Source organism: Malania oleifera, chromosome 5 (assembly GCF_029873635.1).
Source record: "Malania oleifera isolate guangnan ecotype guangnan chromosome 5, ASM2987363v1, whole genome shotgun sequence".
Taxonomy (NCBI): Eukaryota; Viridiplantae; Streptophyta; class Magnoliopsida; order Santalales; family Ximeniaceae; genus Malania; species Malania oleifera.
Window position 1 is genome coordinate 22,510,259 of NC_080421.1, and position 144,179 is coordinate 22,654,437.

General features: G+C 36.6%; 3 protein-coding genes across 4 annotated transcripts in view; all 3 read right to left on the reverse strand.

Annotated features, from left to right (window-relative positions):
- Positions 1-8,923, reverse strand: part of LOC131155138 (thioredoxin domain-containing protein 9 homolog) — an 11,044-nt gene extending 2,121 nt beyond the window's left edge. Inside the window, exons 1-2 of the mRNA XM_058108068.1 lie at positions 8,705-8,923; positions 8,327-8,602 (exon numbers count right to left, since the gene is read on the reverse strand). Coding sequence (XP_057964051.1) covers positions 8,327-8,602; positions 8,705-8,728 — 300 coding nt within the window. The 5' untranslated portion in view covers positions 8,729-8,923. The remainder of the gene's footprint in view (positions 1-8,326; positions 8,603-8,704) is intronic.
- A 23,257-nt stretch (positions 8,924-32,180) lies between these two features.
- Positions 32,181-33,126, reverse strand: LOC131155140 (peamaclein-like). Its single transcript, XM_058108072.1, has 2 exons — positions 32,780-33,126; positions 32,181-32,640 (listed from the first exon to the last, which is right to left on the reverse strand). The coding sequence occupies exons 1-2, from the start codon at positions 32,877-32,879 to the stop codon at positions 32,456-32,458; spliced, it is 285 nt and encodes a 94-aa protein (XP_057964055.1). The 5' UTR covers positions 32,880-33,126; the 3' UTR covers positions 32,181-32,455.
- A 3,493-nt stretch (positions 33,127-36,619) lies between these two features.
- Positions 36,620-112,617, reverse strand: LOC131155139 (protein DWD HYPERSENSITIVE TO UV-B 1). 2 transcript variants are annotated; one of them, XM_058108069.1, is made up of 10 exons: positions 112,334-112,617; positions 89,508-89,574; positions 76,809-77,062; positions 61,409-62,015; positions 60,555-61,226; positions 55,624-56,064; positions 54,866-55,060; positions 39,446-39,502; positions 37,177-37,233; positions 36,620-37,097 (listed from the first exon to the last, which is right to left on the reverse strand). In XM_058108069.1, exons 1-10 carry the CDS (start codon positions 112,363-112,365, stop codon positions 37,014-37,016), a joined length of 2,466 nt encoding a protein of 821 aa, XP_057964052.1. In that variant the 5' UTR covers positions 112,366-112,617; the 3' UTR covers positions 36,620-37,013. The 2 variants fall into 2 exon arrangements, with proteins under 2 accessions (XP_057964052.1, XP_057964053.1); XM_058108070.1 differs by lacking the exons at positions 89,508-89,574; positions 112,334-112,617 and having other exon boundaries at positions 76,973-77,020.
- Between the last annotated feature and the right edge of the window lie 31,562 nt (positions 112,618-144,179).

The window sequence follows — 144,179 nt, forward strand, 5'->3', positions numbered from 1 at the left end:
CAAAAAGTGTTTTACACAAAATGAGTCTTAAAGGTGTATCCTGCCAAAGAAGACTACCCCAAGCCTTGTGAAAAAATCAGAAAATTAAGCGCTAGAAGGAAAAAAATGAAGAGGCCAAAATAACAATGCATATCCTGAAATTTTATCAAAGCTCATGATTCATCAAGTATCTCTATCAGTTCCTATCTTTCTATCACACTTATGAGATACCAGAAAAAGGAACATTCTATAAATTAATAGCTCTACCTAACCATAAACCAAAGTGGACATAATCCGAAATTTGAAAACTTGGCCTGAATGAGGAGGTTTTAAACATCTTCTGGACAAATTCTCAAAGAAAGCACTAGTAAAGAAAGCTTATTCTAGAAGATAAGAAATATGATATATTGAAAACAGCTATTAAGAACATAGATTTTACTCAAATACCTCTCAAAGAAGATGGACAAAAAAAAAAAAAAACCAAATGATTCACGCCAGCAAAGAACCATCAGCAACCTTCAACGAGAGAGAGAGAGAGAGAGAGAGGAGAGAGAGAGAGGAGAGAGAGATACCAAGTCTCAAGAACTAAATGCTAACCACTTGAAAATCCCAAATTTAGCAAGAACTTGGCCCCAGACGGCTTAAATAACAAACCCTAAACATGGAGAGCCAATTCTTCAAAGAGATTAGGCAATCCAATGCCAATGTCATTAAGTGCCGTCAACATATGATGTTCAACTTGGGGAGAATGCTAAAGACAATTCCAGGAACCCCAGCAATCTAAATCAATGATATGTGGAAATAGGCACTAAGCTCTTTGAAAATTAAGTACCACTGTCTTCACCAACATGCAGTAAAACAATGCCATCTGAAGTACTAAACCTCTAATGGAATAACCTACCATTCCAGGAGATTCCTATGAGATGACTATTCCTATGAGATGACAGTGTAACAGCCCACCTATAAGATAATTACCCATAGAAGAATTTAACTGACAGGCATGTGCTATTGCTTCTACTTCTTTTTGCTAAAATTTTGATATAAATTTTTACATCCTAAAAACTTCTACAAAATTAGATGAAGTTCAAAGTCAAACATAGAAAAGCACAAAATGGGAAAAAAAACCAAACATACATAGTGGGCCAGCATCTTAAAAGGAAACAGATACAATGAAATGAACCTGGCCATACTTCCGGAAAGTTACGAAAAAGGACAACCCTCCAATCTTGCTTTAAGAAATAATACCAAAAATAATGGAAGAAAAAGGCCAAAGAGAAGCTAAAATAACAATTTTATTCCAAAGCAAAAATACAGAGCGAGTAAATCAATCCTGAAAAATCATGCTGTTCATTTCAGCCCACAACACCAGAATTGTAAACCGTGCATATTGTCCCAAAGCCTTTTCCTTCATAACTTCTACCAAAACCTTATCATCATAAATTCTCCTCGATCTAGGCAGCAGAAAGATGGAGCATCGCATATGAATAATCTCTAAATCTTTTGAATAGATATAATCCCCTAGAATTATCCATACTTACTTATTGTAGGTTGAACTCCATCAAATAAGAGAGAAGCAAGAGAAAGGGATGAAGAGAGAGGGGAGAAAGACTAGAGGAAAATATGATAGAATTCAGAATGCCAACTACTTTCACAACATACAACCACGCAATATTTAACTAAAAAACCAATGCTTACAAATCAACCCCAAAATGACAAAAAAATAAGAAACAAACAAGCAAAGTTTAGAATTAACACATCTCCTAGTTTCCTAAGCCTACACCTAAAATCTGTGCGCTGAATAGGTGGCCTAAGTGATGGAGGGAGTCCTACACTCCTACATCATACTAACCTGCATCCTGACTCGAAGGAACTTGACTCTGGAGAGTTTGATTTCATACACCACTCAAAAAACTTTGATGAACTCTCATGAAGATCAATAAGCCACATAGCATTTGAAATAAGTCAGCCTCTCCATAGAACCAAATATCTTTGAAAAACACCCTACAGATAACCAACATACTCATCGTCCAGAATAGTCTCAGGCGTATCCTGAAAATTGGTAGCGCCCTACTGGACTACAGAAAGAAAATATGGTAAAAGGCTCAAAAGCTTCACAATGAAGTGTCAAGTCTCCAACATAAAGGCAGTCTGCGCAATGGTAGAGCTGTTGTGTCACGAGTTCACGGCCATTTCATATAAGGAAAATCAAGAAAATATGTATTAGGTTCAAGTTTCCTAAAGATGGAGAATGGGGCAGTGGCACATGCATGGAGTTTCTTGAAGGAATTTCTGCATCTAGTGCGAACCATGACACTATCACCCACATACGAAATTTTTTAGCCCTACAATGCACATCAGCAACACCTTTACAATTACTCACGGCAAGTTTACGCCTAATTGCAGCATGCAAGATGAACAAACAATTCTAAAAGCCTACAAATACATGCAATGGTAGAGGAAGAAGGTCAATGGGTACACAGGTTTGCATATACAATCAAAATAACTCTTATCTGTTAACCCATCCATAGAGATGTTATAAACGAGAAAATGGGGCTCTCCCACTATTGTTGCTGGTGAGTGAGGATATTGTGCCTCGTGCAGCTTATGATAGGTTTAGGGTGGAGGTAACATCGTCGTCTTGATACAATGAGAAAAAAGATTCTTTTTATCAGTTTAAAATGCATACTTCCCAAGCTCACTTTTACAAAATTTGTGTTTCTCTGATAGGCATTTGTCTATTTTGATAATTATGCCAAAAAAACGCGACAAAACAATAATGCGGGTTAAATAATCGTTGGCTGGCATCATATCAAGGCCTGATCTAAAATCGGCGACCTTAATTCCAATACCACTATCTAGTTCCTTAATACTAACAAACTTATTAACTGAACTCACACCCCCAAATTCTACCAAATTGAAACAAATTGAAATTAACTACTCCGCAAGAAGAAAATTCAGCACAGAACAGAGAGAGATGAAGATGGGAAAGAAGAATTTTGTCTTCCTTACTTTTTCACATTTAGAACTGTACACTCGGGGGAAGATAAATAGGGAGAAGGAAAAGATAACAGAAAAAGGGAATCTCGAGCAGGGCAGGGAAAATAACTGCCCAAAACAGAAATAAAAAAAAAGAAACAACTATCTGTTGGAGCCATTCACGTGGGTGCTCTTTCTTCAGATTTCTGGTGGGAGCGAGGGAGCTGAGCTGGAGTTGCATATCTGGCATCTTTAATTTGTAATAGCCCCCCGCAAGATGGAGAGTAGATGTTTTCTACTCCCATCTTGTACAAGTGAGAATAAAAGAGAGAGAGGCTGTAGGTTTGGTGAACAAATCTGCCATTTGCGAGTGGCTATTGACATGGTGAGTAATGAGACTACCATCTTGAATTTTTTCACAAATGAGATGACAATCTAGTTCAATGTGCTTTGTGCGTTCATGGAAAACTGGGTTTGCAGCAATGTGTAAGGCAGCTTGGTTGTCACAGAAGAGTGTGGCAGGTAGGGGATGAGTCACTTGGAGATCATTCAAGAGGTAACAGATCCAAGTCAATTCGTAGCAAACCATTGCCATGGCTCTGTACTCTGCCTCTGCAGAAGACCTGGAGACGGTGTTTTGTTTTTTGGATCGCCAAGAGATCAGAGAGGAACCAAGGAAAACATAGTAGCCGGTTATGGATTTTCGGCTATCAGGACATGAATCCCAATCATTGTCACTATATGCCTTTAACTGTAAACTGGAATCTGAAGGATAAAAAAGTCCTTGACCTGGTGCCATCTTGATATATCTAAGAACCTTGTGTGCTGCATTTAAATGAGGGACTCGTGGAGTTCCCATGAACTGGCTGAGGAGTTGAACAGAATAAGAGAGGTCTGATCGAGTGATGGTCAGATACATCAAGCGGCCAATGAGTCTTATGTAAATGGTGGGATCTCCAATAGGTTCTCCTTCATCTCTCGACAACTTGAGATTTTGATCCAAAGGAATTTTAGCAGGTGTAGACCCAATGGTTCCCGTATCTGATAGAATGTCCAATGCATACTTTCGTTGACAAAGATGGATTCCCTTTGCTGATCGTGCAACTTCAATGCCAAGAAAGTATTTGAGTTGCCCAAGATCTTTGATTTTAAACTTTTCATCCAAAGCTCCCTTAAGTTTTTCAATAGATCTCATGTCATTGCTGGCCATAATTATGTCATCAACAAAAACTAGGATGGCTGTGAAGGAACCATTATGCATGCGGGTAAACAAGTTGTAATCTCCTTTAGATTGGGTTTAGCCATGCTGGATGATGAAGGAGGAAAGTTTAGCATACCATTGCCTCGAGGCTTGCTTAAGGCCACAAACTTTTACGCAGCCTGCAGACCTTTGTTTCATCTGCTATGCGATAGCCAGGTGGCAGCTTCATGTACACTTCTTCATCAAGATCCCCATGAAGGAAGGCATTGTTGACATTGAATTGATGAAGATGCAGGCCTTTGACTGCTGCCAATGCTAGTAAAGCTCTGACAGATACCATCTTAGCTACAGGGGAGAAAGTTTCATGATAGTCTATGCCCTCTTCCTGTGTGTATCCTTTGCAGACCAATCTGGCCTTGTATCGTTCAATGGTCCCATTGGCATTGTATTTTATCTTGTAAACCCATTTGCATCCGATGGCTTTCTTACCAGGAGTAAGCTCTGTGATAGTCCAAGTTTTATTTTGTTCAAGAGCTGCAATTTCAGTCACCATAGCTTTCTCCCAATTAGGATCCATAACAGCATCATGATATAAATAGGGTTCAGTGTTTTAGTGATTGTGGTGACAAAGGCCTTGTGTTTAGGTGTAATGTTATGATAGGATAAAGAGGCACAAAGTGGAAAAGGACTACCTGGAGCTGTAGGACCTCGTTTCTTGTTGGACTCCTGTGAATGGGTGAGAAAGCCAGCAGAGCTAGCTTGCTGACAGATGAAGTGTTCAAGGTGAGGTGGTGGCTTCTTGGTTCTAGTAGATCTCCTTGGGAGATGAGGACTGTTTATAGTGTGGTCTAAGGTTTCACCAGGAGGTTGAGGTGATGTTGAAGGCTGACTTGGTGTGTTTTGTGGGCTGTCATGTTCAGTGGCATTAGCTGGTGTATGAGAGTCTTCATAGGAAAAATCCATGATGGTAGGCTGAGGAAAAGGAATCTGAGTAGTTGGGACAGCGGTGGCTTATTCAGATTGCAAGGGGAAAATGTCTTCATGAAAAACGACATTCCTTGAGATGAATATTTTTTTAGTTTGCAAGTCCATTAGTTTGTATCCTTTCACCCCAAAGGGGTATCCCAAGAAAATACACTTTCTTGCTCTTGCATCAAATTTGTGCCTGTTATTTGAGAGAGTTGAGGCAAAAGCTAAGCAACCGAAGACTCTGATGTGGGCATATGCAGGCTTGGCTTTAAAAAGGAGTTCAAAAGGACTTTTGGATTTTAAGATGGCAAATGGAGTTCAGTTAATGAGGTAGACTGCTGTCAGCACACAATCACTCCAATATCTAACAGCGAGCCCACTTTGGAATCTCAAGGCTCTTGCAACATTTAAGATGTGCTGGTGTTTTCTTTCAACTCTAACGTTTTGTTCAGGGGTCTCCACACAAGTTCTTTGGTGAATGATGCCCTTCTCATGATAAAATTGTTTCAAATCAAATTCCCCTTCATTGTCACTCCGAATGGTTTTGATTTTGGTTGCAAATTGAGTTTCTATCAGGGCACAAAATCCTTTTAAGGTAGAACTTGCATCAGATTTAAATTTCAAAAGATACACCCAAGTGCACCTGCTGAAGTCATCGACAATGGTAAGAAAATATCGGAAACCATCATAAGAGGCTTCATTACATGGCCCCCAGAGATCACAATGAATGAGTTCAAAACAATGTTCAGATTTGTGTTGACTACAAGGAAAAGGAAGGTTGTGAAGCTTGGCTAAGGGACAAACAAAACAAGGCTTAGTAGTTAGTGAAGTTTTGCATACAAGTTCAAGATTGAGAAAATCTAATTTTACTGATGAAGGGTGTCCTAGGCGGTAGTGCCAAAGGTCCATGTTCTGGCTGTTGGTAATTGCAGCTATTTGTGGTGATATGTTGGTGGCTTTGGACAGGGCTTGAGTCAAAGATGCTGGAGGAACTTCATTCTGCAGCAAATGGTATAACCCATTCTTCACCTCACCCATTCCAGTCGTGCGCCAAGTCAAAAGGTCCTGAATAAAACAATTTTTAGATAAGAAAATAAGACAACACTTCAAGGTGTGAGCCAATTTTCTGGCAGAGATGAGATTGAAAGAAAAGGATGGAACACACAGGACATTGTGAAGAATAAGGTCTTTTGTTGGTCTCACTGTGCCAATGTGGGTCACAGCGACAGCTTCTCCATTAGGCAAGGTTACAGAGTAGGAGACTTCAGCTGTTATGGAAGTGAAGAAATAGGTCGCACAAACCATATGATCTGTTGCACCCGTGTCAATTATCCAGGAAACAACTGAAATGTCTTTGGGTTTGCTTGTGTAAGCTGAGAGACAGAGAGGTACACCAGAGAACTGAGGAATGTGTGCATCAGGAGGAGAAGCTATGGCAATTTGAACAGAATACACCGAGGCTTGACTGGTCTGCCTGAGCATGGCCATTAGTTCCTGGTATTGCTCTTGAGTTATAGTGCTTTGACCTCCATGAGTTCCTTGTTCTGGAACAGGTAGGGGAGATGCTGAAACCTGATGAGCATACGAGCCAATAGGTGGAGTTCTACCATGAAGTCTGTGCCCTGGAGGATAGCCATGAAGTTTGTAACATTTTCCTGTAGTATGTCCAGGAATATGGCAGTGATTGCACACTGGTTTGCTAGGATTGGCCTTGAAACACCTCTCCAGAGAGTGACCATGAATTTTGCAATGAGAACAATAGTATTTGTCACGTCTCCGAGAGCTGTTTTGAGGTGTGAGCTATCTGGTGTTATCCTTGACCAGGAGAGCAAGAGGTTCTGTGGGAGAAGGGTCAAAAGATATCTCTCTACGCTTCTCTTCCTGTTGGATGATTGAATAAACCTCATTCAAATTGGGGAAAGGTTTAATGAGCAATATCTGTGCCTTCAAACCTTTGTAGGAGTCATTGAGTCCCATTAGGAATTTCATTACCCAGTCCCTTTGTTGATTTTCGATCAAGCCACCACAACTACAGCTAGGGATGGATTCATAGTTCATCAGTTCATCGAGAAGTGTTTTCAGCTTGGAGAAGTAACAACTCACCGAATCTTGTTGCTGCATCAGGGCAGCAATTCCTTGTTTGATTTCATAAATCCTTGGGGCATTTTGCTGTGCAAGACGATGCTCGAGCTCAACCCACAGCTGGTGTGCCATTTCTACATACAGGGTGCTGCATTTGATGTCAACCGACATGGAGTTTTGCAGCCAAGTAATAACAATGTCATTGCAACAAAGCCAATGATCCATCAAGGGACTGTCAGGATCAATTGGCTCACAAATGCTGCCATCGATGAAACCCAGCTTGTTCTTAATACGCAAGGCACGCTTCATTGATCTTGCCCAGGGATGATAATTGCTGGAATCCAATACTTGCGTGACGAGTAAAGCTCCGGAGTGGTCGTTGGTGCTAATGAAGTATGGGCTGCTGGGCTGTGATGGATCAAGATGGATTGAGTGATGGTTTGAGGCTGTTGAATTGGTGTTTTGGTTTTGGTTTTGATTGGTGTCTTGATCGGAATTGGTAGAGTCAGTTCAAGCCATTGAGACTATCCTGGCTCTGATACCATGAAACAAATTGAAATGAACTACTCTGCAAGAAGAAAATTCAGCACAGAACAGAGAGAGATGAAGATGGGAAAGAAGAATTTTGTCTTCCTTACCTTTTCACATTTAGAACTGTACACTCGGGGGAAGATAAATAGGGAGAAGGAAAAGATAACAGAAAAAAGGGAATCTCGAGCAGAGCAGGGAAAATAACTGCCCAAAACAGAAATAAAAAAAAAGAAACAACTATCTGTTGGAGCCATTCACGTGGGTGCTCTTTCTTCAGATTTCTGGTGGGAGCGAGGGAGCTGAGCTGGAGTTGCATATCTGGCATCTTTAAATTGTAATACAAATTCTGGGAAAACAATTCCACGGCGAAGCAAGATTTATGAATTCCATACAAAACAAAAGTTGCAAATATGATAGCACTGAACTCGGCCCAAAACACTCTCATTTTCGAAAAGTTGTCACTTTTTATGCTTCTCTCTTAAATTCTAATAGCAGAACGTCGCTCAATGTGACATCCGACTCAGTATTTTTCTCAGAGGTCTAGCAAAGAGAAATGAAAAACCCTAGCTATAACAGGAAGCATTTTACCTTGCAGGGCCAATTTTCACGGTAGAAATGGCAGACAACGCGATCGCTGGCCTTGACCGCCGCGAAGAAGTCCTTCTCAGAGGGGATTTCGGAGTACTCGCCGTGACCGAGTGAGATCCAGCGGCTGCGCTTCTCCGCCATCTTCTTCATTTGCTGGAGCCTGCGCTCTCTGAGAACCTCCAGATCGTCGAGATCGAGGCGGTCCAAGGCGGCTATCTCGTCGTCCAGCTTGTCCTCCACCGCCTTCACCACCGTCAGGACTTGCTTCTCCAGAATCTGCATCATTTAACACAGATAAAGAACCCAAGTGATGTAGAGATCTTCCACAATTGCAGGTATCGAGAGAGAGAGAGAGAGAGAGAGAGAGAGAGAGATCACCTCTTGAACTTTCGGATTCTCCATTGCTGATCGAAAATTACAGAAGATCTGCCTTCGGAGAGTTCAAAAATAATTGCGAGAAGATTTACCCCCAAAAAAATTTTAAAAAGAAAAAACAGAGAGAGAGAGAGAGAGAGAGAGAGAGATGGCCTGCGGCCCTGCGGTAGGCGGGAGGTACGTTTGTTGATAAGAGAGACGGGGACAGCGTTTCTTTACCAATCTTACTCGAGTTTTTTCCCCATATATCTTTTTTTTTTTTATTTAATATATTAAATAATAACTTTTTGAAAAAATAAAATTTCACCAAATCAAATAGCGAGATTCATTATACATAAATAGCATACTTTGGACATGCTTTGAAATGTGAAGGTTATAAATAATTAAATGAATTTGTATTACTTTTTTTAAAAAATAATTAGAAATCAAAAAATACATAGGGGTTTGCATAATTTAGGAATGTCATTTAATTTATTTTTTCAATTGGAGTTTACAAATATAAATGTAAAATATAGATTTTTTTTTCATTTTTTAATTTATCGAAATAAAAAATACAATCTTTTTTCCTTTTCCATTTTAAAGATGAAAATCTTATTTCACTTAAAATGTTAAAATTTTATTGTTCGAATACTAATACTAAATTAATAGAGTTGTAAATTTCTAAGTTTTATGAAGATTGTAAGAAAGATTATTTTGATTTTTTTTCTCATGGAGGCAAAGATAGTTTTTTCAATTATGTGTATATGAATATAAACTTCAAGTTTTAAATTTAAATTTCTGTTTTTATTTAAATTTACAAAAAATTTAAAATTCAAAGTCTAGGGCACTTTCAAATACTATCAAAAGATTTTTTATTTTTTGGCAACTATTTATATATATATATATATATATATATATTGCCCTTTTGAGATATTATTTCACTTTAAAAAATTTAGTCTAATTTTGTAAATTTTTTATCTAAATATATTTTTAAATTTAAGTCTAAAATTTAAACATTAGATACTCAAATATATATTAAATTTATTAATTGAGCAACTTTCATAATTCTTAGTTTCTTACTATGTTTAGGAGCTTGATAGATTGAGTTTATACATTTAAATATATACAAATTTAAGCTAAGTATAATAAAAATATATTAAATTTTATTTAATTTTTTACAAATTAAAACTCAAGACTTTCAAATCTATGCTTTCAAAAAAAAAATTGAGGATCTATTCTTTGTTTTTTGGGATTAAAAAAAAAAACAAAAAGTTCTTTCTACAATCCCAAGAAAAGAATTACAGAAAATTTTATGAAAATTTTCATAAAAACCGTCTGAGCAGATGTAAAAAATAGTTTTATTTTTAAAATTTTAATTACAAAATATAGAATGATATTTTTTAAAAAATTTATATCTGTATAAAATTAAAATAGGTTTGGTAATCTATGTCATTTGTAGATAATATTATTTTTTAATAAAATTCATAGCACCTTTTAAGTTTATTAAATATGACTCTACATATGTTAAACTTTTGAAAATTATCTAAAAAAATCATCCAAGATTTAATTTTATGGACAAAAAGAACTCTTCTGTTATTCCAAAATTATACTTAGTCAATAGTTAAATTTACGTCAAAAAATTAAAGAAATGCCCTTGATAAATGATAATTTTATCTTTTTTATTTACTTATAAAAATATTTGTATTTTTTATTTTTTTTATGTTTTAAAAAATTTATAAAAAATATCATTTTATTTTCAATTTCTAAATTTATATCATTTTATTATTTTTTAGATTTTAACTTTTAATTTTTATATGTGGGAATATGAAATTCAGATCTTACACTTTGATTCGTATGAATTATGTATTAAATTTTGTTGACTTTTTGAGTTGAACCCTATTTTGATACTAACAAAACACATGTTTCTTATGTGTGTTTTTAGAATGTGAACATGTTCATTAATTTAACACACACATAAGGAAACGAAGATGGAAACTTACAAGAATTAAAGTTTATACGATCAGGTGTATTCCATGAAATCAGAAAAGTAAAGGAGAAGATAAAGAAGACATTTGATTGTAATTGTAATTGCATTTAATTTTTATTATTATTTGGTATGTAATAATGCATGCATCTGCATGATATGGATTGAATGTTCAGATGGTCATAGATTAACCTTAGGGGACCTAACCTTTCACACAAAACTTTTTTCTTAAAATCCAAAACTTATACAAAGGTTTTCAAAATTATTTTAGGTCAAAAGTAAGTTTTAACTTGCCTCGATCGACCGACCAAATCGTAGGCCAGTAGTCAAATAGTTTACAAGCCTCGACCGACCAACCCTAATTTGAACATAGCATCCACGGACAACCGACCAAAGAACTTGGCCTTTCTACTTGCCCCGGCCGACCGACCTTTTAATTCACAAACGCTTCAGCCGACCGGTTCTCAAGAACCGGCAAACTAGCTTAATGCCTAGTCGACCGAACCTACGAAGGTTTAGGAAATCGCCTTACCCAGCCAACCAAACACCTCCCACGACAAACCGAACCTAAAACCAAATTCAAAATCTCTGTTTGTTCGATCGGCCGATGCTAAAGGTCAGCTGACCCAACCTCTCAAGTTGGGTTAATTTTTCAACGCTAATCACGTTTTAATTTTAATTAAAAATTTTTAAAAATGATGAGCGTGTCCCCAACGGTCATATTTTTTAGAAAAATTATAAATACCCCTTCCATTTGTTTAATTAGCAACTTTGATTTGCAAAATTTTTCTCTAAAATATTTTGGGCAAATCTCTAATCAAAGTTCCCCCATACATTTTATTTTGCAAAAATCCTTTTGTTGGGCCAAATTTCTTTTATTCTCTCTCACTCTCTCAATAATTCCTTGAAAATTTTCTTCAAGAGAGTATTTTTATTTGGGCATTTATGTCATCATCTTAGATCATTTACTCTAATTTATATATTGATCTTGGAAAATATTTTTGGAGAGTAAAGCTTAGGTTTCTTCATATAATCTCTTTTGATAAATATTTTTTGAAGGAACAATCAATTTTATTTGAATCTTTGAGTACTTATCATATATCTTTAACTCAAAGATTATCATTTGCAGAATGCCTTTGAAAGCAAAAACCCTAGGTTCTCCTACTTTGTGTTGAAAATATTTTTTTCTGGAGAAGTATTTTATTAGGATTCAAATCTTTGAGCATTTATCATATACATCTTTTGCAAAGATTAAAAATATTATTTTAAAAAACACCCTTACTCTAGTGAACACATATTTCATATCATTAGAGAGTACATTAGAGTTATAATGTTGTACATCTCTGCTTGTATTTAGAAGCAAGTAATTTGTACAAAAATATATTTTTTTATTGTAAAGGTTGGATTCATCCCATTAATTGAACTGGGGAATCCCTGCCCCATAAGGGAGACCGGTTAGGTTCAGCCCATAATTGAACTGGGGAGTCTCCGCCCAGTAAGGGAGACCATTTTGGCTCAGACTGGTAATTGAGTTGGGGTATTCCTCGCCCTATGATTTTTTGAACCTTTCGAATGATCTAGAAAAGCACAGAAGTCTGTCAATGGATTTCTGTCTCTAGGTATACAAAGTTGCACTTGCTAATCTTATTCACATCCTAAACTCTGGTATATTCTAAACTACACAACCTAGTAACCTAAACTCTGAGTATACCCCTAACCAGGCAGTATGAATCGCATCACACTTCCGATTGGTTAAGGCCTCTGATACCATGCTGTAATGCCCCGGTCCTTTATACGAACCCAGAGTGCTACTACACATACGGAATACCTGTATCTGATAAGCATATATAAACAACCCACCCTAAACAAGGACAAACAGGTGTAACTCAGACATATCTGAAATCATGCATAGCGGAAAACATAAACATTCCCATTCGAGGTTCTATTAGACATATACCAGAGTTCTATCTGTATTTTTCAGTACAAAATATTTATATTTAAAACATAAACATATTACATCCTCTTACATTCTACCAGGTTGACAACCCAGTAATAATACAAAAACTTACGTCTACTAACAAGATTATACGCGCCAAAGTCCCTCTAGAAGAACTAGGACTAACGTCCTCTAGGACCTGAAATAGAGGTTGTAAGATTGGGGTGAGACACTTTTCAGTAAGGTGGAAGATACTACAACAGCACGTGACCACATGAGAGTATTCCAGTTAAAAACAGTTGTACAATATTGCATGCTCAGTACAGTACTATCAGAGATATATAAACATAAGACAGTATCATTACAAGCGAGAGTCCCCAAGGTTAGGGTAGGGTACAGGCTCATACGCTATACGATTCCCTCCACAAGGTACTCAACCCTGTGACTTTGCCCATTTCAATTTTTAAATCATGTATATCAAAATTTAGGACAATGACCAGCTTTGGAACTTTCAGTAATGTGCCTAATTACCCCATGGCACGGGTTATGCACTGATAATTCTGATAGAGCCCTATTTGTGCAGACACTATCAAGTATCACATATATAGTCCGACTGCCCCACCTGGTCCATTATTTCACTAGTGGCCCTATTCACTCCTGCAAGCCGACTATCTCGATACCCACACTGATTCATATGTGTGGTTGCATTGTACCTTAACTAGCAATGGAACCGCGTCTCTAGCTATTTAAAGCCTCTGATAAATTAGAGTATCTTTCAACTCTTTCGAAGTATCTTTCAACTCCTTTGGAGTGTCTTTTTACTCTTTTAGTAATAAGTTGTGGTCTCAATCAATCATATATATAATTTAAGTAAAACATAACAACCTGTGCAGTTCCAGTATTTTCACAACTGTAATCATGCAATCTTTCATGCATTTTTCTTTTCTATCAGTCAGTGGTGTTAATCGGCACAAACGCTCTCGGTTCAACCCTTTTTACATTTTAAAGTTCGGTGATTAACTGGCACCTATTTTCCACATTTCCAGATTATAGAATGGAATTTTAGTTTTCACAATCCATTCACAAATATAATAGTTCAGTATGTTCCAGTTCATATCACATGTCACGTCCATTTCGTCAAAAACCGCTTTAATTAGTGTATAATTTGAAAAATACTATTTGGATCGCAAACGTGGGTATCAAGCAGTTCCTACCTTAGTTTAAAGCAGTTAAAGTAGTTTTAGAAAATTTGGAGTTCATATGCCAAAACCCCTATTTTTGCCAAAAATTGTAAAATTTTACAGATAAGTAGTCAAAATGTGCAGTAAGATATAAGCTATCTTTCTAGCGGTTCAGTTTTCTAAAAAATACTAATGTAAACAAATCCCCTTACCTTAATCCCGAAAATAGAAATATGAACGGATCAGTCCAAAACAACGACCCGGGATCCCCAAAACCTAAAACCCGAAGAACTAATCTTCACTATAATCTCCACTACTACATAACTACCAAATCAAAAACGAAATCAAATCCTTACCTCGATTTTAGGAAAAAACTCGAAAATCCTCAAAACGAAAATTTGATCCACTATAACTATAGAGATTTTCCTCCTAATCCACGTAGTGATGCCGAATTGTTGATTTCGACAACAGACGACACGAAATCATAGAGAGAGAGGGTTGGTTCGAGTTCTAGAGAGAGAATGGGATAACTTAACATGGAAGAAAAGGATATTCTATTTATAACTAGGTTGACCTGGCTAGCCTCATCAACGAGTTGGAGTTCTCATTGACGAGCCGAAGAAGGTCGCTCGTGGTCAAGTAAGTGACCTCGTCGACGAGCCTGAGATTTCAGAATCTCTGAAAATCCCTTGGTATCTCCTCGTCGATGAATCTTTGTGTCTCATTGCCAAGCAACAGAAAAGACTTCGTCAACGAGAAATGGAGCCTCGTCAACGAGTTCGGTTGTTTTATCCTTTTTAATTTCTCTTCTCTTTTTCTTTATTTATTTTCCAGATTCGGGTCCCTACAGTTTATGTGTTTTGATGACATTAACCTATATATGGTTTCTAGTGTTTTCCATCTTTGCAGATCATGTTTAGTACAGGTTCAGTGACAAATACATGAAGTACTAGATCAAAGGCAAAAATCAGACGAGTTGTCGTTCGAATAAGGAGAGATCAAATGGACACATACTCGGAAGGACCCAAGCACACCAAAAGAAGCTTAATGTTGTATTTTATGTAATGGGTGTGTGTTTGAGGTAGTCTATTTTGTAACTTTTGCTGGTTTTGTTTCTTGCATGATTTCTGAGCAAGAGTTGTGCAAAATTGCTTATGCATATTAGGACACATGAGTTTATAGGATTGCACTAAAGTTACAAACTCAACCTTCATGGTTTTCAAAGTTAAACTTAAGAGTTTGTCAAATGAATCCTAAAACTCAAATGTGTTTTCTAAAGGGACAAGTTTTCAAACATCTTGGTTTTATAAACATTTTCATACTTTGTCGCGGTTTTATCAAAACGAGTCTTATGTATTAATGGTTCAAAGAAAGTAAGGTATATTTTCAATAAAGGACATACAAGTATATAAGATATCAAAATAGTTTTTTAAATGTGTTTTTATTAACAAGATATCTTATATTCAAAGGGAAACTCTCTTGGACAAGCTTTAATATTCATTAGACTTAATATATTTCATAAATTTTTGTCCAAGAATGTTTTAAATCCATAAAAGACTTTTTGTCAAAGAAAAAACAGAGCAATCGTCGATTAACGTAGTGCAGCCTTGAGTCCTAGACACATTTCGGTATTTCAAGCATAACTTTGTTAAAAGAATCCAAAAAGGACGATGTTGGTGTCTATGGAAAGTTAAGAAAGAATCCCACAACTTTTATGTTGATGAATTTTTCTAATTCAAGGCTCTAATTGACCAGTACAGGGGAATGGTCGACTAGCTTTTCTAGTAGCTATTTTTTTCTCACAGACCAGGTGACTGGTCAACTGGTAAGGTTGTTTGGTCAATGATTGGCCTCGAGCCCAGCGCTCCATGTAACGACCTGCTATTTATATATCACATTTTTTTCCCATCTGTAAATTATAAATACTAACTATCTGAAGTACTACTAATAATCCCAGGCTCAAAGGAGCACCAAGGAAACTCTGTATGTCATACATACCTAGGCTATACAAAACTAGGAACTGCTATATACAATACCAGATAACTATAGCATTCTAAAATATTTTTACAATATAAAATACCCAGTGACATCACCAAAATCTGGAAACTACCCCAAAACACTGGTATCTCATGAACACCTACCCTTCCAGTGTGGCAGTGCAAAATAATCTCTACCTGTGAGCCTGGTCTGCTCGCCTAACTAGATCTCCTAAAAAACAGTAAGTCACTAGGATGAGACGACGTTAGTAAGAGGAAATATGCTATCACTAGTGTGTGGTGGCTGAGTTACACATTTAATATACTGAAATAATGCTGATATTGTAATGTGAGTAAGTTGATAAACTGTACAGAACATATATAATGTAGTTTAAAATATAACTTTATATCTGAGTTTGCTATCTGTACATACTGCTAATATGATAATGAAAATTGCTGCTGTGTGATATATTTGCACATAGGAACTTCTGCTGTAACTTGGGATTCTGTATATCATGATATAACCCCTCATGATAGGGTTATATGGTGGGCTAAATGATTATGCATCAAAACTGCGTAATTGGGCATCTTAACTCGGGCTTTACGGTTTATATTTTTAATTAAATGTCTAAAATTATCTAATATTTTAATAAAGTGCCAAAATCATCATTCTTGAACTTTATTGCACTATTTATGAAATTTTGGTAATTTTTTGTTGCAGGAAAAATCTCGAAAACCAAAACCAATATATGTTTGTATTTTGTACATAACTTTTCCGTCCAAGCTCCGATCAAGACAATTCAAATTTCTAAAGAAAGAGGAAAGGATTATCTACAACTTTTGTGTTTTGAGTTTTGTGAGAAACGGGTTCCAAAAGAGTCAGATTTGTGATGAACAGAGAATGAAAAAAATAAAAAATATATATATAACAATTTGGGTTGGGTCAAGTTGCCGGGTCAGCTCCAATTGGGTCAGGTTGAGCCATCCGGGTCGTGGGTTAGGGCAAACCTCCCCTCTCCTTTATTTAAATTTCCCATTCTCCTTCTCTTCCCCTGTTGGGCGCTGCCCCAGCCTTCTCTCCCTTTTCTTCATCTTCTTCTTCTTGTTATGCTCCCTTTCTTCTTTTCCTGCCTCTTCCTTGTCTCCTCTCTGTTTCTTCTCTCCCTCTCTTCTTCCCTCAATCTCTCTTTCTCTTCCCCTGTTTCTCTACCTATTTTTCTCTTTGTTTTTCCATCTTGCTCAACCCCTCTGCCTCTTAATCATTGCACCAACCCCAAACTCCACGCCGCAGCACTCCATCGCAGCCTCTAGCCTGCAGCAACATCCCACGGACCACTCAACCTGCAGCAAGCTCTGGCGAACCTCCTTGCAGTAGCTCTGCACATCCAGTGACTCCATAACACAACAGCAGCTGTGGCGTCCCTCTGCACCAGCCGAGCACAGCCCCTACCCAGCCCCTCTGCAACTCCGGCCATCTGTAGCAACTCTCCAGCCCAGCCTCTCCTCTTCTTCCCTGCTACACAGCAGTGCACCATCATCACCAGCAAGAGCTCCACGAGCAGAAGCAGCAGCAGCAGAGACTTGAAGACCCGAGAAGCAACTCCACAGCTGCTGGTTCTGCTGCTGCTATTCCAGCAGCTTTCATAGCTGCCTATCTCTCTTTCTCCCTCTATTTTATTTTAGTTTATTATTTGTTTTATTGTTCCTATTTCTTCCATTCTCCTTCAATGTTTAGTTGTTTTTTTTTTATTCCAAGTAAAGTTTAAGTCGAATTGTTATTGTTTAGGGAATTTAAATTCTTTGTTTTATTGAGTATTATGTTTCCATTAAAGTTATTTTTTTGTTGGTTTTGTTTTTTATGTTTGAGTATGGTAGGTTTGATTTCTTGAATAAAATACAAAAAGGAAAAAAAAATTGTCTTTATTTTAGAAAGTAATTTAGTTGCTTTTCTTTCATAAAATTTGATTTTTGATTGAAGTTCGGTTCAATTTAGGTTCGGTTTTTATTAGAGTTTATGTTTTTATTTATCGTATTATGTTATCGGTTAAATCATTAATAGTTTATTTTAGTTCGAGTTTTTAATTCGTGTTAAAGGTCCGGTTTTGATTGTGCGTGTGTGTGTTTGGTTTAGCTTCTATTGTGTGTTTTTAATTCCATGTTCTAGGTTACCATCCTTAATTAATGCGTGCTTTGATGTTTCTTTGAGTAGGTTAGGGTTTCCCGTTTTTATTCTTTAGTTCAATACATGTTAGTTTTAGGACTTTAATTTGCGTGCTATTTAATTTGTTAAAAGTAAAATCAAATAATTTTGAAAATCCTGAATCTGAACCTAGTTCAGTGCATTTTTAATTTCGATTTGAAGAACGTAAAATCTGAGATTAAACGCATTCCCTGAGGAGACGATCTAGCCCTTGGGCTTGATATTACACAACAGAACTCCTATACTTGGGATAGCTTCCGAGCTGCTCATTTTTTGAGTGAGTCACTAAATTTACTCTGGTTGGCCTACCAAGCAAGTCAATATGTATCTGTAACATCCACTAATCTATATCATTCTGGCCCACTACGATCTCTCCGGGCAATCTCCAAATCTATCTCGTCTAACTGGCCACCTTAACCCAGCATGCTGGGGAGATTACAATCTCTCCTAGCACGATTAGACGGAATCCACATACTATCTAAGTTATATGGTTGCACATATTTGTAATAGCGACGGTACCGTGCTCTGCTGTATATATATTTGTCTGTAATTTCCACAGGGATTTGATATCGTGTAATACTGTATACATATATAAATATAAATCTATCTTGCTGCTTTTAACATGATTTCAAAACAACCATAATACTATAAATCTAATCTGTAATATTTGGAATATTTGAATGAAATATCTATAATATCTTTCTGAAATATATGTAATATATGTCTGTAATATTTGTAATATCTGTTTGAGTGTTATGGTTTAGAAATCATGTTATTTTGAATAATGCTGTAAATCTTACTTTCTGCTAATAAACTTGCATAACTGGATATCTATAAAATTTCATAAACCAAATACTAGACTATAATAAACTCAGACCACACAACTACGTCGTTAAAATCTCATGCTTCATATCTGTAATCTTTTTGAAATAATAATACTCATGATATTCTGGAAAAATAAAATGATCAACATGCTTGTAAATATACATAAATAATCTTCTGTTATACATTCTGAAAACTTCCTAGCATAACATATTTTCCTTACCTAATTTCTGAGAAGCCCCTACTGTACTTTGGTCTGATGGCCGTAGGTTCCCCACTCAACACCCTGTAAATCACATTTTTTAGAACAAAATATTAGTATTTCTTCATACACTACATTTCTCATAACTACAAGAAAGACAAATACTGAATAAAATGTCTTACCCTGAAATTGGGATCGATTTCAAACCACTTCCACCAACGATCCACTTCGGCAGACTTACAGAGAACTTTCCCAAGAGCGTGGTGGCCTCAGATCGTTGATCCGGGGAGAAATGAAGTCTTGATCGAAGAGAGAAGGGGATAGGAGCGTTTTAGAGAGAGAAAGAAGGATTCCTGTGCAGGTTTCTCATGAAAATATGAGTTTTAGCTATTTATAGCCCTTAATTCGTCGACGAGACATGTCATCTCGTTGATGAGTCCCTGAAGAAGTTCATCGATGAAACTAAATCCTTCGTCGACAAATTTTAGATTGCCAAAAACCCGCTCTCGGTATCTTCTCGTCGACGAGACCCTCATGTATTCTCGTCGATGAATTCCCTGTGTTCGTCAACGAGGCTCTGTTTATTTTCTTAGGTTATTACATTCTCCCCTCCTTATAAAATTTCATCCTCGAAATTTCATATTTGTACTATACACTATTCTCTGAGGAAAACAGTCTACTTATTTTATTACTTACCCTCACTTATGGCGGAGGAATACCATGGTTACATTCTATCTTCTAGGAGATTACACACATAAACTAAAAGATTACCTACTAACTAAATTCATACATGTACCTGCAAAAGAAACTTTACCTAACTACTTATACATTACCTGATTACCACTAAACTTCTTGGAACAACTGCGGGTATTTCTATCTTATCTGCTCCTCGAGCTCCCAAGAAGCTTCCTCTGTAGCATGATTCCTCCACAAAACTTTTACTAGCTAAATTTCTTTGGCGCACAATTCTTGTGTCTTTTTGTCCAATATCTGAACTTGTACTTCTTCATAAGCTAATGAATCCTTAAGCTCTATTTTTGCATAACTAATTATGTGGGATGGATCTGAGACGACGTATTTCCTTAGCATAGCTACATGAAATACTTAGTGTATTCTAGATAAAACTGGCGGCAAAGTTAACCTATAGGCAACTGACCCTACTCTTTCTAGTATCTCAAAAGGACCAATATACCTAGGGCTCAACTTGCCTAAACCTCATAACCCCTCTCAGAGGAGCTACCTTAAGGAATACTCGATCCCCCACGTCAAACTCTAACTCCCAGTGGCAAGTGTCTACGTAGCTTTTCTGCCGACTCTACGCGGTACTGATTATTTATTTAATTAGTTAGACCTTATCATACACCTATTGTATTATCTCTGGACCCAAAACTCGCCTCTCACCTACTTCATCCGAGAAGAGAGGGGAACGACACCTCCTACCATACAATGCCTCGTAGGACGCCATGCCAATGCTAGCCTGATAACTGTTATTATAAGCAAATTCAACTTGCGGCAAAAATTGAGTCCAGCTACCCTCAAAATCTAGCACGCATGCCTGAAACATATCTTCTAATGTCTGGATCATCCTCTCAGTTTAACCATCTATCTAGGGATGGAAGCGGTGCTGAATGCTAACTACGTACCCATAGCCTCTTGAAAAATTTTCCAAAATCGTGAAGTAAACCGAGGATCCCGATTTGAGACTATAGATACTGGTACACCATGGATGTGAACTATCTCATGTACATATATTTCTGCCAGTCTGTCCATGGAATAGCCGACTTTAATCAGGATGAAATGGGCTGTCTTCATCAGATGATCAACAATCACCTAAATTGCATTCAATCCCTGTCGCACTGGTGGTAACCCAGTAACAAAATTCATAGAGACGTGATCCCATTTCCACTCTAGGATGAACAGTGGCTGCAACTGCCCTGCTGGTCTCTGGTGCTCAACCTTAACCTGATGGCACGTCAAACACTGTTGTACAAATTCGACTATTTCCCTTTTCATTCCACTCCACTATAAATACTCTCGCAGATCCATATACATTTTAGTACTACCAGGATGGACTGTGTATAGTGATATGTGAGCTTCTTTTAAGATCATTTTTCTAATATCTTCATCTACTGGCACACACAGTCTAGTGCGAAATCTCATAACTCCGTCCTTAGAGATGTTGAACTCCTCTCCTTGACCATCTCGTACTCTGGCAATTACCTCTGATAATTCTGCGCCATCATCCTGAGCGGCCTTAATCTTCTCATATAGTGTAGGTTGTACAACCAGGCTGGCAACAAATGCTTGTGGATCATCCTCTACCAACTCCACACCAAGTCTCTCCAGATCCATCAGGATCGGGTGCTGAATCTCTATAGCTGCCAGTATTGATCCCATTGATTTCCTACTCAGAGTGTTGGCTACCACATGTACTTTCTTGGGGTGGTAACTAATAGTGCAGTCATAGTCTTAAATAAGTTCTAGCCACCTTCTTTGCCTCATATTCAGTTCTTTCTAGGTAAAGAAATATTTCAAGCTCTTGTGATTCGTGACGATTTCGTACTTTCCACCATACAGATAATGCCTCCAGATCTTGAGAGCATACACCACTACAGCTAACTCCAAATCATGCACAGGATAATTCTTCTCATATTCTTTAAGCTGTCTAGAAGCGTACACAATAACCCTACCGTGCTGCATCAATACACACCCAAGACCCTCTAGGGACGCATCACTATATATCACAAATTTGTCCTCCCCTGATGGAATAGCCAACACTGGAGCGGTAACCAACCTTTATTTCAACTCCTGAAAGCTCTACTCACAGTCATCGGTCCATTCAAACTTTACATTTTTCCTTGTGGGTCGCGTCAACGGACCTGACAAACTAGAGAAACCATCCACAAAGCGCTAATAATAACCTGCTAAACCCAGAAAACTTCTAACTTCTTGAACATTTCCTGGCCTTACTAAATTCACTACGACCTTTATCTTACTTAGGTCAACCGATACACCCGCCTCAAAGATCACATGGCCAAGAAAAGAAACTTGCTACAACCAGAATTCACATTTCTTGAACTTTGCATACAACTTCTTTTCTCTCATTGTTTGCAATACCAGTCTCAAATTATGCTTGTAGTCCTCAAAACTCCTCGAGTATACCAGTATATCATCAATGAATATGACCACAAACTGGTCCAAATACTGATGGAACACCCAGTTCATTAAATCCATAAATACTGCTGGTGCGTTAGTCAATCCAAATGGCATCACCAAGAATTCATAATGCTCATATCTCATCCGAAATGCTGTTTTCGAAATGTCTTCCGCTTAAACTTTCACCTAATGATATCCCGACCACAGGTCAATTTTAGAATAAACCTGGGTCTCTTGGAGCTGATCAAACAAGTCATCGATTCTGGGAATAGGATATTTATTCTTAACTATTAGTTTATTTATCTCTCTGTAATCTATACACATCCTCATGGTCTCATCTTTTTTCTTCACAAATAAAACGGGTGCACCCCAGGGCGACACGCTAGGTCTGATGAAACCTTTATCCAGCAATTCCTGCAATTGATCTTTTAATTCTTTTAACTTAGCTGGAGACATATGATAAGGTGCTTTAGACACTGGCGCTGACCCCAGTAGAAGCTCCACAGTAAATTCAACTTTACGATCTAGTGGCAAACCATGTAATTCTTCTGTAAATACATCTGAGAATTCTCTAACCACAGGAATATCAGCTTGTCTCAATTTTTCTTTTGGTAACTCCTTTATGTAAGCAACAAATCCCTGGTAGCTTTATTGAATCAGTTTTATCACCTGAATACCTTACGTAAGTTGTGGTAAAGAACGGACACGTGAACCAAGAAATCTGTATTCTTGCTCACCTGGAGGTTTAAAAATAACTTCTTTCAAATGACAGTCAATACTAGCATGATTAACTGCCAACCAATCCATACCCAGAATTATGTCAAACCCCTGCATATCTAATATCACAAGATCGGCTAGCAATACCTTTCCTTGAATAATCACTAGAAAACTTCTAAGTACCCTCTTACATCTCACCACTAAACTAGTCGGTGTAGCTATAGCCAATCCATCATCCAGCAATTGGGCCTTATACCCCGTTAATTTAACATACACCAATGAAATGAAAGAGTGGATGGCACCTGTATCAAATAAAACAACAACTTTATATGAGAAAGCAGTACGAGTACCTGTAACTACATCTCTAGCTACATTGGCGTCACCCGGCGTCAATGCGTACACTCTCGCCAGTGCAGTATTTCTCTGCTGGCCTCCATGGGGCACCTGATAAGCACCCCAAAATGGTCTGAGAGCTGGTGCTTGAGTTGGCAATCCCTAACACGACCAAGATCTGTGCCCGGGTCTCCCACAATGGTAGCAGATGTTTTCTCCCATTCTACATTCTCCTAGGTGTCTTCGACCACATCTAGGATAGGTAAAAATGGCTCGACCACCCTGAGGACCACCACGACCCGTCATCTGTACCTGACCACCTCCATATCGCTCTTCTCTTCATGGCCCTTTGCTGAAACTTGCTTGATAATCCTGAGGCGTAGACCTCTTCCTCTGACTTTGCACCGCGGCACCTCTCTACATACAACTCTTAATAATAGCAGCTCTATCCACCACCTCCGCAAACGTCTGAGCCCAAATGTCGATAACTTGTTCGAATAAACTCTACTTTAAGCCTTCCTCAAACTTCCTTGCTTTCTTTTCTTCATCTGGTGCCAAGTGTGGAGCGAAACGGGATAACTCAATAAATCGTGTAGCATACTGAGACACTGTCATTAGCCCCTAAGCTAAATGCAGGAATTCTACTACCTTTGCGCTCCGAATGATAGAAGGGAAATATCACTCGAAGAACAGTTCCTTGAACCGACTCCACGATACTAGTACTGGATCAAGCCTCTGCTCCTTAATCAAACCCGCTGATCTCCACCAACACTTTGCCTCTCTTGTCAGTTTAAATGACACAAATGCTACTTTCTGCTCATTTGTACATTGCCAACACTGCCAAGATCTCCTCAATGTCCTGAACCCAGTTTTCAGCTATGATCATGTTAGGTCCTCCAGCAAAAGAGGGAGATTTCATCCGCATAAACTACTCAATCGTGCAGCCACGCTCGCCTCCACTCCTAGCCATCTCAGCCATCGCCTGCTGAGTGACGCTGCATAATACTACATTTGTATCTTCACCTCCCATACTGGAGGGTTCTAGTCTGTCTCCACCAGCATTCGTACCATTGCTCCCTGGATCCATCCTGAAAATACATGGAGCACCATTTCAGAATCCTATTTCCCATACAGATCTAATTTATTCCTTTCAATTAGGATTTTCAGATTCTCTATTAACAATTCCCTCTGTTCCTAACCCCAAATCCAATCCTGCAATCTAAACACATGACTTATTGATAGTTCACTATGGCTAAAATCTTCACCCTAGGAAAAATACAGAAACTACCACGAAAATCCTGTATTTAGACCACAGAACAAAACCTCAAGTTCTTTTCCCTATATTCTGATATTGTATTCGCTGCATTCTAGAGTCTACAGAACCTAGCAGCTTAGGCTCTGATACCAAAATGTAACGACCTGCTATTTATATAACACATTTTTTTTTCCATCTGTAAATTATAAATACTAACTGTCTGAAGTACTACTAATAATCCTAGGCTCAAAGGAGCACCAAGGAAACTTTGAATGTCATACATACCTAGGCAGCGATATACAAAATTGGGAACTACTATATACAATACCAGAGAACTATAACATTCTAAAATATTTTTTGTTGACCTTATAGGTCACGCCCGGTTTTGATTATGACAAATATTCATTATATCTAATGGGTATTTGAGATTATGTGTAGGAACCTCAATTGTCAAGATCATAATGCTCATGGAGCAAATGAAGCTTGAAGTCCAATTCATGTTTATAATTATAATATATATTCATTTGCGAAATTGGTCTGTAATAGTAAATTAGGGTCTTTGGTTTGTAATAAGCACACACATCACATGTATGGTCTAATACGTAAGCTCAAACCAAGAATAACTAAAAATAACCTTAGAAAGACCTTAGGGGTTACTCTTTGGTCGACCGACACTGAATTTTTTCGGTGTATTCAAAAGGACCCAGAAAAGACCTTAGGACACTCACCTTTGCACTCATAAATGTTAGGCACTTGATTAGGGTGTTTATGATTCAAAACAGGACCAAAATGCACACTTTGTGCACTTTCGGTCGATCGGCCCATGCAGTTCATTCTGCCTCTATCGACCGAATTCGACCTAGGTCAACAATTTGACCTCAACCCGGTCGACTGAACCATATAGTTCATTTGTACCTCGGTCAACTGAACCTAGGTTCAGGTCAACAATTGACCATGTCATGGTCGACCGAACTGAATAGTTCAAATAGCCCCCGATCGATCGAAACCTCCTGGGGTCAACATTTTTACCACCTAGTCGACCGAGCCCAAATTGCATTGCAACTGTCTGGTCGACTGAGGGTCTTCGAGAGAAATCCCAACTATCTGGTCGATCGAATCACCTAGTTCAAAATAGCCTGGTCGACCAAACCTCGGTAAAATGAAAAATTGCCCTTCGGACATACTCTTTCGGTAGACTGAGTCCCCAGTTCAAAAATGTCCCGATCGACCGAGGCATATAAACTTCGGTCGACCAAAAGTGTTCTAGTCGACCAGACCTCTAGGGTTGCCTTGATTTTTTACCGTGGTTAAAATATTTTAAACAGGGTTAAATTAATTAAAATGCCATTAAACTTTTCTAATAATACCAGCCTTGTCCCCAATGGTCGTAATTCATGGGGTGTCTATATATACCCCTTCATTTGGGAAAATTAGCAACTTGATTAAGCAAACAAATTCAAAAATTCTCTCTCAAGCAAAATACTCTCTACTACCCATCTTCTTTCTAAAAAGCACTCTAACTTACATTCTCAAGTTCCTAAATCCTCTGTAAGTGTTTTGAGTGTTTATACAAAAAGGTTTGCTCTCTCATTATTGTGAGATTGAATCAATTCTACGAAAGAAAAACCTAAGTTCTCTTAGGGGGCTTTGCTAATAAGCCTATCCTAAGAAGACTTAAATTGAACTTCTAAGTGTTACATTTTCGTTGTAATAACTTAGGAAGTTTTGTATTTGTTTTGACTTGCAAAATTATTTTCAAACTTACTCAAATATCTTGTGGAATCTATATTGATATATTTGTGAAATGATATTTGTGTTTGTGATATTAATCTTTGTGGCAGTATTTATTCAAGTATATATATCATTTGCTGAATACAAAGATTGCATAGCTTTTGCAAACCAAGCATATACACTATATTCGTGATTGAGACATCCTAATGATTGACATACTTGAAACTCACTTGATATTCTGTGTGAACATGTTTGATTGAATATTTTGAAATACACAGATTGTTGTTGACACTCTCACGCACTCATTACACTGATAGAAAATACATTTGAGAGTTGAAATATTAGACCACACTGAGCTTACATATTAAATCATTTGCGGTGTATGTGATTGAATGCATTTGGGAACAAATCTTCTTTACGTGAAATCACTTTTCTGTTGTACCATTTGATTGTAAAATCTGAGTGATTCCAGGCGTGGTCTGAGGGGGCGGTAATACAGCCTGGTAAGGATTGTTGTACAGGTTGAGGTCAGCCCTGTGCTAATTGACCTGGTTTGTATAGATGCCGCTCCACCCATTTAAGTGAGCAACTATAGTGGTAATCTTTGTGCTTGTTAACCAAGGCGGGGACGTAGGCAATTGGTCGAACCTCAATAACATTTCTGTGTGTCACTCTTACTTCATTGTTTCCTGGTGCATGTGTTGTTAATTAAATTGCTTCATTTTATTTCTGATATATTAAATTACTTGCACTAGATTGACCATAGGGTTGTGAACATACTACTATTAGAAGAAATACCTAGGGGTTAAATTTTAAAAATACCAATTCACCCCCCTCTTGGGATCACGGTAAAGTTAACATTTTTACAATACAAAATACCTAGTGACGCCACCAAAATCTGGAAACTACCTCAAAACATTGGTATCTTATAAACACCTACCCTTCCAATGTGGCAGTGCAAACTAATCTCTACCCGCGAGCTTAGTCTGCTCGCTTAACTGGATCTCTTGAAAAACAGTAAGTCACTGAGATGAGACGATGTTCAATAAGAGGAAATATGCTATTACTAGTGTGTGGCAGTTGAGTTACACATTTAATATACTAAAATAATGCTAATACTGTAATATGAGTAAGTTGGTAAACTGTAAAGAACATATATAATGTAGTTTAAAATATAACTATATATCTCAGTTTGCTATCTGTACATACTACTAATATGATAATATAAACTGTTGTTGTGTGATATATCTGCACATAGGAACTTCTTCTGTACCCTGGGATTCTGTATTCATGATATAACCCCTCATGATAGGGTTGTACGATCCGTAGGTTGGACTTACTCTGGTTGGCCTACCAGGCAAGTCAATCTGTATCTGTAACATCCGCCAATATGTATTATTCTGGCCTACTGTGATCTCTCTGGGCAATCTCCAAATTTATCTCATCTAACCGGCCACCTCAACCTAGCATGCTGGGAAGCCTACAATCTCTCTTAGCACGATTAGACAGAATCCACATACTATCTAAGTTATGTGGTTGCACAAGTCTGTAATAGCGACGATATCGTGCTCTGCTGTATATATACCTGTCTGTAATTTCCACAGGGATCTGATATCGTGTAATACTGTATACATATATAAATATATATTTATCTTGCTGCTTTTAACATGATTTCAAAACAACCATAATACTATAAATATGATCTGTAATATTTGGAATATCTGATTGAAATATCTATAATATCTGTCTGAAATATATGTAATATCTGTCTATAATATCTGTAATATCTGTCTGTAATATCTGCAATATCTATCTGTAATATCTATCTAAATATTATGGTTTAGAAATCATGTTATTCTGAATAATGCTGTAAATCTTACTTTCTGCTAATAAACTTGTATAACTGGATATTTGTAAAATTTCATAAACAACATACTAGACTATAATAAACTCAGGCCACACAACTACGTAGTTAAAATCTCATGCTTCATATTTGTAATATCTCTGAAATAATAATACTCATGATATTCTGGAAAAATAAACTGATCAACATGCTTGTAAATATACATAAATAATCTTCTGTTATACATTTTGAAAACTTCCTCGCATAGCATGTTTTCCTTACCTAATTTCTGAGAAGCCCCTACTATACTCTGGTCTGATACTTGCAAGTTCCCCACTTAACACCCTGTAAACCACATTTCCTAAAACAAAACATTAGTATTTCTTCGTACACTACGTTTCTTATAACTCCAGGAAAGACAAATACTAAATAAAATGCCTTACCCTGAAATTGGGATGAATTTTAAACCACTTCCACCAACGATCCACTTCGGTAAACTTGCAGAGAACTTTTCCAGGAGTGTCGTGGTGGCCTCAGATCGTCGATTCGGTGAGAAATGAAGCTGGGATCAAAGAGAGAAGGGGAAAGGAGCGTTTTAAAAAGAGAAAGAAGGATTTCTGCGTAGGTTTCTCATGAAAATCCAGGTTTTAGCTATTTATAGGTCTGGATTCGTCGATGAGACACATCATCTCGTCAACGAGTCCCTGAAGAAGTTCATCGACGAACCTGAATTCTTCGTCGACGAACCAAAAAATACTAATGTTGATTCTTCTCTCCCTTCACTCTTTAATTTACTTGTCTTGTGTTTGATTTAATTTTTTTTTTTGGTGATATAATCGCTTGCATTCTTGTCAAGAATTTTATTTTGTAGAGAAAATACGTATTCCGCAAAAGGAGTCCATTCACCCCCCCTCTGACTCTATATACTCCTGGGTGTGATGACTAATAAGGAGAATAGGGTTAAACCCTATCCTTTGCTACTGCAAAGTGTGGTAAACAATCAGAAAATAAGAAAGAAAAAAGAAGAGAGAGTCGTGGCCACCACACACACACACACACACACACACACATAGAGAGAGAGAGAGAGAGAGAGAGAGAGAGAGAGAGAGAGAGAGAGAGAGAGAGAGAGAAAGTTGTCCAATCTTGATCAATTGCTTTGATCAACGAACTCTCACCCTTCATCGACGAAATTCAGAATTGCCCAAAACCCCTCTCGGTATCTTCTCGTCGATGAAACGCTACCTCGTCGACAAGCATAAGAAGCCACTTTGTCGATGAATTCTTTGCGTTTGTCGACAAGGCTTGCCGTCACTCCTTTTTTATTTCCTTTCCCCCCCTTCTTTCATGATTTAAATACTATAATTTCTCTGGGTCACTACAAACGTAGTGCAGCCTTGAGTCCTGGATACATTTAAGTATTTCAGGAATAACTTTGTTAGAAGAGTCCAAAAAGGACGATCTTGGTGTCTATGGAAAGTTAAGAAAGAATCCCACAGCTTTTATGTTGATGAATTTTTCTAATTCAAGGCTCTAATTGACCGGAACAGGGGAATGATTGACTGGCTTTTCCAACAGCTATTTTTTTTCTCGTAGACTAGGTGACTAGTCGACTAGTAAGGGTGTTTGGTCGACAATTGGTCTTGAGCCCAGAGCTCCAATAGCTAGAACTCAAGCCAAACATTTGGGACTTGCTCCCAACGGCTAGTTAACGGTTCCTTTGGCTCTTGGGGCTATACATACAAGCTATTAGACTAGTATTAACATAGTTTTGATTATTATTACAAGCATTTTAGTGAAAAACATTTTTGAATCCAAAACCTAACACTTTGCATTTAGTTTATATTCATAAGTGCTCATTTCTCTTGTTCTTTAATTGTGTTTGATTCAATTCTAGAAAGAGAAGTGAGAGGTTTGATTTGTATTTGTTATCAGCTCAAATTAAAGGAGCATCTCTTTGTACTCAATCATCTTCTTCTTGTAAGGTTCTTTGTGAACCATTGTGAAGATTCTTGGTGAACTGCTTGGTGAAGAAGGCTCTTGGTGAGCACGGTAGGGATTTGTTCCCAAGTGTAGGGTTTGGTACCCGAGTTGTAAGGCTTATTCCGTTGGTGAAGAAATGTTATAGTGGATTGTGGAATCTTTGGCTTGGTGCTAAGGCGTTGACGTAGGCTTGGTGCCAAACTACGTAAAAATACCAATGTTGATTCTTCTCTCCCTTCACTCTTTAATTTACTTGTCTTGTGCTTGATTTAATTCTTTTTGTGATATAATCGCTTGCATTCTTGCCAAGTATTTTATTTTGTTGAGAAAATACGTATTCCACAAAAAGAGTCCATTCACCCCCCTTCTAACTCTATATGGTCCCGGGTGTGACGACTAATAAGGAGAATAGGGAAACCCTATCCTTTGCTGCTGCAAAGTGTGGTAAACAATCAGAAAATAAGAAAGAAAAAGAAGAGAGAGTTGCGGCCACCACACACACACACACACACACAGAGTTGTCTAGTGTTGATCAATTGCTCTGATCAACGAGCATTTGTGGTCCGATTGAGCTGAAAATTTACAGGAATGTTCATAGCGGGTGAAGCTTCATTGTGAACGGTGGAGATTAGATTGTGAGCATTTGATGTCAGTTTTCAGCCCATGAATAGTACCTTCAATTTTTCTGCTGCCACAATAGAAAGAAAGCTGTCTAGTCTTGATCAACCGCTATCAACGAGCATTTGTGGTCCAATTGAGCTGAAATTTTATGTGGATGGTCATGACATGTGAATCTTCATTGTGAACGGTGGAGATTGGATTCTGAGCATTCATTGTTATTTGTTCAGCCCTTGAATAGTAGCCTCTATTTGGTGAGATTTTTCTTTAATTCTTGTAGAAGTTAATTTTTGCCAAAGAATTCTATTTCTTGAAGATAGTTGCTGATTGTATATACCTCTAGTTGAGACTAGAGAAAACTCATGCATTCTTATAATTGTTGATAGTGAAATTGTTTGAGTGGACTACGGTTCTATAATTTTTCCTTCTCATATTGAGAATATTTGTCAAGCGTCGGCATCGATTCATTTCCCAACCAAAACTCGTTGAATGATCCAGCGAGTTTTAAGTGCCACACGTCAACCATCAAGATGTTTCCGTCGTTTAAAACTCGTTGGATGGTTCAACAATTTTTCTTTAAATCTCGTTGGATGTCAAATAAGTTTTCTTTAAATATTGTTGAATAATCTAACGAGATTTTAGATGCATCAAAATGAAAAAAAATTATCTCAATCAAACTGTTATTTAATATTTTATTAAAAAAAAAAAACACTCTAAAATGAGAAGGTAAATTAGATGTGGAGAAGAGGGTGCTGGTGTCTCTTTATGAAACATGAAATTGCATCTTCTCTCTTTTATTTCCTTCTTCACTACAATTTGTATGTTTGTTTGTTTATTTATTTATTGGGGAAAGGTGGGGTCCAGCGCACTGGTCCAATTAATTATTAGAGAGATGATATAATGCATGGAACCTCTTCAGTGCTTTAATATTACATCAGTACTGTCACCTGCCAGCAAAAAGTTAATGCCTACTGTCACATCCTCCATAGGAATTCAAAATCCGTACCAATAATTAATAATAATAATGCCAGCTTCACCTTTTAAAATTTTTTTTTATATATTCCTCTTGATATTTAATTTTTAAAATATTTAAATTTCATTTAATTTGCAGAATGCATATTCTGAAAAATAGATTAATTTTATTTAATTAATTATACAAAAATTTATATTATTATTATTATAAAATAACTAATAATTTAATACATTTTACGAGTTTATAAAAATAAGCATTATTGTCAATTTTTATAATATCCTCGTAAAATATAAGAAAACAATCCTTTCTTCATTGTCAATTTTTTTAAAAAAATAATAATATATTATTAATTTTAATTATTAAAAGAAATAGCTCCCACAAGTGTCTTTTAGACATTTTAAAAATAAGATTAAAAATTTAATCTTTCTACATATTCTTTCTACACAAAATAAAATAACAAATTTAATTCTCTTTTTATTTTTATTTTTATTGTTTAGCATTCAATACATTAAAACAAATACTTAATTATCATCTCCCATATTTTCTCATCCAAAAAAGCCAAATAAAAAATAACAAAGAAAAGAAATAAAATATTGAACATGAAAAAATATAAATAAACTTACATAATAAATTAAGACCACGAACAATGATCGATCGATCACTACCAGTCCTACTTCAAAATATTCAAACACACATATCTAATCAACACTACAACAAATCTAACCCCTTTATTCTGCAGATCCATCATCTACGTAAACATCTCCCTAGCCTGTTATTATATGCCCTCCCTCCAGCGCTCTCTCTCTCTCTCTCTCTCTCTCTCTCTCAGATAATACAATATTAATAATGAAATAGAGAACTAATACAACTAAGGGCATTTGGGGTTGCCCTTGGAGTTCTTGAGGTCTCTGTAACAAGGGCACTCGTGCTTATTCCCGTAGGTGCCGGAGGGAACGCACTTGCATTTCTCGCAGCATATCCCGCAGTACTTGAGGCATCGATCCTTGTACCCTGCGTTCACGCACCTGTCTCCGCACTTCTTCCCGCAAAATGCTTCATTCATACAGTACCCCAAACAAGTAAATTAACAACGAAAAAGAAATTAATTTCCAAAAACAAAATGCGATTAAGAGGATATCATCATCATCGGAAAGCTGGAAAGTAATTTAAAGCTAGCTGGGGCCTAGCTTACGGGAAACCACAGCTTCAGCTGCAGCGGCCATGGTGGGTTCCAAGAAAGAGGAGCTGAGCAGGATGGAGCAAAGCAACATAGTCGCAAGCAAGAGCTTCATTATTTCTGGCCGGCTCTGGTCTCGCCTTAGCTACCTTAATGCTTGCTAAAATGCTGAAGTGCTGATACCTCCTGCGCGCAGGTATATATATTCTGAGTGTGTGCAGATTATACAGCTGTATATCACTTCAAGGGGGGCTAGCTAGCTTGCTTTTGGGGCAGTGAAGAGGGGAGGGTGACCTAAACTGGGCATTTATAGAGAGAGAGAGAGAGAGAGAGAGAGAGAGAGAGGGTTTGTGATCCGAGGGAAGGCATACTTGGTGCTGTAGATATATATCTAATTAATTTAACAGCTAGCGAGCTGGGGGTGCCAGCTAGCTGCGTTGGTGTGCGATGGGGACGGGAGGCACGTGGGTTTGGGGCAGCATGCCCTACAGTGTCTCTGCAAGTGGGGAAGGTTGCTTTGAAGGTCCTGTGTAAGTTTGTACAAGTGACTGCTCGCACTTGCTGCATGCGTGCTGCTAGCCAGCTGCCGGTCATTGGATCTATATCATATGCATTATGTATATATGTGCCCATGGCCATGCATGCCCATCCATATCCATAAGCATCCAGTGATATAGAACCGATGGACGTGGGCAGGCAGCCCTACAGCCATGCCCATGCTTGCGTGTGGTACCATTACCATTACCATTACCAATTTACCATTGTTATACATATTCGTTTCGCTTACTCGCCAGGTGGATCTGCGTGTCACTTGTTTTTAAAACTTTTCTCGAAGGTCTTCATGGTTATCGGGTTGGAGAGAGGAAGCTCAGAAAGGAATCTTTATACAGCTAGCGATTTGGAGTTTTGAAGGGTTTTGTTTTTAAGCTAGCGATGAGTGTTTCATGTTTGTGAAATGACCATTTTCCGAGTGATTATAATTAATAAAAGAAGTTGGTAGTGAAATAAAAGAAAAAAAATTATATCTTATTATAAATTGCCAACCACTAACTTAAAACTATTGTACATAAAATTGTTTTAGATTATCTTATATTTGACCACTTTCAATAGTTAAGTTTTAGATCTAATTTTTTATGAATTTGGACTAAAATATAATGTAGACTGAAATTAAATGATCGCCCACATACACATACGTAAACACAAATGTAAGATGGAAACAAATTCATACTACTAAACACTAACTTAAAATTATTAATATAAAATATCTTGAGCCTATGCTTTTAATTAAATTTCAATATGATAAGATATGTTATTTTTTGGGTTACTTAGCCGGCATCTACCAGATTACCCTGGGATGCATCGCAGCAAAGACTAATCCCATGCCCCACAGTTCCCACCCTAAAGCCCTGCAGATGACAAGGCATGTTATTGTTACTATATTACTAGTGTAATATGAAAAAAGATTATGAAAAAGAAATAAGCACAACTTTTCAATTTTGTAGAATTCTACAAATTAAAATAAGAACCACTTTTAGAAGATTTCAATTCTCAAATTTTGTAGGTCAGTTGGCAAAAGCTAATTAAGAAAAAAATCCCCTAAACATTAGTTTGATTCATATAGACCTCTCTCATTAAATCAAATTAAGTATTATCGGAGTTGGGTGCTTTCCCATTCCATACTCTAAAAATAATCAAGGGGCATACATTCTCATTCAATAATTATCACCATTTTTCAATTTTTACTGTGTGGTAGTTTGTGGATGACATAAATTAGCTTTTATCTAGTGGTGGTGTCAATATTGTTCTAAAGTATAAAAAATAGTTTTTGAACACATAAAAAAGCATTCATACAAGAGTGAGAGACGTATCTATTTATGTATTAAGAGTTGAATACATCTCTTGGGCTATAGCTTTCATCAATGCAATTCCTATCCGATTCTCTTGGTGTAGGCTGACTAACTATCTTATTGAGTGTCCAAATTCACTGCTTATACCAACAATTGCAAATTCCATCTTAGGGTCAACTTTTTATAATGTTATGACTTATCATTGATCAAAGAATATTAAAAGGATGTGACTAAGGCTTGGCTTTGATATATATATATATATATATCTTAGTCATTACCTACCTAGGCACATGCAAAGCTCCCCTAGATTGTAAGGAGATTATGGATTGAAATACACATACATACATATATATATATATATATATATATATATATATATATATATATATGTGTGTGTGTGTGTGTGTGTGTCTTTTCAATCCATAATCTCTTTACAATCCGAAGCGATTGTTTTGAATGCATCTAGGGGAGCTTTGCATGTGCCTAGGTAGTTGATAAAAAATGGGTTGTCTCACTAACTATATATTAATATTAGTAGGGAAAGTGATACAAATAGTTTAGTAACTAAAAAGTGGAAGGAGTGATGGAGCAAATATATCTAAAATTATTTAAATCTTGTTAAAATGCGACATTGACACTCACTAAGAGTCTAAAAAAAATTATGAAAAATACTTTTTTTTTCTAATTTTTAATATATATATATATATATATATATATGGAAAACTTGAAAAATAACAAAAAAATATATATAATAAATTGCCTGTACAAATTATAGAAAGATGAAAAGCAAGTTGTTTTAAAATTTAAAAAGAAATGAAAAATATTTTACATTGTTAAATAAGACCTCAAATTCCTTGATTGATAACTTGAGACTCCAAACTAGCTTCCTTTACAAGAGATTGCGAGTCTTCAAAAAACTCTAAGGTGGTAGATTTATACCCAAGCTACAAATTGTTGTCCAAATATTCCTCAAGATGAAAATAGAATTTATTACTTAAGAGAAAGAATTAGTTAGGCTACAAAAACACAATGAATTTCAGACCTTAGATTTAGATTTGGATGAATTTAGACAAATTTCAATACAATTTTATTACATTTTTTTTAAAATTTAAGACAAATTCAAATCTAAGACCTTCCCAAACATAGGGTAAAAAATATCCATATTTTTTTAAAAGAAGAATTCATCTCAATTTAAAAAACAAAAAAACACACTAAGATATGAGTTTTAGAGAACATATTGAAATCTGGACTAAAATGGCTCAAAGAGGGAGAAGGAACACAGTTCTTCCATATCAAATTTGAGAAGAAGAAAACTAAGCAAGAGAAATTGAGATAAATGGCGGAGCCATCCACAAACCATAGAGATTCTTCAATATGTTGAAACACCCTACATCAATTTGGATGACACTCTTCAATATGTTGAATGCCATTTTTGAAGAGACTCTTCAATTTGGAGAGAGAGAGAGAGAGAGAGAGAGAGAGAGAGACCTTACAAAATGAAATAAAAAAGGAATAAAATGAAATCGTGAATTCAAGAAAATAAATTTAATTCCGTTCTTTCTTATTCTATTTCATTCCTCCATACCAAATAAAATTATAAAACATCCAACTATCCTTCAAACCATCCTAGCTGCAAAACTTGAATTACAGTCACAAAATCCAACTCAATGCCTTTCAACCTGCACAACATGACAAGAATGATCCAATTCCAGAGAATAATAGTAATGCACTAGTATTTGAAAGCATAAATTTAAAATCTTAAATAAATTCAACATGATTTTAGATTATGTTTTGTTCCCATACAAATTCAAATCTGAATTGACAAATGCAGCGTAAATGTTCACAACATGACAAGCACAACCACATAAATCTGTAAATAGTCACCAACACCTGAGCTCAAACTTATGACCAAACAACTAGAACCCCCTGCCCTTGTCAATGTCATGCTGCCATTATATCTCACACAGTTGCACATCATATAGTTCATCCAGTGTTGCAATGCAGGATATATCCAGATCAAATCATTTTACTTTCGAATTGATGAGTTCCTAAATATAAGAATTCCAAAAAAGCCAAAATATCACAGTGCTCACCACATGAGGATCAACAATTTGCCCATGATCATGGATTCTGCTACCTTTCATTTGCTAAAGATGTTACAAGGTGGATTTTTGGGAGTCAAGCTGGGCACCATCAACATTATACATCCCGTAATATGAATTATACAAGAAGGTAGATATTGAAATTCCAATGTTACGGTATTCATACATCATACTACAACATACAGAATTTGAAATTACATGCTGAAGATTATTTACAGATCCCGCAGCCAAGCAGTCATTTTGCCATATCAATATGGTGTGGAGACGAGAACATAATGTTTGTATGTGCAAGCAAATACATCAACCTCCCATGCTGTTAGATGGGCGAGGATTTCGACTAAAAGCATGGGCATTGCCCTCCTCACTTGATGCTAGCAAATTCACCTACAAGAACCTCAAAAATGTATTAGCCAACTAAAAATTATAAAATTCAATGTAAAGAAAGAAATAGAAGCAGCTATACCTTGACAATCTCAGATTGTGAGCTAGGATAGGTTGCTAAGATGCTCATGTTGAATTCCTGGGAGCAAGGAATGCACATAAATTTATTAAAACAGTATCTGATAATATCATAATGTTATAAGGGCAACAGTGAATCACTTTTCTTCTTCTTCTTCATTTTGTGTGTGTATGTGTGGAAAAAAGGGGGGACAGCAGCACCCATAGAAGCTTGTCATGGGTACTGAATATTTTCTTGCATAATGTCAATAGTTAATTAGATGGGAAAATTCTGGTCTTAATGCCTGCACCTGCTCAGTGCTATGGTTTAGGCCAACACATTCTCGTTTTGGAAGGGAGCTTTTACTTTTTGTTTATTTGGGATTCAATAAAGCAAGAGATATTAGGTTCTTTTTGTGGGCCATTCAATTAAATGATTGGGCATATCTCCAATTCGGTATATCTCAACTTTGAAGACTGTTGATGCAACCAAAAGATCCTGGAAGGAAATTTTTCCTAGCCCTTGTATTATGCTATCTAAATAACTTCAAAATTCTATAATAATTAACTCTTCAATATGCCGTCTTTGAGTTCTTATTTTTCTACATTCAGTTCCAATCAGAAATAACTGTAGAAGCTCAAAGGTATCCCAAGAATTTAATTCAGCAGGTTGGGATAAGGCTTTCTTGAATTTTGAGTGATTGACATTTCTCAGTATTGTAGGTGGTTTGAATGTCCCACTGAAAAGAGTTGCCCAGTGTATATGTTAAATGAAGAAAGCTAGTATGCCAAGCAGGTAAAAATCAAGCACTATCATAAGCATAATTGATCCAAAAATTCCTAAAAAAGAAGTGTTTAGTATGGGTAAGATAAATCAAAGAACTCCATTCCGTGCCACCACACCCCCTTTCTATTTGTCACAAGTATGGTTCATGCTTGAAACTAGCCTTGTCAAAAAAATACTCACCAGAAAATACATCAAAGGAGAAGGTTGGAAAAATATTAAGGACATTGAGAGCTTTACAAATTGGGATGAAAGAGATTATGGTCATTAAGAACTTAACAAGGTCAAGCTGACTAAAGAAAGGACTTTACTGTCATTTATCAGAAATTTATCAGTTCAACTACAGTAACAAGTACACTAGCCAAGGGAAAAAATCGAAGTCATAATTATTGATGGACATGTAAAAAATGCACATGCACATCATAAACAGGTAGAAAAATTCATCAGACCTAAATAGAGAGGAAAAAAAAAAAGATCAACAATATCCATAAGGTTTTTCTTTATATGGAAATCTGTGGTCTTAAATTTCCACGAAATGTTCATAATTTCCCTTGAATTTTCTCCTTTCCACAACCCTCAAAATCAATATAGCAGCCAATTTGTCTTACAAAAAAATTTCCATCGAAATTTCCACAAATCATCCAAAATTTATCAAAATCTCAAATTTTTAACAAAATTTTAACCAAAAATAAAATTTACCCAAAATTAAAACTTGAGATTCAAAGTCTAAATTGAAATCTATCTCTTAATTAATCTTGTTTTTTAAAATTGAAACAAGAAGGATAAGAACTATACGTTTCGAAAAATTAAACTTAGACATTAGCTGCAACATTTTATTTTACTGTTTGAGTCCAAATGATCTGTATTTGTAAAATAAGAAACATACAACGAGTTTATGAATTTCATTCATATTAATTGAGATTATAATATTGCATCTTATACACCATATATGTGCATTGATGTTTATTTATAATATTTTAGTTCTAAATCTTTAATTATTATGTTTATCAACAATTTCAAAAGTTTCATAAAAAAATTCCATGCTTTACTAGTAATTTCCATTATTTTTCAAAATTGACATCAACATCAAAATTTCTGCAATTCTCTAGCCTCAAAATTTTAGTCAACACTGAAATTTAAGACCCTTGTTATAAAGGGCGTGCTGCATCAAGCATCTCAGCATCAAACGCAACATCTCGTAAAAGTAAATAAATTGACAGTGTTTGGTGCAGTATAACTACACCAAGGAAATGGCTCCAAAGTCCAAAAGCCTCCCACCACTCTCATGTTTGATATAAATCATTAAAATAAAAAAATAAAAAAGACAAAGGGGAGGAAGCCAGCAGATATTTCTAGGAAACTTCCTGGGAAAAAAAAAAAAAAAATTGTCCACCTGTATCATTGTTCTGCTGAAAAACATGACAGCAGTGGAAGAACTTCGAAACCTTTCATAAATCTACCTTGTCAGTTACCAAGAAAACCTTACTGTCTAATAGAATGCAGAACTCACTCTAAATGGATCACCCCTCAAAGATTGCACAAACATTGAAGTTCCTGAGCCTCTACCCTGCATTTGAATAAGCACTAATTCTGTCATTTTTCTGTGAAGAACAAATAAATAGAACATAAAACAATTTATAACAACATTTCCAGGATAAACATCTGGAAAAAGATCAACAAAGACTTAATAACTGCAGAAGAAGCGCCTGGTGCTTTACCTACCCTTTTAACATATTTCATCACCTCTATTTATTGCAATTAAATCAATTTTATTTTGGCATAAAAGCTTTAATATTTCAAAATACACAGACCAGTGTTATCGTGTTCATGGTATGCTGTGGTTTGCAATACCATACATGGGGATGGAAGTGCGAGATTTAAATGGTAGATGGTATAATGGAGTAGGCTAAATTGGTCAATGTTTATGGCATCTCTCTATTCTTCATGGTATTGTTGAGTGCAATTACGTCCTGATGTAGGGCACAAATGAGGAGACAAAGGGGCATTGAAAAGCCAGGTCAGTCAACTTCTATCAATTATTGATTTGATTAGAGGGAGTCCTAGCAGTAAACTTATATGAAGCACAACCCCCCCCCCCCCCCTCCCCCAAATGGAGACACAGATAACCAATATTATTAAAATCTGAGTCCTACATAGGATCGCTAGGATTAATAGCAGGATTAGATTGTAGGATCAGATCAAAGATCATAAGATTCTACAAACTATGTAAATAAATATGAAAATTGCATTTTTGTGCTATTCTTTTCACAAATTTCTATAACATAAACCTACCACATTGACTAGTGCAAAAAATCACAAGTATCCTATTACCCTCAACACAAAAAAAAATATTCCGGAGTCCCATTAGGTGACATCAGCTACATCCTTTTCCACCAATTCACATGATCGTGAGCTACTTCCTCTAACAATCTAAGGGCTATTAAATCCTTACTCACCATTTCATTCAAAGTTATTTTAGGTCTACTCCTATCCCTCTACTGCCACTAATAGTAACAAGCTCACTTCTCATGGATGCACTATTTGGTCTATGTTGCAAATGCTTGAACCATTGAAGACTTCTCTCCCTTATCTTATTTTCAAAAGGTGATATCCCTAACTTATTATGAATATGTTCATTCTTTTATTTATCTCTTAATGTTGTACCACTCATCCACCTTATCATTCTCATTTTGGCAACTTTTACGTTTTGGATGTATTGTTTCTTTGTTGTACAACATTCTGATCCATATAGCTAGTTGGTCTTCTAGATGTTCTCTAAAACTTTCCTTTTAATTTTAAGGTTATTCCATGATTACAAAACACACTCGAAGCACTTTTCCATTTTACCAACTCTGCTTTAACTCTATGTATAACATCTTCTTCAATTTCTCCTTCAATGTGCATAATAGATCGAAGGTATCTACATCTAGTAGCGCTATTGATTTCTTGACCATCAAGTTTAGCCTTTTCTTCAATATTCCTCTTACTATGGTAGAGCCTCATGTGACAAAAAGGAAAAATGTTCAAATTCTTGCATTCTTAACTCAATCAAACCAATCTATAATGAAATGAAATAAATACTTGTTGAATAATTGGGTAAAATGGAAGACTAGTCACAATGATAGTCTCTCCCTCTATGTATAATACATGTCAAAGTACATACCAATGACCATAATGCTCTTACTAACTCTCACTTGTTAACATAACACACACACTAACAATGCTAAATGACTATGATAACCATCAACACTCCCCCTCAAGTTGGAGCATATATATCACATGCTTCTAGATTGTTACAAATGAATTTAATATGAGCATCCCCAAGGGTTTAATAAATAAATTAGCAAGCTGCAAATCAGACTTCACATGAGTGGTGGTAATGAGCTTCTACACAAATTTCTCTTAAACAAAAGTAGCAATCAACTTCAATGTATTTTGTCCGCTCATGGAAGATTGGGTTGGAGGCAATATGAATGGCAGCTTGCTTATCATACCTCAGCTCCATAGATTGTGAATGTGCCAGTTCTTCCAACATGTTCTTTAGCCGAACAAGTTCACATATAGTCTGAGTCATGGCCCTATACTCTAACCTTGCACTTGACCTGGCCACCACATTTTGATTCTTACTCCTCCAAGAAACCATATCTCCACAAACAAGGATGCAATACCCAGCTAAAGATCTTCTATCAGAAGGTAACCCAACCCAATCTGCATCAATTTATTCCTAAATATGAGTGTGACCTCGATCCTGATATATGAGACCTCTCCTAGGTTCTCCTTTGAGATATCTCAAGATGCGAATCACTGCACTCTAATGACTTGTTCTCAGAGAATTAACAACAAACCACCCAAATTTGGCATTAGGTTACTGTTAGGATCCATAGGTGTATCAACAAGTTTGGATTCAAACAGTCCTGTCTCATCTAAAAGATCAAGAACATACTTCCTCTATGACAAGATGGTTCCGGAATGAGATCTCGATACTTCTATACCCAAGTACTTCTATGGTCCCAAATTCCTTGTCTGAAACTTAGTTCGCAGGAAATGTTTTAGCCTTTGTATAACTTGAACATCATCACTAGTAATCACAATATCATCCACATACACAATAAGCAGAATCCTTCTCGATTGAGTATGATGATAAAATAGAGAATGAACTCTGCACTTGAAGGCCAAACTCTAGTACTACAACACTGAAGCAACCAAACCATGCCCTCAGAGACTATTTTAAACCATATAGTGACTTCTTGAGTTGACACACTAAGCTTGATTCCCCCTGAGCAACAAACCCAAGTGGCTGCCCCATATAGACCTCTTCTTGAAGATCACCATATGGGAAAGCATCCCTCACATCTAACTAGTGTAGGGGGCCAAGGAGATGAACAAACATACTGAGGCAAGTTTGTCTATAAGGGTGAATGTGTTCGAATAGTCTAGGCCATACACTTGAGTATATCCTTTAGCAATAAGGCAGGTCTTTTTTAATTGAACCAAGGAACCATCTAGATTAACCTTCACAGTGTACACCCAACGACAACCAACCACAAACTTATCAAGAGAAAGATGTACCAAGTGTTCAGTATCATTATCCTATAGAGCATGCATATCTTCTGTCATTGCATTCCTATACCCAACATGGGACAAGGCTTCAAAAATAGACTTGAGAAGAGCAATAGAAGACAAGGTACAAACAAAAAAGTAGTATGAGGGTGATAGGAAATCATAAGAAACAAAATTGGAGATTGGATGTTGGGTACAAGTGCATTTACCTTTTCTAATGACAATAGGAAGATCAACTACTTGGGGAAGAGGATCATCTGATGAGGGAACCGGAGGCATAGAAGTGGAAGCTAGAGGAGGCTCTCCTCCCTTGAGTTGTCGTGTCTACACTTGCAAATTGGGATGATCCAAGCGACGAGAAGAACTCAAACTATATGAAGATGTAGGAAGATTAGACGAAGGAAATAAGTTAGGATGAGAAGGCTAGGCAGAGGAAGAGACTCATCAAGGTCAACAAAACTCAAGGTATCAAAATAGTACGGTGTAGACTCAAAAAAGGTGACATTAGTAGAGACAAAGAATCGATGTAAATTGGGACTGTAACATCAATATCCTTTTTAGTACAGGAATAGCATAAGGATACAATTTATCCCTTCCTAGATTTAACTGATGAACAAAGGACACACAAAATATACAAGGAGGAAGGGAGAACAAAGGAGCTTCAGGGAAGATAATTGAATATGGGATTTTACCACCAAGGGCAAAAGATGGCATTTTATTGATAAAAGAGTAAGTGGTGAGCACAACATCATTCCAAAAAGCTTCGGGGACATTCATTTGATACAAAAGGGTTTTAGTGACTTCAAGAATATAGCTGTTTTACTACTCCACAACTCCATTTTGTTAAGGAGTGTGGGCACATGATGATTGATCGATCATGCCAAATTTTGTCATATAGATAATGAATTGAATACCGAAGTACCCTGTGATATATGAAGGACTCACATATCAAACCGAGTCTTTATTTGAGAACAAAAGGCACAACAGATATTAAACAATTTAGAACGATCTTTCATAAATACAACCAAGTGATTCTGGAGTAGTCATCGACAAAAGTGGCAAAATATTGAAACCCCAACTTTGACTAGGACTCCAAACATCTGAATGTCCTAACATAAAAGGGCTAACGACTCTTTTATTGACTCAGGAGGCAAAGGGAACACAATGATGTTTTCCTAACTAACAAGACTCGCAGTCGAGGTTAGACACAAAACTCAAGTAGGAACTAGCTATTTTAACTTGTCCAATGATGGATAACCAGGCAAAAATGGATTTGATGTGGTGTGGGAGCGACACTACATGAAATAGGAGAAAAGAGCGACTTAAAGTAGTAATGTCCACCAACCTCACATCTTGTGCCAATTATCTTCCTCGTCTTCAGATCCTGAATAAGAAAAAAATAGGGAAAAAAGGTTACAAAGCAATTTATTGACTTTGTAATGTTACTAACTAACATGAGATTAGAGAGGGATTTAGGGCTGTAGAGAATAGAAGAAAGAAGGATGAAGGGAGTAGGATTTACTATTCCTATTCCCTCAGCAGAATTATTGGACCCATCAGCAAGGGCAACTTGAGGTAGATTTGTAGCATGCTAGAGAGTAGAAAAGAAGTTGGTGACACTTGTCATATGGTCAGTAGCAGCAGAGTCGATAACCCAAGGACAAGTGGGAGAGAAATCGGATGACTTACAAATGGTATGGTTACTTTTCTGAGCAAAAAACGCAATGTGGTGAGATGCTTGTTGGGATGCCTGATACGACAAGAACTTTAAATACTCTTCCTCTAAAACAGCTATAGTATGTTGTTCACTCAAACAAATAACTGACCACAGATACACACTTTTGGGATTGGGGAACTCCCTCCTAACCTAAATACAACCTCGATAGAGCAGCAAATCAAAAATACACAGCGAGTAACATGTTTTTTGAATTCACCTACTCAATCCTAACATACACAACCTTCGAAAACTGATGCAAACCACAAGCCCACAACATACAAATAAAAAACACACCAAATACCACTATTTCAGGCTCAATAAAGTAATAAACTCAATAAACATTGACAAACAGCTTCAAGAAGCATCAAACAACCAATCCTTGAATGTTGTAAATGAGGAACTAAAAAAGGTGAGATTTTTGGACCAAAAACATAATGAAAAACTTCAATAATATTATAGAGGGATCTGATCCCTGCTAGAAAAATTCAGGCCAGAAACATACTTGAAATTGGCTTCATGCGCCTGTGCATGGGGTCGGCCCTGGCAGCCTTTGACTGGTGCATGAGGGTGCGTGGGGAAGCTGCTGGAGATGAGATTTCAGTGGGGGCAGATCAGCTGTGTCTGTGGGTGACTGCTGTTGTTTTTGCAAAATCTATTGTGGATTTTGGGTTCCTGAATTGGCAGTGTCACCCAGGAATTTTCTGGCGACTGCTCTGGCTTCCGGCAACTGCTAGCTATTTGTTAGGGCTATATGTTGCTGGAAATTCTTCTACAATGGTAGACATGCAGCGGATTTAGGGTTTTAGGCTTCAGTTTTGATGGTGGCTGTGACAATTAGGGTTGATGTCTCAGAATCACGCTCTGATACGATGTTGAATAATTGGGTAAAATGGAGGACCTAATCACAATGATAGGTCTCACCCCTTATTTATAACATATGTCAAAGTGCATACCATGAACATAATGCCCTTAAGAACTCTCACTAGTTAACATAACACACACTAACAATTCTAAATAACTAAGATAACCATCAACAATATTTATAAAAAAAAGAACATAATTTTCAATAAATTAGTCAACAAACAACCGTACAACATGAATACTCATTTTTTTTATTTTATTTTTTTTCATTTTTGAGTCTCAGCAGACAAAGCCAAACTATGAAGCTAGCTTATTATTATTAATGTTAGCATCCAAGCTACAATTTTTCTTATTAGTATCACAAAGAGCATCATCAATGACTTCATCCAGCCCTTCAATAAAATCATCACCATCATTATCATTATCATTTTTATTGTCAAATGCATTGATGCATTATCTATCTTCATTCTTAACAATTAAAGTTTGCACCACTTAATATTCATAAATGAACTAAAAATAAAATTTCCAAACATAGTTTCGTTAATATAAAATAAACCACATCAGTTCCTGAGTTGTCCATTTCATGCATAAGCTAATAGAGGACAAAAACCAAGCCTGTAAGACAACTTGGTAAAAATTTTTAAAATATAAATGAAGGATCTTTGTGTTCTTATTAAAAATCCTATTGATCCCACCACTCCTATCAATCCTACTGCCATCCTAATTGGCGATTCTTTGTAGGTTCAGGATTTTTTGGAAAAGAAGGATTTGAAGATTGTGAGATCATATGGCCTAGATCACAATGTTAACAACCATGTAGGTAATGCAGGAGCCCCCAATCAAATCAACCAATAAATGTTGGACTAAAGGGATGGGCTCATTCAACTAATCAGTGATTTCTAGGAGTGCTCATTTGAGTTGTTTTTCATGCCTGCATGTGCCATGAGCTTAATAAAAAATTAATTGAAAAGGTAAAGCAAAGAGACGCATGCCTAGAAAGAAGCAAAAAAAAAAAAATAGAGACGTGTTCATAAGGACTGTTTTTCACTTGCACCGAGAAGAAGGTTTTACAGATAAGTCTTTGAAAATGTGCTTCAGTATAATGTTAATTCTTTTGAGCGAACATGTGCAAACAAAGTAACCAACTCAACTGCTAAAGTGGAACCTTTCTCCAATCGACACTGCCAATCAGCTTCTATTGTTAATTGGATCACTAAAAAAAGCCAGCTCAACTTGAAAAGATGGTTTCATACCACACATGTTTCTTTTTCCTCTGAATGTGTCCTTTTCTTTGCCAAAAGGCATGGTCAAAAAATCACTATCTAATCTCATGAAATTCTCTTCCCATAGCCATAAGAAAAAAAAAAAAAAACAACAAGAAGAAGAAGTCAACAACACAAAGCACAAAAACAAACAAGCAAACACAAAATAAATAAATAAATAAATAAAATAAAAAACATACGATGAACTTCATCAGTCCACACTCCAGAACCATAGAAAAGCCACTATAGCAACACATCATGATTCAATCCTGTTGAAGTATTTGGTGATTTGAAAGATCTAATCACCATGATAGATCTCACCCTCTCTTTATAAAATATATCTATTAAAGCTTGATATACATTGTTGGTCCACAACCTAAGAACTGCCTTTAGGTAAAGTGGTAACCTAACATGGTATCAAAGCTGGCTACCAAGAGGTACTAGGTTCTACTCTAGTTGCCTGCATTAATTGTGTGGTGTTTTAAAAATTTATTATATTCCCTGTAATTATCTGTCCTCGTGTTGTTGGGCTGCATGCGCGGGGGACTGTTAAAGCTTGATATACATTGTTGGCCCACAACCTAAGAGCTCAAGCTTTTAGGTAAAGTGGTAATCTAGCAATATCAAGCACATAACAATGACCACAATACCCTCACTAACTATTGCCTACTAAAATACCAATAAACATGCTAAATGACCAAAAATAACCAGCAACCCTCCACCTCAAGCTGGAGCATAGATATCATAAGCTCCTAGCTTGTTACAAATGAATTTAACATGAGAACACCCCCCCACCCCCAAAAAAGCTTTTGTAATTAAGTCTGCAAGTTGCAATTTAGACTTCACATGAGAAGTTATATTGAGCTTTTGTGCAAGTTTTTCCTTGACAAAGTAACAATCAACTTCAATATGTTTTGCGGGTTCACAGAAAATTGGGTTGGAGGTGATATGAGTAGCAACTTGATTATCACACTTCAGCTCAATGGAACAAGAATGTAAAAACCAAGTTCTTCTAACATGTTCATAAACCAAACAAGTTCACATGTAATGTGAGCTATAGCGCAATACTCTAACTCAGCACTTAACTAGGCCACTACATTCAATTTCTTACTCTATCTGGATACCAAGTTACACCAACAAAAATTCAATACCCAATTGCAGATTGTCTGTCGAAAGGTGACCCAGCCCAATCTGCATCTGTATATCCTTGAATATAAGAGATCTCTCTTAGGTACGCCTTTAAGATATCCAAAGATGCGAATTACAACATTCTAGTAACTTGTTATTGGAGAATCAAGAATTTGGATCACAACACTTGTTGCGAAAGATACATTCGGTCAAAAAACTATGAGAAGGTTCAACCTTCTAACAAGTCTCTGATATCATCCAAGGTCAATCAACAAATCACCTATATCTAGAACTAACTTACTGTTAGGACCCATGGGTGTATTGACAATAGTCTCATCCAAGAGGTCAAGAACATGCTTCCTCTGTGACAAAATAGTTACCATGCGAGACTTGGACACTTTATATCCAAGATGTATTTCAATGGTCTTAAATCTTTGGAATTTAGCTTGTAAAATGTATGTATGCGTTGGATACCTTGATCACCATCATCATTAATAATTAGAACAAGAAGAATCCTACTAGATGGAGAATGATGATAAAGTACAAAATGATATACTGTGCACCATTAAAGGCCAAACTCAAGTACTATAGTACTGAATCATCCAAACCATGCTATAGGGGATTACTTTAGACCACACAAATATTTCTTGAGCAAACAAAGTAAGCCTAACTCCCCCAGGGCTATAAGCCCAAGTGGTTGCTCCATATAGACCTCCTCATTAAGATCATCATATAGGAATGCATTCTTCACATCCAACTTATGCATAGGCCAATGACACTTGATGGCTAAGGAGATAAACAAACAAACAAAGGCAAGTTTAGCGACTGAGGAGAATGGTCCGAATAAGTGTATCCCTCAGCAACAAGGCAAACCTTCAAATAGGCCATAGAACCATCAAGATTGACCTTCATCGTACACACCCAGCCACAACGAACCATAGATTTATCAAGAGGAAGAGGTACCAATTCCTAAGTACCATTATCCCGTAATGCACGCATCTCTTTAATCACTAAAATCCTCCAACCAAAATGGGCCAAGGCCTCACAAACAAACTAAAGAATAGCAACATAAGAAAGTGTACCAATAAATCAATAATGCAAGGGTGATTAGAAATCATAGTAGACGAAAGTAGAGATGGGATGTTGTATACAAGTGGGCTTACCTTTCCAAACAACAATAGAAAGATCAACATCTTAGGAGATAGGATTGTCAAGTGAGGAAACCAAAGGCGTAGTAGTTTAAGGTAGATAAGGCTCTCCTCCCTTGGGCCGCCGTCATGCATGCACTTGCAAATTAGGATGATCAAAAAGAAATGAGAAGAACTCAAACTAGATGAAGATGCAAGTGAATGACTAGGAAGAGATAGGATGTAAGAATAAAAAAAAATTAGGTAGGGGAAGCGTTCATCGAGGTCAAAAGAGCTCAAAGACTTAGAATAGTATGGTTTAGACTCAAAGACGGGAACATTAGCAGAGACAAAGAAACAACACAAGGTAGGACTATAACAACAATATACCTTTTAAGTATATGACTAGCTCAAAAAGATACATTTATAGAACGGGTATCCAACTTATACATCCTAAGGGTTAGCTCATGAAAAAAAGTAGACACGCCCAAATATATGAGGAGGTAAAGAAAATAGAGGAGCTTTTGGGAAGAAAATAGAGTAAGGAATTTTTCCACCAAGAACCAAGGATGGCATTCTATTGATAAGAAAGTAGGTAGTAAGTAAAATATCACTCTGAAACGCACTAGGAATATTCATATGGTAAATTAAGGTATAGGTGCTTTCGAGGATATGCCTATTTTTCCTCTCTACAACTCCATTTTGTTATGGAGTGTGGGTACATGATGACTTATGAACAATATCAAATGTAGTCATATAGGTAATTAATTTTGTATTGAAATACTCCTTAGCATTATCACTATGAAGTATTTGAACAAATAAATCAAATTGAGTCTTTATTTCAAAACAAAAGGCACACAAGATATGAAACAACTCCAAACAATCCTTCATTAAATAAAGCCAAGTCATCCTTGAATGATCCTCAACAAAAGTTATGAAGTATCGAAAATGCAACTTACACAACTCAACTTCCTCTAACATCATAATGAACTAACATGAAATGCCTTATTGCCCATTTATTGACTCGAGAAGTAAATGGAACATAATGATGCTTTCCGAACTAACAAAAATCACACTGACTAGACACAAAACTCAAGGTAGGAATTAGTTGGTTTAACTTTTATAATGATGGATGACCAAGATGGAAATGGATTTGGAGTGTAGTAGCATTAATGCAGGTGATAGAAGGTAAATGATTGAAAGGGAACTTGGAGATATACAAAACAAAAGAAAAAGAAACATTGGGAGTAGGATTTACTGTCCTTATTCCCTTTACAGCAGTAGCGGACTCATTAGCTAGGTAACATGAGGCAGGCTTTTGGAGTATTGGATGGTGGAAAAGAAATTAGTGATACCTGTTATATGATCAATAGTACTGAATCTATAAACCAAGACTAATGTGAGAAATAATGGATGACAAGCAAGTTATAAGGTTACCTATCCAAGCAAGAGATGCAATGGGAAGATAAGCTTGTTGAGAATTTGATATGCTTGATATTGCTAGAACTTGGAATACTCTTCCCCTAACATAGATACAATACACTGCTCTCCAATCATGCCCAAAAGTGTAGAATCTGTAGTGGCTGCATGGCAACGCATGGTGACTTACCATTAAAATCCCAAAACTACTTGATTAGGTGACCTCCTTCTTCACAATGAGTGCGCTTCCAAGGGGGACCTCTGCCGCATTGATCCCTCCCATGACCACCACTAAAACTACCCTAAGAACTTCTATGATTGTTTGGTGAGAAACCAAAATCACCTTGTGTAACAAAAGCAATGAAAGCACTCTTCTCAAATCTATAAGTTGGAACTCCAAAAGCAGTGGCTGAGGAATATGTACTGGAGGAAGCACGAAGAACATAAGAATAAACATCAACAAGGAATAGTAGCTCCACACTACAAGAATTTGAGACTAGATTAAAGAGTCGCCATGAATAATTTCGCCTCCACTGAGTTGGTCCCCATTGCATGAAAGTATTCCTCCATGTCAAATAAGTTCCCCAACTCCTTAGCATCGCGACCAAACCCATACGCACAAGATCCTAGAACCCTTGTACTCTATTACTGTAGAATTGCAGCACGAATCATCAATTTCATCTTAGCGGTAAGCTCATCCATCTGGATTTGTAAAGCTTCTATTGTAGCACAAAAGTTCTTAGACAATTCCAAAATAGAACCCTGTTGATGTTTTTGTGATCCCTCCAATGCATGAACACATTCAGAAAGTCGGGCCATCTCCATGGCCACATTGTTCACTGTCTCAGGCAACCTCATCAACTCTCTTGGTATTGGTGCACAACATGGTTCTCCAACCAATGCTTCACACTATCCCATGATGTAAAGGCAACAAAATCTCAAAAAACTTAACCAAGCTCTAATACCAATTGTTACAGGCCGAACAACTCTCACATTGTGAAGGGTTGTGCGGCACTAGTTATAGCATACTTGCTTAGCTAGTCAATTGAGACTATACTGTGGTGTCACCACATGATCAAATTCACATCCATCAAATGCAAATGAAGTGGAAGCAGTAAGCAAACATGAAAATAGACAAAAGTCACATGGGAAACTATAGAGCAACTTAATTCATTGTTCACACGCCCATAGGCAATGTGTGCTTATTAAGGGAGGCAGGTAGGCTAAATATTTTTACAATAGCTAGTGAGTTTTATAAAGATTGATGAACATTCACCCTCCCATAAAGTGCTTTTTATGTTATTCTATCTCTTAGCACTAGGAAACATTATACAAACTGAGGAGTCATGCTCCCATTTTTAACCAAGGCATCATCTTATTCAAAGAATAAAACCTACACTACAATTTATATAATGGTTACCCATCCCACGTACACCAAACAAGCGGTTATAGGTAAACATAATGTCATGAAAAAACTTGGCTTGTGACAATAAGCCTTGACCCAACAGTAAGGATGTTATCTGCAAACTTGAAGGTCAGAGGTTCAAGTAATAAAAACAATCTCCCAATTGTAGAGCTAAGACCACATACATAATGCTTGCCCTAGACAACCAATTGTGTGGAAGTAGGTTGGGTATCATATTTACCTCACTTTCTCTTGAAACTTACAGCGCCCCACCCCCCACCCCCCAAAAAAAAAAAAAAAACCAAAAACTTACATAAAGAAGTTCAGATTTTGATGCAAAGGATAATCACGTAAATGAGTTCACTGAGAAGGAGCCATAGATGTAATGAGCTAGTGAACAACTTCCTACCATTTGTGAGCAGCAATGCATTATCACAACTAGACTCAACTCCATGGAAAAGGGAAATGGAGTCATGGATGTCACCGCCTCTCATATCATCTTCCTTGCTTAAGGTACTCTAGGTGCAACCTTAGGGCCCACTAAAAGAGTATTTAATTCTTGTTCTAATTTATTTGGGAGAATTTTTTTAGGGAGGAAAGTATAGATTTTTGGAAAACATTTACTTTTTGGACTTTCCTTTTGTTGATTGGAATTGTGGGCTAAAAAGATAGGATTTCTTTCGATGTATATTAAGTTTATCATAGCCTCCATCCTCTAGTAAAAATAGGCAAAGTGGTGGAAACCCTTTAAATGGTCATCATCCCCAACCTTTCTAATTTAGATGAAAGGAATTTGATTAACTAAGCCATTCAAGGACCATCACTTTTAGGTAATGAGAAAGAAGTGGTAGAACCTTAGTCATGTGCCACTACCACTAATTAACTCACCAAAGTGATAGAAGTCCTAATGGATTGTTGGCCTAACAAGGCTTAAAATCTTATTTTGATGATAACAAATCAAGGGTACTTAACATATTTGGTTAAGTGAAGTTTCAGGACTCAAATGCTTTCATAGAAGATCAAGATCAAAGTGTTTGAAGAGTGCCATTAAAAGCTTGGACTTAAAGATAGAAGATTTGATGAAGCTAAAGTCTATTGAAGAAAGAAGTCAAGACAGACACAACAGATGGAAGCAAATGCATGAAGACATAGTACTTAGAAAGCTATAGTTTATAAGAAGTCTCATGTAAGTACTTCACGATTTCAATATAATTGTTTGAAGCTCTTAGGATCTATATTTGACTTAGAGTCCTGCTTTTGAAAACCATGGAAAATATTTTTTTAAGTCTCATTTAAGTTTTCCAAGATCAAAGGTTAAAGTATTGAAATCAAAGTTTTTTAAAATACGCTGAATTGTAAAAGCTCAAGCGACTAATCATTTGGGCTTAGGCAACTGACTCAGCACTGTGTTTCAAAAATTCACTGAGCTGTAAAGGCTCAGGCAACTGACCCTCAGGTCACAGTCAATTGACTTTCGTATTTTAAATTTTTAAACAGCAAGGAAACGTTTCCAAAATTGATTTCTTGGACTCCAAACTTGGAGAAAACTTGGGAAACACTGCAAGAAACTTGTGGAACATGAATGCATGCTTTATTACTCTATAAATACATGTTAATTTCACAAATCAAACACAACAATCAAGCATACATATCTTGCAAACTCAAAGCTCTATTGCTGAAGTATTTTCTGAAGTTCTTGCTGTGCTTGTGCTGATACAACTCACGATTTCTGATCGATTCTACTGAGATTTTCAAATCAAATCAGAATCCTGGTGATATTAATCTGAGCTTCATTCATTCATATTGATTATTGGTGAAGTATCTTATATTTCACTTCTACAAAATCTGCTCTAACTGAGAGTTTCTCTTGTATGAACCAAAGTTGTTCTTGTTTCTTGTTTCTATTTCTAACGATTCAGGGATATTGGATCGTTGGCTAGCAAGAAGGGGTATTCTTGTTAGAGAGGGGTCTCCACTTGATAAGGAGAGAGGTTGTAACTTTGCCTAGAAAGAAAGTTGGAAAGAAAAATCCTCACAGCTGTTGCTTGTGGCAAGGACGTAGGCTACTGGCCGAACCTTGTAAAAAATCTGGTCTACAGCTCTTCCCCCTTACTCTCTTTAATTTACTGCAGGTTTATTAACTGCGTGTATGTTTAATTGATTGATGAAGAACTGATTGATTATTCGAAATTGCTAGAACATTGACCAAAGGAACTATATTGATTGGTTGGTTGTAAAATCAGATTATAATTGAATATTGAACTACTGAATATTGCAGCTCTCTAAAATTCTGATTTTAATCAATATAGAAATCAAGAAATTAATTGATTGTGTAATTTAAGAATTCTGAATACTAAGTTTTTGGAAACACAGCTGAGATCAATCTTATGAAATTTTATCTATGATATATTCTGAAAAGAAAATCTGATCTGAATTATTACTTGTAAAAGTAAGTTGAAATTCATAATATAATATTTACATTGGATTGATTGGTTGGTAAATTGAAAAGGGATTGTATAACTGAATTCAAAATTAAAAAGGGTTATACTTAACTAAAGAGTTTACAAAGAAAATTTTAAAACCCAATTCACCCCCCCTCTTGGGAGTACACCTTACTTCTCATGGATCATTATCCCTCCACAATCCAAACCCAATTTGGATAATAAGAGTGCCAATTAAACCATTTTTGAACACCAGTACTTGGAACGAAATTCTAATTGAAAAGGGCTTAGAAATAACTTAAAAATTGAGAAAGACAATGAACTTTCAAAAGTGCCATTGAGCACCTCAATTGGCCCTTTTGGCCTTCGTTATGGAAAATTGGTATTTTTAATTCTAATATAAATAAATAAAAACAAAAGCATAAAAAACAAGTAGGAAATTTATTTAATTAAGCTGAGCATCCAATCCAATCATAAACTCCTATCCAATCCAATTTGTACTTCACCCAAACGTGCAAGCAGACTATATCAAACTATACCAAATCATAAAGTAAATGACTTCGTGGACTATTATCACATGCGCCATTGTTAAGAAAATTCAATACACATGTTAAAAACAAGATAATAATTAAAAAAAAATTATGAACATATTAACCATGAGTTGTACTTGGGATGAAACCTAAAGTTGCCAATTTATCCTTTCTTCGGAAAAGAAATCAAACCAAAGTAGTTCGAAGAGCCTCAACGAAAAGGGCGCAAATGCATCTAATAATCACACCCAAAATCGCTCGCACCATCTAAATATTCATGTTCATCAAATTAGCACTAATTAACATACACGAATTAAATCCTATCATGTAAACAACAAAGTATAAGTCTCTCAGTCAATATCAACACATGTCAAGTTCAAAAGATGAACTCACATGCCCAACAGTGAGACTACCTTCGTATATCACATTGTTTTGGGGTCTATGAGGTCATACTAAACAAGAATTATGGGATTGGTTTACCTCCAAAGATATATCCCTAAGTCGCCTTCCACTCTGAGCACAGCAAATGCGGACCACGTGTTCATCACAACTCCCACTAATGATGTGGTCCCTTCCGTTTATGTAATAAGAACGAGTGTAATTCTGAGAGCTTCCTGTTGAGGCTATCTTAAAATTCAAGTGAAGCCTACCATCAGCAGCCAAGAGTTGCCTAACCTGGAAACATGTACCTGTTAGTCTCACAAATGTACCAATTATTACATAGTGCAAGACAATGCAACCAATGATAGCCATCCGTACTTGAGATATCAATGCACTGCGCACACAACAGATCTCACTGTATACAAATTTATAAATCCAAATTTTTTGTGGACTATTCTGCATCATTTAAAATTCCCCACCCCCCCCCCCCCCCCGCCCCCCCAAAAAAAAAAATACAACTATTTTCTAGTGGGGCTTCAAATTTCATATAAAATTTAGGAAACAAAAATATTAAAGGAAAGGAGACGGAGATTCTAAAAGAAAAGATGCAGATTTGTCTGTATGACTGTCTCTGTAGAGAGAGAGCAAGAGAGATTGTATCGAGAAATAATTTTAGTTCCTTTTAGACCGTCAGATACCTAATGTGGATCCATACCAGGATCAACCTTTCTATCAAAAGAAACCAGCTACCAATCTTAATCAAGCATTGAACATTAGTCTGGCATGATATAACTCTGACTTTGATGGAGTCCCAGTGCACATGGGGCATTCATAATGATAATTAATCCTACGATTACCTCATTGTCAACAGCTGACACAAGAAGATAGTGATCATCCGGAGAAAAGCAAACCATAACATTTCCTCGAGAGCTTGAAGATGTATAGCAAGGCTGTATTGGTTTTTGTCTTAAATCCCACAACTTGACATCCTGATCAAAAGATGAGGTGGCAAAAATGGATGGAGAGTGATTTGCAAACTTGACGACATTGATAAGCTCTTGGTGCATATCAGTGAACACTTGTAAGCGTCTTCCACTGCTGATATCATACAGAGCAACATTTTTTGAGTATCCACTGGCAATAAATAGTTCATCATTTGAGTTGACATGAACAGAGGTCAGTTGGTCGAACTCATCAAAGGCAAAAGAACAAGAACTGCATGACATGCCCCTAATGGTTGATGGCATATGCTGAGTGTCATACAATTTCAATGAACCATTATCGGAACCAGCAATAAGCTGTGGAAAAAAATAAAAAAGAATCAATAGTTGCCATATAATCAGATATTAATCAAGACAGATAATAATCTCAAATATTCACCAGCTAATAAACAGTAAAGGGATGGGATCACCAAGTAGGATTTTCATATCCAATAAGCCTATTGATCATTCATAAAAGGTAAAAAAAAAAAAAAGACCCTGCTCTGCTTTCTGCTTCACAGAAACAATTTAGTCCTGTATACAATCATTTTTTTGTGATGTAGGGCCTTTTGTTGAAATGATATACTTGTTCTCGGCACATTATTACTCTTGAGCACTCAATTTGAAATTGTAGCCACAGAATATAAAGCTTGAACAGATATTCAAGCAGCTGTGCAAACTGCCTGGTCCTGCTTATAATTTAATGGATTCTGCTCAGAAATCTATGAGGCATCAGCAAGAAATAAGTTGTTAATGACTAAGGCTGCCATGAGATTGAGCTTTAATCAAACCGTTTGAGCTCATATTTGATTAGGCTCAAATCATTTGATATTAATTAACTCAAGCTTGATTTTTAAAACGGGTTAGATTCGATTAGTTCTTTGATGTTGATGCCAATCAAGGAATTGTTTAACTTGAAAGCTCCTAAGCTAGCTCACTAACACAAAATAATCAAGAAATTTTGTGTGTGCGTGCGTGTGTATGTGTGTTTTATAATTATGTGATTAATAAATTATAGTAAAAAAAAAAAAACAACAACAACAATTGGGGTCGACTACATGAATCCCTTTTTTTCCAATTTACACGATCAGGGGCAAGTTCATCTGACAATTTAACAATTATTAAATCTTTACTTACTATATCATTCCACGTTATTTTAGGCCTACTCCTGCCCTCTCTGCTGCAACTAACAGTAACTAGTTTATTCCTACTCACTAGTACACTATTTGGCACACATTGCAAATGCCCAAACCATATGAGACGCCCCTCCCTTATCTTATCTTCAACAAGTTCTATGCCTAACTTTTCACTCCTTTATTTATCTTTTAACATTACACCACTTGTTCACCTTAGTATTCTCATTTCAACAACTTTTACTTTTTAGATATATATTTTTTTTCCCTTAATTGCCCAACATTTTGATCCATATAGCATAGCTGGTCTTATATTCATCTCATAAAATTTTCCAGTTAATTTTTTAAGGGCATTATACAATCACACAATATGCTCGAAGCACTTCTCTATTTTACCCACTCTGCTTTAACCCTATGTATGACATCTTTGATTTCTCCTTCAACTTGCATAATAGATCCAAGGTATCAAAATCTAGCAATGCTATTAATTTATTGAGCATCAAGCTCAATCTTATCTCGAATATTTCTCCTACCGTGACAAATATTACATTTCATATATTCTGTCTATTTCTACTTATCTTAAAAACCTTTAGATTCTAAAGCTTCTCTCTATAATTCTAACTTCAATTCTACTTCATCAATCAAGAAAATACCATTTGCAAACAACATACACCATGCAACCTCATTTTGAACACTCCTAATAAGTTCATCTATCACAAGTGCAAAAAGATAATGGCTTAAAGCAGATCCTTGATGCACTGGTGAATACCTATTGTGATTGGAAATTCCCTAGACTCTACACCGATAGTTCTAACGCTAGTCATCACTTTATCATACATATCCTTAATGACATTAGTATTTCCAAGGTATCCTATCATAAGCTTTCTCCAAGTCAACAAAAAAACATATGCAAGTACCTCTTCTTTTCCCTAAACTAATCCATTAATCTTCTTCAAAGATATATAGCTTCTGTAGTCAATCTCCTAACCATAAAACCAAATTGATTTTCTAAGACTCTCATTTCTAACCTTAGTTTTGTTCAATTACCATTTCCCAGAGTTTCACCATATGACTCATAAGTTTAACTCCATGGTAGTTATTACAATTTTGAATATAAACTTTATTTTTTATACAGGTATTAAAGTATTTTTCCTCCACTGGTTTGGTATTTTCTTGATTTTTATAATTGTGTTAAATAAAATCGTTAATCATATAACTCCATTATGACCAAGACATTTCCAAACTTCATTTGGGATGCCATCCAATCCTATAGCTTTTCCATTTTTCATATTTTTTTAATGCAAACTTAACTTCAGTAACTCTAATTTTGCAAATATATCTCAAATTTTTAGATTTTTCCTCATTTGTAAGTTCTAAGTATAAGCCTTCTACCCGGTTTTCATTAAAAAATTATTAAAGTAACTTTGTCATCCTCATTTTTTATACATTTTATATTACCAAGTCCTTGCTCCTTTCTCTAACTATAGTAAGTTAAATGTCTCTTTTCCCTTCTTTTGCATCTAATCCAACATATAAATTATTATATGCTTTATTTTAGCTTCAGTAATGGCCTCTTTCCATCTTTTGTTGTCTCTTTGTACTTTTTAAAGTTTTCCATGCTACTACATTTTTGCCATGTTTTATACCAAATTCTTTTTGTTTTTATGAATTTTTGGACATCTTGGTCCTGCCACCAACTTTCTTTGCTAGCTGAAAATCTTCCTCTAAATTCACTTAGAATCTTTTTTACTGTCTTTTCGGTAAAGCTAGTCATCCTACTTCAAAGAGGGTTTGCGTCTACCATCCCCTATTGTCCACTCAGCCCTCTTTGAAAATTTTGTCTTTAAATTTTATTATATTTTCTCCCTTTAAGTTCCACCACCTAGTCCTCTTGCATTAATTTATGTTACCTTTTCTCTTCCATTTTCTAATACATACATTTGGCACTAGAATTCTATGTTGTGTTGTTAAACTTTCACCTAGGATAACTTTACAACTCTAAAATGATAAACTATCTATCCTCCTAGTTGAGAAAAGTACTATTTGACTTTATTTTCTCCACCTTTGAAGGTTATTAAGTGTTGTTATCTCTTCTTAAAGCATGTATTTAGTGTGATCAGATCATATGACAAAGTGAATTCTAAAATCATGTCATAGGACTCATTTATATCTCCTATCCATTCCCTCTATGTATCCTCTTAACCTTTATTGTCCTCTCCAATCTGCCCATTCAAAGCAACTCCTGTGAATATTTTCTCAGTCCCCGATATCCCCTGCATAATATTATCTATGTCTTCCAAAAATTGTTTGTTAAGGTCTTTTGCTTATTCTATTTTAGGAGCATAAGCACTAATGACATTTATTATCTCTTGACCTAAAACCTTTTTTAGTTTTATGATTCTATTTCCTACTATTTTCACATCTACAACACTATCTTTCAGGTCTTCTCTTCAATGATTCCTACCACATTCTTATGTTTTCCTTTTCCAATGCATTTAAGTTCAAATTTTCCAATTTCTCTAGCTTTCTCCCCTACCCACTCGGTTTCTTGAAGACAAGCTATGTTAATTTTCTTCTAATCATTGTGTCAACCATCCCGATGCATTTATCTATAAGTGTCCCTATGTTCCACGTTGCTAATCTAACCCTAGTCTCTTGAACTAACTTTTCTACATGCCCACATCCAAAATGATGCAAGAACCGTCACATATTTGACATTGTACTCGGGCACCAACATGGCGCATTACTTCAAGGCAACAACCTAGCTCCTCATATAATCGGTAAAGATTCATATCATAGAGATTTGACAAGTTTTACACTCAGCCCTCCTCCTTTACGCGGGCTTCAGACTGGCTGTGTGAAAAGATTTAGGACATTGAGTGCATCACAGGCAGAGTTTGATTAAGAACTTATAGTGTACATATAAATTATTAGATTAACCATTTAAAATATGGAAGTCTGTTTGAATTAGAGGTTGAGTCTAAACTCATGAATAGAAACTCTTGACAAAACAAGCCAAAACTATTTTCCATCGAGCCAAACTCAAACAAGCTACTCAAGCGGTCAAGTTTGAAATGAAGTTGAGCTATAACTTCGAGGAATTTGGCTCTGCTCAATTTGATTGCAGCACTATAATGACATCCAAGCACATGCTTGGAGCCTCCATTGGTTCCTAATCGAGAACACAACAGAATATGGTAACAAAAAAAATACAGAATCTGGTCGGTTCCCAAATCACAAACAATATCAGACCAATGCTATGCTAAAGTGCAAACCACTAACATAATGAAATTACACCTTAAGCTGGTTCCAGATGGCCACTAAGGATACAGATCTATCCTCCTTAAATAAGTGATTTATTTTATAGAATGGTTACACCCCTTCTAGTAATGAAACTTTATTAAAGTAAACTATTTACAGTTACCATGTCCAGAAACTAATAATTGTAGCCCGCCACATCAATTTTTAATTAAACTAAATTTCCCCCTTTTTTAACAGGATAGACCTAATAATCCAAAAGTTTCTGCAAGGACTGCAAGAAATCAAGTAAATTTAAGAAAATGCGGTACTAGAAGGATAAAGCAGCACATTAGTTTCAATTTGAGGAAATGAGGCATAGAATGATGAAGCAACACAAATAATTTAGCTTCCATGCCCACTGAGGAAATTGCATACCTTGGAGGGATAATTCTTGAGCCAACAGAGGCCCAACACACTATTCATTGCTCCTAGTGATGGAATATAACTGACAATTCTTCCATTCTCATGGTTTACAACAATGACTTCACCATCTAGAGTTCCAAAAACCATTAGGCTAGAGTTAGATGGATGGTACTCAAACTGTCTAGGACGAAAGCTCCTACTTTCATTCCCCGAATTGCCCCCAAAAATAGAAAGTGGCTGCAATAGAGGCCAAGCAGCAGATCCCATTTTGGCAGCACAAAGCGACCTGGAATAAAAATATTGAGACTTTCCAGATGAAGATGATGGCTTTGACTTGGAAGTTTTAACATGAGTATGACTTGCTTTTATCTCACGCTCCTTCAAGATACTGACAACACTTTCTCTGTGCTTCCTTTTGTATGGTAGGTACTCAAAGTATTGTGCAAAGACAACATTGGCCAATTCCCTATCAATGTTCTTGATGGGCACGTTATCTAAAACTTTTAAATGGGGTAATGAAGCTATCATATACTCCCTATAATGTTTCTCAAAGCATATTGGTGAAGGATGATGAGTAAATTGCTTCTTCAATACCACATCTGTGAAGGCTGAGATATGCCTTGAACTAAAAGCACCTGCCGAGGAGTCTACTTCATTTTGAGCGAGTGATGTACCAAAAGAGACCTGCTAAACAGAAAAGAATTTTCATATAAAAATAATTGTTCCAGACACCCTCTCACACAACCCCACCCCCCAACCCAACCTTGGAAAAAACCCCTTCCCTCCATGCAAAACCCAGAAAAGAGAAAGAAATAGTGTAACATTAGATCAATAAGAAAATTTAATGGGAAAAACTTGCTGTTTACCTCATCTTGAACATCAATCTGACCATTCCACCCAAGAAATGCATCAGACAAGAGCTCCTCAAAACCATATTCTTGCTGCTGACATGAAAAATCCACTTCACTATCATCAGAAGAATACTCCGTTGCATTTTGAACTTCTCGATTCATGATTGCATTATTAAGTGAAAAGAAATTTCTAAGCATCTCTTCTGTCCTTGTATTATCATCTGCACCTACCCTGCCCTCGTTGGATGGTGCTGTAATATAAAGACCACTGTCCAAGTGAGTCAAATGAGTTCTTCCATTTGCCTTCCTGCCAGATGAAGCAGGACAAGGCCTTGTGTCCTTACAACACAAACAATTCTGAAACCGGAGTTCCACCAAAGAAGGGAGTTTAGAAAGTGCCGCAATTGCTGTCCAAAGATTAGCAACTCTTGTTTCACACATTGACAGGCACATTAAATTTGGCATGCAGGCAAAACAATCCTTCTGGAAACCAGTGAGAGAAGTGCTGAAATCTAGGTTAAGAGTGTGCATCTGCATGAACTTTCCAATCAAGTTGAGCTTCCGGAAATGGGAAAAATTTAGGTTTAACACTTGGCATGTCAAGCCCCTTCGAGCAAGATCTCTGCAGTTGAAAACCAGTTGAGTGAGGTTAAGTAATTTGTAAGCGCACAAAAACCCTTGACTATCCAAAATATTCTTCCACTTATGTGATTTTTTTCAAAGAAAACAAGAAAAAGAACTTGCACTGCCTGCAGTATTCAACAAGGCAATACTGAAACTGTAAATCAGAATGGCACAATGCAAAGTTTATATGGAGGGAAAAAAACTCCGCACAAAGGAAAGAAGAGAAATAGAGGTCTATCAAACCAATAAATTTACTTTTCTAAAAAGCAAGAAAATACTATAGAAAATCTTTTTCAAAAAAAGCCGATGGAGATGGAGGGAAATTTACGTGGTTTATAAGCATGGGAAAACCTACTATTAAGCAACCTGGTTAAAGCATTTTTTTGGATAGTTGACCAGTCAAAATGGTTTTAAACTGGGTTTAGCTGGCGATGTTATATTTGATGATACAGCAACTGTCAGTTCTCTGCTTTTTGTTACCCGAAGGATGTTGGATACATGACACACAAGCACAGTAACCCATGGAAAATAGGATAATTGAGCAATGTAGATATGCGTCTCACTTGAGCAAGACTGGGCCTGCAATGAGGATCTTCTGTATTTGAGTGTGAAATAACTCCTAGTCCCACATCAGCTGTGGAGTGTGATTTTGTATGGTTTAAAGCTTGGACTAGTCCAGAATAAAGCAACCTAACTTTAACCTTTTGGGGCTAGTTGGCCAGCCCAAAATGTATTAAGCTAGTGGGTTGGCCCGAGGCATTACATTAATATCATTCAAGGAATGCATAAGTAAGAACAACTGGTCACACTAATTGATGTAGAACCAATATCCAGAATCTTTAGTTCTCCATTCAAGTCTGAATAAAATTAACACAAAGAAGCCTTTTACAACCTTAAATTCTGGGACAATAAGGAACTATACACACACGCGCGCACATATAAAATAAAAGAAATTATATTAAAAAAGAATACAATCTAAAAAGGGATAAGAAACCTCAAGAAAAAAACAAAAACAACAAATTGAAAACAAGAGAAACTAATTAAAACTTAAAAGAACTAGATACTAAAGCCCATCTTTAAACCCTTCACATAATAATTCATCAAACACTGCAGATTAGCTAATTCGCGCTGACCCTTCATCTTTCTTTCATCCATCCAAATGAACTTTGTTACCTCCAGGATCAGGCAGCCACAAGCCCATCTTATCCAGTAAGCTTCTAAGTCCTTGCCATTTATTTTCTCAACAAGCATCGTAAAATCCTATCCCCACACTGCTGCTCATTACCCATTCCATCTTTCTCAAGATTGGAACACCCTCAAAATCTTCCACCAGAAATGGAGATACATACAATAAATCCCAAGTAGATCAACAGATCAGAAACATAATCATTTGTTCTGAAACTCATCCAGAAGCAAACCACCATCATGATCAAACCAATTAGTTCATGGCTATCACTCTCCGCCACACCACCCCATGTTCCCTTCTCCTTCCCTTTGCTAACCCTATCATATTTATCCTTTCTGACCACTCAAAGATTCCGCTATATACACAAACTACCTTCATTATTTCTTCTCAATTTTTTTTTTTCATCCTCACATCAGAATCACCATCCTTGGGTTCAAAAGCTTTTTCCATATCCTCAACTTCCTGCCCAGCCTGCTGACAGTCATAAATCTTGTTACCACTGCTAGATGGCCACTTCATCCAAAAGCTTAAGCTGTTAGGTTGTGGGTCAACAATGCATATCAAGTCTTAACACTGCCCCGCACATGCAGCCCGACTGCACGTGGAAAGAATCAATTGATAAACAACACCAACTACAGGGAATAAGTTTCCTTCTCTTACCAGTAACCGTGCCTGCCACATAGTGTCTGAAGCATCATAACCTTTACCCTGAAAATGCTCCACAGAACCTTCGCAATCCCTAGTCAATCCCTCCCTCTCCCCCCATCACTATTCACCAATGGATATTTACGGATCTTGTCAAGACAGCGGTTCTCTTCCCACTGAAGGCACAGGGACATCAGCCAGCCTCCCACACCTGTTTAAAAAATTGCTATTCTGAGCTAGCTTCTGCCCTGCAACATCCACCCCATAGTCTGCAGAGAATAATACCCTAGAATCTTGATTCCAAAAAAAATGAAAAATATCACAAAATTTAGCAAAGTAAAATAGCTCTTTGTGTGCATGCTGTATCCTTCACCAATTAAAAAGAATTTAACCACAAATTTTAAAAATCTAAACGATAAAGAACCCAGATCACTACCAGGCTTGAATGACACCAATGTAATGTGATGGCGCGCTGCCAAATGAAATAGAATTCTAGTATGGAAGAGCTCACAGAGGTGTAGCTGACAAGGTTACTTGGAATGATGAAGTCAGAAAGTCAAGCCGCCAGCTCCAATATCAAAGCATCCATAATGCCCATTCCCTCACATAACTCTTCAATATCAATAGTGAATTTTTGCATCACTGCTTCTGGAACTACCTCTTCTAGTGTAGGCTCAAAGGAAAGCCTCTCTTTGAATTCACAATAATTAGGATCAAAGAACAATATAAAGGTGCTTTAAAGGCTTCATATGTACTGTCAGCTGACAACTTAACAGCTTAAGCTTTTAGTTAAAGTGTTAATGTAACATGGCATCAGAGCCATAATTGCCAGGAGGTCCTGGGATCTAGTCTTCTTGCCCGCGTTTAATGTAAGTTTGTTGAAAAATTATCATGTTCCCAATATGGGCGTTATTCATTGTTTGTTTATCCCTGCACATGCAAGGGAGGGTTAAGGCTTGATATACATTGTTGGCCCATGACCTAAGAGCTTAAGCTTTTACGTAAAGTAGTAATCTAACAGTTGCAAAGCATAGAGTCAAGCTCCTCATCCTAGAACCAATTTTTCACAGTCCTGTCAATTGCTCCTTTCTCTGGTTTTTTTTTTTTTTTTAATTCTGCTGTCCCGCCAGTTAAGTCTAGCCAGGTTTCAGTGAATTGTTTTGGGCCAGCCAGTTTAGTTAAACCAGTTTGGCCAACTGAAGCAAACCAGTTTTTAAAAGTTACTTTCTTCGAATAAAACTAGGGCCAGCTTCTTCAACCATGGTAGCAAAGCAGCATTCTTGCTACCATCCTCACTTTGCTTGTGCAGATCTGGCAGTGGGTGACCTCCTGACAAGCAGCATAAATGTCTGGGGCCTTTCTTCATCTTCCAGCCTCTGCATTTAACATTCGTGCAATGTCACAATGAATGGAATCAATTGATGGTGACAATGGAACTTCGAGGACGCTGCAGTGGTTCAACAATCAGCAAACTCCATTTAAATGATGAGATGAACTTTTGACAACAACTACAAGGCTTAGTTGACAATGAAGGCTCTGGCAACAATAGATGCGCAAACTAATGAAATCGGGGATGAATGTGTTCCATTTGGCATTCAGAGATTAGTTGAGAACAAGGATGAAAAAGCCTTGCTTCTTGTGTTGATTTACAAGGGGCAGCTGCTGATGAAAAGGCAACTCTGAGCAATGAGGCTTTTCTTTTTGCTAAAGGGGAGACAGGCTAGGGTTTCAATATGGGGCTCATTATGGCTTGCGATGGACTGCATAATTTTATTTTATTTTTTTGGGTGATTCCTGCTACTATGAAACAAGAATCAAGTGGAGAGATAGCGAAGGCAGCGGCAGTGCAGCAAGACAATTTAAGTTACAAGTGCAAACCCAACGAGTTTAAGTGACAATTCATAGAAAACTCTTTCAAACATTGAGAACCACAGTGATTTAAATTAAATCACAAACCTTATAAAGAACACTAGCATCCATCTCGGATCAGAGCCTACTTAGATACCACTTGATGCATGACCAAAGTTTGACAGCTTTAGTTCGCTTTCAAGTCTAGATAAACTAACACATAGATGCCTTTTTGAAAGATAAGGAGACTACATTTAGAAACCAAATAAGCTAAGTCAGTTTCCTAAACAATAATAAGCTAGAATCATGAAGATATGATCCTAATAAAAATACCCTAACTAAAAAAACCAAAAATACAATAAAAATTAGAAAAGTAAAATAGATCTTGTTTGCATGCTGCATCACTTAAACTTGAACCAATATATGAGTAACAAAAACGGTACTGTTAAAGGCTTGATATACTTTGTTGGCCCACAACCTAATAGCATAAGCTTTTAGTTTTGTTGGTTTTTTGTCCCAAATTGGTGGGAAGGTTTTTCAAACTCTTAGTTTGAAAGTAAGATATCAAGGAAAATCGATTCTGTCTTCAAAAGGGATGCCTCTTTTGATGAATAAATGGAAATATTACCTTGCCAATTTCTGGCAATGTCGTTTAAGGAGCTCCCCTCATCATTTGTAAACACATCTATCATATCTTCACATCAACAAGAATCAATTGTTTCTTAGAGGCCAAGAATAGAAATTCAAAAACCTGTTCGGTATGCTAACATGGTGGCCTATGCACTTCCATTTGTAGATGATGATATTCCTTACACTTTCAAAGTAGTGAGAAACTCTGAATCAGACAAATGGAAAAGAGTGATGAATGAAGAAATGCAGTCTCTTCATAAGAATTAGACTTGGGAGCTAGCCCAACCGCCCAAAGGTAAAAAAGAAATTGGTTGCAAATGGGTTTATACAAGAAATAAGGATTTCTAGATGCAAATAATGTTTGCTTCAAAGCTAGATTAGTAACTAGGGCTATGCACAGAAGGAAAGTATTGATTATAATGACATTTTCTTCAGTTGTTAAACATTCTTCCATTCGATTTTTTTTTTTTTTGCTTTGGTAGCACAATTTGATCTTGAACTAATTCAACTTGATGTAAAAACTGCATTTTTACATAGTGATTTGGAAGAGGAAATTTATATGACTCAGCTAGATGGATTTAAGGTTGTTGGAAAAGAAAATTGGGTATGCAAACTGGGAAAATCATTGTATGGTTTAAAATAATCTCCAAGACAGTGGTACAAACGATTTCATCAGTTTACAAGTATCTTATTCCGTTGATTTCTAATTTGTTGGATCAACTAAGTTATGCCAAGCACTTCACTAAACTCGACGAGAGGTTAGGATACTATCAGGTGAGAATTGCTAACAAGGATGAGCCAAAGACAACCTATGTGATGCAGTATGGGGCATATGAATTCTTGATGATGCCATTTAGGTTGACGAATATGCCTATGACATTTTGTATCTTGATGAACTAGGTATTTCATGAGTAACTTGACAAGTATGGTCTGGAGAAGAAATCAACAAACTGAAAGGTCAGTTAAATCAAGAGTTCAAGATGAAAGATCTTGGTGAAGCAAAGAAGATACTTGGCATGGAGATATGCGGCAACAGAGTGAGAGAGAGAGTTAATTTGACTCAAAAACAACATTTGAAGAAGGTAGTACAAAGTTTTGGCATGTCTGAGTAGTCAAAACAAGTTAGCACACTGCTTGCTCCTTACTTCAAACTTAGTGCATCTTTATCTCCTAATTCAGATGAGGAATATAAGTATATGTCACAAGTTCCTTATGCAAGTGCAGTTGGTAGTATGATGTGTGCAATGGTTTGTACAAGACCTAATATTTCACAAGCTGTTAGTATGGTGAGCAGGTATATATATGATCCACGTAAAGGACATTGGCAAGCTGTGAAATGGATTTTACGATACATTATGAATACTATTGATGTTGGTATAGTATTTGAGAAAAATAATACTATTGATCAACATGTTATTGGATATGTTGATTCTGATTTTGTAGGTGATCTAGATAAATGTTGATCAACTACTAGATATGTATTTACATTTGCTAATGGTCCAGTGAGTTGGAGGTCTACCTTACAGTCTACTATTGCTTTGTCTACAACAGAAGCAGAGTACATGGCAGCTTCAAAGGCTGTTAAGGAAGCTATTTGATTGCAGGATTTACTTGTTAATTTGGGAGTTGTTCAGAAGCACATTATTGTGTTCTATGATAGCCAAAGTGTTATTCATTTGGCAAAAAACCAAGTCTACCATGCACGAACGAAGCACATCAAAGTTCGATCTCACTTTATGCGAGACACAATTGATGAAGGCAAAATACTTCTTCAGAAGATTGCTACAGTTGGGAATCTCGCAGATATGTTGACCAAGATTGTAACAACAATCAAGTTCAAATATTGTTTGAACTTAATATCTTGCAAGTCTGAATACTTTTGGAAGGCACCGATGATGTGGAACTCTAGAGAATGTTTATGACTAAAAAATTTATTGAATTTATCGTCAAGGTGGAGATTTGTTAGTTTTTTGTCCCACATTGGAAGGAAGGTTTTCCTCATCATTTGTAAACACACCTCTCATTTGTAGAGTTACAAATAGTATTTGTACTTTAGGGTATTTCTAATTACTAATAGTAATTTGAAATTTGCCCGAGTTGTAATTTTCTGAAAGTAGTGGATTGATCGTTAGTGCCCGAGGACGTAGGTAATTCTATACCGAACCTTGTAAATTTTTGTGTTGCTCTTTATTACTATCTTTTATTATTAGTTTCTACATTGCTTTAGTTTTGTTATATATTCAATAGAAATAGTTGTTGTATTGGTGTTTGGCACAAGTGGGGTGCCCAGCACAACAAGTTAAAGTGGTAATCTAACAAGTACAACAACAAAAAAAAACCAAGCCTTAAGTCCCAATAGGTGGGGTTGGCTACATGAATCATTTTCCGCCAATTTGCACAAACATGGGCATGAATAACAATTAGAAGAGTCATCCAGGAAAAATCATGATATCTCAGTAGCATGCTTCAAACTATACCATCTTTGAACATAATTAACAATTAAATTTAAAAAAATATTATTAGATACTAGTTCAAAAAACATTAACTATGTCAAAGGCCATTAATCATTGATGATCCTAACTGCATTCCTCAGTGCCTCTATGTAATAAGTATGGGATAAATGTTCCATGGAGAGCCTAGAATTTCTTGATGGATTATTAGAATAGTGTCCATTGTGCAAATAAAAAATCCAGTATAGACATTGTTTATTAAGAGGAAAATTAGATCCTTCAACATTTAAAAATATTGTTAGACCACCAGTTTCCCAATTCCCAAGTTGATAGGAATTAGACCCAATAATATATATCAAGCAGTCCAACATTTCCCACAACCCAAAAGGAAAAGAAAAGATGAAACCCTAACTTGCAGATGGAGAGGTGAACAAACTAAATTTCAATGGGCCCACAAACAAAACAAAATGCACTATGACACACGTTAGAAGTCATTCTGACCCAAAAAAGTGCTCTGATTATAAGTTAGACAACCAATTATCCCATAAACATAAACTAACAGGAATGGGAACCAACAATGTATATCAAACTACCCAGAGGATCCTAAGTAGAAGGATTCAGATTTCCTAAAATTCAAGAGCCATGCTAGTTCTTGGATCCACATCAAGAAACAGACTGCACCTCACCCAAAAAGATATAATAAACATACAAAAGAAAAAACTTCTAACCCTCCAGCTCAATTTGATGTAAACTAGGAATATGATAATGTCAATTGATACTTATCAGAAGCAATATTAACCACATTTCATAGATGAAAGCCAAATAAGCTATCAATTGGCTGACCCTCTGCCCATCTTTATATGCAAGGTTACTATATCAAGGATCAGCAAAGTGGGAACAAGTTAAAGTACAAACATTAATTTTTTTGTATTCCAAAAATGTTTTGCTGACATTATTTATTGATTTGAAAAAGGCAAATAAGCAAGGCAGAATAGACAACAGTAGGTCTACCCTGGAGAAGGTTTCAAAATAACAATAATAAAAGGTTCTTAATGAATTATTAAGCAAGAACAATATAATCTTAAAAGGAGTTCAACAATTATTCACAAATTTACACGAGATAATTCCTCAAAGAAAATACTTAAAGGCTCATTTCTTGAGGATCAATGCCTCAAACTCTTTGGGGTTATTTTAGGAGTAGGATGGGGCCTTTATTGTAATTGTTTGTATGGTTGCTTTTAGGAGCATGTCTTATTCTGCTGATCTTTGTAATTGTACCTCTTTTCTTTTAATGATATTTCATAAGGCCTGATATACATTGTTAACCCACAACCTAGTGATCTTTAGCTTTTAGGTAAAGTGGCATTCTAACATAGTATCAGAGCTGGTACCAAGAAGTCCAGGTTCTAGTCATGCTGCCCGCATTTATTGTTTTTTTGTTAAGAATTATGTTATCCCCTATAATGGATGCTGTTTATTGTTTGTTTATCATTCCATGTGCTGTCAGGCTGCACGTGCAGGAGAGTGTTAAGGCCTAGTATACATTATTAGCCCACGACCTAGCCAACTTAAGCTTTTAGGTGAAGTGGTAATCTAACTATATTCTTTTCCGATTAAAAAAAGCCTCGCACAATCACACCTAACAGGATTTCAGGAATCAGTTGGGCAAATAAATCTGCAAAATTTCAGCTTTTGCACAAATAATAATAAACAAAAAGCAACAACAACAACAAACCAAGCCTTAAGTCCCACTTGGTGGGGTCAGCTACATGAATCCTTTTCCACCAATTTACGCGATCATGGGAAACTTCCTTTGAGGCTATTAAATCCTGACTATCTCATTCCAAATTATTTTAGGTCTAGCCCTACATAGTACTTAGCTCATTCTTCCACACTAGCACACTATTTGGCCTATGTTGTAGAATTCCAAACCATTTGACTCATCTCTCCCTTATCTTATGTTCTACAGAAGCTACACCTAAGTTACGCGAATATGTCCACTCCTTAGTTTATCTTTTAATGTTATACCACTCAACCCCCTTAGCAGTCTCATTTCGACAACTTTTACTTTTTGGATATGTTCTTTCTTAGTAGCCTAACATTTTGATCCATATAACATAGCCGGTCTTACAACTATCCTATAAAACCTCCCTTTTAATTTTAAAGGTATTCTACAATCACATAGCACACTTGAAGCACTTCTCCTTTTTACAAAACCTGCTTTAACTCTATGCATTACATCTTCTTCAATGTCTCCTTCAGCTTGCATAATAGATCCAAGGTATCGAAATCTACTAGTATTATTGATTTCATGACCATCAAGTTTAACCTTTTGTCCAATATTCTTCCTACCATGACTAAAATTACATTTCATATATTCTGTCTTATTTCTACTTATCCTAAAACCTTTAGGTTTTGTTTGGTTTGTGGAATGCCTATTCCCAAAAGTAGATTAGTTTAGTTGGTAAATTAGGTTGTTATTATAAAGCCAATAACAATGTGAAACGTTTTATGAGTCCATAATAAAGAATAGACAAGGAATAACTATTCCCAAATTTCATCATGGGGATATCTATTCCTTTTCTATTACATGTTGAATGAAAAAATTAGGAATATATAAGGAATAACTATTCCCTTGATTTCTAAAATTTAAAAGAGATTCCATCTTATTCCAATGAATAGCTGTACCATTGAACCAAACGAGCCATTAGATTCTAAAGCTTCTCTCCAAAATTCTAACTTAGATTCGACTCCACCCCTAGTTTCATCATCCAAGATAATATCATCTTCAAATAACATACACCATGGAATCTCATTTTGGGTTATCATAGTAAGTTCATCCATCACTAGAGCAAAAAGATAAGGGCTGAAAGCAAAGCAAAGAAAATAAGGGGCTCAAAGCAAATTCTTGATGTACACGAATTATGATTTATAAATTCCCTAGCCTCTCCACTTGTAGTACAGCTAGTCATTGTTCCATCAAACATATTCTTAATGAAATTAGTATACCTATTACATGCGCCCTTTTTCCTAAAACCCACCTTAGAACTTCCCTAGGTACCCTATCATATGTTTTCTCTAAGTTGATAAACATGCAAGTCCCTCTTCTTCTCCCTAAACTTATCCATCAATCTTCTTAAAAGATATATAGCTTCTGTAGTAGATCTCCTGCGCATAAAACCAAATTGATTTTTTGAAGCACTTGTTTCTAACCTTAATCTTTGTTCAACTATCCTTTCCCATGATATCATTTTATGACTCATAAGTTCAATTCCACGATAGTTATTACAATTTTGAATATCTCTTTTTTTTGTATATAGGATTAAAGTGTTTTTCCTCCATTTGTGTAGCATTTTCTTAGTTTTTAATTTTATAATTGTGATAAATAAATTAGCTAACCATATAATTCCATTACCACCTACGCATTTCCAAATTTCAATTGGGATGCTATCCAATCCTATAAATTTTCCATTTTTCATTTTTTTAATGCAATTTAACTTCTTTAACTCTAATTTTGCAAATAAATTTCATATTTTTAGTGTTTTCCTTACTTTTCTTTTATGTCTTCTTTCTTAACCAAGACAAAATCGTCCTCACTTTTTATATATTTTACATTACCTAGGTCCATACTCTTTCTTTCTCTAGCTCTAGCAAGTTCAAATATGTTTTTTCCCCTTCTTTCTAGCATATAAATTATTAAATCATCTATGTTTAGTTTCACTAACAGCCTTTTTTGCATCTTTTCTTGCCTCTTTATACTGTTCAAAGTTTCCATATTTCTACATCTTAGCCACTCTTTACACCAAATTCTGTGTCTTTATAGATTTTTAGACATCTTGTTCCCACCACCAACTTTTTTTCTTTTTAAGAATCTTCCTCTTGATTCCTCTAAAATCTCTTTCGCAATCTTTTTAATAGAGCTAACTATCCTACTCCAAAGAGTGTTTGTGTCTATACCATCCTCTATTGTCAAATCACCATCTTTGATCATTTTATCTTTAAATTTTATTATATTTTCCCCCTTTAGGTTCCAACACCTAGTTCTCTTGCGCCGATTTATATGATCCTTTCTCTTCCATTTTTTCAAACATATATCTAACACTAAAACTCTATATTGTATAGTTAAGTTTTCACCTGGGATAACATCACAATCCTTACATGATTAACAATCTACCCTCCTAGTTACGAAAAAATCTATAAGACTTTTAGTTTGTCCACTCTTGAAGGTAATTAAGTGTTCTCTCTTCTTAAAGCAAGTATTCATTGTAATAAAATCATATGACACGGTTAAGTCTAAGATTATATCCCCAAACTCATTTTTATCTCCATATCCATGTCCTCCATGTATCCTCCCATAACCTTTATTATCCTTTCCAATGTGTCCATTCAAATCAGCTCCCATAAATATTTTCTCAGTCCGTGATATCCATTTTGTATAATATATCTTCCCAAAATTGCCTCTTAAGGTTTTCTAGTAAGCCTATATGAAGAGCATAAGCACTAATGACATTTATCATCTCTCAACCTAAGACACATTGTTAAATGCTGCCCATATTTATTGCATGAGACCACAAATAGTTGAATTTATCATAGAATAACTCTGCTTGCCTAATAGGATGTTCATTAGCTCATGATTTCATTTAGTTAAGTTTTGCAAAAAAATTTTAAGATAAAAAAAAAAATGAATTGAGAAATAAAGAAGGGCAAATACAATCTAGGAGAGGACAAGAAATCATAAAAATAAAAAACAGCAAAAAGGAGAAAGAAAAACCAAAAAAGAAGAATACCTAAAACAATCTAAATAAGAAACCCCCGCTTGAAACTTTTCTGCCATAGTTAACAAATGCAAATTTGCTAATTCATGTTGGCCTTTCATCACCTAACTTTTACCACCAAGAGTCTTTTCTTCCAAGATCAGACAGCCACAATATCATCTTATCCATCAGCAGTCGAGTTTCGACATTCTTTCCACTAACCTCCTCCGCGGGGGTAGCAAAATTCCATCCCTACACTGTTTACTGGCCGACAACTCTTTACCCATTCCATCCTCCTCTAAAATAGAAAACTCCCCTACACCTTCAAGCAGAGATGCTGGCACATAAGAAATATCCCCAAATAAATCAAATGAATCAGAAACATATCAGCCAATACCTTTCTTAACCTCAATGGCTCAATCTGACCATATAATGAAATATTAATTTGGTCCACAACCAAATATTAATTGCTGACTCTACTGGCTTTCAATCCCAAAATTTTTGCAGTAGTCCCTTAAGGGTTAAGGCAGCCCTGTCCCCTCAAATGTCGCCCATAACATGTCACTCAAATGACACTGCTGCTGGTTTGCATCCTAGAACCGACATCTACAATACCCAAACTGCTTTCATAGACGCCATCCGATAATAAATCACTATAACAAGAAAAATCATTTTTAAACTCTCATTTTGCAATATATCACCCCATTCTTTTTCTCCTCCATGCAAAATCAAAATTAAACTCACTCTCATTTTGCAATATATCAACCCATTTCCTTTTCTACTCAATGCAACCTACTTATTTTCCTTTTTATTTGACCCTATCTTTAAAAATTCCTAAACTTCCTCAATATAGAAAGTCCCATCTGTATTTCCTTTTAAACTCATCAGCACATCAGAAGTTATCTGTTGTTAACAAGAGAGTTTTCCTCAACTATTCCCTCCTGCCTCGCAATACAATAAGTGTACAACTTGGTAAAATCAGCCTTGTCACAGTATCCCCCCAAACCCCCCCCCCCCCCCTAATAGGCCAGCCCTTGCCACATCAAGCCACACCTAGATCACCAGCAGATTTATTCTACTGTTCCATCAGAGCTCTTCCACAACCACAACCTCCAAAAGAAAATTCTCTAGACACCTCATCGGTACTATGCCTAATGCACTTCTCATGTCACTGGACCCATTAGAAAAAGATTTAGCAGACTCAGTTGACCCACTTGACCCATCTGCAAGATTTCGCTTCTCCTTCACCTACGCATACTCTGATTTTCTTACAAGAACCTCACCATATCTCAAACCTTCCTGTGGGTAGCAATGGTCCTTACGTCAATTACATTGAATTTTCGTAGCATCCGGATGGCATTCGGAAATCTTTAGAGATTCACAAGCTTTGTGAACCCTCCAGTGGGTAACAATGGCCCTCGCACTAATTCTTCTTTACACCTGCATGGCCTTTGGAAATCTTTAGAGATTCAATATGGCTCAAACCCTCATCTGGGCATTCACAGCGTTCTTAGTTGTTAATTTCTTTTGGGCAACAACTTAGTTCTTTGCATAAGAAATATAAGGATATTGGGCCAACACATAAGACTCAGGTTCACAAAATAGACCATTAGGATATTGAGCCAGTTCTCTAAGCTGGCCAAAGTGGGAACTTATTTCCTTTACTACCCAAAATGTGGGTCCTTATCAAACACCCTGGCCCACTCCATCCCATATTTATCGCATTCCCAGCCACCAGAAAAACCCTAGCCACCTCTGTGGTGAACACCCTGGCCCACTCCACCACATCTTTATCCGGAAAAACCCTAGCCACCTTTGCGGTGAATGCTGTAGCCCCCAAGTGAAGATGATTTTCCACTGGCAATGTTTGAACAGGCTGCTGCTCCACCTAGAATCACATCACCAAGTCTTAAGTTCACAAATACTTCAATTTGGCAGGTTCACCAAGATCCTCTGGTTCCAGGGAAATTGCACACAAGCCAATGATGGAGTGGGGTTGTAGGTGCCTACATATGCTGCAAACGAACCAAGCCACTCATGAGCAGCTAAAGAGGTCAACTCAGTAAGAGCTCGTTCAGGCTCATTTATTATCTAAATGGGCAATTCTCAAACCCAATTTTCAAGCTCATTTAACAAACAAGCTGAGCCTGAACAAATTAGACTCGGCTCATTTCGGCTCATGAACAGCCCAATCATAGGCTCAACAAGGCTCACTTATTAAGCTCGAATTAAGCTCGTTAAGAGGCTCAATATTGGGCTCTTTAATAGGGTCAAATAAAGTTTGGAGTGGACTAAATGATTATTATAACTTGGCCAAGCCCAATCCAAGGGTAAGGCCCAAGGACCAAGCTTGGCAAGCTGCACGCTGCACCTAACATAGAACTTAAAGAATCAAACAAAGAATGAGCAGAGCTAAGCCTGAGCTCAAGCCCAAGCCAGAGCCGACAAATGTGCCAAGCCCGAGCTCAAGCCTAACTTTCTGAGCTCAAACCAAGACGAGCCCAAGCCCAAGCCGAGCCTGAACATGCTGAAGATCAGCTTGGCTCGGCTCATTTGCGGCCCTGCGCCTAGGTGTTTCAACACAAAGAACAACCAAGTGAAATCCATAAAGAAATAACTCTGTAGTTGTCTTTGAGAATCAATAGCCTCTTCTCTTCAAAATGCTACATGACTTATCCACCATCAGTCCTACAATACATCAATACATCTTCTTTTGAGAATCGGCATTCATTTTCCAAATTCCAGCACCAAGTATTCTACTTTACCTGATACTGTCAGGTGTTTTTTACTCTGGACACCACATGGAAAGAGATTTTCTTTTTTTTTTTTTCAATCACCACAGCACATAAACATGATTCATTCTCTATAAGTAGTTCAGTATAAAGTAAAAAAAAAGGACATCTGAAAATAAGATTGTCAATGCTACAGACATATTCCAAGTGCCATGAAACAAACGGCAGATAGAAGATTCATTTCTGCAAGGAGGCGAATTCCCCCGCGCCCCCCCACCACCCCCCCCCCCCCCCCCCCCCCAACAGCTGAACAAGCAAAAAGGAAGCAGTTTCTTGCCAAAATATTCAAGCAGAATCAGTAAGAGCAATCAAAAGTGCTCTCACTATTTTTCCCAGAATTCCAATGGCTGGAAGTTCCCCAGCCTAAAGTGTAAATACTTTGCTCATTTATTATTGCTGTAAAGGTAAGAAAAATGAGGATGGGAGAGTATATATGGTGAGATAGGAAAAAAAAAAAAACTAGATGCTTCATAACAGGCACCATACAGCAAGAAATCCTTTCCAAATGAAAAATCCTGGAGATCAACAACTCTAAGCTTTTGTTTGATTGCACGCATTAAGGATAAAGCATATGATCCATTGAGTGCACATGATGACTCATGAAATATGTCAACCGCATTAATCTCAGAAGCGTCAATTTCCATGAATACTTTGATAAGTGAATGAAAATCAATATCCTTCAGGTGGTCCAAGAAAACCTCAAGGATGCATTGCTCCTCGTGGAATTTTTTAACCTGGGCCTGCACGAAAGGGGGAAAAAAGCAATTAGGCTTAACTTTAAACTGCTATAAACTACCTCAATAATCAATGAGAAACAAATATATTGAGGGTATTCAGTCAAATAATTTTTTTATTTGTAATTAAAAAAATAAAAACATAACAAACATCAAGTCATCAATACCAAAAAAAAAAAAGAGAAAAGCATGGATTGAAGCAGCAAGGACGGAGAATAATGGAAAATATTGCTCCTGAGACAGGAAAATGGCAAAATTGAATTCAAGCACTAAATTTTCAAGCAATTGGGGTCAAGGATTAGTCAAGCCTATTAAATAGGAAAAAAAATGTTAATTTGTTCAAGATTGACAGAGAGACTTTTGATCGCATCTTTATTTATTGTCAAGTTCCTTGTGAGTTAGGTCTTTGATTTTTTTTTCCCCACTCTGGAGTCTAATGGGTTTTGACAAAGAGGGTTATAGATTTGCTAGGGAGCTAGGGAAGGAGGAACAGGAGTGCCATTTAGAGAGTTGCAGCTATTTGTCTCATGTAGTGTGTACTTGATAAGAAACTGAAGGGTGTTTCAGGGCCAAGATTATTCATGAGTGGTTTGAAGCACAATCTTCTCTAGAATCTTTGTAGCCTAAGTCTTTGATCTTTTTTTCCCACTCTGGAGTCTTAATGGGTATTGACAAATAGGGTTATAGATTTGCTAGGGGACTAGGGAAGAAGGAGGAACAGGAGTGCCATTTAGAGAGTTGCAGCTATTTGTCTCATGCAGTGTGTACTTGGTAAGAACTGAAGGGTGTTTCAGCGCCAAGATTATTCGTGGGTGATTTGAAGCACATTCTTCTCTAGATTCTTTGTAGCCTGAATTCTATCCTTCCTTTCCTTCTAGCCTTTTTCATGTGTTCTTTAGAATTCTTTGTTCAGTCTCTTTTCTTTTCTTCCTAAATACGTGGATATCTTTTTTTAATTTATATTCCTTGTATGCATAGGGTTTGTCACCTTAGACTTCTTTTTTTTATATGCAAAAAAAAATGAGGTTTCATTAAAGAAGAAAGAATGTACAAAAAAGAGATAAGAAACCTGCCAATGAAGAAAGGAAAACAAAACAGAAAGTACTACAATCAAGTAACAAAGCCCGCCAAACTGGCTGAAGATCTGAAAAACAACCCCTTTAAATCAAACAGTGCAGAAGACCAAAGCGAAGCCAAAGAATGTATCCTATCCCAGAGCAAAGAAAATGTCTTCTTCCCCATAAAGAAACAAACATTCCATTCCAATAAAATTCCTCACAGAACCCCCATAGTGTTCAAGACAAATGTGAGCACTTATATTAGGATTGTGTTCTAAGGTTATGATTCTACCATAGTCCATAATTCCATATATGTCTTTCTCATTCCATTGAAAACCAGTTTTATGGTATAGACGGTTATGACCTCCCCTTCTATGCCCTGCAGCACTGATGGCTCTGGTATTACGACCTTTCCCACTGTGGTGCTAGGACCCAACTAACCAAATGTGATCTCTCTTACTCCCCAACCTCAAATAGAGGAAGTCTCTCATAATTTTTAAAAAATTAAGAACCCTTCCGCCTATTCAGACCCCTAAACACCTTCATCAAACTGCACCAAAAAGTGCAAATCTTAGGGGTGGCACAGGCAGCTAGCCCGCTACTGAATCCTAAAACCTAAAACCTAAAATTACCACCCTATATAAACTGAAGGCCACTCTAAGATGCCAAACTTAGTAAAGAAGTCAACTGAAAAGATCTATTACAACTAAGAATAATAACTACAATCCTACTCTTCCCCAAATTTATTTTTAAATAAAAAACCTACTCAAAAAATTGTAAAATATCAATCACATTCAAAGAAGAATGTCCATGATCATTTAAGAAAAAATAGCATCATTTCCCAAACCCTTCACTCCCCACTGCAATTCCTCTCACAAACCCTTTATCTATAGCCTATTTACCAATCTGCTCAAGACACCAACAACAAGAACAAATAAGTAAGGAGATAGCATGTCCACAACAGCCCTCGATGCCCAAAATGTTCTCCAATAATAATGACTGAAAAAAGATGCATCAAACAAACAAGCATCCCCTCATTCAAATCTGCATCTCTCATCAAATCCCTTCTCTTTCCTCAAGTGAACATCCTCCATAACCTCATTAGCTACTAGGATGGTATCCAGAATCAGTCTACCCCTACAAAAGCCCTTTAGCATGAGAATAATATCTCCGAATACAAAACTTGACCTATCTGCAAGAACCTTAGGATAATCTTATACATATCAGTTCCTAAATTGATGAACAGAAAACCAGCAATCCTAATAGACCAACTCTTTTTAGGCACCCATAATCTAAAATTTCCATGAAATTTTGAAGTTTCCGCTTTCATCACCCTTGAAATCGAAATTCCAGTCAATTTATCTCAGTCAATTTCCATCTTACATAATTTCTGTTGAAATTTGAAAGAATAATCCAAAATTTAAGAGAAACATGTCAAAATTTTAACTATAGAATGGAATTTCCTTGGAATTCAAATGTGAATTTCAATGCAAAGTATGATTTCTTAATTAACTAATCTTACTTTTATTGAAACAAAAGATTTTTTTATAGCAAAAAGAAAATTTTATTTATAAGGAAGAATTTACATAAGGGAGAATGAGACATCTTCCCAAAAAAGGCCTGGAATTTTCCAGTAAAACCAGCTAAAAAAATACCAAAAAATAATAAATCAGCATTCCAAATTGTTCCTCAAATCTCTATGTAACTTGTGGAAACTATTTCCTATGAAAAAACCCAAACTAGCGCACCACAGTGAGGCCAAATACTGAATTAGTTTTCCCAAACCAGCACCCTGTTTAATTTCTTCCCATTGAATATCCTTGCATTATGCTCCAACCATAACCCCCATAAAACTGCGAACGTCTCACACTTCCATAGGAGTATAGGACTGCCTTGTCCTTTCTCCTGACAAAGCATTTGAAAGGAATAGCTAACAATTCACCAATCAAAGAATAGCAAACCCAGCTCTCTCCAGAAATACCAAAAAGCAAATTCCAAATTCTTCAAGATTATTCAAAGTGCAAAAGAAGATGAGATGCCATCTCTGAATTTTTGTGACAGAGCACACATACATCGGGAGAGGGAGCCTTCAAAGGCCTCCTAATTTGCAGCAATATTAATATTAATTTTATTGAGCACAACCAACCAAGTGAAAGCCTTAATTTTTGGAGGAGCCTTAGCCTTCCAGATGAAACAATAGAGTGGGAAAGAAGAATTGGAGTAAAGAATTCAAAAAAAGATTAACAAGAAAACACTCCTGACTGATGCAGAGATCAGGACTGAACATCCCTCCCTGATGAAAGATTACTCCCATTCAATAAAGATAACAACAGCTCCACCATCTCCCTATCATTAAGAGGTCTTATTTTGCTCAGAGCTTAATTAAAAAAGATGAGGGAATGAAGTGGACCAAGATGCATTACCCAGCCAAGGGTCTTTCCAAAAACGGATATGAGAGTCCCTCACCCCCTCAAGTTTAGTGTAAGGGATGAAAGAAGGATAAATCAGAGAAATGGACTGCCACGGACAACCCAAAGAACATGCTAAACTAACATTGGTATCCCACTCATTCTCATCCAACTTGAACTTACTTCTTATTACCCTATGCCAAAGGGACGATTCTTCTAGAGGGAAATGCCATAAAAAATTAGTTAAAAGAGCCATGTTTTTAGGCACCAACTTCCCTACACCCAACCCTCCCTCCTTTTTTGGCCACAAACCGCACCCCAGCTGATTAAGTGGCCCCTATGATCCCCCCCCCCCCCCTAACTAGCCCACATAAAGTCTCTAATGATTCTATCAAGCTTGCTAAAAACAGATAGGAAATATAATGGAATGCTAGAAAGACAAGCCTGGATTAAGGTTATTCTACCCCCTAAAGAGAAAAGAGCCCCCTTCCAACCATCTAACCTCTTAATCTCCCTCCACTACCAGATTCCAAAAATTTGTTACTGTAGGGTTACCCCCCAATGGGACCCCTAAGTAGGTCATAGGCCAATCTACCATGCCACACCTCACTTCAGTGGCCCTTTCCCTTACTCCATGGGTACATTCAAAGCTGCTAATCCTCTCTACCCCATATTAATTTTAAGGCCCAACACCCTCTCAGAAATTTGAAGAAGGCCCAAGATTCTCCTAAAGGAAGGACTACGATCATCAAGGAAGAAAATGGTAACATCAAAAAATTGAAGATGAGAAACCACCACTTCCTCTCCCTACTTCTAGACCTTTAACCAACCCCCTCTCTGCAGCCCTAACCACCATCCTGCTCAACACATCAACCGCAAGGACAAATAGAAATGGGGATAAAGAGTCACCTTGTCTTTTTCCCCTAGAAGATCCAAACTAAGATTTCAGCTCACCGTTAATAATCACTGAGAAACACACATTAGACAAGCAACCCCTAATCCATCAGTGCGAACACTCGCCGAAAGGACTTTATTCAGAAAGCTCCAACTCACTCTATTATAGGCTTTCACAAAACACACTTTAAAGACAAAACCCCTCCTCTTGTTCCTATGAACATCCTCCACCTCATTGGCCACAAGTATAGCATCCACTAAATTGCCTACCCCCCATGAACGCACTCTAGGCAGTAGAAATGGTATCAATGAGCACCTCACTCATCCTATTAGCTAAGACTTTAGTGATAATTTTATGGACACTAGATACAATGCTAATAGGTCTAAAATCCTCAACCTTAATAAATCTGGACTTTTTAGGCATCAAGGCAATAAAAGAGGAATTGATGCTTTTTCTCAAGATCCCATACCCAAAGAATTTAGTAAAAGCTTTCAACAAATCACCCTTAACAACATCCAGAGCAATCCTAAAAAAACGCTATGTTAAACCCATCCGAGCCCAGGGCCTTATCCCTATCCATACCAAAAACCACCCCCTTCACTTCTTCTTCTTCAAAAGGTCTCTCTTCCTAACTCTTCTTATCAACGGAAATAGGATTCCAATACAAACCCTCTAACATCGATCTACAAAAATCCTCCTTCAAATACAGGTTTTGAAAGAAGTTGGTAAAAGTAAATGCAATCTGACCTTGATCACTAGTGACTACCCCTCTCCCCCCACATCTAACTCTCTAAGAAAATTTTTAATCCTCTTGCCATTAGCTAACCTATGAAATATGTTGGGGATGTGACTCATATTTTGAATGGAACCCATGTACCGGGGGAAAGCACTGTGAAGAGATGCAAGGTGCAGCCATGGAGGGCAAACAGTTGACGGTTTCAGGCAGTAGCTGCGAGGTGTTTCTTTCTGCTCCAAACTGTCGACGGTTTCAGTCGGCACAAGCAATGGATTTTTGAATCCGAGATCAGTAGATTGTGCTAATCGGAGGGATTTCCTCTGGGAGGGATTGCTATAGAAGTGTTTTAAATCAACTATAGGTCTTCTGTACGCATTAGATTGTTATATAATGTTTATTATGTAACTATCGAATTTCTAGGGAATAAATTAGGAAATTCTATTTTTTTAAATCTGAAATTACTATTTCAGTTTCTAGTTCTTCTTCTCAAAAATCCTTCAATGTATCAGAGCCTCGTGCTCTTTTTCTATTTTATTCTTTTTTCTGATGATGTCGTATAATTCGGCGATGACCGGCGCCCAAAAAAATCCTACCGGCTCTTCCGATACTTCCGAAACCATTCCGCCCAATCCCACTAATCCTTCCAAGTCTGTATCTACTGAATCCTATTCCCAGAATTCAGCCCTTTATTTCACGGTTACAAAACTCAATGGGCACAACTATCATGAGTGGGCTCAGTCCATAAAATTGGCGATCGATGGCAGAGGCAAAATAGGGCATTTGACTAGCGAAATATCAAAACCTGCTGCTAGTGACCCAGATCTAAAAAAATGGCAATCCGAAAATTCTCTTATTATTGCTTGGCTCATTAATTCCATGGAACCTGCCATTGGAAAACCTCACCTATTTCTTCCCATTGCTAAAGACGTCTAGGAGGCCATTCAAGATCTTTATTCGGACCTGGAGAATTCTTCTCAAATATTTGAGTTGAAAACTTGACTCTGGAGATCCAAGCAGAATGATCATGATGTTACTACTTATTACAACGAATTGGTAACGTTATGGCAGGAACTTGATCAGTGTAATGATGATGTTTGGGAGAATTCGAATGACCACGCTCGCCACAAGAAGAGAGAGGAAAATGATAGGGTTTACATGTTTTTAGCCTGCCTTAATCATAGTTTGGATGAGGTCTGAGGCCGCATTCTCGGCAGGAAGCCATTGCCCTTTATTCGGGAAGATTTTTCTGAAGTTAGATGTGAGGAGTGAAGGAGAAAAATCATGCTGTGCAACACTGAACCTGGTTTTAACCTGGAACCTGAGAGCTCTGCTCCTGTGTCAAGATGTGTTAAATCTGACAACGATGGGCGTAAGAAACCGTGGGGCGAGCATCGCAAAAACCCATGGCATACGAAGGAGATGTGTTGGAAGCTTCATGGTAAACCAACAAATTGGAAGCCAAAATCCAAACAAAACAGTCACGCCTACCAAGCCACTGCTGAAGAGACTCAGGAGCCTTCTACCAACTCAAATGCAGTCCCTTTTACCAAGGAGGAATTAGAGCACCTGTACAAATTGTTTCAATCTCCAACACTGTCCTTAACTCCGTCTTGTTCTTCGGTACAGAAGGGTAACTCTCTTTCTACTGCGTTTTTAGGTGTTATTCCTAATTTTGTGCATTCTTGGATAATTGATTCTAGCACAACTGATCATATGACTGGTTGCTCCAAATTGTTCTCATCCTATAGTCCGTGTGCAGGTAATAAAAAGGTCAAACTTGCAGATGGTTCACTCTTGGTAATTGCCAGGATAGGAACTATCAAACTCACTTCATTGTTAACTCTCCATGATGTGCTCCATGTTCCAAATTTGTCTTGCAATGTAAAATTACCTCTGATCATCAATGTCAAGCTAATTTCTACTCTTCTTATTGTGAGTTTCAGGAATTGACCACGGGGAGGATGATTGGCCGTGCTAAGGAAAAAGATGGACTCTATTATTTTGACGATGGACCTAACTTGAGTAGACAATGTCAAATTACTTGCTTAAACTCTGTTTCTGTTTTCAAAGATAATGATATCATGTTATGGCATTATAGGTTAGGCCATCCTAGTTTTCAATATTTAAAATACTTGTTTCCCAATTTATTTCGGAATAAAAGTCCATCTTCTTTTCAATGTGAAGTTTGTCAATTTGCTAAACATCATCATGCATCCTTTTCCACCCAACCCTACAAACCAACTATACCATTTACTATGATTCACAGTGATATCTGGGGCCCATGTAGAACATCTACTTATTCTCACAAAAAATGGTTTGTGACCTTTATTGATGATCACACGAGATTAAGTTGGGTTTATTTGATAAAGGAAAAATCTGAAGTGGAAACAATTTTCAAAAAATTTTTCACCATGGTGCAAACACAATTTCAAAAAAATAATCAAATATTGCAGAGTGATAATGGTCGAGAATATTTCAAAAACATTTTGGGCCAATTTTTTTCTTGAAAAGGGAATTGTTCATCAAAGTTCTTGTGTCGACACTCCGCAACAAAATGGTCTGGATGAAAGAAAACAAACACTTATTGGAAGTAGCTCGGGCATTGCTTTTTACCAATCAGGTACCTAAATATCTTTGGGGTGAAGCCATTCTTACTGCTACATATCTCATAAATAGAGCACCTAATAAGGTTTTAAGCTTTGAAATACCTTTTGATGTTTTTCATGAGTTTTATCCAACAAATCGGCTGTCTTCTTCTTTACCACTAAAGATATTTGGTTGTACCACTTTTGCTCATATCCATAGTCATAATCAAGGAAAACTTGAACCCGAGCCACAAAATGTGTGTTTGTTGGTTATGCTCCCACTCAACAGGGGTATAAATGTTTTGATCCTATTTCTAAATAAATGTTTGTTACCATGGATGTTACAATCTTTGAATTACATCCCCTATTTTACGCCTCATCTTCAGGGGGGAACCAAAACAAAGATTCGGCTGTGTTTCATGATTTTTTTCAAGCTGAAAACTCGCAAAATGATCCTTCTCCAACTTTGATTATTCAACCTAAAAACTCAAGCTTTATTATACCAGGAGAAGGTGAGTCGAGTTTTTTAGATACTAAAAAGGTAGGTCTTCCTATAGTGCCATCTTATGATGTTCATGATCCTATAATGACTAACAAAGGAATAGCGTTGGTACCATTTGACATTGTCTACTCGCGACAGAGGACAACTCGAAAGAAAGGGTCTTCCAATCCTTTACACTGTCCAAAATCTGTAAACCCTCCAGGTAATGTCCTCACCGAGCCTTTACCTCAAGTTCAGTCCATCTTCGAGTTCTGAGTCCTTTAGTTCTAAACCGGAGTCTGGTTCCAATCCTGAGTTCGATGATTTCGAACTTCCCATTGCTGTCCGGAAGGGTGTGAGATCTTGCACCCAACATCCATTGTCCAATTATGTGTCATATGAAAATATCTCACCTGTTTTTCGTGCTTTTACCTCACAATAGTCTTGTATGGAGATTCCTAATACTGTGCAGGATGATTTGAAAGTTCTTGAGTGAAAGGAGGCTGCGTTTGAGGAGATGAAAGCTCTAGAAAAAAATGGCACGTGGGAGTTAGTTGATCTACCAAGAGGAAAGACAACTGTAGGGTGCAAATGGGTGTTTACTGTTTACAGTCAAGTATAAATTTGATGGTTCTCTAGAACGGTATGAAGCTCGATTAGTCGCCAAGGGATTCACTCAGACCTATGGCATTGATTACTTGGAGACATTCGCCTTAATTGTAAAGCTAAAATCTGTAAGAGCTCTTTTGTCACTTGCAGCTAATCGTGACTTGCCTCTACAGCAGTTGGACATAAAAAATGTATTTCTTAATGGAGACCTAGAGGAAGAAGTGTACAAGGATGCACCTTTAGGATTTGGTGAAAAGTTTGGCACAAAGGTGTGTAAACTGAAGAAGTCCTTATATGGATTAAAACAGTCACCAAGAGCCTGGTTTGAGAAATTCACTCGGTTTGTTAAAAGTCAAGGGTATACTCAAGGGCAAGGTGATCATACGATGTTTATAAGACATTCAAAGGATGGGAAGATGGCGATACTGATTGTATATGCAGACGATATAATTCTAACTGGAGATGACGTACTTGAGACGAACCGATTGAAGACTTCCCTCTCATCAACATTTGAGATCAAGGACTTAGGATCTCTGAGGTATGTCCTTGGAATGGAGGTTGCTCAGTCAAAGAAAGGGATTGTTGTCTCCCAACGGAAGTATGTCCTTGACCTCCTTAAGGAGACTGGGATGAGCGGTTGTAGGCCAGCAGACACTCCAATAAATCCCAATTAGAAACTTGGAGATGACAAGGAAGGTGATCTAATGAATAAAAGTTGGTGGGAAAGTTAATTTACTTATCACATACACGGCCCAATATTGCTTTTGCTGTGAGTTTGGTAAGCCAGTTTATGCATTCACCCTACGATAAACATCTTGAAGCAGTTTATCGGATTCTCAGATACTTGAAAAGTACACCAAGCAAGGGTTTACTCTTCCAGAAGACCACACAGCAAAACATAGAGGCATACACTGATGCCAATTGGGCAGGCCCAGTTATTGACAGGAGATCCACGTCAGGATACTGTAGTAACATAGAGGCATACACTGATGCCAATTGGGCAGGCCCAGTTATTGACAGGAGATCCACGTCAGGATACTTTAGTTATGTCTAGAGAAATATGGTCACATGGCGAAGCAAGAAACACAATGTGGTTGCAAGGAGCAGTGCCGAGGCAAAATATAGGGCTATGGCTAACGGAGTTTGTGAGATGCTATGGCTGAAGAGAATTCTTGAAGAGCTGCAGATGCCAGTGAACATGTCAATGAAGTTGTATTGTGACAACAAAGCTGCCATAAGTATTGCTCAAAATCCAGTGCAACATGATCGCACAAAGCATGTAGAGATTGAAAGACACTTCATAAAAGAGAAGATTGATAGTGGAGCTGTTTGCATGCCTTTTGTTCCCACTACTCAAAAAAAAGCCAATATCTTCACCAAAGGACTTTTTAGACCTAGTTTTGAGTTCTTTGTAAGCAAGTTGGGCATGATAGATATCTACACTCCAATTTTTTTTTTGGGGGGGGGGGGGGGGGTGGGTCGGATTTCTAGGGAATAAATTAGGAAATTCTATTTTTTAAAATTTAAAATTACTATTTCAGTTTCTAGTAGTTTCAGTTTCCTGTTTTCTAGCCTAGAGATCTGCTGATTTTATTTTCTGATTTTGTGGTGATTTGATTTGCTGATTTTGTGGTGATTTGATTTTCTGATTTTGTGGCCTTCCTAATTTGATGACCTTCCTCTACTATAGAACTTGCAATCGTGTCTCTTAAAACAATAAGAATGGTTATCAATCTTCTCAAAAATCCTTCAATAACCCTGGAAGATATTAAGCTCCAAGTAAGCTTCAAAGCTTGTAAGCTTCATCACTAATAGTGAAAATAGTTGCTGCTCCCGTGGACGTAGGCAAATTTCCGAACCACGTAAATTCTTGTGTTTTGATTGTTGCTTTCATTGATTCTCATTGTTGAGTGATTGCTAGGTTTGTATGGTTCATCACCGAGTGCTTGCTTGCTTGTTCCATTGATTGTTCAGGAGAGTTTGTGTGAGGTCTTCCACTGTGCACATTCAGCGCCAACAATGGTTTCTGAGGGCTGATTGTTGAGAACAACAATCGGTATCAAACCCTAATGATTGTTGGTGTGTTGCACAACAATTGGTATCAGAGCGCCAATTGTGCACAACAAAAGCATTCAAATTTAGTCTTTTGCCTCCAACTTCTCAATTCCTCAAAGATCACCTCTTCCAACTCGTTCTTCAAAGAAACTTTTTCTAAATTTCTAATCTCTTTGTTGTTTGAGAGAATAGACTCCTCCTCCTTCCTATCTAGGAGGGCCACCTCTCCCAAGATTCTAGATCTTCTACTTCTAACATCCCCAACGATCTCCTTATTCCAAAATTTTAGCTTCTTCAAACGTTTCAATTTTTTCATGAATCTAAAACCTTCCCATCCCCTTTCCATATCCTACCCACAAGACTCTCTGACCAAAGGCTTAAAAGTCATATGATCCAACCACATGCTCTCAAACCTAAAGGGAGTGGGACCCCATGCCACCCTACTGGGTACCAACAAAATAGGAAAGTTATTGGATGTGGTGCTAGACCATGGTTTTAAATCGCGGTAGCGGGTAGCGTAACGTAACGGTAACAGGTGTAACGGGAAGCAGGAGTAGCGGATGTTACATAACGGGAAGCGGCTGTAACGGCCGTGAATTTTTTTGAAGCACGCACAACCTTGTGCATATAGCGTACTTGCATGTTTTAAGCTTTTGGCCATTCTTAGAAAGGGTTTTAGTGTATTTTGGACCCTTTAGTTCGAGTAACTAAGTTATTTGGTAAGGGCAACAAGTTTACATTTGTTTTAAACCATCATTGATAGAAAATTACGTGTGTGCGCGTATTTATACTTCTCATTGTTCTTATCTGTGATAAATTCTTATGTGTGCTAAATGAATTAATAACATAAAATACATTATACACTCCATTAGTCTATTAGACACATAAGACATACGAATAATATAAATATAAAATAGCTAGAAAAGAAAGAAGGTTGAAGTTGAAAAATAAAGAACATAAATATCACATTACTAAAATTATTAAAAAAAAATTCCTAACAAGTTAGTATTTTGAAATTGTTAATTAATGCATCTATTGTGAGTATTTAAAGAAAAAGTAAATTTTGTATCATTGTCATCCTCATTATAATCTTTTCCCCCTCTTGCCACTTGGTATATTGAGAATGATATATGAAAGAGAGAGAAAAAGTAAAAAATAAAATATTTTTTTGGTGTAACAGTCCTGTAGCGGTTACGTAACGGCCGCTACGGCCGTGATTTTTCTTCCCACCGATTTCGCGGTGTGTAACGGTATCGGTAACCCAAAAAACCTTTACGTAACGGCGTTACGTAACGGTCGCGGCCTTTATTTAAAACAATGTGCTAGACACCTAGGGAGAATACAATGTGTGAGACTTTGAAACTCATCCTCCCATTCCTTGCAATAAAGAAATCTATCCAATCTACTAGCAACAGCTCTAGCCCTCCCCCCCCCCCCCGCCCCCCCAAAAAAAAAAAAAGAGATCAGATAAAAGAAGCATTATCCAGTGGGAGGTCTCTTAGACCAGAGTCCCTAGCTAACGAGTCAAATTTCTGCATCCTTGTAAATTCTTTCCCTGTTAATCAATTTCTTTTGCTATAAAGAAATATGAATATAAATGCAAGTCTACAAAATTGATGCAAACCTTATTAAAAATGGACAAAATTGCAGTATTAGGTAGGATCCCTTGCTTCCTACAAGTATCAAGGTACCTGGAGCCAAAACCATAACATAAAGTGAATCGGACATTCAGAAAATATATTCATATTGCGATTGTAATAGCTCTAATAACAATCAGGATGATCACTAAATTTACTCTATCAGAAGATAGAGATTTGCATAAGCAACATCATACTTAAATACCGCATTTGTAAATATAATACATATACTTTAAACTTCAACTGACAGTCTCAAACATGGCAGACATAAAACCCTCAGGCATAGATAAACATAACAATCAGATCCTCTTCAGACCCACAAATGATGCTGTCAAAGTCTTGAAAACCTGGGTTCAGAACCCAATGCCACCTGATAACCTGTGAGTCATCTTTGTTTCACACATAAGCATTTGATGCCAGTTCGGCAATGTGAATTGTAACACCACAGCAACTACTAACTAGAACAGTAATACACTGTACATGAAAAAGAAAATACCTTAAACTCTTAAATTCAGCCCATTTTCACAGCCATCCCACCAAATTGAAGGTTAGATTCAACATTAGACAATTATGGTGCTAATACCCTTTATGCAAGTGTGTGTATGCACAGGTGTAGAGAGAGAGAGAGAGAGAGAGAGAGAGAGAGAGGATCAGTTCTTCTAAGAAGAGTGAACCATATGGAATTTTTTAGATAAGAGAAGAAATATTATTGAGAAAGAAGAGCACTGGGTTTGAAGGACAAGGTACCCTCCTAAACAAACCAAAACAAAAGAAGACGACTAAAAATCAAACTGCTAATATAACAAAGCCCCTTAATCTTGTTGATATGGAATTTAAAACTTCAAAGCGACAATGGAAGTTTTTGACATACATGAGACCAAGTTCTTTCATAAAACTTTAATCTCACATGGAAATTTTGGGGCTTTAGAAGCTTTAAAAGGCAACACTCACAGTACAAGTTAAAATTGAATTTGAAAGGAAAAGTGCAGAGTCCAAATAATTTGAAATACATACATACATTAAATCAATTGAAACTTAGAACTTGGCACTAGGCACTAGGCACTAGGCACTTGGCACTTGGTGGCATATGAACGATTATAATTAAGATCCTATATATGAAATTTAATTATGTTAATTCTTTGAAGAGGTTTGTTAGAAGAAAATATGTTATTTTAGTAAGTAGATTGTACAAGTAGGGGTAATTTGTCCTTAAATCTTCTTTTATTCTTATTAATATATAAAAGGGCAGACCTGGAGCTGTCCGTAAGGCTCCAGGAAAAACTGCTGACTGACTATTTTTCTTCTTCTTTTCTCCTCTTTATCTCCAACCTAAGTGGCTGTTTTTTCTTCTTTGATTCTTCATTTTATTTTGGATTTACAACATGATACCAGAGCAGTTTCTCAGAACCTGATTAATCTAACATAGTTTCAGCCTTTCTCTTCCTCTCTTTTTCTCTTTTCAGTCGATCCTTAAAGTAGAGATTTGGGAGTTGCTTATGGTTTCTTACCCTTCTCTCAGCTGTGAGCCAATCTTGTGGGTGTTGTGTGGCTCATGGTAGTTCTCTCATGTGAAAACAGCACCATACTGTTTCTCGGAGACTGCTGTTGCTGTTCTGATGTTTCATCTGACTGCTGGTCCAATGATGACACTGTTATGATGCTGTAATAGCAGTTTTCATACCTGCCAATGCTCCTAGCTGCTGCCAGGTTGGTTCTGGAGTGTCTGCACTGCTGTTTAAGTGTCTGCAGTGCTTCATTGTAGTCTGCCTGTTCTCTGTGGTCAAAGTGTGGTCTTCTCTGCTGTATGTGCTGAAAGCCAAATTTGACAGGATGAATGGGAGACTACTGAAGTCCATGATTCCTCCTAGGATGCTGTAACTTCAGTTCTGTGGTCATAGCTTCCATTTGAAGTTCTGGAACTCTTTTAAGATCAGGAGTGCTGCTCTGTGCCTGTGTGTGACAGCTGTTCTGTTCCTGTGCATACTGCCTGATTTGCAGAGTTTCTGTGTTATTCAATTCCCAATATTGGTTTGTACTGATTGTAGTGTATAGAGGGTGGTTTCAATGGCCTGTACAGAGCTTCAGCTGATATTTTTAACGTATAAATCACAACCATCAAATTTGTTAGATCTTCCAACTACCTATTGTGGTCTTAGGTAGTACATTTGAATATTAAGGAGAAAAGGAAGTCCAAGAATTTGTTGTATTCTCAATCCATCTCTGGACTCCAAGGATTACGAAGGTTGGATGAAAGAGAATGACATATGCTATGTGTGGTGTGGTTGTGGAATAGCATGGAGCCACAAATTGTTGCAAAGTGTGATGTTTCATAGAACAGCCAAGATCGTATAGGATGATATTTGTGAAAGCTTCTCACAAGATAAAAATCAAACTCTTGTTTTTGGCTTATATGAGAAGTTTTTCATATACGATCAAGAAGGTAGGTCCATTAACCATTACTGTAGCACTTTGAAGGGTCTGTGTGAGGAACTCACCATGTATCATCCAGTTAGCTCCAACATTGAGATGATTAAAAGGCAAAGGACAGAGTTTTTGGCTATCAAGTTCAACCATGAGCTTCATCTCATCTGTAATCAAATTCTAACTAGTTTTATACCATCCATGAATGATGCATATGATAGAATCCAACTTATCACCAAAGATGGCCCTCACTCTTCTTTTCAAGCTTCTTCCCAGGATAGTTCACCCACGGTTAGCACTGCCTCCAATCGTGGTACAGGAGGTGTTGGAGGATGAGGACGGGTTTGAAAAGTGATCACGGCAGAGGTAGTTTATCAGGACAAGGAGTTCACTGTGGCAATTCCCACATTTGATACTATTGAACATAGTGTATAGTTTTTAGTCCCACATCGGAATGTTAGGATAACCTTAGTCTCTTGTGTAGCTATATATACATCTCAAAGTTGTAAGCTAAGTACATCAAGTGATATTCACTTCCTCTTGTATAGTTTTCTCTCTTTTACTTTCTTCTTGGTATCAGAGCAAGGTTGGGTTCCTTGTTTAAGGTTTGGATTCTCAATTGAGCCGTATGTTCTGCACTCACCACGTATGTGGAGCTTGTGCATCAGAAAGCTTTATTGGTAGTAGGTTGAGTTGTATGCTCTGTACTTGCCACTTTTAATGGATCTTGTACATCAAAAAGCTTAGTCTACTTTTTTCCCGGTGCATCATTTCATACCGTCACTTTTCGGTGACCTTTTTTCGGCAACTTTCCCGGTGACTCCATTGACTTTTTCGGCGATTTTCCCGGTGCCTTTCGGCAACTTTGTCAACTTTTCCAGCGCCTTTCCCGGGAACTCCAGCAACTTCCAACGTCCTTTTTCCGATGACTTCCGACGACTTTCCCAGTGAGTTCCGAAGTCTTTTCTGGTGACTCAAGCAACTACCCAGCATTTTTTTTTTTTTTAGCCACTTTACGGCATTTTTTCGACCACTCTTCCGACAACTTTCTTTGATTTGCTCCGTTGATACTTTTGCAGCTTATTCCTCTTCTTTACAATGGCTACCAAGTAGGGTGATATGCCTACCAAGGACAGTAAATCCACCTCTTCTTCTCTGAACCTTCCATGCCCTGACTTATCTCTAGCTCAAAATGCTCATGTTCAAAAGGTCACCAGCATTCTTCTGAATGGCGGCAACTTTCATGCCTGGTCACAATCCCTTCGCTTATATCTTGGGAGTCGTGGCAAGGTTGAGTGGTTGTTAGGATTGGAGTTTCACCCTGCTAATACTAATCTGGCACACCGATAGTGGTCCATTGACAACTGTGTCATCCTGGGTTGGATATTTACTTCTATGGAAGACTGCCTCTACAGGATGTTCATGTTTCACGATACTGTTCAAAGCCTTTGGTCTATATTGACCAAAATGTTTGCCCACACAAGGTGTGAGGCTCGGATTTTTGAGCTTTATCGAGAGCTCCACCAAGCGACCCAGGCTTCTTTGGGTTATCTGTGATTGACTTCTTCGGCTATCTCCAGTCTCAGTGGGAGGAGCTCGCCCAGTATGAGTCTCTTTCTGAGTTTCCTACCGAGGCAGCAGCTATTGAGGCAAAACATCGGGATTGTCGGCATAGCTATCAGTTTTTGATGGGTTTCAAACCCGAGTTCGAATCACTCCAAACTCAAATTTTGAACACATCCCCGGTGCCCTTTTTTACGAGGCATTTGCAATGATTGATGGTGATGATCGGCGACAACATCTTCTCCTTGGATTTGCTTCTTCTAGTGTGCCCGAGCAGATTGCCCTTGTAGCCCCTACTGGCGCTACGTTTGTTGACCACAATACTCAATTCTGCCAGCATTGCCAACAGAATAATCATACCATTGAGCGCTGCTTCCTTCTCCACCTTGAGCTGCAAGAGCATTACTCCAAACAAGCCTCTCATGGTCGTGGTCGTGGCAAAGGTCGGGAACCTTCTAACATTGGAGCTATTGTAGAATCTCTTCCTGCACCTCCGGCTTCTCTTACTCCTGCACCTGCTGCTGCTCTAGTTTTCCCTTAGCTCCAAGCTTACTCAGCTTCAGTCTCATATTAGCCTCCTTGCCTCTGCTGCACCGACTGCATCCTCCTCTACAGCCACCTTTACTATAGGTGACCCTATTGCCCTTTTAAGTAAGTCTAGCACACCTGGTGGCACACCCGTTTGGATACTGGACTCTGGGGCAAACAACCATTTGACCGGTGAGACATCTTTCATTGCATCCCCTGTCCCTTCGTTGGTTCGTACTATCGGCATTGCTGATGGTACCTCTCGTTCCATTCATGCCCAAGGCACTGCCTGTCTATCCTTGACTCTATTTTATTCCCTATTTATTATGTTCCACAATTTTACTATAACTTGTTATCTATTAGCCGTATTGCCAAACAATAAAATATGCTGTGGTTTTCTTACCCAACTCTTGTTACTTACAGGACCTGAGTTCGAGGAAGATTTTTGGCAGGGGCTTTAAAAGGGACGGGCTCTACTACTTTGGCGATCCACTTTCCTATCCTGCATCCTCTTCTGGCTTTCAGGCATTTGTTTTGCCTTCTGATGTTTCCTTTGTTTTCTCTTTAAAAATCTTGGATTTGTGGCATGCCCGTTTGGGACATGCAAATTTTAAATATTTGTGTTGGCTGTTTCTAGAATTTAATAAAGCTTGCAAGAATTTTAATTTTCAGTGTGCTACTTGCGAATTATCTAAGCATGTTCGTTCATCTTATTCGTCTCCCATGCACCATTCTCTTGCAACTTTTGATATTGTTCATAGTGATGTCTGGGGTCCCTCACCTGTCTCCTCACTCACTTAGCGTCGATATTATGTCACCTTTATTGAAGATTACTCCCGTTGTACCTAGGTCTACCTCATGAAAAATAAATCCAAAGTTTTCACTCATTTTTTAGGCTTTCCTGCGAATGATTAAGACTCAATACAATACCATGGTTCGTATCTTGAGGTCTGACAATGGCCGTAAAGTACCTAAGTACTGAGTTTCGTGTTGAGTTGTGTCAACGGGGTATTCTCCAACAGCTGACATGTCCCTACACTCCCGAATAGAAAGGTGTGGCTGAACGCAAAAATCGCCACATCATGTCTATTGTCCGTTGTCTTCTTCGGGGAATGCAAGTCCCCAAGTCTTATTGGCCTCACGCCGTTCTCATTTCAGCCTATCTTCTCAATCGTACCCCGAGTCGTGCATTGCATAATTTTGCTCCACTTCATCTTCTGCATCCTAATAGGTCCTTTTTCTCCCTTCTTCCCAAAGTGTTTGGATGCACCAGCTTTGTTCATGACCAGAATCCTTCTCGAACGAAGCTTGATTATAAGGCCATCCAGTACATTTTTCTAGGGTATTCCTCTATGTCTAAGGGATATCGTTGTTATGATCCTATTGGTCGGCAGACTTATCACTCTCTCGATGTCACGTTCCATGAGTCTACCCCCTTCTACACTGAGCCTCCTACCTCTACCCCCACTGGGCAAGACCATATCTCTCTCATTCCACAGGTTTACACTCGCCGACCGCGCCCTTTGGAGCCTCTGCCAGCATCTTCACCGAGCTCAAGTATGTCTCCTCTAGTCCCTAATCCCCCTGCTCCCTTCTCAAGGTATCCTTCTCGAATCCGTCGAGCTCCTGATAGACTTTCTTTAGCCTATTTTACTAACTACCCTATCTCCCAGTATCTTTCTTATCTGGACATTTCCTCGAGTTATCAAGCCTTTTGGGACATGTTGATGCTATTATCATACCTCGCTCACTTCATGAGACCCTCTAGGACCCCAAATGGGTTGCAGCCATGCGTACTGAGATGGAAGCTCTACAGCAATAACATACTTGGGATCTTGTTCCCCTTCCTTCAGGTGCACACACGGTGGGCTGTAAATGGGTGTTCACAGTTAAGCACCTCGCAGATGGTACTGTTGACAAGTATAAAGCCCACTTGGTGGCCAAGGGTTTTACGCAGATTCCAGGTAAGGATTTTCATACTACATTTTCTCCTATAGCAAAGCTTACTACTGTTCGCCTGCTTATCTCTTTGGCAGCTTCTTTCACTTGGCCTTTATATTAGCTTGATGTCAAGAACGCCTTCTTGAATGGTGATCTTACTGATAATATTTACATGGATCCCCCTCCCAATTTTTCTGCTCAGGTCTGGAAAGGTGTATAAATTGCGCAAGTCCTTATATGGGCTTAAGCAATCACCTCGTGCATGGTTTGGTAGATTCAGTGATGTGGTTCTCTCTATGGGATTTACTCAATGCCAGTCAGACCACACTTGCTTTATTAGGCGTCTCTCCCATGGTCCTTGCACCATTATCTCTGTCTATGTGGATGATATTATTGTTACAGGTAATGACTTGTCTGGAATTGCTCAGATTAAAAAGGACTTAGGGGACACCTTTGACATCAAGGATCTGGGACCCCTAAAGTATTTCTTGGGCATTGAGATAGCACGCTCCTACAAGGGCATTTCCTCTCTCAACGGAAATATGCCCTAGATCTCCTTATGGACACTAGTATGTTAGGATGTCGGCCTGCTTTTACTCCCTAGATCCTAATATTTCCATTTCTGCAAAGTCTGGTGATCTATTGACAAACCCTCCGATGTATTAGAGACTTGTTGGTCGCCTCATCTATTTGACCGGCACTCGGTCTGATTTGGCCTCTGCAATGAGCCTAGTAAGTCAGTTCATGCATTCTCCCCGGACTTCACATCTTGATGTTGTCTATCACATCTTACGGTATGTAAAAACCTCACCTGGACTGGGATTATTCTATTCATCTGGAATACAACCAGGTCTTTCCGTGTTTACTGATGCTGACTATGCTAGGTCCAAGACTGACAGAGGATCTACCTCAGGTATTTGTACTTTCAAGGGCAATCATCTTCTTTCTTGGATGAGTAAGAAGCAGGCAGTGGTTTCACGTTCTTCTACTAAGGCTGAGTACCTCGCTATGGCACAAGGTACCTGTGAGATCCTATGGCTACGCGCTCTCCTATTTGAGATTGGCTTTCCTATGACAGACTCTTCTTTGTTGTTTTGTGACAACAAATCTGCTATATGTCTCTCCTCTGATTCAATTCTGCATGAGAGGACCAAGCATATTGAGGTGGTTATTCACTTCATCAGGGAAAAAGTTCGTTCTAGGATTATCTCTCCCTACTTTATCTCCTCCAAAGGCTAGGTTGCTGATGTCTTCACCAAGTCTATTGGCCCAGGTTTATTACAAACTGCTCTCTCCAAGCTTCGACTTGTCAACATCTTCGTTTCAGCTTGTGGGGGAGTATTAAACATAGTGTATAGTTTTTAGTCCCACATCGGAATGTTAGGATAACCTCACTCACTTGTATAGCTATATATACATTTCAAAGTTGTAAGCTAAGTAAACTAAGTGATATTCACTTCCTCATGTATAGTTCTCTCTCTTTTACTTTATTCTGATACACATTGTGGTAAGAACAACCATCCTATTGGGATCTCCATGGGAAACCAACTTGGTCTAATTAACTCTATATCTGAGGGTGATTCCACTGTTGAAACTTCAAGTGCACCTACCACTCCAAGGGAGCTGAGTATGTCATTTACCGTGTCCAGGAGTATAAAAATCTTATTTGAATGGCTTAAGAAATCCAAATCCATTCCTCTATATCTAATGCTACTTTGATCCGTCAGGTACAACCAGGCTTCTTGCCACTTCATCCTCTTCATCCTAGGTTATTGATTTTAGTGCGATGGTGTCTCCTCCCATATGATAGGTAGTCATAATTAATTTTAGTCCTTGAAACCTACTACTTTACACTCTTAAGTTTACTCTTGATGATGGTTCAATTCTAGTAGTTAGTTTGGTTTCAATATTATTTTGTTTCCTTATATGCCTCTTTCCTCTATGTTATACTGTAATATGTGCCTAATGTTAAATAGCACGCTTATTCGGGTCATCAATCTCTTCAAAAACTATTCAAGTCTATTTCTCATTTTGAGAGTTCAATGTGTCAGTTTAGAAAGCATGTTAGCACATCTCTTCCATCTAGAATCAAGTCTCACAATAAATTATTGTTGTCTTATTCATTCAAGTATTTGGGGTCCGTAGAGCCAAGAATTTGACTAGTCATCAATATTTTGTCGTTTGCGGATGATTTTTTCGTGTATCACCTAGATCTAGTTGTTAAAAAACAGGTCTGGATTTTTTTATGTATTTACTCAATTCTACCAAGAAAAAAAAAAAAACTAAGTTTGGCATTGATATTCAAATTCTTGATTAGACAATGCAGTTGAATTTGCTCAAAATGAGCTTCAATTTTTTGCAACAGCCTGTCCAAAGGGATTATTCATCAATTATCATGCATACATAGGTCTCTACCTCCTTCATATGCATGTTCCTTAAACCTTCTGGACTGATGCTTTTGTCACAACCTATTTTCTACTCAAGGATGTCCTCCAGTGTTCTAAGAGGGCAAATTCCTTTCCCCATCATGCACCAGAAACAGCCATGCTCTTCATTGTGCCTCGTGTCTTTGGGTGCACATGTTTTGTTCATGTTCCACATACTAGTCAAGGCAAGTTCTCTCGTCATGCTATTAATTCTGTCTTTGTTGGGTACTTGGGAACTCAGAAAGGTTATAAATGTTATATCCCCATATTCGCAGGAAATATGTTAGTGTCGATGTCACCACTTTTTAGGGGACACCTTATTTCTCTACTGCAGGGTCCTCCTTGGATGAATCTATTTTGAGTTCATCAACAATTTATGATTCAACCTCATTTGTACTGATATCCCTCACTAGAAATCTCCTACTCTTCAAAATCCAACCATACTGATCCAGAGAAACAATTGAGGGTTTATGAACTACGCAAAGCAAGTGCAGACATCACTACAACCATGCAGCCACCTCTTTTGCCCATCACTATTTCAACTTCTGGTTTTGGAGATTGATCCTAGTGTGACTTGAATTTGCCCATTGCTCATTGGAAAGGTACTTAAGCATGTTTAGCAGTTCTTAGTTGTTTATCCTATTCATTATTGCTCACTATGTTTCAATCACCACCTAGTCTAATACTTTCATTTGTGTCACAAGCCAAGTTTGTTCAAGGCATTATGCTTGCCTATGACTGCTTGTCTTGTGTTTGTGGGATGGTAACCATCATGTAAATAATAGTGTAGCTTTTATTCTTTTAAGTAGGATAATGTCTTTGTCAAAAAAGGGAGTATGACTACCGGGTCAATTTGATGTTCCTTAGTGCCAAAGCTAGAATAGCACAAAAAACTCTTTAGGGGAGGGTGAGTGTTCATCAATGATTGCAAAAGTCACTAGCTATCGTAAATGTGTTTAGCCTACTTACTTCCCTCACTAAACAAGTGATGCCTACAGAGTTGTGAATAATGAATTGCATTGCTTTACTGTTTACCACATGATTCTCGTTTGCTTTTATGTTTGTTTATTGCTTTCGCTTACTTTGCATTGGATGTTTGTGAAATTGTTCATGTGGGAAAACAATTGATTACTTTTAGCTGACTAGTGCCCCACACCCTTCATAGTCGGTGTCAAAGCTTGGTTAATTCCTTCGGGATTCAGTTGCCTTCAGATTATGGGATTGTGTGAAGCATCCATGGAAGAACTATTACATACACTAATACCAAGATAATTGATGCAATGAAGGCAACAAAGTGCTCATGAAGGCAGCCCAACATTCAAAATGGATTGATTTATTGGAGGAATCCCAAAAACAACAGCAAAGTTCCATTGAAGAGTTTTAAAATACTTTCGTGGTACGATGGCAGTGCTACAAAGTGAGCTTTCTACCAGGTGAACCTGATGGTTTAGGAATTCAAATACTAAAGGGATCAAATATGAAAGAACAAGGGTGTAGAACCAAAAGTGTATGGACCGCTCATGATGCTAAGGAGTTGGAGAATTTATTTGACATCGTGTATATGCTGCCTAACATGCATAGTTGTTGTGCTATTCATCCCCGATACCCATGTTCGCTTATTGTAGTATATAGAAGTGGTTTTGATGACCTCTATAGAGAGAGTTTTGGCTAATACTGTTAATGTACAAATCATAACCATAAAATGGCTGGATCCTCCAACTGTCCATTGTGGTTCAAGGCAGTGGTGTGCATATTAATGCAAAAGGGAAGACCAAGAATTTGTTGCATATTAATGCAAAAGGGAATACCAAGAATTTGTTGCATACTCCACCACTCCTGGACTCAAAAGATCATGAAGATTGGGTGAAAAAAAAAATGATTTATTGCTTGTGTGATTGTGGAAAAGCATGAAGCCACAACTTGCTGTGAGCATGATGTTTCATAGAACAGCCAAGGCCACATGGAACGATCTTTGTGAAAGCTTGTCACGAGGTAAAAATTAAACTCGTGTTTTAGACCTATATGATAAGTTTTTCAAACATGACCAAGATAGTTCAATTATTGAGTATTCTATCACTTTAAAGGGTACTTGGGAGGAACTCAACATCTATGAACTAGTTCCGACCTTGAGATGATTAAGAGGCAAAGAGCAGAGTTTTTGGCTGCCAAGTTTTTGTCTAGGCTAAGTCCTAACCTTCAACCCATCCATTATCAGATTTTTGCTGGTGAATCCGTACCATCCATGAATGAAGCATATGTTAAGAGTCCAACTGATCACCAAAAAAAGGCTCTTTGTCTTATTCTCAAACTAGCCATGGTTAACACTACCTCCAACCATGGTAAGGGAAGTGTTGCAGGGCAAGGACAGGATTTGGAAAGCGGTCGTGGCAGGACAAGGAGGAGTTTGTCATGGAAATTCTCGCATTCGCACACATATGTGCCAAGGAAATCCATACTTTTGATTGCTCTTGGGATCACCATAGAAACCAACTTGGGCTAATAAGTCTCTTGTCAGAATCTGAACTTGGCTTGGGCTAATAAGTATCTCGTTGAGAATGATTTCGCTATTGAAACTTCAAGTGCACATGGCCACTCCACTAAGGAGATGTGTATATCATCTACCATGTCTTGAGAGGAGTATAGCAATCTTGTCTGCATGGTTCAACAACTCAAACTTAGTCTTTCCATCTAATCCTACTGTGGCCCATTCTTGTAGAGCTCGGCTTCTTGCATCTTCATCCTCTTCACCCCAAGTTATTCATTCTAATGCCCCCTTCACATGACAAGTAGTCCTAAATTATCTCAATCCTTGAAACACACTTTTGTATAATCTAAGATTACTCTTGCTGATGGTTCAAGTTACACTTACACCAATTTCTAGTTGTGGCTAAGGCTAGATAACCAAACCATACCCCTCAAACCATTAATCGAACCAAAGTTTCAGTTCAATAAATATTGCAAGCTAAAACCAAAGAGTTTTAAACAATTAAACAAAATTCAATTAACTGGGTTTTAGACCAAAACCGAACCGAACCGTCAAATCCAATTTAAAATTTTAGAATCACTACAAATTTTTATTCCCCCCCCCCCCCCCCCACCCCATAACAATCAACATGTAAATTTTAATATTCATCAATAAAATTGAAGTATCAATCTTAGTGAAATATAATTGCCTTTTATAATTTAAATTATTAAAAAAATTGTATATAATATGTATTTTTATAAATTTTTAATATATCGGTTTAGTTCAGTGAACCATGGTTATTGAATGGGCCAACTTAACCAAAAAAATTAAAACTTCCGAACCAAAATCAAGCTGAAACAATGGTTAACCAACATGTAAAAAAGGGCAGTCTGGTGCACAAAGCTCCCACGTACGCGGGGTCCGAGGAAGGGGCGGACCACAACGGATCTATAGCATGCAGCCTTAACTTGCATTTTTGCAGGAGGTTGTTTCCACGCCTTGAATCCGTGACCTCCATCATTAACCAACATGTAAATTTTAGGAGGTTGTTTCCACACCTCGAACCCATGACCTCCATCATTAACCAACATGTAAATTTTAATATTCATCATTAAAATTTAAGTATCAATCTTAGTAAAATACAATTGATTTTAATTTAAATTACTAAAAAAATTATATATAATATGTATTTTTATAAATTGTTAATATATCGATTTAGTTCGGTTAACCATGGTTATTGAATGGGCAAAATTAACCCCAAAAAAAATTAAAAATTACGAACCAAAATCAAACTGAAATAATGGTTAGCCAATACTTTGGTTTGGTTTTGCGGTTTGGTTCGGTTTTTTGAATTTTCTTACCCACCCCTAGTTGCAGCAATATTCTTTTTCATTTTCTTCTGTGCCTTTTTCCTCTATGTTATATGTGCCTAAATTCCTCTTCAACTCGTTATCAATTAGTCAATTAACTAGATCTCATAACTGTTTAACAACTTTCCTTCCTTCTCATTATGCTATTCGATATCTCCAAACAAAGAAGAGAATTGGTGGAGAACTTGAGAAGGACAGCTTGTACTATTTCGATAGTGGTGGTAGTAGATCTAGTTCCTGTCATACCACTTCCTCAATTTCTACTCGTGGTGTTTCAATTAGTGGCACACTTGTTTGGGTCATCCATCCCTTCAAAAACCATAACAAGTTTTTCCTATGTTCGAGTCTGTTTCTCATTTTGAGTGTACTGCATGTCAGCTAAGAAAGCATTATAGAGCATCTTTTCCATCTAGAATTGAGTCTCATAGTAAATTTCTTAATGTATTACTCAATTCTACCAAGAAAAAAATTTCAGTTTGGCATTAATATTCAAGTTTTTTTTATCTATTAGTGAGCTTAAATTTGTTCAAAATAAGCTTCAATCTCTTTTCTTGGCTAAAGGGATTATTCATCAAATATCATGTACACATACCCCATAGAAAAATGGGTAGCTAAACGAAAAAAATGGATATTTACTTGGTGTCACACAGTTTCTACTCCTTCATATGCATGTTCCTAAAACCTTTTGAAATGACATACTCTACTCCTTCATATGCTCTTCTTACGGTGTTCTACTCAACAAGATCCCCTCCAATGCTCTAAAGGGACAAATTCTCTTCTCTATCATGTACCTACAAACATCCATGTTCACTTTTGTGCATCATTTCTACAAAGCTCTAATACCATGTTAGATTACTACTTTACCAAAAGTTTAAGCAATTAGGTTGTGTTAATGGTTATTTTAGTCTTTTAGTATCATTAGTGTGTTAATGTAATGAGAGTTAGTAAGGGTATTATGGTCGCTAGAATGTATTTGATATGTATTATAAATAGAGGGTGAAACCTATCATTGGGTTAGGTCTTTCATTTTACAAAAAATCTCAACATGGCTCCAAAGCTGGTTATCAGGAAGTCCTAGGTTCTAGTCTCCCTGCCTGTGTTTATCGTGTAGTGTTTAAAAAAATTATTATATTCCCTGAAATAGGTGTTGGTTATCTTGTGTTTATCTCTCCACGTTCTATCAGGCTGCATGTGCAGGGAGAGTTAAAGCTTGATATAGATAGTCAGCCCACAACTTAATAGCTTAACCTTTTAGGTAAAGTGGTAATTTAACAATTTCTTTGGGCGCACATGTTTCGTTCCTATTCCAAGACAAGTTCTCTCCTCTTACTTTAAAAGCATCTTTGTTGGCTACATCTCCATACTCGTAGGAAATATGTTAGTGTAAATGTTACCTTCTTTAAGGGGGCATTTTATTTCTTGTAGAATCCTTGGATGAATCTATTTTGAGTCTAGCAATTTTTGGTTTCCCCTCGAGCATTGACCCTCATGTTCCTACCCTTATTCCTCTAGATAAAACTTTCTCTCCTCTTCCAAATCCAATAGTTTTTGACTCAAAAATAATTGAATGTTTATGATCAATGGAAAGTAGGAACAAACATCACCACCACTAAACATCACCACCACCAGCTCGTTTTGTTCTATCTTTCGGTTCTAAAGATCCATCCTAGCATGAATTGGATTTTCCAACTCCTCATTAAAAATAGGTACCTAAACATTAGTTCAACAATTGTTCTTTACCTTTCTAGTCCTATGCATTCTTTTGCCTCGCCTACTTCCTTTATTTCTATCCCTTCCACACATGTTGAAATGCTTGCATATGCAAACCCTCTATGGAAGCATGCAATGGATGTAGAAATGGATGTCTTGACTGTTTAAGGATCTAGGGTCATGGTGAATCTTCATCCTTGTAAGGAAGTTTGTTAGGTGTCATTGGGCTACACCGTTAAAGGTCTACTCAACAACTCTATCAAGTGGCTTACGGCACAATGGGTCACCAAGGGGTACACCCTAACATATGGTATTGGTTAATTTGCAACCACCTCACATGTTGCTTCACCTAAATTTTCTTCATGTATTGATCTCATGACAACTCTGCCTATGATGCACTTAATGTCCTAATCTTTTCACACACAGTTGGTCCCAGGCTTGGATAAAGGAGGAAGGTTGCATTACGCAACTGACAACCAGCGTAAAACTTGTCAAATCACTATGATATGAATGTTGTCCAATATGCAAGGGTTCCCGCATCATTCTAGACGTGGGTGGGTAAAGAAGTTAGTTCACGAGACTAGGATTGCATTAGAAACTTGGAATATAAAGATACTTACAAGTAAAAGCATGGAAATTGTGGATACAATTATTAGAATAAAAATTAATATAATTTGCCTTCAAGAAACTAAGTGGGTGGGGGAGAAAATTAAAAAAATTGATAAATCAGGATTTAAACTTTGGTATACCGAAAAATAAAAAACACAAGAATGAGGTAGGAATTATTATAGAAAAAAAACTTAAAAGATAGCATTGTAGATGCAAATAGAGTAGGGGATAGAATTATAAAAATCAAGATGGTCTTAGGCCAAGAGATAATAAATATCATTAGTGTTTATGCTCCTTAACTAAGCTTATCAGAAAATCTTAAGAGACAATTTTGGGAAGATATGGATAGTATTATACAAGGCATATCAGGGACTGAAAAAATATTCATAGGAGGAGATCTAAATGGACACATTAGAAGGGATAATAAAGGTAATGAAAGAATGCATGGAGGATATGGATATGGAAACAAAAATGAGTCTAGGGAGATGATCTTATACTTTGCTATGTCATATGATTTTATTCCAATGAATACTTATTTTAAGAAGAGAGAAGAACACTTACTAACCTTCAAAAGTGTACAAAATAAAAGTCAAATAGTTTTTTTCTTAACTAGGAAGGTAGATCGTTTATCATGCAGGGATTGTAAAGTTATCCAAGGAGAAAGCTTAACCACACAACATAAAGTTTAGTTATTAGATATATGTGTTAAAAAATGGAAGAGAAGGGATAAAATAAATCAGTGTAAGAGAACTATATGGTGGAACCTAAAGGAAGAAAATATAATAAAATTTAAAAATAAAATGATCAAAATGGTAATTGGATTATAGAGGATGGTGTAGACGCAAACACTCTTTGGAGTAGGATAACTAGCTCTATTAAAAAAAACAGCAAAAGAGATTTTAGGTGAGTCAAGAGGAAGATTCTCGAATAGCTAATAAAGTTGGTAGTGAGATCAAAATGTTCAAAAAATCATAAAGACAACGAATTTGGTATAAAACATGGCAAAAATGTAGAAACATAAATGACTTTGAAAAGTATAGAGAGGCAAGAAAAATGCAAAAGAGGTTGTTAGTGAAGCTAAACATAGATTATTTAATAATTTGTATGATAGATTAGATACGAAAAAAAAAGGGGGAAAGAGATATATTTAAACTTGTTAGCGCTAGAGAAAGAAAAAGTAAGGATTTAGGTATTGTAAAATGCATAAAAAGTGAGAAGGATATTGTCTTGGTTAAGGAAGAGGGCATAAAAGAAAGATGGTGAAGTTACTTTAGTAAGCTATTTAATGAAAATCAAATAGAAGGCTTAAACTTAAAATTGACAAATGAGGAAAAAATTAAAAATATGATATTTAGTCCCAATATTAGTGTTAACGAAGTTAAGTTTGTACTAAAAAAGATTAAAAAATGGAAAACTATAGGACCAGATAACATCCCAATTGAAGTTTGGAATTGCCTAGGTGAAAATGGAATTATATGGTTAAGTAATTTATTTGACACAATTATAAAAACTAAGAAAATGTCAGATGAATGGAAAAAAAGCACTTTAATACCTATATACAAAAATAAAGGAGATATTAAAAATTGTATTAACTATCATGGAATTAAACTTATGAGTCATACGATGAACTATGGGAAATGGTAGTTGAACAAAGATTAAGATTAGAAACGAAGGTCTCAAAAATCAATTTGGTTTTATGCCTAGGAGATCTACTAAAAAGCTATATATCTTTTACGAAGATTAATAGAAAAGTTTAGGTAAAAGAAAAGGGATTTTCTAAGGTGTTTATTGATTTAGAGAAAGCGTATGATAGGATACCTAAAGAAGTTCTATGGTGGGTTTTAGGGGGGAAAAAAGGTGTATGTAGTAGGTATACTGATGTCATTAAGGATATGTATGATGGTATAATGATTAGTGTAAGGACTATAGGTGGAGGGACTAGAGAATTTCCAATCAAAATAGGTGTACATCAAGGATCAGCTTGAGCCCTTATCTTTTTGCCTTAGTAATGGATCAACTTACTAGAAGTATCCAAAATGAGGTTCTATAATATATGTTGTTTGCAGATGATATTGTATTGATTGATGAAACTGGGAGTGGAGTAAAGGCTAAGTTAGAATTATGGAGAGAAACTTTAGAATCTAAAGGCTTTAGGATAAGTAGAAATAAGACAGAATATATGAAATGTGATTTCAATAATAGTAGGTGGAATATTGGAGAAAAAGTCAAACTTGATGATGTAGAAATAAATAGCACCTGTAGATTTCAATACCTTGGATCTATTATACAAGCTGAAGGAGATATTGAAGAGGATGTAATGCATAGAGTTAAAGCAGGTTGGGTAAAATGGAGAAATGTTTCAACTGTGCTTTGTGATCGTAGAATACCCTTAAAATTAAAAGAAAAGTTTTATAGGCAACTATAAGACCAGCTATGCTATATGTATCAGAATGTTAGGCAATTAAGAAACAACATATCCAAAAAGTGAAAGTTACCGAGATGAGAGAATGCTTAGACAAATGATTAGTATAACATTGAAAGATAAATTTAAAAATATTTGCAGTAAGTTAGGCATAACTCCTGTAGAAGATAAGATAAGAGAGGGACGACTCAGATGGTTTGGACACTTGCAACATAGGCCACATAGCGCGCCAGTGAGGAATAGTGAGTTAGTTGTTATGAGGGGTAATAGAAGGGGTAGGGGTAGACCTAAAATAACTTGAAATGATATAATGAGTAAGGATTTAATAACCCTGAATTTGTCGAAAGAAATTTTCCATGATCGCATAAATTGACAGAAAAGGATTCATGTATCTGACTCCACCTAGCGGGCCTTAAGGCTTGGTGTTGTTGTTGTTGCATTGATTGATGGGGATCAGCTGGCCTTACCCCTTTCCTTTGCTGACATGATGACACGTGGATGGCCTCCAAATATCCACTTTAGTTCATAACTATTTTGCAAGAACCCATGAATTAATGTGCAAATTTCTCTATCAAAACCTTCCCATCTTCAAAAAGTTTGAACACAAAAGTAGTGGAAAATTTTGTTAGCTTTCTTTTGATACCAACATCGCCCTATTTGGAGTTCTCTAGTAGAAGTTATGCCCCAAATACTGAAGGGTGTTCGCGGCTGAAATTGTCCATCCATCAGCAGCTCGCAGGTTTTCCAGTGAGTCTCGACCAAGATGCGACTAGGACACGATGAGGTGCGACCAAGTCTCCTGCACACTAAAGAACTCCAGAGAACTTCGACCAAGAGTGCGAGTAGGAGTTGAACCCCTCCTTTTGACTTTTATTTAATATGTAATATTGCAAGATAACTTGCTTGTATGTGCTTCTTAGTAAGTTGTTCTTAGTAAGTTGTGAGTGTGCATTTATTTCTTTGTCTCCCATGCTTGTATGGGAAGTGTACGTTGTTTAATTGTCTTGTATCCTTTGTGTTAAGTCTTTATATTCTCCATTGTAAGAACTGAAAGTAGCTAAGTCTGAATATTGATATTGAAAGGATTTTCCTTTGCTGAAGTTCATTATAGCTTTATCCGATCCTTGTGATTGAGTGGTGAGAGGCTACGCGTTCTCTCCGGAGATTAGGTGGTGAGAGACTACTAACCTATCCAGCAACTCCATCTCCATATCCTCCCTCCCTCACTCTCACGGCCACCACCAAAGTTACATCCACACGGGCATTTTATATACACAGCAGTTCTACTTCCATCATTACATTTCGAAGCTTGTTCCAAGGATTTTTTGGCAAGATCTGCGTTTGTGTATATACACAGCAGTTCTACTTCCATCATTACATTTCGAAGCTTGTTCCAAGGATTTTCTGGCAGGATCTAAGTTTGTGTGAATCATAACAAATCACCCAACAATTTCATTGGTAAGATTGATATTTTCATAAGCCCTTAACAAGTTGTGAACTCTGGTTTGAAGCCCCATAGTCCCAGTTGAAATAGCCTTTGAATTCTTGCAGTTTATCTATATTCCTGAATCTTGCTTAATCTCATGTCGGATAATCTCTAGTCTTCCCAAAGATTTTCCTTTGGTAAGGTTGTAATCTTCCTAATTCATATTTGATTATAAACCATAACTTTATCTTGTAAGCCTTTGCTTGAAAACCCTAAAATTTCATGTTTGTTAAGCCCTTTGAATCCTGAGAATGCAATATTATTACTTGCTAGTTCAAAATCAATTCTGGGAATATTATTGTGCTAAACATAGAACTACAATCTTGAAAAATTGAAATAGCATCTTTTCCGCATTTAACTCGATTCCTTTGTGAAAGAACTAATTGGGACTTATTTCAGAACAACACCATACACCCTTTCAAAATCCCCACAACATGTGAAATGTCTTATGATTTATGGTGTTTATGAAAGTTAATTGAATTCTTAATTTAAAGTGCATTGAGTGTATGTGCTGGTGTGAGGGTTGAACTGTAGGACATAGGCCACCCTTACCCGTCCTACACCATTGATCTTATGACAGTTAATTCCATTGATCCTCATACCAATTGGATGTGAAGAATTCCTTCTTGTATGGTAATTTGTAGGAAGAGGTATACATGGAGCAACCTCCTTAGTATGCTGCTCAAGGAGAGGATGGTAAGTTATGTAGGTTGCATAAGACCATTTATCTTCTTAGGTAGTCTCTTCAAGCTTAATTTGACAAATTTAGTATGGGGTCACTACATTTGGTTTTATCCAATGCTACTCTCTTCATTTAACTTTTTTCTACCAAAAGGAGATAGGTGAGGTATTTCTAGTAGTTTATGTTGATAATATCATTATCACCAGCTGTGACAAGAGAAGGATTGCCCATATCAAGCAATGGCTTCAAGAAAATTTTCGAAACAAGAACTTGGGTACTCTATGTTACTCTCTTGGTATTGAGATTGTACAATGTAATAAAGGGTTGAATCTATCTCAACAGAAATATACCTTGGACTTGCTAAGGTAGCCTCGTATGTTAGGAGCTAAGCTAGTTGATACTCCTATGAATCCCAGTGTGAAGTTATCTAGGGATGTTGTCCTGAACTTTGAAGATAAATATTGATAGAAGCACTTGGTTTGTGAGTTGAACTACTTGACTATCACTAGACCTAATGTTTTCTTTGTTGTGGGGGTGGAAAGTCAATTTAAAAAAAATCCCAATGCCAAGATGTTGTTTGTAGGATCCTACAGTATGTCAAATGCTCTCCTGGCACAAATTTGATATATAAATGCAATAGAAACTGCAAGATAGATACTCTGATGCAAATTGGGCTAGCTCGGTTGATGATTAAAGGTCTATATTGCACATTTTTCAAAAGTAATCTTGTTCACTGGAGTAGTAAGAAATGAACTACTATAGCAAGATCTTTTGCTAAAGCAGAAAATCAACTTATGACTCAAATTGTGATACGACAAAGCACATTTTAAAGTTGTCATTTTGTGAGAGATGTTGTGCTCGAGAAGCTATGAGGACTTTCTTTGTGAAATATATGGATTAGTTATATTGTCACAAAGACTTTATTTAAGTATGCCTTGTCTAATGATTGTGAAAAGCTAGGGTTAGGTGACATTAATACACCTCCAGCTTAAAATGAATGCTAGAAGAAAATATGCTATTTTAGAAATTAATGTCTTGTGAGTGGGGTTATCTTTGTCTCTATTTGCAGAGGGTAGATCTGGAGCCATACGTATGCTCCTGGAATCTGCCATCACACTTTTCTCCCTTCGTTCCTCTTTCTGTCTTTCTCTTCTTCCTTTCACCATCTCTCATTTTACAATATATAGAATTCTAGATCATAAAAGAGCAAAGTTAAGATCAAGGAGGACTTTAAAAAATCCTCTCTGTAGGATATGATGAAAATTAAAAGCCTATACATTGTTGAATCTGCACTCTATGTTAGTGTGGAATAAAAGATGTTGAACTTCTTGAACAAAAATTTTCAAAATGATTCCAGTACTGTTTCAGAATCTAGCCCTAGTTCATCTCCTAGCAGTAAAAGTAAATGTCTAAACCTCTTGGTGAACCTAAAAGCGGTCGAGGAGCCAAAAAAAAGTATTTGAATGCTACTTTCATATCAAGCTATTGCACTCCTTGTTGAAGGAAATAGAATTGTTGTACTTAGTAAAATACTCATCTTATTAAACATAGAGGATAATCCCAAAAAGTTTGCTGAAGCTATGGATGCTAACAATGTGGAGTTTCAAGAGTTAACAAATAATGAAACAGACTCAATATTATCAAATGAGTAGAATCCTGACCAATTACAATGGTGAAGTAAAAGTCCAACTATAGCATGCATAGTTGGTTTTATTGAACACAAAACTGTTGAAGTCATATGCTACTTTGCCAGGAAATGGTTACCCATCAAGGTGATGATCTAAATGCAGTAGGTCCAAGAATAATGGCCCATGATGAGGCAGTTTGAGCATCAGCTCATGGTGCCTATCAGCTTGGTGCAGATTCTTTTAACATTGTTGTTTTTGGTCAAGTTTATACTGCTAGAGTTACAGAAATGCAGAGGTCAAGCAAGCTTTTTGTTTAGAGTTTAAAAGATGCATTGCTTATGGAATGTATAAAATATATGAAGATTCTCTGGTTGGTATATGTAAGAAAGAAACAAAAATTATAGGAAAAGGATGCCAAGGAGAAGACTGTTGCATGGCTCAAGCATGGAAACATAATGCTAGACCAGTTTTACCAGTGCTGTATTTGGCATGGTGGTGTTTAAGCCTTAGATTTGGAACTGTGTAGATTTGAACTAAATGTAATACAAAACTATATAGAGTTGTGTTAAATTCATATAAATTCAAATCTAAGGCTTGAACTCTGTACTGACAAATGCAATGCAAGTATATGTCCTCTCAAGAATAAAGTTAATGTGTTTGTCATATTTTCAAAATCAAGGCTTTCAGTTGAGATATATTTCTTCTCTCCCATCTGTCACTTTATTCTGATGGTGGTGATGAGTACACTAAACAAAGCATGTGATTTTTTCCCCCCATCGCATTACCCACTTCACTACTGGACCACTGCCAAATGTAGGCAGAAATATGTAGTTGAAATGGGTATCACCTTATTGCACAGTCTCTCTCTTTATCGTGTTTTCCTGGCCTCATACTTGCTAATGCACCGCATATTTGATCAACAGTCTACCTACACCGTTGCTGAGTTTAAAATCAAATCACCTTATGAAGCTTTCCGAAACTATCTCAAACTTAAGGTATTTGGGTACCTTTTCACGGACACTCCTCGCTCAAAGTGCATGTAACTGCTATAACCCATTTCTCAACAAGGTTTTACATTTTGCGCCAAGTCTGCTTATGTGAAAATACATTTCCTTCCATTACTGCAACTCATTCTTCTCCCCCTAGTCCTACTGCCGATATAATGGGTTCTCTCTCCTTTTTTCGCGCGCTTGATCCACCTCCTAATTCATCTCTCACCAAAAATATATATATATACATATATATATATATATATATAAATAAATTTGCCTCATCTCAAAGTTGGGGTTGAGTCCTCAAGATTTTCCTGTTTACAGAGGCTCCAATTTACACAAATTTAAAGCAAACGGATGAAATGTAACGCAACCGAGCTTCTAAAATCAAGTGGCACCAAGAAATTCACAATCCATGGAAAAAAAAAAAAAAAAAACCCACATATAAAATATGAAAAATAGGATCATCTAGAGTCGTTCTACGCAATATTTGAACAAATACGTGCATAATTAGAAAAATGCGCAGCCATTTGAAATTTTGGAACGGACGTATAGATATACGCGTACTTACAGTTTCTCTAAGGTTGAGATTTCGATAGCCATGGCGTCTTGATCCGCCAATTCACAATCGAGGGAAGGCTCCGATTATTACAGAAGTAACGCCTGCAGATCAACAGACAGAGACAGAGAGCAAGAGAGTTCAAATATCAGGCACATGTCAATTGCAAGAGAGTTAACTCCGTTTATTGCCGCCCCGTGGTTCCCCCGTATCTTTTGACATGCGAATATGCATTAAAGATTTCAGCGGTCCGCCTTCCTCTAGCTGTCTACCATTCTCCGGGAAATATTTGTGTCAAGATTAATGTAATGATAAGTTAATACTTACATTATTCATTGAAACCTATTTTAATGTTTATATTTTTAATTAGTATAATTAAATTTTAATATTTATTAACTTTTACTTTTTTTATTTGTTATTTAATTTTATTGATTAGCCAATTTATTTGGGATTTGGATAATATGGATAATAGTAGGAAAAGTATGTATTATTTTTTAAATTTTTTAATACTAGTTATGTACTTGAAATGATAATCACTTCAAAAAAAAAACTTTGAAAGATTTTTTTTCATAGCATTAAGTTCATAATAAATAATAGTGATTGGCTAGTTAGCAGGTAATGTAAATTCGGCATTTTATATATGCAAAGGAGATTTGTTAATATTTTTAAATTTAGTTACGATGATAAAAATAATTACATGACATTAGAAGTACAAATTATTAAAAGAAAATATAAAGAGTAAAATAGATATTATTCAGCAGTATGAGGATTAATTTATGATTTGATTATGTGTGAATTTAAAATAATTTTATATTATTTTTTTTCAAATTCATACAAATTTACATTTAAATTTTACATTTTATAGTTCCAAACATTATATTATGTATATTTGATACTTTCAAATTTTCAGTTCAAAAAAAAAATATTATATGCATATACATACATATATATAATGGGGGCTGCAAGCTTCTTCTTTTTTTTTTGTAATTTATTGGAGTTAGGTATAAGATAGCCTGAAATTGTTCATTGGACTCCTCCCCTTCTCAAATTTTTCTGAGTTTTATTTTAAATTTTGAATATGAGATTCCAAGCATAAACTCCTATCATCATTTAAATGTCCCCTAAAAAATAAGGTGGTGATAATTGTTATGATATATGCATAAAAATGGTAATTAAGTGTGGCTATAGCAAAGGAAATGTGATATGATATAAGTTGAACATGTGTTATTAAGAGTGCTAATGATGATCACAATAATGTAACTACAAGATTTATTTTAGCTAGAGTAATGATGGAATGTCTGAAATGATTGTAGGAGTGTTTGTGGAAATCTCCTATTAGGCATATGACACCAAATTTATAGGATAATGGACAACTAAGAAACAAAATCTAACAATTGCAAAAAAGCTAAACATGTGCTCAAATAAATGAAGGAGTTAAATAAATTGTTGAATAACAATTTAAAATAAACAATTTGTCTTAGAAGATGAGGATTTGTGATGAGTCCCTAAAATATATGATTTTTGTAATGCCCCGAACCCTTAAACCTGGGTTTGGTGCGTTATACTTGATAAAATCTCTGATAATCCATAAGTCAACATATACGCAGCGGAAAACATAAACAAAATCTTCATACAACATAATCATATAATACCATAATTTCGTAGTACCAGAGTTTACTAACCCTATCTAAATTTCACAATATCCATCCAACACCTGCATTTCCATAAATATACAAATCTCCAAAACATTTCAGTATGTTCACAATCATTTCGTTCTCAATGGACTTAAAACATAACGACATAAAACATAAAATATATACATCCCTAAGTATTAACAAACATATACCCTTTATCTTTATGTTCCTAAAAAATGCTAAATACCCTCGAGCTCTCTAAGTTCGACCTCGAGAATGTCCTGAAAAGAAATCATCATATTTGGGTGAGACGCATCTCGGTAAAGGAAGAAACAATATATTAAACACAGCGTGTGGCTAACATGAGGCATGTAAATATCATTTTAATAACATTTGTAAAGCATTTTCATAAACATTGAAATCATTCTCTGAATCTAAACAATTACATGCAAAGGTTTAACCCATGAGATTACCCAAGTGTAACACCCCGATCCCGAGGGGCCGGGATATTAACTTTTTACTACTGATTTATAGCGGAAGTAAAATAAACTCAATTTTTATTAAACCAGAGCGCTAATTATCCATATTACAATCACTTATTTTAAAAGAAAAAAATTACATAAGCATAAATATCTGGCATCATACTAATATTTATAATAAATCTTTATTTTTCTAATCCCCACCCGCATGCTTGCTAAGCTTGATTTCCGACATGCCCTTCAGAGTTATCTGAAATAAAAATATGATTGGAGTGAGACGACGCTCAGTAAGTAAATAAGATTATTATTAGTGTGTGCCCAAAATGAGTTTTTAAAAAAAATTTCGTAAAACAATATTTAATACTATAACTTCAAATTTTCTTTTAGAATAAATATAAATTTAAAAATTTATGCATAAAACTTTTGTCATTAATTACAACAGTAAAATTTTATAATTATATACTATAAATGTTAAATTAAATTTTTAACTTTAAAACTGTAAAAATATTTAATGATAAATATACATATACTTTTTCTTATACGTTTTCCTTAGATCGTCATTAAGCACCAAAATGATCATTTTCACGTAAACTTACACTTTTCCTTCAAATCATCAGTAACTTCGTAATTAAATATGTATAAACATATATTATAAAAACCACCCTTAGGCCTGTTTGCCGTAAGTCATGTTTACCCCCATGACTGGGTTGTGCGGTCCGAAAATTGGACTTAGCTGGCTAGCCGACTAAACTAAATAAACGTACGTAAACTTTAAGTGAGATTTTCCTTATTAAGTCCTAGTCCGGAACCAGGTGTGCACTCAGGATAAATCCACTAACATAAATAACCATTCTGTAAACAGTGTGGGTGCACTCTGATCCGTATAAACTTTAAGCTGCGGTACCGAGCATCTGTAATTTTGAACTTTCGTTGCCATAAGGGGTTTTAAAATCATCTTATTATAATTTATACAATTTAAAATAATATCGTAAAAATCTCATCTTTACTCATATTTTCATAAAAAAAAATGCAACGTAGAAATAAACTCATGCCACACAATTTTTGTGTTAAAAATATATATAATTTTATTTTTGAATAGAAAGAAATGCTGAAAATTTACCTGAGAGGATTAGAACATTTCTTAACCTAAAAATAGATGCAAGTATATTAAAGATAGAACTGATATAATTAAATATGCATAAAAATAAACTCATGGAAATTTTGTGGAACTAATTAACATAATTGAAATTTACTTATAAAATAAACTCAGGTATAAATTTTAAATAAAAAAAAAAAACTAACATAATCAAAATTTACTTACCTTCTTCCTTACGAACACTGTAACTGTCTCTAAGAAATGAGATCGGAAAGAGTAGGTGATTGAGAACTTACTCAAAAATTCTCTCTCCACCACAATTTCTTTCACTCACTAATCCTTCTCTTCTTTGGAAAATTGTTGTGAAAATGAAGGTTGAGAGCTTCCTATTTATAGGAAAATTTTTGGGAATAAATAGAATTTATAAAAGTGTGGGGAGATTGGTGAAATTATAATTTTTTTAAAATTAAAGAATGGGTAAGGGATGGGCAAGGTATGGGTTAAGTATGGGATGGGGATGGAGGCCATGTGGGAGTGCTTGCCACCATTCCCATTAAATAAATTTTTAATTAACTACTTATCTAATTAATTAATCAATTAGTTAATTAATTATTTTATTATTTTATTATTTTTCTTAATCATTATTATTATCATTGTTATTACTTTTAAACTATTTTTAGTATTTATTTATTTTATTATTTATTTTTGAACAAGAATTAAATTTAAATTTTGAAAACTCATATGGGCCCCACATGGTCTTGTGGGCCCCATACAACTTCGAGACCCGAATGGATCCTACGTAACTCGAATAACTCTTATACGATTTTATGCATCCTACATAGCTTTGAGACTCGTGTAAACTTTCATACGGCTTCGGGACTCATGTGGGCCCCACACAGTCTTGTAGGCCCCGCATAGGATACCTATATTATTATTATTTTATCATATATTTTTACAAATTATATCAGTCAAAACATTATTTTATGTACTTATTTACGTATATAAACAGTGTCTTGTGGCTCCGGGACTCATGTGGACCCCACATAGTCTTGTGGGCCCCACATATGATACCTATATTATTATCATCTTATTATGTATTTCTACAAATTATGTTTGTTAAAACACTATTTTATGTATATATACTTATTTACGTGTACAAACAGTGTCTATTCTGTTTATCTTATGAAATTCCATTTTGACCAGACCGACCTCCAGGGAGCGATTGAGCCGCAATGGTCTCTGAGCACTCGCTTAGATAAGGTTTTTCTTAGACATCAAACATGGAATCAAGAATCCTACAGAAAAACACTTCTGTATTGATATTAATTCAATGACCATTTTTATTATTTTATTATTATTGTGCTTTAATCATGTATATATTTTTGGGTCATCACACAAGGATAGGTGTGATTACCCACCCATACAAGCAGCACCCCTCTGCTCTAATACTTAGGTAAACCGAAGGTCACTACTGAAGCATACCACAACACTCACCTTACTCAGTAAGCCCTCAAGTGTTAAATTGATCTCGTACTCACACCGTTCAACAATAGCTTTCCGGCAAAGGCCCTAAGGATAGGGAAATTTACTCGCCCATACAAGTAGGTTCCCTCTGCCCTAATGCGTTATGTAGCTACTGCCACATCTGAAGCTACTAGTGCACTCGCCTTTCTCGGCAAACCCTCAGGCAAAGAGTACGCCCTGCCCAATCATTACATGTTCTACGTACATAGGTACTTCTAGTATCATAATACATTATTCTTTTTATCATTATTCAATCATACACATCTATTCATGTTCATAACGTCTACATTTCATTGCATTTCACTTTACGTGATCTTCAACATTTCATCGTTCACATTTGTCATTTCATATCATGGTCATTTCGTAGTCATTGCATAACATTTTCATTTCATTTCCTTCGTACTACAGCTGGTCTTTAGCCATCATCAGTTAGTCTACAGCCCCTTTTAGCTGTCATCAGTTAGTCTACACAGAAGTGTGCTAGATCTGCTAACATAGCTATCTTTCAGTTGTCTTACGTTTACATGATTGCATTTAATATACACAAGTAGCATAGTCCATTTCATATTTTATTCTCAATGCCTTACTTACTTAGTCTGTGTCTCATATATTTAACATATATTTGCACAGAATCTCACGCCACACAATTCAGCAGTAAAATTCATACATATTCATGTAAAATAGGTCAATTCACATTTAGCATTTACTATTGAAAATACAATTTCCATTTCTTGCATAATTATCCAGAAAATTTCTTTCACTTTCCTCAGTTCATTTCCACAAATACATAACTAAATAAGTGATCTTAGGCTCAAAAATCATAATTTTACATGGTTGACATTTTAATAATTCACACCAAAAAATACATATAATATAACGTAAATTATTGCCTTTAATTTCATAAAATCTGATTTAATATATAATTTCCCCTTACCTAATTTCTTACACTACGCCAATAGGGACCTCGAAAAGATGCCTACGGCGCTCACTCGAACCTTGATTCAAAAACCCTAGTTCCATTAAATTATTCATAAATAAAATATTATTTAAATATTTCCTAGAGCCTAAATTTTCAAATAAATAGTTATACCCGCAAATATAACCAATTTACCGAATTTCTTAAATCTCATTCTCACTTTGGAGTGAGGCGTAGAAAATCCTAATTGAAAATTTACCCACGTCAAAATGATGACAATTGCGATTAGGACCACGTGGTGGTGCCCGATCGTTGATTTAACAGCATATTTAAAAAATATTTGGAAAAATGGGAAAAAGTTACCTTTTCCCAGGAGTAGTGTTTAAGTCGTTCCCACGACAAATATGCTCCAGTAGAAATATTGGCAGTGGAACCAGGAATCCAATGACACCTTCTGTTTCCCGATTCGCTGCAAATCCACCGAGAAATTGAGAGAGAGAGACAGAGACAGAGACCGAGCGAGCTAAGGGCACGCAGAAGAATTTCAGGGGGGAGGCGGTTCTATTCTGAAGATCTAATTTCAATATGGATGAATCATCCAGATTGATTTATGATATATAATATAATATATTATATTATAACATTATAATATTATATCTTTTTTTATAAACATATATATATATATATATATTATATAATAACTTACATGTATATATACATATATATCTTATTTCAATTAGTTTTTTTCCTTTATATTATTTCTCTTTATTTATTTGTTTAATTCATCAATTTAATAATGTTTAACTAATTAATTGATTAATAATTTTAATTAATTAATTTATTTTATTTATTATTTTTCCTAAATATTTGAATCATTTTAATTTTTCAGGTCTTTGCAATTTTAGACCCTCATCTACCTATATTTATCCTCATTTTATTATGTATTTACCTAGAATTATCATTGTTCAGAATTATGAAAGGTTTGTTTGTCTTTTTAGGAAAAACAAGTTAAAACCATGGATTAGGCATTAAAAGAACCCAAGGAGGATTTGAAGGAATCAAAACTCGAATTCAAACATTCAGCCAAACTTCAGAGGCTTCAAATCATAAATGGACAAGAAGATGATGCTCGACTATGTGGCGCGACTAGCGAACCACAAGGGCGACTTAGTCTTCCACTGCAAACTCCAAGGTTTAGACTGAGATCAGAATGCTGCAAGGTTTGACCAAGTGCACGACCTAGTTACCCGTTGGGGCAACCACGTCGAGATACTGAGAAAGAATTGAAATTCTGAAATACAAAGAGTCTCAACGAAGTGTTCGACCAAGAGACCTTCAGGGGCGACTATGTCGAACAGTGTCGAACTACTGAGATTTCCTGAAGATCAAGATACTGCAAGTCTCGACCATCAGCTCAACCATCAAGACCCCGAGGCACGAAGAAGTCAAAGACATTGAAGATTTGAATCTCTGACTTCCCGTGAGTCCCAACTAGGGCGCGCACAAGAATGACAGAGGAGCGACTTGGTCGATAACGACGATCTTCTGCGCGAGATTTGCTGCAAACCTTCCTAATTTGTAAAACAAACCTTGTAAACCCTAGAGCCTATAAGTATTTGCTACGAACACAAGCTCTGGGTTCCTCTTTGGCCTCTCTTAAGTGAGTGACAAACCTAGGAAGTCATTAAGAGCCAAAATAGAATAGGAGTAGAGTAGTTTTGGTTTGTGTATGGAGTTTTCGACGATCTGTGACAACCGGCGGTGTTCATGCAACAACCGTGTACATTAGGATCTCCTCTTGTACTTTTGGCGTTAGTGATAGACGTTTGGAATGATAAAGGGATGATCGTTTTACTCATGCTTTCATTTATTGCTTTCAATTTACTGCTTTCTATTTACTTGTTGTGCGTTTGATGAAAGGTTTCAGATAAGGATAAGCACTGCTACGTATCAGTCAAAGGGAAATAGTCGGCTACGGAACCGCGGAGGTGTTCGTTATCGTTAAAACAAGGTATACTTGGGTTCCCAACCGTACTTCGTACTGTTGGTGCACCCTTGTTACCTTGTGCCCTCGATTGCCCCTCTCCCGCTTTGGCCCGCTCAGGTTAGTACTTCTATGGAAGTCTGGATGAGCGTAGTTAGAGGCATGGCGTCCAGCATCTGATTCAGATAATAGTCTCACTTTGTAGGAGTAGGGTAACATAGAAATTTATCTGCTTTCTAGTAGTTTAGATTTACTTACTTTCGTTTACATGCTTTCCAGTAGTTATTAGGCAACCACCATTGCAAAATACTATCTTTTTTTCATAACTAGGCTTTAGTAAGCTAAAGTGGAAGTAGTTTAATAACTGTGCTTCAAGTCGATCTCCGTGGATCAATACTCGACTTACCTACTTTCTACTGAATTTGGGATAATTAGGTTTTATAAATATTATTTTTGGTAGTTAAGTACCTAAGCCTTGGCGAGCGTACCAAATTTTGGCGCTGTTGTCGGGGACTTAGCTATGGTTATAAGCCAACTTCTGCTTTAGAGTATTATTGCCTTATTCTTTTGATTTGCTTTCCTTTAATTTTCACTTTCTTTGTTAATTTCTAATTTCTTTATTTTGTTTCCTATTTTTGAAGTCTGAATTTGTGTGCTTACACGTGTGTATGTTTGATCTGCATTCTTTGGAACCCGAGATAATTCCCATAGATCTTGAGATTGAAAAATCTCGTAGGTCCCTTAGGAAACCTATCTCTAATTCGAAGAAGGCTTAGTCGTCTAAACTAAAAGAAATGGCCGAAGATAACCCCTCGGTTCCCACTAAACAAATCCCGAAACCCCGTGCTCCTCACCTACCTATAGTGGGAGAACAACACCTTCGGCCTCTTAGGGACTACTTTGTACCTAACGGATACACATCGTCGTCTTGCATCCAGTTCCCGTATGTCCAGGCGGCACAATTTTAGATTAAGACTTTGATTATCTCGATGCTGCCCAACTTTCATGGGAACTCTACTAAAAATCCTTATCAGCATCTAAATAAGTTCTTGAAAATTTGTTCCACCATCTGCATCCCAAATTTCAGTGATCATACTCTCCATTTTAGGCTTTTCCCATTCTCTCTGAAGAATAAGGCCAAATATTGGTGACCAACTAAGCCACCATGAAGCATGAATTCCTTAAAAAGTACTATCCAATTGGGAATGTTGGCTTTACAAGGACTAACATCCTATTTTGATGCTAACAAACAAGTAGAACTTAACATGCTTTGTTTAGTGATGTCTTTTCAGGACTCAATGATGAATGCAAGGTTAAAGAATTCATGAAAGCTTATATTTCAAAGAAGGATGATCAATATAAAGTTTGAAGCATGGATTCAAAAATAGATTCAAAGATAAAGCTTGAAGATCATGAGAGCATGAGGATTAAAGAGAGCTTGATGAAAGCTCAAAGAAAGATGAAACAAGCATAGAGACCTCAAGGAATTCAAGAATTGAAAATTTGAAAGAGTTTATAGAAAATTTCATGTAAGTACTTGAAATATGATTCAAATGATTTTTCATTTTGAAGCTCATTAGGCAAAGAGACTTAGAGACCTGATTTTTAAAGTCTTGGAACATATTTTTCAAAGTCAAACAAGTTAATATTCGAAGATTAAAAAAAAAAAAAAAAAGAGTTCAAAAATGCTTTTAACAAATAAACAACTGGTTGACAGATGACTTACTGCATTGGACAGTCATCTGCCATAATTAAAGAAGTTTTAAGAAGAGGCAGAAACATGATAGTCAGCAGTCTGGTGTTGATAGATGACTGCCAGGGTAAATTGAGACGACTGTGAGTGTTTTGCCAGTCGTCTACCACCTCTTTGTAAGTTTTAAAAAATCAAATTGTTCAGTGACAAACGCCTGATTGGCTGGTGACAGGCGATTGCCACCTTTCTGGTGTATATTTTAAATGTAAAATACACTGTCAGTCGATTGCCAAGGTTCTCCCAGTCGTCTGTCATGCGGTAAATTTGAAAAAACTAACGGTTATATTTTAAATTTTAAAATTGCTTGGGGCTCAAATTTATTTAAAACTTAGACCCTACTCCAAGTAAACTTGGGGAACAAGTTAGAAACACTTCTACATCTATAAATACACCCAAGCTACTTTGATTCAATACCAAGAATTCAATTCAGCATTCAAAAATTCTCTCAAGCATTCTCAAATTCTAAAAGCACTCTATTGCTCACATCTTGCACGAAGTTTACTAAAGTCTTGCTGATTTTCTCACTAATATTGTGCTTCAACTATCAACTCTTTCATCCATTGAAAGGATCATATGGTGAAAAATTCCTAGAGCTTCAATCTAAATTTCTTATTGTGAATTTTATTGAAGTATATAGTTTTGAACCGTACTAATCAGCTATTTGAGGAGCGATTCTTTGTACGTCTATTTGACTTGTATCTTGTAGATTGATGATTCTAAGGATTGCTTGGATCGTTGGCTAAGTAAGGGGATATTGCTCAGAGATGCGGGCTCTATCCTATTTGAAGGGGTGACCGAACGAGAGTACATTGTTTGGAGAGGCGGGCTTTAGCCTATTTGAAACAGTGACCGAACGAGGGTACATCGTTTGGAGAGGCGGGCTCTAGCCTACTAAAGGAGTGTGTAAAAGTGTTATTCCGCTTGGTAAAGGAACTCTTCTAGTGAATCCTTTGGTGGTTTTCCAAAGGTGAAGATGTAGGTTGGGTATAAGCCAAACCTCGTAAAAATCTCGATCTCACTCTCTCTTTCCCTTACTCTTTATTTTCAGCACATTTAAATTGTGTAGATGGTTTAATTGGTAATCATACAAACTACGTAATTTGGAAGTTAAATAAACTTAAGGTTCAATTTTGATTTGAGATTGCGGAAATCAAAAGGAAGTACGTTGGTTAAACCATATTTTGCGAAAACCATAAGTGTAACGCCCCGGACCCACCACGTGGAGCCCGGAGTGTTATGTGAACAACACGCGTCTCTGATACCATTAACGCAGCGGAAAATAATAAAACAACTCAAACATAATATACTAGAGTTCTATAATTATACATCATCAAACTCATTTCACACATCCACATTCTCTATAATACAAAACCTGACAGAAATTTAATAAAGCATAAAAACTAAGACATAGTCGTTTAAGTCTCACTCACAAAACTACCCTGCCCCCCAGCTATCTAAGCTCGATCACCTGGATAACCTGAAAAAGATTTAACACATGATGGGGTGAGACATCTCTCAGTAAGGAAGAAATAGTTTATAATAGTGTGTGACTGAAGTGTTTATAATATAATAAAAATATCCATCTAAAGTGTACACACAATTCACCAGAGTTCCAGATAACATGCCCATAATCACACATAATCAACGTCTTTATCATCTAATCACATACCCATAATCATCAATATCTTAATGTTAGTTTCCGAGAATAGGGAAATCTACTCGCCCATGCAAGTAGGTTCCTTCTGCTCTAGTGCTAACACCAGGGCACTCACCTTTCTTAGTAAGCCCTCGGGTTATGTACTCAGCTAAAGTTACAGAGAATAGGGAAGATCGCCTGCCTATACAAGTGGCTTCCCTCTGCTTTGGTACCCACAATTAATTACTAGCGTACTTGCCTTTCTCAGCAAGTCCTCGGGTGGAGTAATTTACTTACCCTAAATACTTAATTAATTAATAGTCGTACACCGCCAACACAATCGCTTCACAGAATTTCACACATACACCTATATCATAATCAATCCACATAGGATCAAATCATACAACATCAATGTCCACACAGGACTAATCAAATCACACAGCATCAATGTCCACAAAGGACTGGTCCGCACATGACTAATCAAATCATACAGCATCAATGTCCACACAGGACTGGTCCACACAGGACTAATCAAATCACACAGCATCAATGTCCACACAGGACTGGTCCGTACAGGACTAAGCAAATCACACTGCATTAATGTCCACACAGGACTAACCAAACCACATAGGCCACAAAACAGCACTTTGTTCATAGTAAATAGGTAAACAACCTCCTTATACCACTGCCAATGTTTACCTTCCAATATAGACGTCCATATAACAATCTCCTCATACCAATGCCAACGTTATATGACGATTATACCAAGTGCGATATAACGACCTCCTCATACCACTGCCAACGCTACATCGCAATTTACATGAACCACAACACAAGTCAACCACAACCAATCATGCCACATATTCACAACTCTACCACAGTATACACAACATTAGTATCCGCAATCAATCAGTATATTCAACCAGGCAGACTTCACAGCCAAACAATATTCGCAGTCTTAGTAATTCCTCATTCCATAGTAATCATAATCATTTAATTATCAAAAATGGTTTCTACCACACCAATTTTTCCAATATAATTTATCTACCTAAAAACATTATTTTCCATACTAGTAAGGTTTAGAAAATTATACTTGTATGTATATAAGAATTCATACTCAAAACTAGTCATTTTAAAATTATGAAAAAGCCATTATAAAATATTTTCCCTTACCTGCTCCTTGAAATTCGACCCAAGATCAACAAAATTAGACCCTGAAAATTAAAAATTCCAAATTCCTCAAACCTTAGCAAGACACCCTTATAATACTTCCTAAGCTCCAAATAACCATATTTACTAAAGAAATTCCAAAATAACTCATTTACCTTGGTTTTGAAATGTTTCCCAAACTACTCAAATCAAAGATCTACTCCGCCTATATTGCAGAGAATCTTTCCAGAAGTCTCGTGGTAACTTCTGATCGTCAAATCATGCTAAATCTGGCCTGGAATCGAAGAGAGAAGGTGGAAGGGCCGAAATTTCTAGAGAGAGAGAGAAGACATGCAAGAAATTTGTGCTGAAATGAAAGAATTCCACTTTTTATACACAGGGATTCGTCAACGAGACACGTCGATTCGTCGACGAGTCCTGTACAAAATTCGGCGACGAGATAGTGAACTCGTCGACGAATTTCAGTTCGTGAAAAACCCCCTCTCAGTATTTCCTCGTTGACGAGACCAATCCGTTCGTCTACAAACGATTGCTGCCCCTCCCCCTTTTGAATTTATTCTTTCTTTCTTTTCCATCTTCCTTATAATTTCAAATAGTTTAAAATTTTCCGGGTTGTTACAATAAGGGAGTACGTTATTTGGTTAAACACCGAAAAATAAATTAACTAAGAGTTTATTTGAATTCTGAATTTGGGGAAGAGTGTGAATGTTGTGTTGATTGAGAAAGCTAATTCATTATCAAAGGGATTGCATTAACAAGAGGGTTGCACACAAGCTGAGAATTTTTATTAAGTTGCAACGTATATCTTGATTGAATGGTTTATGATTGTTTGGTTTGAATATTGTGCTTGATTGATTGGTTAGGTTGAAAAATTGATTACTTGTTTGGTTAAGCAATAGTGTTGTGGATTAAAAGAACTAAGTTCTTGTGTGATTGGTGAATTAAACAAACAAGTCAAGAATTGGTTAAGAGAAATAAAAAAGAAGTCTTCAAAGAAATTAAAAGAAATTTTTAAAATCCAATTCACCCCCCCCCCCTCTTGGGACTACACCTTTGTTTTCAATTGGTATCAGAGAGGGGTTATAGCAAATTTTAATTAGTAGTTATAAAAAGATCCTAATGGCTCACTTAAGGGTAGCTCCCTTTGGAGAGGGACAATCTTCAACTAGACGTCCTATCTTTTGTGGACATAACTATACCTTTTGGAAAAAATGAATGCAAATCTATCTTCAAACTATGAATTGGAAAGCTTGGGAGGTTGTTATGGATGATGACCAAATTCCCTTTAAACTAGTAGATGGAAGACAAGTTCCGGAGGAGAAAATTGATATGACAGACTTAGATCATAAGATGTTGCAAGTTAACTATAGTGCTATAAATGCTTTATATTGGGCTTTAGATGCTAATGAATTTAATAGAGTAATGACTTGCAAATCAGTTAAGGAAATATGGGACAAGCTGGAAGTCACTTACGAAGGCACTATAGATGTTAGGGATAATAGGATCGATATGCTTACAAGTGAATATGAAACTTTTAAGATAAACTTAGATGAATCTATAACTAGCATGTTCACTAGGTTCACTCACATAATAAATTCCCTAAATGGCTTAGGAAAAACCTACACTACTTATGAGATGATAAAGAAAATTCTTAGAGAGCTGCCACCTATATGGGAATCAAAAGCCACTGCGATAACTGAAGGAAGAAACCTTAAAAACACTTCTTTAGATGAGCTAATAGGTTCTCTGCTCACATGCGAAATGACAATGAATGAAAGGAATGGTAAAATCAAAGCCCAAAATAATAGCCTTCAAAGCCTCAAAAGAGAATTCTAGTAGTGAAGAAGAGATGGATGAAGATGAAGTAGCCTTTATATCTAAAAAGCTAGCAAAAATCCTTAGGAGGAAAAACAAATTCAAAAGAAGAAACCAAAACTCCGAATCAGGAGAAGAAGATACTAGCAAAAATAAATGTAAGAACCCGAACCGCAATATATGAATTTAATTAATTAAGAGAGGGGCAAATTGAGAATTTAGTAGGCTTCGTCGACGAAGCCAGAGTTCATCGACGAAGTCTATGCACTCCTCATTGACGAAATTCAGAGGCTCGTCGACGAGGAGAAATCGAGAGATTTTGGGAAACCAGGAATCTCAGGCTCGTCGACGAAGTCATTGCTTCGTCGATGAGGTATCTGTAGGGACTCGTCGACGAGGATGCAATTCGTTAATGAGAACAACTGAGTCAAGGGCACTATAAATAGATATTTTCATTACTTCTCAGCTAAGAAATCTCATTTTCTCTCTCTATCTCTCTAGAAACTTCTCCTACTCTCCATCTCTCTAGATTTCTTCGTCGTAGGAAGTGAGAAACATTAATCCAAAGTTACCATGAGGATCGTAGAAGGATTCTCTACAAATTCTGCGGATTGGATTTTCGATTTGACTATTTTTGGGTTTTGGCATAAAATCGAGGTAAGGCTTGATTTTCGTTTTTATTCTAGTAGTTTTGTAGAGAATGGAGTCATGAGTATATTCTGTACTCTACGTTGTAGGTTTTGGAACTCGGTTTACTGTTTAGGGGCGTTGGAGTTCGAGATTTGCCATTTGGGGAAAAGGTAAGGAGAATTGTATTTATATCGGTTACTTTTAAAATCGGACTTGGTAGAACTGTGGTTCACGGTCTTATGTGCGTTTTGGTTACTCATTTAGGGGGATCTAACGGGTAAAACTATGGGTTTTTCGTGATTACAGTGTTGGGTTGCATCCTTGGTTTTTGTTAGAAAAATCGTAGGTATATGATGATTTATACTGTGCAATAGGGATGACCATGCCTTGACTTTATTTAATATGTTTGGAAAACCATGATTTTAGATTGCCAAATGGGTGTGGTATGTTTGGTTATATGAGCATGCATAGTTGTGTTTTGTGGAATGCAATTGGAACTGGATTTTGAGTTGTTTTATGTACTGAGAGTGTCCGACTCTATATCTGTGGGAGTACGAAATTGTTAGGCCATGTTTGGCAAGAGTGTTCGGCTCTATATCCGAGGGCGTGAGCCTTACCAGCTGATCACCGAAGGGTGTGGATCCACCAGTTTGCGCCAGTACGATGCCATGGGAGCCTGGGGCTACGCCATGTGTCGGTGGTGCCGTATATCATGGGTCAACTACGGGCTGATGCCGGGTATCGTGGGCCGGCTTTGGGCCGAAGGGTGTGACGACATCGAGTTGCTTGATCTTGTGTGTGTGTGTGTACTTGTATGCACTGCTGTGAAATTAGTACTGGAACTGCATTTAACTGTGTATGTGTTATATATCATGATAACACTTATAGACACCCCATTTTTACCTAGGCCCAATATATGTATTACTATTATTATCATTATTTTATTATTATTATTATTATTTATTCTTATTATTATTATTATTATTAATCTTCACTAATCTTGTTATTTTTATTATTATTATTATTATTATTATTTTCTGTATTATTATTATTTTTCATTAATATTATTATTATTACTTTTATTTTTATTTCTATTTATATTGTTTATTATTATTAATATTATTTATTATTTTCATTATTATTGACATTATTTTTAATTATTATTATTATTAGTATGTTTACCTTTATTATTACTATTATTATTATTATTTTATTTATTTATTTATCTTTGTTATTACTATTATTATTGTTATTATTTATTTCGGTGATTATTATTATTATTATTATTATTGTTATTATTTTGTTGTCAATATTATTTTTAGTATCTTTATTATCATTATTATTATTACTATTATTTATTTATCTTGTTATTATTATTATTATTATTATTATTATTATTATTATTATTATTATTTTTTGTATTATTATTATTATTAGTTATTTTTGTCATTACTATTATATATATTATTACCATAAAATATGAAGGAAATAAAAATGAAAAAGGAAAGGAGAAGAAGGAATTTTTAGCGTTGAGATTTTATAAAAGGGGGCGCGCTGCACACACTCCAGCCAGGGGCACAGCCGGCAACCGGAGACCAAGAAAAAAACAAAAAAAACCCGGCCATCCATCCTCTCCGCTCTCCCCTGGTTCCTCACTGAACCAGTCATAGCCTCACGCCACCACAGTCGCCACTGCCGCCGCCTCAATCCTCCTTCGCTGCTCATCCTCCTCTTGGCCACGGCAACTCCTTCCACATCATCCTCGGCCACGAGATCCACGACCACCAACCGACCTCGCCTGCAACTCCAGCCACAAGATTCTCCAGCCATCGTCCTCAGCCGTCACCCGTATAAACTATTGCTTCAGTTCAACCTCCGTTCACACAGCAGCAGCAGCGCCGCCGTTGCTCCCCGCAGATCCAGTCCAGCCCCTGCAACTCTCCGCGACGACACCACCTGGGCCCCGAGCACTTCTCCAGTCGCTGGTCCTACTGGAAGCCGAGAGAAGCTACCCAGCACCAGCAGCCGTCGCCGTTCCTCCATCGCCGCCACAGGCTCTCCGCCCCGCCGCCTTTCGCCGTCGCCGAGCCTAGCTCCGATCACCTTTCCTTGCTGTCGTCACCGCTCCCAGCCTCAACTCTCCGGCGGTACCCCCCGCTGTAAGTCCCTCTGCTGTTTCTGCTGCCCACTGTAATACACACACACCCGCTCTCACTAAGGACGCACAATACACACGTGCACGTGTGTTTTATTTTTATTTTTTTTATTTATTATCTTTTTTTTTTTTCATTCATTTATTTATTTAATTTTCTGTTTCTTTTCTTATTTGGATTCGTTTTAATATTTAAAGCTTAGGGCTTCATTGTATAGGTATGTATATTAATATATTATTTGTCGTGATATGTAGTTAATATTCGCATGTAGACTTTTTATTGTATATAAGTTAAATTTTAATATTGTGTTTACGATTTCATTTTACGGCTATGATATTTGTTTAGATTTTTTTTTTGTGATAATTATTTTAAATACTAATCGGTTTGTTTTCATTATTGTAGGATTTTGTTTTATTGCGGAGGTACGAGTTTTATTGTTTGATAGTTAAATGTAATAAGTTTTGATCGTTGGATATTTTTGAGTGTGCCATATTAATATTATATGTTTAATGTTTAAGTTTTTCTTATAGGACCCTATTTAGGCAGTATGATTAATATTTAGGGTTTTGGGTTGTGTCTTTATTCATATTCATTGTTGTGTGTATTTAGGCTTTTTGGTTATTATTGCACTCATTGTATGTTTAATATTTGTATATTTAGAGTTGTGTATTATGGTAACCATACTAAATAGGTGTATACTATTTTTAGAAATAAATTTTTTTCATAATTTCATTACTTTCTTGGCTTCTCAATGGTTTCCATATTATTAACCCGTAAGTTTGATTTGTTTCCTTAGTCAGTAATTTACCAATATATGTAGTGTGCATATCTTTAATTGTATGTTAGTATTAAGGGTAACTTTTATATTGTCAAGATATGTATATTATTATTATTATTTTTTTTTTATTAGCGTTATTAATAATATTTGCTATTATTACTATAATTATTATTTATTATTATAATTTATCATTACTATTGTTGCATTTATCAATGTTACCATTATCGTTACTATTATTCTTATTTATTGTTATTATCACATTTGTCATTATTATTAAAATTATTGTTACTAATATTATCATCAGCACTATTATCATTATTACTATTATTACTATTATTAGTTATTATTATTATTCCTTTTTTAGGTATATGTAGATTCAATTGTGTTATTTTTAATACTTGTATTAATTTGTTATTACTTTAGTATTATAACATTTTTATTAAATATTTTTGATATTTAATCCCTATGATTTTATTGCGAGGGTATGAGCCTTCGGACATTACGTACCCTAAGCTCTGAGGGAATATATGTATATATTTATTTATTTTTCATAGATATTTATAAATTCACAAAAAAGAGTAATTTAAAGATTTATTAGATTAACTTAGGGATAGTTTCAAATTAATTAGGTACCGTTCGTAAGAACGGGCGCGTAGGGAGTGCTTGTACCTTCCCCTCGCGTAACCGAACTCCCGAGCCTAACTCTGGTAACATAGACCGATTCTACCCCTAACGGGGCAGTAATCATGTGTTCTAACCGCACTAAAGGTTAGTGGCGACTCCGATATTCCATGTTTTTCCTTAAAAATAAAAATTGATTTTCATTTCGGCGCCCGGGGCACACGCGCTCCCGGGACGCCGCGACAGCTTGGCGACTCCGCTGGGGACATCAGAGAGTCGAGCCATTAATTAATTAGAAATTATCCCAAGTTCTAATTTGATAAATCTTTTAATTACTCCGTATTTTGTAAATATTGTAATTTGTAAATAACTTTACTTAATTGTAAATATTTTACTTCCATAATTTGTAAAAAACCTCAATTAATTAAAAATATTTTGTTTCCTAATTTGTTGAGCATTAATTGTAGATATTTTGTTTCTAAATATTCTGAATAAGCATATTAATTGTAGATATTGTGAATAAGCATATTAATTATAGATATTTTGTATACTAATCATAAATATTTTGTTTCCTTATTTTTTGTTTCCAAATTTTTTAGAATCAACATGTTAATGGCAGATAATATGTTTCCATATCTTGTGAATAAATACATTAATGGTAGATATCTTGCTTCCATATTCTTTATAGCATGTGAATAAATGTGGGGATAGCGGGATTAGGTTAAAGTTTGAATTCACACACTCTCACGCTCTATACCCGAGCTTTCCTTACTAGGACTAGATAGGAGTGTAATAGCGTCAGTCCCTTCGTGGCAGAGCTTGATGGGACCTGCGAACCACTCCACTCAGTGCGGGTTTTATCCGGACCCCTATGGGGGAGGATGAAATTCCAAACTGGGAACCTTTTGTCAATAGGGTTAGAGCCTACCCACACATACTTGTCTATAGTCTTCCCTAATTAGGATAGAGCCATGAAGAACCCTATACATACGTACCTACCCTAGGTTGGGATAGGAGCCACATCCTTCTCCATGAATAGTGTGTTGTATATATATTGTGAAATACTTTGTATTATATCATGCGTTTGACATACATTTAGACATACATAACTACTTAGCCAGTATTCAGAAAAAGCCCAGTAATGAGACAAAGGCCCATCCTTTCAAAAAATGAAGCACTTGGCCCAAGCATTTTAAAATATGGGTTGGCCCAACCCTTTTCAAGTAACTCGGGCCCAATTTTTTGAGAAATAACAAGTATAGGCCCAACCTTTTCCTAAGTAAAAACTCGGTCCAGGCCTAATTTTCAAAATGGGTCAAATCCAGATTTCCATAAATAGGCTTCGGCCTTATTACCCTAAAAATTCGGGCCCATATTTTCTAAACAATCCAAGCCCAAATCCTTTTAAAATTAGGGCCTGATCCCATCATGAAGTATATTGAAGCCCATATTTTAAAATACTTGAGGCCCAAGTGCACACTAAAGTCCACAAGTCCGCACTGAACAAATCCAACGGGTTGACCAACCTGGGTCAACCCCAACCTCAGATCATAATTTGACCCTTCATAGAATCTGAGATACATGAACCGATTGAGGGAAGAATTGAATTTAAATTGTGGCCCATCAATGATTGTCTTGAAATTTTTCATTAGTGGGACTTTTCCTAGAATGCTGACAAAGTAGTTAGTTAGGTCACATTGCATCCATGTATTCATGCGTAATTTCACGCGTAATCATGCACGCTAGGTCACATGCATGTTCATATCTCTATTTGTATGTGTAATTGCACTAGTTACATCCATGCACAAACATACATTGCATCCATGCATTCATACCTATGCATTCACGATTCTAAAAAGGGAAGGTTTTGGTTTGCAGTGCCTAGCCACAGAATTCGTCTGAGCAAGCAACATTGAGACTGTCACGCATCAATACAATACCAGGAGAAGGGCAAAAGAAATGAGTGAACAATTGGAAGGTAGAGTCCTAGGCATAGAACAAGGACAGGAAGAATTGATTGAAAAAATGAGTAAAATTATGGAATTGTTGATGAACAAAGGAAAAGCGGTACAAAATGATTCTGAAACAGATATAGACCCTACTTATCCTCCAAGGTTCACCCTAAATCATGGACAAACATCAGCTCCACCGCCGGGTGTCATGGGGGATCCAATGCCAAATATGCCTCCATTTATCCCAACTGTGCCTGCACAGGGGTTTCCAGTGGCAGGGACTTCCCCCTTAGCAACTCCTGATATGGGGATAAATAGACCTGAGTCTGAGCGTCGTTGTGACGTATTGGAGGAGCGCTTGAAAGCAATTGAAGGGTATAATACATTTGATTCCGTTGACCCTAATGATCTTTGCCTAGTACCAAAGGTCACTCTGCCGCCAAAATTCAAGTTGCCGGATTTTGAAAAATTCGATGGGACCCACTGTCCTCGGACCCACCTGCGCTTGTATTGCCAAAAAATGGCTGCACATACTGATGATGAAAGGTTGATGATGCATTGCTTTCAAGATAGTTTGACTGGAGCAGCTATCAAATGGTACATTCAGCAGGATCGAGCTCGAATTCGTACTTGGAAAGATCTGGCAAATTCCTTCATAGCTCAGTACCGCCACGTGATAGAAATGGCACCTGATCGCATGACCTTACAAAGCATGCAAATGAAACCTAATGAAACATTCAGAGAATATGCATATAGATGGAGGGATATGTCCATCCAAGTGAGCCCCCCAGTGGAAGATAGGGAGGCTATCTCCCTATTCGAGAATACATTGAAAGATCCCTACTTTGGACATCTCCTAGGGGCAACCCCACATGACTTTATGGATATTGTTGCTACTGGAGAGAGAATTGAAACGGCCATCAAAGTCGGAAGAACCAAAAGTGGTGATGCAGAAACTGACCCAAGTAAGAGGAAGAAAGACGAGGAAGCACAGATGATTCAGGGGCATCATTACCAAGAGGGTAAAATCCGGGGGACAAATAAGAATTTTGCCTACAAGCCCATAGTCCATCAGATAGTGCATTCAGGTGCGCAACCCCAAGCAGTTCCCTTCGGACCTAAGCCTATTTCAAGGCAGCTGAGTGTTCAGGACACGGGAGGGAGCCCCCTAATGGAAAGAAAGAGAAAAGAAGTTCAACCTATTCCGATGACTTACGCAGAATTGTTCCCGCAATTGGTGGAAATTCAAATGGTTGCACCAATACCAGGATTGTTGCTACAATCCCCTTTCCCAAGGTGGTACGACCCAAATGCTCGATGCGAGTATCATTCTGGGGCAATAGGTCATTCAATCGAAAAATGTTGGCATTTCAAGAATAAAGTACAAACCTTAAGAGATTTGGGTCTATTGGCAATTGACGTGGAGGAGCCTATTGTGCAACATTGAAGGAATATTTTGAAGATCAGATCTGTCAAAGAAGTACAACAAGTTTTGAACCAGAGATATTCCACATATAGTCTGAATAAATGGGTTTACTTTTGACCATGGAAACAGAGAAATACAAGTGGCAAGCTTTTGATTATTCGCCCCCTACATGGATGCTTTTATCTTCTTTTGTTTTCTTCTTTCTTTTGTTGAAGGTTTTATCTCCGAAGTTTCCTTTGCTATCAAAGAAACGAAATTATGCATTTTCGTATATCACTTGCATCGGGAGTTCAATGTCCAAAATTTTGTTTACTCGTGTTTCTTTGCTAAGATAAGGAAAATAAAATACCAGTATTCATGAACCAAAAGCAGGTGTTAGTAAAGCAAGATGAAACAATGTTCGTCACTCCATGAGTTCGAATACTGCGAAGAAGTTCTGAAAGCCTCAGTAAAATATGGGTTGGTTCCATGAATCTCATGTCAGTCGACTGATCAAGTTTTGATCGAATGATAGATGGCCATCTTTGGCCGATCAGTTATCCCTAAAAAGAACCTAATTTTGATTTACCATTTGTTAACCCACTTGAGCTTGATTGTTAAACTAATTTTTCTTAAAAGTCAGTTCACCAGAAATTTAACTCGGGTTTGGGTGCCTTAGCATTTGACAAGTCATTTGAGACAATAATCATTATCAAAAGGATGGCAGGCTATTTTTTCTGCTACCCAAAAGAAAGGCAAAAGAGAAACCCTTTGCAAAGCCCTTTTTGAGCCTGAAAAATTTGATTCTTAACCCGTTAAAGGATCACACCCCATACTGGGGCAGTTTTAAGAAAATGATCAGTCCCAAATGGAATTCAAATGAAAATGAAGTTAAGATTCCTTCATAAAAGGAAAAGCAAAAGTTGCGATAAAAGGAGGAAGAAAAGGAAGAAGAAAGAAAAGTAAGGGACGTACTACATATGTGATCTTTGACCAAATTACCCTTGATAAAATCAACGATTTTGAGCCTTATTTAACTTTTTCCTTCTTTAACCCAAACCCTAGCCTGCATTACAGTCCAAATGAAGTCCTGACCAGATTCGTATACATTGTTGTGTCAAATGATTTGTCAGACGCAATATTGTGTCTGAACTACGTAATGACCTGATCCTGAAAGGGTACGTAGGCAACTTGTCCAAATGACAAGTTCGGTCAATATCTTGCAAGTGCCTCAATTCAAACTGGAAGCATAAAACATCATTATGGGATGAGATTTTTGAGCCTTAGTTTTCCTTTTATTCTGAAAACCTGTATCCCTTATCCAACGTTTCGTCCCGAGTCTTAAAGACCATCTTGAGATCAAAACATTAGTCGGACTTGACTGAATTAGGGGCAACCATTAAACAAAAGGTTCTCAATGGTTTCACGGCAGAACAAGGTGGAAGAATAGTCCCCCAATAAAACTGGGGCAATCGGTTAAAAAAGAAATCAGTTATTCAGTTCGAAAAGTTAGCACCATCGTCATTAGGGCTCTCGAATACTGGTATGAATTTTTTCCATTGAAATAGCAAGCGAACTCAGTAAAACATCTATTTTGTGCATATGACCTTTTGATTTAGCAAGTTGATGCCCTAAATGCATGATCATTCATCATTCATTCCCCCATCAAAAAAAAAAAAAATCCATTCTTCAAAAGCTCTAAAAGGAGGACGGATGGTCAAAAGGGCTTAATCACTGACACATTCGCCAAAAAAGGATCCTTGTGAAAGACAGGTAAAATTGTCAAGAATAGTTACAGATGCACTCAAATGATCCAAACTCCGTGTTGAGTTCTAGTGACGTTGATTTGGGGTGCCTTCGTGTCAAAGTCAAATTTGAAGCCAATATCAGTAACAAACGATGGTAAATGGGGCAGATTTTGGGTTGAGTTTTGTTTGGACTAATTCCGATGCCGTCATATCAGAGTGCATGATGAAAACATAGCCAATATCAGGGGATGAGGATCGAAACTAGGCAATTTTTGAGTTCATTGGAGCAAATTCAAGAGCTTTCAAGACAGAATCAAAGTAAAAAACAGGGTCATGACCAGTGGCATGTAAACACTAGGGCAGATTTTGAGTGCCTTTTGGAATTTGAAACATGGCCAGAATCAGCAGGCACACCCAAGATCAGAGATTGGGTTGTTGATTACAAGCATGTTGGAAGGAGAAAAGATTCATGCATTACCATGCATTTCATTCATTACCATGCATTTCATTCATTACCATACATTTCATGCATTGCATAAGAAAGAAATAATAAAGGGCATCTCATTCAATATGCATACATCTTTGCATTCACGCATCACTATGCACACAGAATAACATTTCACTGCATTCTAGCATCTTAGGTAGCAACATGCATACATATAGCAATAGAGCACTATTCAATCACACTTGCCTGGTTGAATAAACTTTTGAATAATTCTTTTGCCTCATTGACTGAGCCATTCTGGTCTAGACGTATTTTGAAATTGGGGCAGCTGGCCCCAATGCACAGATTAACATACTTTGAAACTGTGGCAGTTGACCCCTTGGTTGTTGAGTCTCAAAGAGGGTAATCTAAAGACAGCCAAAGAAACTCATGTTTTCATTCCCGATTGATAATCCCCAATGGAATAATTCTGAGCCCTATGCTTGAGGACACTTTCCAAAAAATCTCAAGACTTCGTACCCGATTCATCATCCCCCATACAAAGTAGCCATTTTCCTGGTCCAAATTGAGTCATCTACCTTAAAATTCGGGCATCGACCCTCACATCCAAGATTGGTGTTGTTCACGACGAAATCGAGGTGTTGGATCACCTCAAAGCTTTCTTGATTACCTCATTTATGAGAGCAGTTTCATCCAAATTATTCTGATTATCTTATTCACTTTTATTTGACCCATCGCGGTCCACTCTTATTGACCCATCGCGGTCCACTTTTATTGACCCATCGCGGTCCATTCTTATTAACCCTTCGTGGTCCTATCTTATTGACCCTTGGCGGTCCCACCTTATTGGCCTATCACGGTCCTATTCTTATTGACCCATCGCGGTCCCATCTTATTGACCCTTCGCGGTCCCACCTTCTTGACCTATCACAGTCCTATTCTTATTGACCCATTGCGGTCCCACCTTATTGACCATTCACGGTCCTATTCTTATTGACCCATTGCGGTCCCACCTTATTGACCTATCACGGTCCCATCTTATTGACCCATTGCGGTCCCACCTTATTGACCTATCACGGTCCCATTCTTGTTGACCCATCGCCGTCCCACCTTATTGACCTATCACGGTCCCATTCTTATTGACCCATTGCGGTCCCACTTTTATTGACCCATCGCGGTCCATTCTTATTAACCCTTCGTGGTCCCATCTTATTGACCCTTCGCGGTCCCACCTTATTGGCCTATCACGGTCCTATTCTTATTGACCCATCGCGGTCCCATCTTATTGACCCTTCGCGGTCCCACCTTATTGACCTATCATGGTCCTATTCTTATTGACCCATTACGGTCCCACCTTATTGACCATTCGCGGTCCTATTCTTATTGACCCAATGCGGTCCCACCTTATTGACCTATCACGGTCCCATCTTATTGACCCATTGTGGTCCCACCTTATTGACCATTCGCGGTCCTATTTTTATTGACCCATTGCGGTCCCACCTTATTGACCTATCACGGTCCCATCTTATTGACCCATTGCGGTCCCACCTTATTGACCTATCACGGTCCCATTCTTGTTGATCCATCGCCGTCCCACCTTATTGACCTATCACGGTCCCATTCTTATTGACCCATTGCGGTCCCACTTTTATTGACCCATCGCGGTCCATTCTTATTAACCCTTCGTGGTCCCATCTTATTGACCCTTCGCGGTCCCACCTTATTGGCCTATCACGGTCCTATTCTTATTGACCCATCGCGGTCCCATCTTATTGACCCTTCGCGGTCCCACCTTATTGACCTATCACGGTCCTATTCTTATTGACCCATTACGGTCCCACCTTATTGACCATTCGCGGTCCTATTCTTATTGACCCATTGCGGTCCCACCTTATTGACCTATCACGGTCCCATCTTATTGACCCATTGTGGTCCCACCTTATTGACCTATCACGGTCCCATTCTTATTGACCCATTGCGGTCCCACCTTATTGACCTATCACGGTCCCACTTTATTGACCCTTTGCGGTCCCACCTTATTGACCCATCGAGGTCCCATCTTATTGACCATTCACGGTCCCACCTTATTGACCCTTCATGAACTATAGCTCGGGTTCCTACACCCGGTGCAAGTCACCTCTCATGAACTATAGCTCGGGTTCCTACACTCGACGCAAGTTATTCTCATGTGCTCTTAAGCATACATGCAAATCGGTTTTCACAAATCATTTTGGTCTCTTCCGTTACAATGGGCCTGGTCCAAAATCAGCGTCTTTTATCTTTGCAGGCTTGTTGCTACAAATAACGTAGGGGAGATCTTACTTTGACTTTGAAGCAACGAATCCTACAAAGAGGGGCAGCTGTAGACACCCCATTTTTACCCAGACCCAATATATGTATTACTATTATTATTATTTTATTATTATTATTATTATTATTATTATTTATTCTTATTATTATTATTATTATTAATCTTCACTAATCTTGTTATTTTTATTATTATTATTATTATTATTATTATTTTCTGTATTATTATTATTTTTCATTAATATTATTATTATTACTTTTATTTTTATTTCTATTTATATTGTTTATTATTATTAATATTATTTATTATTTTCATTATTATTGACATTATTTTTAATTATTATTATTATTAGTATGTTTACCTTTATTATTACTATTATTATTATTATTTTATTTATTTATTTGTTATTACTATTATTATTGTTATTATTTATTTCGGTGATTATTATTATTATTATTATTATTATTGTTATTATTTTGTTGTCAATATTATTTTTAGTATCTTTATTATCATTATTATTATTACTATTATTTATTTATCTTGTTATTATCATTATTATTATTATTATTATTATTATTATTATTATTTTCTGTATTATTATTATTATTAGTAGTTATTTTTGTCATTACTATTATATATATTATTACCATAAAATATGAAGGGAATAAAAATGAAAAAGGAAAGGAGAAGAAGGAATTTTTAGGGTTGAGATTTTATAAAAGGGGGCGCGCTGCACACAATCCAGCCAGGGGCACAGCCGGCAACCGGAGACCAAGAAAAAAACAAAAAAAACCCGGCCATCCATCCTCTCCACTCTCCCCTGGTTCCTCACTGAACCAGTCATAGCCTCACGCCACCACAGTCGCCATTGCCGCCGCCTCAATCCTCCTTCGCTGCTCATCCTCCTCTTGGCCACGGCAACTCCTTCCACATCATCCTCGGCCACGAGATCCACGACCACCAACCGACCTCGCCTGCAACTCCAGCCACAAGATTCTCCAGCCATCGTCCTCAGCCGTCACCCGCATAAACTATTGCTTCAGTTCAACCTCCGTTCACACAGCAGCAGCAGCGCCGCCGTTGCTCCTCGCAGATCCAGTCCAGCCCCTGCAACTCTCCGCGACGACACCACCTGGGCCCCGAGCACTTCTCCAGTCGCTGGTCCTGCTGGAAGCCGAGAGAAGCTACCCAGCACCAGCAGCCGTCGCCGTTCCTCCATCGCCGCCACAGGCTCTCCGCCCCGCCGCCTTTCGCCGTCGCCGAGCCTAGCTCCGATCACCTTTCCTTGCTGTCGTCACCGCTCCCAGCCTCAACTCTCCGGCGGTACCCCCCGCTGTAAGTCCCTCTGCTGTTTCTGCTGCCCACTGTAATACACACACACCCGCTCTCACTAAGGACGCACAATACACACGTGCACGTGTGTTTTATTTTTATTTTTTTTATTTATTATCTTTTTTTTTTTTCATTCATTTATTTATTTAATTTTCTGTTTCTTTTCTTATTTGGATTCGTTTTAATATTTAAAGCTTAGGGCTTCATTGTATAGGTATGTATATTAATATATTATTTGTCCTGATATGTAGTTAATATTCGCATGTAGGCTTTTTATTGTATATAAGTTAAATTTTAATATTGTGTTTATGATTTCATTTTACGGCTATGATATTTGTTTAGATTTTTTTTTTGTGATAATTATTTTAAATACTAATCGGTTTGTTTTCATTATTGTAGGATTTTGTTTTATTGCGGAGGTACGAGTTTTATTGTTTGATAGTTAAATGTAATAAGTTTTGATCGTTGGATATTTTTGAGTGTGCCATATTAATATTATATGTTTAATGTTTAAGTTTTTCTTATAGGACCATATTTAGGCAGTATGATTAATATTTAGGGTTTTGGGTTGTGTCTTTATTCATATTCATTGTTGTGTGTATTTAGGCTTTTTGGTTATTATTGCACTCATTGTATGTTTAATATTTGTATATTTAGAGTTGTGTATTATGGTAACCATACTAAATAGGTGTATACTATTTTTAGAAATAAATTTTTTTCATAATTTCATTACTTTCTTGGCTTCTCAATGGTTTCCATATTATTAACCCGTAAGTTTGATTTGTTTCCTTAGTCAGTAATTTACCAATATATGTAGTGTGCATATCTTTAATTGCATGTTAGTATTAAGGGTAACTTTTATATTGTCAAGATATGTATATTATTATTATTATTATTTTTTTTTATTAGCGTTATTAATAATATTTGCTATTATTACTATAATTATTATTTATTATTATAATTTATCATTACTATTGTTGCATTTATCAATGTTACCATTATCGTTACTATTATTCTTATTTATTGTTATTATCACATTTGTCATTATTATTAAAATTATTGTTACTAATATTATCATCAGCACTATTATCATTATTACTATTATTACTATTATTAGTTATTATTATTATTCCTTTTTTAGGTATATGTAGATTCAATTGTGTTATTTTTAATACTTGTATTAATTTGTTATTACTTTAGTATTATAACATTTTTATTAAATATTTTTGATATTTAATCCCTATGATTTTATTGCGAGGGTATGAGCCTTCGGACATTACGTACCCTAAGCTCTGAGGGAATATATGTATATATTTATTTATTTTTCATAAATATTTATAAATTCACAAAAAAGAGTAATTTAAAGATTTATTAGATTAACTTAGGGATAGTTTCAAATTAATTAGGTACCGTTCGTAAGAACGGGCGCGTAGGGAGTGCTTGTACCTTCCCCTCGCGTAACCGAACTCCCGAGCCTAACTATGGTAACATAGACCGATTCTACCCCTAACGGGGCAGTAATCATGTGTTCTAACCGCACTAAAGGTTAGTGGCGACTCCGATATTCCATGTTTTTCCTTAAAAATAAAAATTGATTTTCATTTCGGCGCCCGGGGCACACGCGCTCCCGGGACGCCGCGACAACACTCGAATGCCACACACCCATATAACCTGTATTCTTTCTTACTGAGAGGTGTCTCACCCCTGCTGTACGTACATATTTTCAGGTTCTTCGGGTGACCGGAGCTGGCTTCTGGGTGTAGGAGCGTAGTGGTCGGTATACCGCGGATAGCGCTTGGGTAAGTGCTAGGACTTTTATGCTTGAGTTGTCATTTTGTAGTATGGTTGGTAACCGGGTTTATGTTTTGTGCTATGGAGCTTGGACTCCGATTGTATAAACTCTGGTATGGTACTGTACGTATGTGTATAGAATGACTTTTTTCCGTTGCGTATATTCTATTTTATATGGATGCGTATAAGGTACCTAGGAACCCCACGGGGTCGGACTTTCATTCTTTGTACTGTATTGATGGTATTTTGTATGATACAGGGACAAGTAAGTTACTAATTCACCCCTGGGTCTCATTTTCGAGTTCGGGGCGTCACAAGAAATCTAAAAATAAAACTCCTACGTGTTATAATTGTAACAAAGATGGACATATAAAACCAAAATGTCCATTACTAAAGAAAGAGTTTAAGAAGAAAAACAAAAAGGCCATGAAAGACACTACTTTGGACAACATGAGTACAAGTAGTTCAGAAAATGAATCAAGTGACCAAGAGGTTACTTATATGTGCTTTATGACTTGTGACGATGAGGAAAGCTCCTCATCTAAATCTTTAAATAATTCTTGTCGTAATGAATCCAATGATGAGTGTATGTCATCTTATGATGAATTACAAAATGATTTATTCAAAATTCATAAGAAGCTAATTAAAGTAACTAAACAAAACACATCATTGAAAAATAAAAATGAAGGTATAATGAAAGAGTTAGAATCCCTTAGAACTGCTGAAAGGAAAAAGGATTCAAAACTCATGAAAATAGAAAATAAGTATGATATTGCAATAAAAGAATTAGAACCTAAAAATCTTACTGAAAAAGAAAAAGACTTGAAAATCAAAGAATTAGAATGCAAGAATGAAAAGATGATAGAAGACCTTCGATCCCTATCCTCTATAGAATATAAGAAAGATATATATATTTCTAAATTAGAGGATAAAGTAAGAAAATTATCTCAAGAATTAGAGATAGAAAAAACACTAAAGAAGATTGACAACAAGAAAGAGATAGAGATAAAAGATCTCAAAAATCAGATTGAAGATAAAGAAAAGATCATTTATAACTTCACAAAAGGAAAGACAAATTTTGACAAAATGATAGGTTTACAAAAGATGACCTTAAACAAAAGAGAGAAGAAAAGAAGAGAGAGAGAGAGAGAAGGTTTATATATATATATATATATACACACACACACACAAATGGGACACAATGGCACACTTCGTGTCTTTGGGAGCGACGTGGCACGATCTTAGCCGTCCAATATGTATTTTCTATGAACGGTCAAATCACTACCATGTTAGTGATCTATGTCGAAACTCCTGGGATCAACCAAGACTTGCCATGCGGTAGGTGACGTTATGCCGATGTCACCCTGCTGCAAAAAATTTTTAAAAATAATAACAAATAAAAAATATATAATAAGCAGTGCCACATGTGACCACTACTAGTTGACACATGACCACTCTTCCCCAGCTGGGTCAAAACAATTTGACCAAGTTCAAACTAGTTGAATCGGTTTGACCCATCCGAACCACCAATTCATTTATTTAATTTTAAAATTGATTTTTAATTGAGATTTAATTTTTTTAAAAGTTAGAAAAAAATAGTACAAAATTAAAAAATAAGAAAAAATATTTAAAAATTATGAAAGATAAACAAAAAATTATTTGAGTTATTTTGACTCAAATGAACAAAATGAGAAAATAAAAATATTCAAAAAGAAGGAAAAAGTCTTAAAAAATCCTAGAACATTGTAGAAAAATATTGAAAATTTTTTAGAAAATTCTAAAATTATTTGAAAAAAATTTAGGAATGTTTTAAAACTCTTTTTGATCAAATTTTATGAATTTACTTGATTATTATATATATATATATTCTATTTTTATGTGTGTGCGTCTCAATGATTAAAAAAAATGGTAAAACGGTATTTCAGATCTCACTTATATTAGTTATGAGGAGATTTATCTAATAAGATCCTCTCATTTGGAAGTCTTATTAGACATTCTTAAATTGCACCTTATTTCTTTTTTATTTTTAAATTTTAAATATTTTTTTAAAAGGAGTTAATTAAATACCATTAGATTCAGTTTAAAGATAATTCATGGTTAATTAGGTATAGTTCGTAGAACGGATGTGTAGGGGGTGTTAGTACATTTCCCTCGCATAACTGAACTTCCAATCTTAATTTTGGTGAAAGCAGATCGAGACTACTGGTTTTTTGGCTTAAAATTAGTTTAGAAACTAATAAAAAAGTAATAATTAGGTGAACTAACTGCACCTAAGCGAATAATAGGTTAGTGGCGGCTCCATTGAACTTTTATTATTATTATTTCTCGCCTTTCTGGACCGTTCTCTAGAACATTGTGATAAATATGATTTTTGTTACAAAAAAAGGATAAACATAAATTTATTAAATTTAAGATATATATATATATATATATATATTAAATTTGTTTATAATACGATGTGATTTCACATGGATCCCATGTACTTTATATTAGTATATTCAAATATTAAATACCAAATAATTAAAATAATTCAGTATTTAAATTGACTAGCCAATTTAAAATCTATTTAAAACTAATCCAATGTCAAGTTTGATCTGCACTCTTAGTTTGACCAAAGACCCAAACCCCAATGACTACTCCAATGTTTGATGAACAAATTGGGCAATCAGGCTATTGCTAATTGAATGC

Bases quoted from the DNA above. Each gene is read 5' to 3' on its own strand.
- LOC131155140 (XM_058108072.1), bottom strand. From the start codon at position 32,879: ATGAAGCTCTTGCTTGCGACTATGTTGCTTTGCTCCATCCTGCTCAGC. The intron at 32,641-32,779 runs GTAAGCTAGGCC...GTATGAATGAAG, and splicing joins AGCTGAAGCTGTGGTTTCCC to CATTTTGCGGGAAGAAGTGC.
- LOC131155139 (XM_058108069.1), bottom strand. From the start codon at position 112,365: ATGGCTATCGAAATCTCAACCTTAGAGAAACT. The intron at 62,016-76,808 runs GTATGGTGCCTG...TTTCAACTGCAG, and splicing joins TTTGGAAAGGATTTCTTGCT to AGATCTTGCTCGAAGGGGCT. The intron at 55,061-55,623 runs GTAATCGTAGGA...ACATGTTTCCAG, and splicing joins TGTCAGCTGTTGACAATGAG to GTTAGGCAACTCTTGGCTGC.